The following is a 143,277-nucleotide window of genomic DNA, read 5'->3' on the forward strand; positions in this document are numbered from 1 at the left end:
ACAACAATTCACATTAAGTACACACTCAAGCACATTAAGTACAAACCTCACGCACCTTAAGCACAAGACTCACGCACCTTAAGGACAAAACTCACGCACATTAAGCACAAAACTCATGCACTTTAAAGTTTCAAGTTTCAACAACAACTCACATTAAGTACACACTCACGCACATTAAGCACAAAACTCACGCACCTTAGGCATAAGACTCAAGCACTTAAGCACAAAACTCACGCACATTAAGCATTACACACTCACGCACATTAAGCACAAATCTCACGCATCTTAAGCACAAGACTCACGAACATTAAGTACAAATTAAAACTCATGCACATTAATCACCCGCACAACCGCACAAGAGATACTTACCCGCATTGGAACATGATCTTCTTGTAAAAAAGTGAGGATTGATCATAACTATCGGAAAGATTTTATCAAAGGTTAAGGGTTTTAGTAATAAAAAAATACAGACTTTTTGAACCAAAAAAAAACAGACTTAATTTTATAACTATTGCAAACTTTTTGAGTTTTTAATATTTATAAAATTAATTGACTCACCTCTTTTTCCCTTGTTTTTTAGTAACCCTTAACTGTTGATCTATCCAAATAGATAAATCATATATCAGTTCTCACTTTTTAATTTTTACATGTGAACATTTTTCCGACTGAACCATATATATGTAACGAGAACCACTTTCTCTAAAAAATGATTGATCTTAATCGCCTATTAAGGTTTATCAATAGTTGAAGATTTTAGTAAAAGAAAAAATGTGAGGTAAGTTTTATGATTATTACAAATTTTTAATTTTATAATATTTATAAAAACAAATTCCACCATTTTCCCCATTATTTTACAACAACCCTTAAGCATTCATTTGGGTTGATCAATGATTGATGGTTACGGAAAAATAACAAAAAAGAAATGGTCGGTTGTGATTAGTCCTAACTTTTTACAAGATGAGATTATATATATATATATACACACACACACACACACACAAGTCGTGCTGGTCACCAGTAAAGATCATAATTCCCGTCCTTGCTAGCCACTTGCACAAAGTGGTTAAGGTAATCGAGATTACCCCACCGATGCTTGCAGATGTTTGGTATATCGCTGACCACTTGTTCAAAGTGGTGATGATGCTCTAAACTATCTCGTTCACACTAGCGGTTATTTGATGCCTCACTGGCCACTTGCTTAAAGTGGCATTGGTGGTTTAGACCACTGTGTAGCTATTGGTGGTTTGTAGTAGTCTAGTCCGGTGGTGTTAGTAGTTGTAAAGACCATAACCCCAGCACCCGTTAGCCACTTGCTCAAAGTGGTGATGATGATTCAGAATGTCTCGTTTGCGTCAACAATTATTTGGTGCACTGCTGGCCAGGCCACTGGCTCATAGTTGCATTGATGGTTAAGACCATTACCATTTATATTATGTGGCTTTAACACTTGTAGTTGTGGTTTGCGTGCCTTTGGCTTTACTTTTTCCTTTATTTTTTATTTGGACATGTTTGCCGTTTTTCTCGTATATACTTGTTTTTTGGCATGTGTACCTTCTTTGTTGCGGCCTGTGTGGCACTTTACAACTTGCTCGGCCTCTAGATCGGTACTGCAATTTTGGATTATCCCAAGAACAATCGTTATACTGCTAAATTTTTGACAGACTTAGGTTGTTTTTGGGACTACATACTGCATGTGTATGTTTTTTATCTTTAATTTTTTATTTTCAATTTTTAAATTGACAATATTTTATCCTTATCTATTAATATTATGCCACTTGTATGGTTAAAAATATATTATGGAGTACGTAATTTGAAAAGAATTTTAATGCATGACCAAAATAACATAATTTTAATAGTTTGAAATCAAATCTAATTAACTTTAATTACCTCCGATTATTAAAAATACAAAAATATAATAATTAAGGGATGAAGCGTAACTATGAAAGTGGAATTAACTTATAAATAATTTTAAAAAAATTCCTTGCACATACAGAGTTTGTTAAATTTCATGACGTTATTAAATTAGTTCACAACGATAAATAATCACACTCCGATCCGTATGTATGTTTTTGGAGTTTTATGATGTTGGGAAAAATCCCACTTCCTGTGATAATGAAAATCACAAACCCCGACGCGGTCTACAAATATGAGATAACACAATAGCCCAAAATAAATAATAACGAAAGGGACACAAGATTTACGTGGAAAACCCCAAAACCACGGGGAAAAACCACGGGACCAAAACAGCAAAAGTTTTCACTATCACAAATCTTAGGTACAAAGTTGCTGGCTACCACCCGAGCCAAACACCCTACAAATCATCAAATACAACAACTCTAGGCCAAATAAATTCTATCACGTTCGCAGGCCTAAAAAGGAATAATATCTCGTACGTACTCAAAATATTCAACTACCACGTACAAGATAAAATGAATATAAGTAGTACGAGATTACCCAAAACGATGTCTGGAACAAACAATTGACCTCTACAAATATTTGATGAAGAAAGTACCCCAAAGATCTTCGGCAAACTTCACGGCAAAACCAACAAGCATGCGACAAAGGATGAAACCCGCCGAACACGCTGCTGCGGAACTACCAAAGGAGACAAAGAGACGAGCAAAAGAAATCTTTGTTTTATTTCACTGCCTAGCCTCACGTCTACCTTTCCTCTCTGCCGAATCAACATATGTGTGTGTGTCTAGTGGCCATCTTGCATCCAAAATCCCTAAGCATTTTTATAGGGAATGAAGTACAGGAAAGGTCACAAGATGCCAAAAGTCTCTTTGTTTCCAACCCTTCATAATCCCTTATTATTATTATACACTAGTATTTGTGCCCGTGCGTTGCACGGAATGAATTTGTTATAATATTTTAAAAATATTTAGATTGATATACAATTGTATAAATTATAGCATCGAATATTATATAATATAATTGAAGAATTGAGTTGCACCGATTATGTTTTCTGATGTTATCAATGCTTGAATTCAAGTAAATAATTTCTCAATTAATAGCTAACGTGTAGATATACGCATTCGTTGCTGTAACGGTAGAGATTTTATATATCAGTGTTTATAATTTGTATTAATTGGGCTAATTAATTCGTTGTCTAGCAACTCAGTTATAGAAATTATTTATATGGAAGTTATATTTTCTATGTAGATATATAGCAATTTTGTCATCTTTGTATATTAAAAAACATAATATCAATGGCTTGAATTATACATTATTGAAAATCTCTTTGTAGACGACATTGGTAGTAACGGGATTTTATTCATCCCTGTCTAGAGTTAAAACAATCAGACTATCAGGATGGGTGACTCGGGAAAAAGTCACATACAATTAACCGTGATTAAAGACTGATTTTTTCGGTAATAACTCAACGTGAATCATTGTTCACATCTTTGAATTATTTATTTTTTTCTTTACCTATTATAAACAGAAATTACGATATTTATCAAATTGTATTTTTTTTTAAAAAAAATATAACATTTACACATGTTATGAGAGGTTAAAAAATATTTTTAAAATATTTTTTATTAATATGTATTTTTATTTTAAAATATTTTCCAGCAATCCAAACACTACCTTAGCTTCCCATAAAAAACTGATAAAGAAAAGTCACTTCATTAAGAAAATTAAAACTAATTAAAGTAAATATAATCATGCTATATTTAATTGTAACTGTATATTGATACTTACCAAATAAGTTTTACTACAAAAGTTTTGGGGGGGAAATTTGTTAGGAGGATTTTACTTTTATATATATATATATATATATATATATATATATATATATATATATATATATATATATATATATATATAGAATATATATAGATATATAGATATATAGATATATAGATTAGGCAAAATAATTTATTTATTTAAGGTAGAAAATACTAATTCAAAAGGAAAGAATAATAATTTATTTATTTAAGGTAATAACATTATTATTATTATTATTATTATTATTATTATTATTATTATTATTATTATTATTATTATTATATTACAAAAATACCCCTAAGTTTTGGGGGGAAAACTTGGCTAGGAGGATTTTACTTCTATATATATATAGATATAGATATAGATATAGATTAATAATAATAATAATTAGGGCTCAATAAAACTATATAGTGGGTACAAAAATACTTGGTCCAAACATGAGCTATTTTCCACATAGGAGGGAATCTCAACCCAACAAACTCCCCCTCCCGACTATGTGGAAGATATTGCAATCCCAACGATACAACAACAAACCACTGCTCCCCTTGCATAGGTAATCCAATAGCCTGAAGTAGATTTCTTGATATCAATGTTTCCTTCCATATCTGAATTAGTGTACCCGGTAACAATATGTTTCCTGCACCCAAAACCAAACTCTGACTTGAAGTACCCTGAAGATATCTCAGAACCCACTTCACAGCATCCCAATGTTCTCTCCCTGGATTTGAGAGAAATCTGCGAACAACACCTACTGCATGAGCAATATCTGGTCTCGTACATACCATGTCAAATATGCTCAATCAACAACCTGGGCTCTGATACCACTTTGTTGAGAAAAATCTCACTATCTCACTTCCTGTGACAATGAAAATCGCAGACCCCGACACGGTCTACAAATACGAGATAACACAATAGCCCAAAATAAATAATAACGAAAGGGACACAAGATTTACGTGGAAAACCCCAAAACCACGGGGAAAAACCACGGGACCACAACAACAAAAGTTTCCAGTATCACAAATCTTAGGTACAAAGTTGCTGGCTACCACCCGAGCCAAACACCCTACAAATCATCAAATACAACAACTCTAGGCCAAATAAATTCTATCACGTTCGCAGGCCTAAAAAGGAATAATATCTCGTACGTACTCAAAATATTCAACTACCACGTACAAGATAAAATGAATATAAGTAGTACGAGATTACCCAAAACAATGCCTGGAACAAACAATTGACCTCTACAAATATTTGATGAAGAAAGTACCCCAAAGATCTTCGGCAAACTTCACGGCAAAACCAACAAGCATGCGACAAAGGATGAAACCCGCCGAACACGCTGCTGCGGAACTACCAAAGGAGACAAAGAGACGAGCAAAAGAAATCTTTGTTTTATTTCACTGTCTAGCCTCACGTCTACCTTTCCTCTCTGCCGAATCAACATGTGTCTAGTGGCCATCTTGCATCCAAAATCCCTAAGCATTTTTATAGGGAATGAAGTACAGGAAAGGTCACAAGATGCCAAAAGTCTCTTTGTTTCCAACCCTTCATAATCCCTTATTATTATTATACATTAATAATAATAATAATTAGGGCTCAATAAAACTATATAGTGGGTACAAAAATACTTGGTCCAAACATGAGCTATTTTCCACATAGGAGGGAATCTCAACTCAACATATGATTATTGTTATGATGAGTAGCATAGTGTAATGGGACCTTGAACCGTTAAGGATGTCTAAGATGATGAGGGGTATGCATGGGTTTACTTACTTGTTGGCATGCAAATCTGGCCAAATCATTCCCAAATCCATCACCCTCCATATTTAATTTCTCATTAATTGATTTCTCCGTATGTTTCAACTCCATACTAAACTACTCAACCAAATCACATGACACTATTGAATATGACTTGATTAATGAGGTGATGCATCTCATTTTCTTGGGGTGGAATTGAAGTTAAAAATTAAAGATTTATTTAGAGAATTAATTTTTAAAATTATAATTATAAAAATAATTGTTTAGAAATATCTTCCCAACTTTGTCTCGCGTGTAGCAAGCTAGTTGATCAAAGAGAGATAAATTCATGATTAGATAGATGTCTATCTAATTTTGGAAACAATAATTAGATAGATGCCTATATTTTTTAAAGAAATAAATATCATATGGTGATCACTTGATAAATGTGGAACAAACGAGAGAAGGAGAGTGGGTTATCTTAATTCATCTCTGTATAAGAACATGACACTTTTGTTACTTCTATGTATTTAATTTTGAAAGATGGGGTTTTAGTTTTCTACTTGTGGTTGTGGTTCTATCTTTTACTTTGTAGTGTATCAAAAAATTACTAATAAATTAAAAGAAAAATCTTGATGTGACAATTGCGTTCAACTGGTTTCTAGCTACATCAATGCCCTGCATTACACGAATATGCAAATGTTTGCACTATAGACTACACCTACATATTCAAGTAGCCAAAAATCACGATGTACCCCATATATATCTCGTATTGATTAAATAATCAACTTGACAAGTCTCTTCACATCCTCTCGGATATTCTTGATTTAAAATATGGTTGCCAACATCAACCATGTGATATGATCCTTCTAATTTCTCACTTGTAACAGTACAGTACAGTTGAGAAATCTCCTACACACACTACAAAATATGGCTTCTAGCTAGTTATATATGGATCTGATCTGAATGTGATATAGCCCTGCTGTATGTTTGACTACATGCACAGTGCATTTACTGTGTGTGTAGTATATATAGAATCCTGCAGGTGTGATTCAATGCCATCCAAAAGCACTGCAAGGTGGCCTACTCAGCACCTCAGCTCCTTTTCGTCTCACAGTCCAAAGGACTTTCCATGCAAATTATTATTAGCTAGTCTCAATTTGTGCATGCCAACATATGCTAATCAGTAATCTCACTCATCTAACTTAGCTTAGTAGTCTAGTGGACTTGATCGATATTTGAAATTTTAAATTTTATCATTTCTTGTTAGTTCAACTTTCACATCATGATCGAATACTCATTTAATTAGCTCGACTACTTATCTCTTTTTGTCTTAGATATTGCTTTATCAATAATCTTGATAAGCTACTCATTTAGGTCGGTTTGTCACACTACAATAAATTTTACATGTAGCGACAACACAAGTTGTCACCAAAATTATTGATTTTGGTCACTAATAAAATTAGTGATCAATTTTTAAAGTAGTCACATATTGTCACTATATCTTCCGTCACTATTGTAATAGTGACCACTTTTGAAAAGTTGTCACAATTATTCAAAATTTTTCTGACAATGTTTACTTATATAACAATATGCGTCACAAACTCATAATAAATTTACATTCTGTGACCAAATATGTTATTACAAAAAATGACATAATGACAATTAAAACCGTTGCAATTAATTATTTTATTGTAATAACATTTTAGTCACAATAATTGTACTTATTTGTGAGAATTGTTTTGACTAAAAAACGATTATCAATGACCTAAAAAATATAACATATAATTACTTTGTATGCTATATTATATTAAAATATTCATTTTACAGTATTAATTATAATATTATATTACAATATTCATTTTACAGTATTATAATATTATATTACAATATTCAATTTAGAAACAAAATTTTACAATATTATATTACAATTATATGTGGTAAGAAATACAACACGATCCAAATAAAAAAAATTAAATCTTTTCAAAAAAATTTTTTTAAATGAAATTTCTTGATTATTCTTCACGTGAAACACTTGATGAAGATGCATTGCTTAGCATATTTATAAGCACTTCATCTAAATTTTTTTCACGTGTCTTTGAATCTTATATTTCTGCTTGAAGAATAATCTTCTCGAGTCTTTGAAGTTATCTCAGGCGCATAGCTTGATTTTATTTTTAATAGCAAATCAAAATGTTCAACAAATGATAGAGGTGCAACTGAAATCCATTTTTTTTTTTAATTTATTAAACAATACCCTCCTCACAACGGTATTATTCTTCAACGCCACAAAGACAACGATTTTTTAAAATTGTTGTATATGTGCATTTTTTAAATAAAAAACAATGATTTTATTTAACTGTTGTCATTGGTGTGTTGTCTTTAAGCGCACTTGAATACATAACACTACAAATACAACGATTTTTTAAAATCGTTGTCCCTGTGCACTTTTTTTATTTAAAAAAAAAAAACAAAGGTTTTATTTAACCATTGTTATTGGTATGTTGTCTTTAAGCGCACTTGAATACACAACACTTCAAAGACAACGATTTTTTAAAACTGTTGTCTTTGTGCATATTTTTATTTTAAAAAAAGACAACAATTTTATTTAACCGTTGTCATTGGTGTGTTGTCTTTAAGCGCACTTGAATACACAACACTTCAAAGACAACAGTTTTGTAAAACCGTTGTCTTTATGTATTTTTTTAGACAACGATTTTATTTATCCATTGTCATTAATGTATTGTCTTTAAGCGCACTTTGAATAAACAACACTTATACGACAACGATTTTAAAAGTACGTTGTCTTTTTTATTTTTATTTTTTAATAAAACAACAGTTTTATTTATCCATTGTCGTTAGTGTGTTGTCTTTATATACATGTTGAATACACAACACTTCAAAGGCAATATTTTTTTGAAACGGTTGTTTTTGTGCATTTTTTATAAAAAGAATTTCAACAAGACAATGGTTCTATTTATCTATTTTTATTAGTGTGTTGTCTTTAAGGACAACGGTTATTTTTAAACGACACTTTGATAATTATATTTTACTATATACTTAGATGGTTATATTTTAGATACTTACTTAATTTGAAAAAATGAAAACTTACTTAGAAAAAATAAATTAAAACTGTACTTTGTTTAATTTATTTAATTAGATAAGTTATTCTTTCTTGCCAAAGACTTTGTGGTTGAGCAACATGATTGTGACTTTCCTAAATGGAAGGTTACAAGTTTGAACTCTAGTGGGGACATTGACTCTTTGTGCTTCAATATAGATAGGCACACAAAATCTTCTCAGCAAAAATCATGTCACTTTTTTTTTTTTTTCTAAAAATTAAGTGTAAGTTTTACTAATTAATTGATATTGAATTAAGAAGATTTAATTTATTTTTAATATGAAAATGGTTAGGACATCATTTTTTTTTTTTTTTTGGATAAAAGGAGGGATGAACCCGGAGCAAAACTATCTGATGTCACTGCGAGCGACTCTGGCTCCAACACTGTCTTCCCACATAACGTCTTCCACGATGGTGGGCATATCGACGATGACTCGGCCTCCTAGTTCATGAGATAAGGCGACCGCAGCAAGGCGGTCTGCCACTCTGTTTTGCTCGTGCCTCACGTGCCTAAACTCCAGATTTGGGAACCTGCCACACACCCGATCACACAATCTCAGGACATTACTCGCCACCCTCATCTCGCGCGTTCTCAACTGGTTGATGACCCCCAAGGCATCGCTTTCGACAACTAAATTTGCAGCTCCCCAGGCAGCCGCCAAGCGGAGACCTTGAAGTACCGCCCAACCCTCTGCCTCCTCGGCCGAGCACGATCCTATATTGCACGTGAACCCGCAAACCCATCGCCCTCTGTGATCGCGAATGACTCCTCCGCACCTTGCTTTCATCGTCGCCCCTTTACTACAACCATCTACATTAAGCTTGACCCAGCCCACGTCCGGTTTGAGCCACTTTCTCTCTTCAACGCCCGCCCCGACCCTCGCCGGTCTTTTCTTCCGGAACGCTTCCAGAATCGCATCCCTTTGGCCAATTATCACCGCCACTCGCTGCGCCAGGCTAGGCTTGGTGCTCTCGAAGATTCTGCTGTTCCTCCATCGCCAGCACCACCACAGGCCAACACTAAAAGTAATCCTCCAATCCTCATCAAAGCCCAAGGCCCGGTCTGCCCTTAAATTCATGGAGAACCAATCCAACCAGCTCTTCGTACGCAGCACCTGAATTGCCGACTGGGGCATGAGCGCTTCCCAGAACCCTGTTACCTCCATGCAGTCCTTGAGAATATGGCCGATCGTCTCCGGCGTACCTGCACAGGACGTACACATCATATCAGTCGTGAAATGTCTCTTACATCTCTCAACGTTCGTCATCACCTTCCCTAGTTTCACCAACCACAGAAAGTGATTAATTTTGCTGGGGACACGGAGCTGCCAGATGATATCCCAATCCCCGTCCACCGGAGAAGTGCTTGGCGGTTGTAAGGCCCTATACGCTGAGCTGATAGTGAACCTGCCTGTCGTCTCGAGACCCCATCCCCACTCATCTCTAGCATCAGCATCTTCTAGCACCGAGAACGCATGGATCTTTGCCTTCCAGTTGTCGTCTAGAATATCGTCAAAACGCTCCCACTTCCATCCCCTTCCATATTCCCAGTAATCTGCAACTGTACTATAAAGCTCTGGGAGGCTGATCGGTCTCTTCATGTGCTCGTAAAGTCGGCCTCCATTGATCCAGTTGTCCATCCAGAACTGAGTCTCTTGACCGTTGCGAACAACCCTTTTCAACCCCTGCTCCACGAAGCTCGACGTGGCACGAATCCCTTTCCACGTGTTCGATGATGGCCTCTTGAGATCCCTTAGCTCTCGACTATTCACTGTCGGGTACTTCGCCGTCAAGACTCTAACCCAGAGTCTGTCTTGCTCAGTCCTCATACGCCACTCCAACTTGGCCAAGAAGGCTGTGTTGACGTCCTGCATTCGCCGAATTCCCAGTCCACCCTCCTGCATGCATTCCGTGACAACGTCCCAGCTTACCAAGCTGGGCTTTCTTGCGTCGCCGACTCCACCCCAAATGAAGAATCTGACCATGGCTTCAATCTTGAGGCAAACTTCCTTGGGCAGAAGCGCAGTCTGCATCGTGTATGCGGGGATCGCGCAAAGCACAGCCTTGGCCAGTGTAATTCGCCCAGCAAGAGATAATGTTTTGCTTCTCCATCCGTCAAGCCTACCCCTCACACGGTCTAGCAAACCCGAGAAAGTAGCACTCGTTACTCGGCCATGCAGAGAGGGTACGCCCAAATACCGTCCAAGGTCCGTGGTGCTCGGTATCCTTAATTCCAGAGAAATGGCCTCTTTAAGCTCAGACGGGGTGTTTTTGGAAAAGAACACCTGTGACTTTCCCAAGCTGAGTCGTTGCCCGGATGCCTCGCAAAAGTGATCAAAACAGCGCCTGATGACCGCCACCTGCTCCATAGATGCTTCAGTGAAAAGCACCATGTCGTCCGCAAAGCAAAGGTGCGAGAGAGTCGGGCCCGAGGCAGACAGCTGGATGCCCTTCCACGTACCCCGGCTAACTTCCTGCGAGATGCTCTGACTAAGCCGCTCCATGCACAGAACGAACAACGCCGGTGACATGGCATCTCCTTGCCTGATTCCCCGTCCTGGCTTAAAACTTTCCATCCTCGTCCCATTCCATAAGATTTGCATGTTGGCAGATCGGACGCACTCCATGATAATCCGTGTCCAGTCATTATTGAACCCTGCATCACAAAGAGTATCGTTAATAAAATCCCAAGATAATCTATCATAAGCTTTCTCTAGGTCGATCTTAATGGCCATGATCCCAGATTTTCCTTTCTTGATACGCATAGAGTGCATGACTTCTTGATACACCAGGATGTTATTCGTGATTTGCCGTCCCGGGACAAAAGAGCTCTGGAACGGCCCAATAATCTTCGGAAGGATAAATTTTAGCCTATTGGTTATCGTCTTAGTGATCACTTTATAAGACACATTGCACAAGCTGATAGGCATGAACTGTTTCACGGTTTCCGGTGTCGCGACCTTCGGAATCAGGACTAGCAGAGTATCATTTACCCCCTCCGGAATTCTCCCTGTCGTGAACGCATCCCTGACTAGTTCAAATGTAGAGTCCCCCACAACGTCCCACGCATGCTGATAGAATGCTGCCTGTAGGCCATCGGGGCCCGGCGCCTTCCAGGGGCTCATGTCGAAGACAGCTTTACGAACTTCTTCCTTGGTCACACTTCTATTGAAAATCCGCCAGTCCCTCTGCTCTAGCCTAGGAAACCGGCCACGGATCGCCGCCATCATGTCCCCCTCGCCCTCCGCTCGAAAGAGATGTGCGTAAAAATCTTGGACGTGTCGCCCCAAAAGTATATCCTCAGTGATCCAGTTGCCGTTGTTGTAACACCCCGTGTTACGGCCCCTAAAACCATTTAATCAATTAATCAGTAACCCAAGAGAAAGAATAAATTATAATTAATTAGGGAAAAAGGCCCACCATAGTCCATGGGCCCTCATGTATAAACCCAACCCCTAAGCTCAATCCTTAGTTCCAAAAGGAATAGAATTAGCGAGCCTATAATATTAGTTCCTTATTGGGACTCCTAAATGTATAAATAGAGGACTTAAGAGGCACCTAGAATCCCCCCACAAGATTAACGCCCCACCACCCCAGAAAGAGCTCCAAGAATCCCCTTAGGAGAAATTAAGAAAGCAAGGAAGCTTAAAGAAAGATCCTTCATAGCCAAGGAATTAATTAAGGCTAAGAGGTAACCCATGTCTCAACAAAACCTATTTTCATAGCTATGATTTCCCCTTAGGGTTTTCCCCCCGTATGATTGTGAATGGCAAATTACTATGATTATTGTTGATGTTGATTTAATGATTCCATGGGGAATCTTGATAATCTTGATATTGGGAGTTTCTTGATAATTACGATGTTCTTGATGATTAATTGGGATTCTTGATGATTATGTGTTGTTCTTGATAATTATGATGTTCTTGATGATTAATTGGTATCCTTGATGATTATGTGTTGTTCCTACCGAATCTTGCAATTAGAAGACGAATCGTATTCTTGTTGATATAAAAGTGATTAGAACCCTAGGTTGTACCGTATGCTTTGATTCTTGGATTATCGGGTGGGAAATCGCATGTTTGGGTGTTGATTATGTTTAGAAAAGCATGATAGGCCATGTGCCGTTCGTTTCCCGTATTTGATCCGTTAATGGTCTACTCGTTGTTGTTAATTGCGTTGTAAAGTGTCTAAGCATGGTTTCGGGTTCCACAACGGTTCCCGGGGCGAAAAGTGATGAAAAGAGTCAGTGGGGGGTAGGTGGGGGTAGGGGACCCGCCACCTACCCGCGGCATTCTCGGGCAGCTCCGGCAGCGGGCAGCCGGCGGGCGGGCAGCTGCCCGGAACAGTGGCAGCCGGCGGGTGGACCCCCCACCCACCGGCTACCCGCTGGAAAGTACACTACCTCGGGCTCCCGGCTTCCCCGTTTGATGTTTCCCCGATCCCCGTGGTGTCCCAACGGACCCCGTTTGTCATGCCTATGTCTAGTTTGATGTTTCGGGTACCGTTCGTAGGTTTATGAGTCTGTTATGTCGCATGCTAGTTGAATTGGTATCCCGGTGACCTAGGTGAAGGAAGTATGAACCCCTTAGGGCTATTCTTAGTATGTGATGGATCACGCATAGGTTTGTTATACGCTTTATCCCCCTTCCCGATGTGTAACGTGGGTTGTATGTGCTTGCTATGTGTTATGTGTGTGTGCTACCCCAATTCGGTTGCGATCGGATTGGTTATCCTGAGCTGCGGTTCAGAAGCTGGCTGCGGTCAGATTGGTATTCCTGGCTGCGGTCAGATGACATTCTCTTGGGCTGCGGTCCACCGTTTGGTTGCGATCAAACGTTTCTATACGAGCTGCGGTTCGTCCTTTATCCTGGCTGCGGTCAGATGACACTCTCTTGGGCTGCGGTCCACTGTTTGGTTGCGATCAAACATTATGATGAGCTGCGGTTCATCGGTCGGTTGCGATCGACCTCCCCGTGTTGCGATACGGGGCATGGTGCTGCGGGGCTGTGTCAGAGCTATATGCGCTGACCCTCATGTATGGGCATGCGATCGGTCCCGTGGCGCCAACAATGTGCGTTATGTGTGTGATATGGACGAGTTGTGACTATAAGTGCCTTGGGATGTGACTATGGGTTTCATATCGGGGTTTGTTTATGATGGGATTATGATTACCGTTTATGCCTTGTCGTAACTGCTTTATCTATTGTGAAATGCTTATGCTTGCTATGTCTACTGCTGGTGTCTAGCCTTAACTGTTGAGTCATTCCCGGTTTTAAAAGCTAGAGTTCGTAGGATATATCTTCATGTTCATAATGGTTTTCGTATATCTATATATATCTCTATATGTATTGTATTTCAACGCGTTGGAGTGGGTTACCAGCATCTCTCGCTGAACAGATATATTTGGCTTTCAGGCACAGAAGAATAAGTCACTGGAGCGCGCTAGAACTCGGAACGTAGAAGTAGATAGTTCCCTTTTTCGGCCTGCGTGCCATATTATGCATTTACATTATTGAGGATATTAGTTAGTTAGCCTGTGCACCTGGGTTCTCTAGCTTAGGTGTGGCATAGCACCCCGTACACTTGTATTACGTTTTGGGATTTAATGAGATAATACCTTTATTTTATAAGTTTTAAATGTCTTGAAAATCTGGGGTGTTACAGTTGTCGTCCTTTAAACTAAGTACTTTGTTTCTCGCCTTTCGGACCATTGTTGCTGTGTGGTAGTATCTTGTGTTCCTGTCTCCCGACACAATCCACTCCTCTCTAGACCGTTGGAACCACATAAGCTCCTCTTGGTAGAGCACCTCGTCTAGTTCCTGTCTTAGCTTCTTTTCCAACTGCCGGAGCCCGTTGTGATAGGAGAAATCTTGTTGTCTCTGAATGCCCCCTATCCTAGCCAAAAGAATCTTTTTCCGGCCCTCAACACTGCCAAAAGCCTCCCTGCTCCACGACGTTAACCCATCTTGGGCCCTTTGGATGTTGGATTGCCAATCGGTGCCGGAGTTCCACGAATGCCGAATGGCCTCATCAACCGACTCATTGGTTAGCCACGCTGCATGGAAGCGAAATTACCCCCCCCCCCCCCCCTCCGCGCCTCCTACTATCCTCCCCTCTGTCTGAATTAAAATTGGTGCGTGATCCGACGAGACTCGTGGCAAGTGACGGACTGAAGCTTCCGGGAAGCGCTGCCTCCAGTCCACACAACATAAGGCCCTGTCGAGCCTCGCCCCTTTAGCTAGCCCATTCTCCGACCCCCGAATCCATGTCAGCCGGGCTCCGCTGTAGCCCATGTCAATAAGACCTTCACTATGAATCCACTCCACGAAATCGGAACTTCGCTGAGAGGAGTACACAGAGTAGTTGCAAGTTTCTCCCTCGCTTGTGACAGCATTGAAGTCCCTTGCCGCAAGCCAAGGTCCACTGATGCCCCGCTTGTGAGCCCGTAACTCACTCTAGAGCCGTCGCCGTAGGTGGTGAGTCGGGCTGCCATATACAACTGCTAAAGACCACGGTGCCTCTCCGGTCTCCGTAACCTGCAACAAAATAAATTGGGGGTGAGTGAATTCAACCTTAACCTCGAGCGGTTTATTCCAGAACACCCAAATTCCCCCACTAAAGCCCACAGCTTCAACCCGAACCCAATCTTCATATCCAAGCTTAGAGCAAAAGGAATTCGCTTGATCCCCAGAGACTCTCGGTTCAACCAGTCCTAGCAGACTAGGCCGGTGAGACTTGAGCAGAAGTTTGAGGACGCGGTGGAAATCCCTCCCGCCGGCGCCCTGGCAATTCCAAATGAGACTGATCATTAAAACATAGTAGAAGAGCAAAAACCAAGAAAAACCAGGAAATAACAAAAACTAAAAACAAAAACTGGGAGCACAGTCGGACTCAAGATGCTGCCCCCTTGGCCTTAGGTCCTCCCGGATCGCCTTCATCCGCCATCATTTCATCCCCGTCGTCATCTAGGTGGTAAGGCTTGTCATTATGGTGCTCCCCCACATCTTCCAGCGCTTGCATGGGGCTTGCGCTAATCATCTGCTCGGAATAGATACGTTCGGTCTGGATAATCGCGCCACCCTGCTCCCCTCTCACCACTACATGCTCATCCTCCTCGGCTGCTCGCCTCGCCCCAACTCGTAACGCACCACGTGATTCCTGCCTTGATTCCACTGCCGCCGTCGTTGGCTGCTTTGCCCCTGGCTGGTTCGTGACCTGCTTCTCATTAGCAACAACATTCGGTCTTCTCTGGTTTCGCACTTTAGCTCCAGACTGCCCTTCCCCATTCTTGCGAAACTCCGCCGGCATGCGTTTCTCCTTAGCCTGCTGTGGGGCGGCACTTACTCGGAGGTCCTCCGCTTGAAGCGCGCTATCCCCGGTCATATCTGTCTGTTTTTTAGCGTCCCCCTGGATCTCCGCTTCCGGGGCGGCAAGGGGAAGGAAGCGCGATCGCGATTGGGCTATGTGGTCCGCCACCTGAGAGTTGCCGCCGGTAGGCCCTGATCTTCAACCTGGGCGTCTGTCCGTCTTCTTCACTATCATCCACGACCCAAACGGCGCCTTTTCCTCCGCCACTGATGTTCTTTGATTAGCTGTCTCCGCTGTCGTCCCAGGTGGCTTCTCCCCAGGAGCCTTATCGATTTGTTCTGGATCACCACCGACAACGGCCACCTTATTTCCGTCCGGGCATGTTTCAAGACTATGGCCGTACATTCCGCAGTTGAAGCAAACTAGATGAATTCCTTCGTAGGAAATGTAGCGTGTTCTTCTCCTCAGCCTGAACTTGCAAATCAATGGCTTGGAGAGGTCGATCTCGACACACATGCGTGCGAATCTTCCCCTAGACACCTGGCTCGTGGCCTGATCAACGCGGATTGGTCGTCCGATCTTCCTCCCAATTTTCTGCAAAAAATAAGTCCTGTAGTATTCAATTGGGAGACAAGGGAATCGTATCCATACCAGGACCTTCTCCGTTTTGTCTGTAACCGGATCAAAGTTCGGAGTCCACTCCTTCACGATCAAATAGTGATCAAGGATCATCCAGGGGCCTCCGAATTTCGCATATTCCAGATCATCGTTTGAACCAAACCTCACCAGAAAATAGTCGTTATCAATTGCCACGAGGTCCATGCTGCCCTTAGGCCTCCACAGTGTGTTCAACCGCCGGTACAGATATGAATATCCAACCCGTTTGCCCCAAACTTTGAGAATCAACGCATTCCGCCACGGACGCCGGAGCTCCTCTTTCTCTCTGTTGGTAAGCCGGATAACCGGGCACAGAGGATCCTCGTCCTCTTCCGCATCTTCTCCATCAGAGAACAGGTCATCATCATCCTCATCGGAGGTCGGATGCGACGCCCCTGCCACAAGATCTCTAAACGAGATCGGCGGTGGCTGTCTCCTTGGAGCCTCGACCAGCGCTGTGTACCCTTCGATCATCTCCATCGGTGTCTCCAGTACCATGTCCGGCGTTGCACCGGCCAGGCCTGATCCCGCATCGCGCTTGGTCTTCTTGGTGCTTCGAACCAGGAGGTCGTGATCCTCCTCTGATCGCTGCGCTGAGAGCATCGTCGCCATCGTTGCCATCGTACTCGGACATCATTTTTAAAAACACTCATTTAGATTATATCAAAAATAATAATTTTTATTTTATATTAATTATTTAATAGTTAAACATTTTACTAAATATTTACCTATTTTAAATTTTATGTTGGATATTAATTTAATCTTGCAATGTGCATTATCATTAGTGTGTGTATTGTAACACCCGGTGTTACGACCTTTAAATTCGGATTAATTATGGAATTAATTCCGTAGATAAATAATTAAAAGGGTCTTAAATCAGTTAGGACCCCCTTAACTAATTAATGTGGTTCACGATGGACCGTGGACCCTTGTCCATATTAAAGACTACGAGCCCAATAGGGATAAAAAGATAGGCCTTCTGCTACTCAGACTCGGATTAGGACTCATGACTTTATAAATAGGGGATTAGAAAGAAATTAGAACCCTCTCACCTCTCATAACACCGAATACACGAAACGCCCCGGGAGACCTAACCAAAAAGGAATTCCCCACCACCGAGCCTATGGAAATCAATCGGGAGGAAATCTAGGGAATTCCCCGCCACCGAGCCTATGAATACTAATTACAGTTTATGCTTGTTCAGTTAGTTTAGCCTGTGCGTCTAGGTTCTCAAACCTAGACATGGCATAGCACCCTGATACTTATGTTGTTAGTTCCGTCTTGTTTTGATGGATAATGATAGATTTGCCTTTATTTCATAGGCTTTAAATGTTTTAAAAATTAGGGGTGTTACAGTTGGTATCAGAGCCTAAGTTCGACCTTAAGAACAATGCCTTTAAGATGAGACTTTAGGACGTTAAGCTCGAACTCTAGATATCTAAGTACTTAGGATTTGAGAATCTTAGGACGCGCGGTGAGATTGTGAGTTTATTTATCATTTTCTACTCAGTTTATCTTTGACTTGTTCCATGTTTAGTTTGGAACTACTTATGATAAGGCACCAGGTAAGTGTGCAGACCATTGACTTACATCGACGATGAATGTTAACCCTGTAGAATCGGAAATGTCACCATCAAGGAACCAGGCGAGGACCCCTGACTCCCCTGCGCACGAGCAGATAACCCAGAACTTGCAACAGTTAACTCAAATCGCCCAAACCCTAAGCAGCGCCGTCCTTAACAACCAAAATCGACCACCCGCAAACGGGAGCCCCGATGTGACCCGCCAGATATCGAACCATCGCCCACCTATCTTCGCAGGGGAAGAATATCCTGCAACGCTCGAAGAATAGATCCGAACGTTCGACAAGATCTTCGAGGTAGTGGGGTGTCTAGAGGAACGCCGCGTCGAGTTAGCCTCATTCTACTTTGGGTACGAGGCCGACCTATGGTGGGTCCACGAAGGTCCTACCCATAGACAGGAGGCGAACTTCAGCTGGGAAGCTTTAAAGGCTAAGATGTGGGAACGCTTCTACCCCGCTCATCTAAGGGCGGCCATGTACGAAGAATTCCTCCATCTAAAATAGGGGGGTTACTACAGTGATGGATTACCACAAGAGATTCCTTGAACTGGCTCACTTCGCATGCGAGCTGGTACCCACGGAAGCAACTAAAGTTGAGAGATTCGTGGTCGGGCTCAATTTTGAGGCAAGAAAGGCCCTGACAGTAAACAGGCCAATGACTCTCAACGAGGCCTATGCCAGCGCCGCCGATCTTTATCGGATACAATTGTTACAACGTGGGGCTCAGGAACGAGTAAGGGGAAGGAATGATGGAGGTAGGAGCCCCAGCTTCAAGAAAGAGAAAAGTAATTCCCACGTGAGGATGACGAGTCAACAGACCCAAGGGCCGCCAAAAAAGAACGTCGAAGCAAGCGGAGGACAATTCCTTTGTCGGAAATGCGGCAAGGATCATCGAGGTAAGGATTGCCAAGGATATGCCTTGCGGTGCTTCAATTGTGGAGAAAGCAGCCACAAAGCTTTCCAATGCCAACGACCCGCAAGCATGAGGCCACCATTCGAAGGGCAACCAAGCAATCTGAATAACCAAGGGAACTACGAAGCGCCCGGAAAAGTGTTTGTCATGAGTTGCACCCAAGCTCACACCGAAGCCGAAGCTGGAACTGGGATGGGAAACGAAAACGTATCCTTGGGGGACGAAGACCCCACGAACCAATCAGGGGAAAACTCTGAAGAAGAATTCTGCTTAGGGTAGGACAAACGGGGCTCTTATACGCCACCTCTCCTTTTATTTTTACTTAGTTCGACTACTTGGAACCCTCGCGTTTTAAATAAATTTAGATAGTTAATTCGATCAATTTAATTCTTTTATTCCACCCCCGACTAACAAGAGGCGGAAACCCCGGATCCGAATACGTTAACCCACGAGTGCGTTTGGAAGGCCAAAAACCGGGATTCCTCCCACCTTGAAACAACAAATGGTGAGAAACCAAGAAGGGCACCAAAAGCTCTAATGTAGCTTGTAAGAATCAAACCTTAGACCTCTTGTTCCCAAACCAAAGCCTTAACCATTGAACCACAAGTGTTTCTCCAATTTAAATCCCTAAAATCCCCAAATAAAAAACCCTTCTTCTTCCCTTCTCTTCTTTCTCTCTCCCTTCCCCTCTCTCTCCCAGCCGAAACCACACCCCCCTCTCAACCCGTCGATCGCCCGGCCACCCCCCACGCTTTACCCGTCCGCCGACCGCCGCTGCCACCACCCAGCCTTTCGCCGACCGCAACGCACCAGCCACGATGCTCCAGCCGCCCTTCTCGTCGCAGCACCAGACTGGCGTCGCGCCACCGCTGTAGCTACGCCGGAATCGAAGGCCCCCTCCGACACCGCCCGTCGCTGCCGCCAGAAAGGCCTTGTCGAAAAAGCCACCAGAATCTTCGTTGGAAAAAGCGGGACCCAATCACAAACCCCAACAATGCTGAGGAGACCTGCAAATGCCCGAGTCCCGGAATGGAATGATGCCGATTACACGGTATTGGGAGGTAAAACACTCGAACCCGACTAATTCTCTCAGGAATTGGTTGACATGCTTAAATTTCAAGGTTTGTTGGGGACGTTCTTGGAAATAAAGAACGATACCTACCCCGAGTTGGTAAAGGAATTCTACCACCATTTGGTGGCTACCAAGCATGGGGACAAATTGGAGATCAACTCCAAAGTCCGGGGCAAGGAGATAGTGCTGACTGAGACCCGCCTGTCCAAACTTCTCAAACTAACCGCCACGGGCGTATCGGAGTATGACAGGAAGACTTGGATTGGTACCCGAAACAGAGGGTACAAAGATTATCTGAGTTACTTGTTGGGAAGGGAAGACGGTTTCACAACGGCCACGAGGCCGATCAAGAATTTGTTGACCGTCGAACAGAGACTCCTGGTTATGATTGTGACAGACAGTCTGTTGCCCTACAACAATAAAAGCAAGGATGTGGGAAGCCTTGAGTGCACCTTTGCTTATTTCCTTAAGCACAAGGTCAAGTTCAACTTACCCGCCCTTATGCTAAAACACATGGAGTTTTGCAAGTCCAGCAATCGGCTCAGCCTACCCTACGGAATGATCCTAAGTTGGATCATGGAAAGGAAAGGGGTGGACATAAGCCGGACCGAGGCCAAGCCAATAGGCGGGATGGTCTTCAACGCCCCAAACCTCCGCCGCAACGACATTTACCATGTCGGAGATGGACAATACATCACCCTCGAGGAGGTATACTCGAAGGCCCCGGCAGAGCAAAGATTGCTAGTGGAGCAACTGAGCATCTCTAACAAGAAGATGAAGCAAGTCGCCCAGGAAGACGAGGGGCAAGAGGAACAGGAAGAGGAAGAAAATGAGCCGAGCCACCTGGAAACCGCAAGGGGTGAGACGATCGAAGGGGACCAAGATGAGAGATCCACCAACAAACGCACCCTCGCGCAACTCATGAGACAAAATCGGATCATGGAAGAAGGATTCTCGTCGTTGATTCTCACGACGAGCTCGCTGGACCGAAGGGTGTTGGCAATTGAGGCCATGTTAGGCACGCGCGGAGCTTCAAGCTCAGGAGCGGGGAACCAAGGTAAACCTAAATCCCAAACTTTATTTACCTATCGGCTAGATCAAACCTTAACTTATGCTTTCTAAGAAACAACCGTGCATAATGACTCCCTAAGTTTCTTGTGAAACTCACGCTGTGATCGGGAACTAGGGAAGTAATCCATACCCAAGCTTCGGGGATGAAGCTTCTCGTAAGGGGGGGAGGGTGTAACACCCGGTGTTACGGCCTTCAAACCCGGATTAATTATGGAATTAATCCAGTAGATAAATAATTAAAAGGGACTTAAATCAGTTAGGACCCCCTTAATTAATTAATGTGGTTAACGATGGACCATGGACCCTTGTCCATATTAAAGACTACAAGCCCAATAGGGATAAAAAGATAGGCCTTCTGCTACTCAGACTCGGATTAGAACTCATGACGTTATAAATAGGGGATTAGAAAGAAATTAGAACCCCCTCACCTCTCATAACACCGAATACACGAATCGCCCCGGGAGACCTAACCAAAAAGGAATTCCCCGCCACCGAGCCTAGGGAAATCAACCGGGAAGAAATCTTGGGAAAGAACCTTAATAGCCAAAGAAGGATTAATTAAGGCTAAGGGTAACCCATGTCTTACAAAACCTATTTTCCTTGTTATATCTTATTTATTGGCTCTTTTAATAATTGTATGTGTGATTCTGTGATTGAGTCTTGATAGAGCTTTGCCTAAGGATTATGTTGTGCTTATTTGGTAATCTTGATGATCTTGATGTTGGTAATTGATTATATGTGTGATCTTGCGTTTGGGCATGTCTAGAGCTTGTCATTAGGGTTTATTTGATGGGATCTTGGTGTTCTTGTGATTACTGTGTTCTTGCATGATTAGGAGTTGATTCTTGAATCTTGATATGTTAGGAGCATGTATTTAGGATTTAATTGTGTTGATTTCTTGGCTTAATTCTTGTGATTCAAGTCTATATTGTTGTTGTTGTGTATTGGGATGTATTCGGACTTGGTTTTGGGTTTAACGGATGAATTCCCAGGTGGAAAAAGTGTCAAGATACCATCGTACCAGCGGGGGGTCAGTGGGGGGGACGAACCCCCACCTGACCACCCACCAGGTACAAACCACGGTACCAGCGGGTGGCCGACGGGTGGATGACCACCCGCCGTGCACCCGCTGGTACATGGGACCGCCCACCGGCAGGTGGTTGACCACCCGCTGGTACGGGCGAGGTGGTGCGTTGTTTTGTCTCGTTTCGTGTTTCCCTGTGCCCCGTTTGATGTTTATGTGTCTCGTTTGATATTTCGGGCACCGTTTTAGGAATTGTGAGTCGTGGTTATTGCATGTGGGTTAAGTTAGTATCCCGTTGGCCTAGGATGAGATTTGTATGATCCCGTGTGTGTCTTGTGGTTGTCTCATTATCTTGGGAAGTGGAGTTTAGGCTGTGTCTTGTGGGTTGCGTGTTTAGGTTGATGTCATTTGTTGGTTGTTGTGCTCTTCCCTTTGATTACCCCTGCTATGTGTTGATGTGTATTGATTGTTGTTATTGTGCGGTGGCCACTACCTTGTTGTGCGTGTGATTGATTGATTGATTGTACCCGATGAGAAAGGGGTGTGATTGGTGGAAAAAGATTGTTGGAGTTTTGCACAACGAGTGCCCGGTTATTGTGCTAAAGGCACAGACCATTCGGTTATCGTGCTGAAGGCACAGACCACCTTGACTTGCTTGCTAAAGGCATGGGTCAAGTTATAAGCGCTGCGGTGCCATGTCAGAGCTATATGCGCTAACCCCTTGGTAGTGGTGCTAGAGGCACGGATCATGTGAATGGCACTGCGGTGCTATCAGATCGGTGGCACGTTGGAGATATGTTGGAGGGGAGCCATGAAGTGCTCTGGAGGGATAAGGGGGTGGCGTTATAAGGGTAGCCTGGAGGTACAGGTTGGAACTGATATAAGGATGAGGAGGAGTAAAGGTTGAAACTTGGTATAAGGCTGGATTGTGATGTTGTTGTTGTTGTTGTCTTTGCTTGTCGTGGTGTCTTGTTGTTGTTATTGTTTGTTATTGCTGAGCTTTGTGGTTATCTTATCTTATGAGTTAGGATGCATGCTAGTGTTTTTATGCTGATTCGTAATGCTAAAACTGTTATTATGCCTTCGGTCTTGATCTTGGTTTTAAAGCTAGAGTTTGTTTAGGATTATATATGTATTCCAGTCTCAAAATGGTTTACTTATATCTACCTATATTGTACTTAACGCATGAGAGTGGGTTACCAGCATTATTCGCTGACGGTTGTTACACCGTATGTTTTTCAGGTGCAGATGAGTAGCTCCAGAGTGCGCTAGATGGATACGAGGACCTAGCTTAGATAGTTTAGTATTAGTTAGATGGCCTGTGAGCCTTGGTTTGTATTATGAATACTAATTACAGTTTATGCTTGTTCAGTTAGTTTAGCCTGTGCGTCTAGGTTCTCAAACCTAGATGTGGCATAGCACTCCGATACTTATGTTGTTAGTTCTGCTTTGTTTGGATGGATAATGATAGATTTGTCTTTATTTCATAGGCTTTAAATGTTTTAAAAATTAGGGGTGTTACAATCAAACAAATAAACTCTGAGTAACGAGTTATCGATCCACAGGGAAGTGGGGTATTAAGCACCAATTACTAATTTATTCACGAGAAGCTAATCCTAATGATTATGAGTGAAGGATGCAAATAAATAAATAAACTAAAGCAATGATTCAGGTTTTGAAAACAATAGAGAGAGAGAATGAGATTTCTGGGATTCAAGTGTTTAATCACCTAGTACCTAACCTAATATAATATTAAATATGGGTTTAAACGGGTGTGATGATGCAAAGTGGTATAGATCGAGCTACTCTCGTAGTCACTAACACTAGTGAATATCCACTCTCGTGGTATAAACACCCAATAAAACAAGAACAAGCATCATAATAAATTCCTAACTACTACCATCATTCGATGTGCAATAATCAATAATTAAATTCCCTAACAAAATTACCCTTTCTCAAGATACAACAGCTAGGTGCAATTGTGTGTGCCCTAAGTTATGCCCAACTCTCGTTGTGACACAAACAAAGCTATGAAGCAAGTAATTCGGGCCTTAAACTACTAGCAGGGCCTTAAACTACTAGCAACAAGAATGATAAACACAATTGCAACACAAGTATTAACCCCAAATAATAATATATTAAAGAATCTGAGAGCTCAGGCACATAGGTTCATAAACACTTTTACCCAAGAATCTCTAAAGAATTTAGCAAAGCATGGCTAAATTATACATAGCAAATAATAATAAAGGTAATACAAATTATCAAAAGAGTACAAGAATGAACCAGACGATTCTCCCAAAACTCCCTAGTCTTATTCTTGCTTCCCAAGATAACTTGTGCCTCTTGATTTCTCTCTTTCTTGTCTCCAAAGATCTTTGAATGAATATTAGGGTTGAGGAAGGGGGGATTTTTATAGTTGGAACCAAACCTGGAGAGAATAGGAATCCCCCTAGGGTTGAGGGAAGATGAGTTTTTTTTTTATAGTGGGAGCCCAATAGGGATAAAATAGAAAGTTTCCGCAACTTAAATTCTCGCCTAGGACATAGGTCCAATTTGCAGGCTTGTTTTGACCGTTTTACCATCTGATTTGGACTTCGATGTCTTGATAATATTTGTATCCCTTCGAGTCTTATTTCCAATGGCGCAGTAATCACCTCATTTGGACATTCCTAGGATGAGATATGGTTCAAAAACCTAACTGTCGCCAATCTGTGCGAGAACTTTTACTGATGAAACTTCACTGGAAATTTTCGACGCTTTGAGTTTAACGCTGCATACCAGATTGTATCCCTTCGAGTCTTATTTCCAATGGCACAAGAATCACCTTAATCGGACATTCCTAGCATGAGATATGATCAAAATACTAAGCTATCGCCGAATTCAGCAGGAATAACAACTCTTTGCTCTTTTGCTCCACTTTTCCCTTGTTTGGTTTTTGTGATCAAATCCATTGAAAGCACCACTCTTTGGCTCTCTTTCAAGCATTTTAGCCACCTCCTTAGCTTCACCTTGACTTTGTTTTGGCTACAAACTCGTCCTAGAATTTCCTTTGCTTTTGCATTTGACCTATAATGGTTCCAAAACACTAACAAACAACGTAAAACATTCAAATCAAGTGTAAAACCATATCTTAATGATAAAACAAGGGATTATGCAATTAAATTACCAAATTCATGAACTTAAGCCTAACAAATACACTCAAACTAATACTAGAAATATGCACAATTAGACTCACATCATTGACGCACCTTAAGTTTCAACAACTACTATACTCACCTTAAGCACACAAACCACGTACCTTAAGCACAAAACCATGCACCTTAAGTTTCAACAACTACTCACCTTAAGCACACAACTCACGCACCTTAAGCACAAAAATCACACACCTTAAGTACAAAACCACGCACCTTAAACACAAAAACCACGCACCTTAAATTTGACCTAGATGCAAAAATTACGAAATTGCTACCCCATATTTTTTTTAAAAAAAATTTGGTAATCTTGGATGTTGATTTAAGCAAGATCAATGGCTCAGATTTAACCGCACAACCGCATGGGAACTGAATTCTATATATAGTGGATGGCGCTATTGGCTGGCTAGCCCGTTCGGGCCACCAACCTGATTGGTTTTGTGTTTATTAGGCTAAAATATTTTGAGCCTAATCCTAAAAATTTTCAGTTTTATTAATCGGGTTCGAGCTAAGATTGACATTCCTACAAACATAGGCATCTAATCTAATATTATAATAGTAGTATGGTATATAATAATGGTTTTCTTATATTATTTTAAGATAGATTATGAATAATTGAATATACTCTTATGATGAATACAAAATAGACTTTAAAGTTAGAGTAAAGTAGTTTGTTTACATATATACTTATTTAACAATGAGATGGAGAAAGTTGTATTGCATTTTGTCGGCAAATTATGCTGTGCATCCGTATGCACCATGCATGGTGCATACGGATGCAAAAACGACGTCGTTTTAATAAAACGTGCGTCTCCCCTTAAAAAAAAAAAAAAAATCAGGTTCGATTCCCAGCAACGACATATGAACTAAAATTCCATAATCGATGAACTATAGTTCCATAATCGATGAACTATAATTCCATAATCTAATCTATGAACTAAAAATTTCAGAATGAATGAACTAAAATTCCATAATCTATAAACTAAAATTTCAGAATCGATGAACTACAATTCCATAATCGATGAACTATAATTCCATAATCAATGAACTATAATTCCATAATCTATGAACTAAAATTCCAGAATGAATGAACAATATAATGTTGTTGCTGGGAATCGAACCTGAATTTTTTTTAAAGGGAAGACACGCGTTTTTTAATAAAACGACGTCGTTTTGGCATCCGTATGCACCATGCATGGTGCATCCGGATGCACAGCATAACGATTGCATTTTGTCTAGGCCGGACATGCTAAAATTCAAGTTTGGACACATTATAGTACAGAAGGCATAGTTGCAGAACATGACATGTTATTAGAGAGTGAGGTTTGGTTGAAATTTCATGTGACACTGCATTTGTTGTCCCAGGCCACGACACTTGCAGATTTGACGATGGAAAATTAAATGAATCCAACAACCCACGCCATGTCGCAACATCAAACCTTTTGTATGTATATTCCGATATGATCTATCCGGCCTGGATGGTCAAAATTAAACTCTCAAGTATATATGAATGGACCACCTCTCCTTCTTCCCTAGTATCTAGACAAGGATTCATTCCACTTTGCATTTGTTTTATAAGGAATTTCTGTGTTTTTCTCCCTTCGTTTCAGCTTAGGAGATATATGTTGACCATGCCAGCCATGTGGTTTGTCTCAGGTTTTAAAATTGTCAACTTGGGAGTTTCACAATTGTAACATCGGGATATAGAGTAAATACCCAAAATGGTCCCTCGACTATAGCTAAATTCACAAATTGGTCCTCAACTTTCAATTTTAACCAATTAAGTCCTTAACTTTGTAATTTTAACACAATTTGGTCCTCTGTCTATTTGACCGTTTGTTGACTGTGATTTTTGAGGATATATATGTAATTTCATGGTCCATCGTCGGGTTTTTAAGGTTCCGGTTGCATTTTCAGACCGCACTGTTACATTTTAATCCACTGCCGAAAGTAATCTACCAAATCCGGTCGCCTTTCTTCATCCTCCCTTTGGATTCAGTGTAGTTGAGTTCGTACCAGAGCGAAGAAGACGACGTGTTTCAGAACCGGCGCAACGTCATCCTGGAGGCCTCCACGTGCTCCGACGAGAGTTGAAGGTTCTTCTGGAGATCGTCGATCACGGTCAACAAATAGTCAAATAGATGGAGGACCAAATCGTGTCAAAATTGCAAAATTAAGGACTTAATTGGTTGAAATTGAAAGTCGAGGACCAATTTGTGAATTTAGCTATAGTCGAGGGACCATTTTAGGTATTTACTCTCGGGATATATTTAAAATTGTGTTTATTTCACTTTTGATTCATCACTCGATTATAATGTCATTTTCATTTTTGTTTCTTGATTTTAATTTGTTCCATATTTATCTTTTAATTTTGGAATAAAGTACAAATAAGCCACTGAACTATTTGGAAAACAGCAATTAAGCCATCGAACTCAAATAATCCTCAAATAAGCCATTGAACCCAGGAAAAAAGAGAAAATAAGCCATTGAACCCTGAAAAAAAGAGCAATTAATATTTTTTACAGGTTAACTCCAGGTTTTTGCTGATTGGATTGCCAAATGTTTATTTTATTTACGTTTATTATTATTTTTATTAATATTATCCGCTTGGATAGTATTATATTTTAAAGTAATTATAATCAAAATAGTTTTGTCTTGTCGAGATTTGATTTATTTATTATTATTATTTTTTTCACTGGATCTTTTGTTTAAAAAATAATAATAAATAAATAAATTAGATCTAGACAAAACAAAACTACTTTGATTATAATTACTTTAAAATATATTACTATGTAGGTGGATTATAATAATAAAAAAATGTAAATAAAATAAACATTTGGCAATCGAGTCAACAAAAACCTGGAGTTAACCTGTTAAAAATGATAATTGCTCTTTTTTTCAGGTTCAATGACTTATTTGGGGGTTATTTGAGTTCGATGACTTAATTGCTTTTTCCCAAATAGTACAGTGACTCATTTGTACTTTATCCCTTTAATTTTTTTAAAAAAGTTCTACATTAAGTTAGTTTAAAGTGTTCTAAGAGAGTGTTAATTGAATTGGTAGCCAAGAAAATTTGAATTTTCTTAAGAATTTAAAAGGTGAAAAAATTATTCTCACGTTCGGTAAACTCTTTGATTTGAAAATTTTATGTCAATTAAGATTTTTTTTTTTTTTGCCAAGCACCTTGTGCTCAGATGGCATGTAGTGATCTCTCCCATGTGGGAGGTCATGAGATCAAGCATCAGTGGGGAAAGTATGTTTGAATAGATATAACAATGTAATAGAGTCACTATTGTGAACAAAGAAAATTGAATAATATATATTAAATATTCAAAATTCTGGTTACAATCAAATATTAAGGGGGTGTGGGTACAAGTATCTGGATGATCCTCTAATTCTTCAATTGGATGCCTTGAACACTCTACCATTGAAGGGCCTCCGGATTTCAAGTGGCTTAATCTTCAAAGAAGGTTCTTCAATTGGATGCCTTGAACACTCTACCATTGAAGAGCCTCCGGGTTTCAAGTGGCTTAATCTTCAAAGAAGGGCTTTTATATATAGCGTGTTCTTCTTGAAGGGCCTCCGGGTTCAAATGGCTTGATCTTCAATGTAGGTTTGGATGAACATGCATCAACATATGGAGGAGGAGGGACTTTTACTTTCAGGATCACATTTTTATTGTGATCTCTGAATAAACTTGATATTTTTATGAAGTTTTCCTAGGATGTGTGATTACATAGAAATGAAATGCCCTATTTATAGGGGTAGGATAGAAGAGTTTTGATAGGTTCAAACTCTTTTGATATTATCTAATTAACAAATTAGATAATATCAATATTATCCAAAATATTTTAAATCCTCTATTATAAAAAAGCCATAAGAAACAGTAAATGCATTTTGGCAAAAATTCCCGCCCACAACAAAACAGCGCCGTATACATATGATAGTTGAAACGTTTTTTTTTTTTTTTTTTTGTTTTTCCGTCCAAGCATTGGTTCTGTCAATGGTAATAAATCACCGTCCAAACCTTATTTTAAAAAGGGTAGTATTCAGATTGTTTACGCCTTTGTATATGTGAAAGGAAAGAGTATTAATTGCCTTGGACTATGAAACGTTTTGCTCAGTCTTCATATTTTCAAGACATAAATCCATCTTCATTGTTCAATACACAGCACTACATCTTCAGCCTCTCTATAAAGCTTTGTTGATATGAAGAAGCTTTGTTGATATGAAGATGCACACCCATATTCTCCTGTGATGCACTTCTGATACACCTTGGAAAGCATCCACGAGGAGGAACACATGAAGAACACAGTTTCTTGAAAATTAAGGTGAGAACACCTGCACAATCTGCTAAAGCTTTACATATCCTCTTCAACTTTCTTATGAAAAAAATAGAATTCTAGAAAATATGCATATATGGTTGTTACCACTTATTTAATCCTTCTCTATCTCTTTATCATGTGGTTACAGTTAAAATTTAGAGAAAGAATATATATTTACCCGTATATCAACCAATCATGAAAATGCCAACTGTAATTATAGTACTCTTTTTATTCCTTTTAATTGTATTTAGTTAAAAATTATACATATAGACATTAATACGGCTTGCTGCACTAATACATGTTAGATTGAATGTTCTAACATGTTTGAGGACAGAACCTCTGTAAATTCTTAAAAGAGAGGAAAAAGAAGTTGTCTGGAACTTTAAGTCCAGATTTTTAAAAATAAAAATTCGAAAATTATTAAAATGTAGACCCATAATAATATATCCTGATATCTTGAATATACTTCAAATACGGCATTAGATTTGTTCATTATGCTGTTTGAAATCTGACCATATCGTGGTTAAATTCCCAGATCTGTTGATATATCAGACATGCATGTCCCGATCACAAAGATCTGTGGAAATTCATAACCATATCGACCCTGAAGGACCTATAAAAACAGGTGATCTGTAAACAATGTGGATCTGCACCATATTTATGTCTGAAAATAAGAGTCACCATGCCAGTGTGGTGTTGTGGTCTGGTCGTGTGGTGTTGTGAGATGGATGAGCGTGCAAATAAAACCCTTGAAAATCCATAGAAAAATACTTACAGATCGATATTTATATGGCAGAGAATGAGACTTCCTTGACCCCAGTTTTGCCAATGCGAGCTCATGTGCTTAATTCTTCAGCGATGAAAGGCCAGCGAAATCAGAATACCACCCCTCCATAGTCAAAACTTCAGCGATGAAAGGCCGTAGTCAAAACCTCCGGTGGAGCAATGGACGAGTGAGAGAGGGGTAGAGGTTATTTACCGTGGGACTGGCGGTAGGCGGCGGAACCTGCCGAGGTCGAGATTTTTAGTTGTTGACTTTACGGTGATGGAGTTCATCCGCGGTAATTTGAGGTTTCCGGCCACTTGGCCGTATTCAAAACCTCAGCTGGAGCAATGAACGAGAGAGATAGTGAGGCAGAGTTTCTGAAGAAGCTTCTCGACATGTTTAGCTGTTGACCTCTCATTTATTATTATTATATTATTATATTATTATATTATATTATTAGTACAAAATGAAGACGACACGTCTTGATTGGAGAAGTGTGTATATATTCATTTAATATAATTTGTGTATATATTCATTTAAACCTCAATTATAATTAGTTTGACTTCTACATATATAAAAATGATAAATTAGACATGCCTGCATGGGTAGCTCAACTGGTCATAGAAGTGAAACTTTGGAATAATGACCAGGGATCAAGTTTCACTAGCGGCAGTGTGGGAGCATTTAGCCTCTGTGGTTCATGTTCAGTAGAGTCATCATGATTGGGGGCCCTTAGGGTTTGGGTATTCAGCTTTTTGGAATAATGATAAATTAAACGTAGTTTTTACATTTTTCAATTGAATAAGTTTTTGGTGGAAATTTTCGACAAGTAATAATACAAGTAACAATAAACTTTAAAATCAACATAATAATAACATAATTGAACTTTTAAAAATATTAAAAATTACATTGTATAGTTATACTTACATTTTTAATAGAACTAATTCTGAGTTGAAGAACTTAAGTACGTTTTTCTGTTTTCAGAATCATTACATTCTTTGCTAATTTAGAAGATGTCAAAATTTAATTGGTAAATTTGTTAAATTAATAATAGTCCGTGCATCGCACGGGACAATTACTAGTATATTCAAATATACTAATATTGATAAATAATCAATATTTATCAAAATTTAAGTGTCTACAAATGCTCCATCGAGACTTGCTTGTACACCACTTGAGAGCATATAACACTCGAAAGTATGTAGTGCAAGGAAGTCTTGACACTACAACTTAAAGATATAAGGCCGTTTCAACTCGTGCCAAGGAGCCTTGAAAGATATGAGACCGTTTTTACTCGTGCCAAGGAGCCTGAATATGAAGCCGTTTAAACTCGTGCCAAGGAGTATCATTTTGCTTCCTCCGTTTCAAATTTCATACAGGGTTTGCCCCCATATCGGTTGAAAGTGCCTATGAAGAGATGAGAGGCAGAGCTGTCCCACGGGCGTGCCAATGTGTGAACAAAGAAAATTGAATAATAGATATTAAATATTCAAAATTCTGGTTACAGTCAAATATCAAGGGGGTGTGGGTACAAGTCTCTGGATGATCCTCTAATTCTTCAATTGGATGCCTTGAACACTCTACCATTGAAGGGCCTCCGGGTTTCAAGTGGCTTAATCTTCAAAGAAGGGCTTTTATATATAGCGTGTTCTTCTTGAAGGACCTCCGGGTTCAAATGGATTGATCTTCAATGAAGGTTTGGATCAACATGCATCAACATATGGAGGAGGAGGAGGGGCTTTTACTTTCAGGATCATATTTTTATTGTGATCTCTGAATAAACTTGATATTTTTATGAAGTTTTCCTAGGATGTGTGATTACATAGAAATGAAAGGTCCTATTTATAACTGTAGGATAGAAGAGTTTTGATAGGTTCAAACTCTTTTGATATTATCTAATTAACAAATTAGATAATATCAATATTATCCAAAATATTTTAAATATATTCAAATATACTAATATTGATAAATAATCAATATTTATCAAAATTTAAGTGTCTACAACTATCATGCAAAAAAAAATCTTAAAAAAAAAAACAAGGAAAACAGATTCGTTGCGGGTAAGATTCATTTTTCATGGTGATTAGAAAATTAAAGTATACAATTTCTCCAATTAAATATATACACTTTTTGTGTTAGGTTAAATTTTTTCTTCTTTAAAAAAAAAAAAAAAAAAAAAACTTTCTTATAAATATATCATATTTATCTTACTTAGGCTGACCACGAAGGAGAAAGAGGCGATCTGTGATCCATGGAGGAAGGCCTTGATCCTGAAAGTGTGGGGCAAGCAAGTGGGATTCTCTTATCTACAACGGCGACTTCAGGCGTTGTGGAGGCCGAAGGGAAGCATGGACTTGGTAGCCATAGATAATGATTATTTCTTAGTCAGGTTCGGATCCGCAGACGATCTGGAGTACGCCAAATTCAGGGAACCTTGGATGATCCTCGATCACTATCTGATCGTGAAAGAATGGACACCGGACTTCGACCCCATGACGGACAAGACGGAAAAAGTGTTAGTTTTGGTTCGTTTCCCGTGCCTCCCCATTGAATATTACAATATGATTTTTCTGCGGAAGATCGAACGGCCGATCAGGGTGGATCATGCAACTAGCCAGGTTTCACGGGGGAGGTTCGCCTGGATGTGCGTGGAGGTTGACATCACGAAGCCGCTGATCTCTAAGTTCAAGCGGCGAGGGCGGACAAGGTTCATCGCTTATGAAGGACTCCACTTGGTGTGTTTTAGCTGTGGGATGTATGGCCATAACCATGAGACATGTCCAAAGAAAGCCACCGCTCTAAAAGATGGTGCTAGCCAATAGCAAGGGGAGAAGGGGGAGAGTTCATCCAAAGCAGGCTACTCAACGGATAGGCAGGTTGGGCTGACGGCTCCGGCGGCAGTGGACGAGGACAAAGCTCCGTTTGAGACATAGATGATCGTCACGAGAGATGATAAGCGACAGGGTAAAAGACCGATGAATAATAGAACGCGCAAGGAGAGTGGACAAAAGAACCAAGGGCGATCGCGATTCTAGCCTTTGGCGAATTTAGATGCCACACCAGGCCACGATCCGGAGGTAGACCCAGTGGAAGAAATCCAGGGGCCAGTGCTAGTACGCAAGCGGACAAGCCAATTGGCAGAGGGCCCTTCAGGTGGTCAAATTTTGGGCAAAGCCAACACTCAGCGACGAGCAAATGTCGTGGTTAGCGAAAAACAAATCAAAAATCAACCAGGAAAACCGGTGGCGCCGGTGGAGGACAAGACTGATGGCCCTATTGTGCGACAATGCCAGAAAGGAAGCTCACGCAAAGCGGCGGCTAAGGATGAACATGTGGTGGTAAGGGGATCTAAGGGTGGCGAGCAAATTCATGTCGAAACCGTAAGTTCTGTTTAGGCTGAGCACGAGAGCCCGGTGCTCAACCTGGAACGTATGGGGGAGCACCACTCTGACGAGCTAAGCGGCATGGATGAAGACAGGGATCTTTCATGGAGATGGAGGATGTTCCCGAAGAACCTGTACATAGCGGGGACGAGATCAGCGATTAATCACGGCTCTTTGTGTTTTTTTGTCGTGCTTGTTTTCGTTTTCCTTTTGTTTGTTGTTTTTATGATCAGTTTATTTTGGAACTGCCAGGGCGCTGGAGGGAGGGAGTTTCAGCGCGTCCTAAAGCTTCTCTTAAAGTCTCATAAGCCAAACCTAGTAGGTTTGGTCGAACCAAAGGTTTCCGGCGAGCAAGCCAATAAGATCTGCGCAAGGCTCGGGTTTGAGGACTGGGTCCGCGTAGAGACTGTGGGTTTCAGCGGGGGAATCTGGGTAATGTGGAACAAGCCGATCGTGGTTGTGGTGGACTATACTCACCCTCAGTTCGTTCTTTTGCAGGTGAAGGAGAATGGATGTGCCTCGTGGAACCTCGCGACTGTGTACGCGAGCCCCGACCAGCTTCTACGGCGACGTTTATGGTATGAGCTACAAGCCAGAACATTGTTTACCCGTGGCTGGTGATGGGGGACTTTAACGCTGTAACTTGTCGGGAGGAGACTCTCAATTACACGGCGTACACCCCGCAACGCAGTGCGGACTTTGTTGATTGCATAAATGAGGAGGGGCTTACTGACATGGGCTTCTCCGGTCCAAGGCTGACCTGGGTACGAGGTGCTGAAGGTTCTTGTACCAAGGGGGCGAGGCTCGATCGTGCCATGTGCGACATAAGATGGCGACAAAGATTCTCGGGGGCGGTGGTTCAACATCTACCTAGGGTGACGTCTGACCATGCGCCCATTTTAATGCGTACAGGAGCAAGAGGTGCCAGAACTACGCCACACCTGTTTAAATTTCAAGCGACATGGCTTACTGATGATTCGTTTCTGGAGGTGGTAAAACGATCTTGGAGCGAGTCGCGAGACTTGGCCGGGAACTTACAAAAGGTCCAAGGTGATCTGTGCACTTGAAACAAAGAGGTGTTTGGAAACATCGAAACCAAAAAGCGAAATCTCTTAGCCCGCGTGGGAGGAATTCAACGAATAACGACCGAGAGGTACCACAGAGGGCTCTATGCTCTTGAGAAGAAACTAAGAAAGGAACTGGAAGAGGTGTTATATCAGGAGGAAATCATGTGGTTTCAGAGATCAAGGGAAAACTGGATCGTGTCGGGGGACAGGAATACCAAGTTTTACCACGCAGCGACGGTGGTAAAAAAAGCCCGAAATAGAATTGTGAGCCTGAATGACAACAATGGGGACTGGATTAATGATATTGACATTTTGAAACAGCATGTGCAAGATTTCTATGTGAATTTATTTACTGAAGACGAGACTACTGTGGCTACGCGGGCTATAAGAGGATGCTTCCCAGCAGTGGATGCGGGTGCTTGGCAGGATTTTAATAAAGCAGTGACGATAGACGAGGTACGAAAGGCAATCAATGACATGAGTCCTCTGAAGGTGCCTAGACCGGACGGGTTATATGCGGCTTTTTACCAACAGGCGTGGGAAGTGGTAGGGGACATCGTTTATACGATTGTGAAAAATGCTATAACTTCAGGTACCCTACCGCCAGGTATTAATGATACTCTCCTGGCCCTCATCCCGAAGGTCGCCATGCCGGAGAACATCAAGCAATTTAGGCCAATAAGCCTTTGCAACGTGGCGTACAAAGTGATCACCAAGACGATCACAAATAGACTCAAGTTTGTTTTACCAAAAATTATTGGACCGTTTCAAACTCGTTTGTGCCAGACAGACAAATTACGGATAATGTGATCATTTATCAAGAAGTGATGCACTCCATGCGAATTAAAAAAGGGAGAACGGGACTTATGGCTATCAAAATTGATTTAGGTAAAGCTTATGATCTATTAGCGTGAAGTTTTATTAACGATACACTTTTGGATGCAGGGTTTAATGAAAGCTGGACGCGCACCATTATGGAATGTGTCCAAACGTAGCGCATGCCGATCGTGTGGAATGGCATTCGTCTGCCACAGTTTTGACCAGGAAGAGGCATTCGCCAAGGCGATGCCATGTCCCCAGCGTTGTTCATTCTTTGCATGGAAAGACTAAGCCAAAGTATCTCGTCAGAAGCAGCTCTGGGCAGATGGAAAGGCATCCAACCAACACCGTCAATGTTGACTCATTTATGTTTCGCGGATGATATGGTGCTCTTTGCTGAAGCAACCATGGAACAGGTGGAAGTCATTAAGCAGTGCATTGGCCGATTCTGTGAAGCCTCCGGCCAAAAGATAAGCCTGAGCAAGTCTCAAGTATATTTTTCGAAAAACACAAGCCCTGGTATCACTGAGGATATTTCGGCAGCTTTGGATATCCCGAAGACAACCGACTTGGGCAGATACTTGGGGGTGCAGTCCATTCATGGACGCGTGTTTCTGGGTTTCTTGAAAGAGTCGCATCCAGGTTAGAAGGCTGGAGGAGCAAGACGCTCACGTTTGCGGGGCGAGTAACAATGGCGAAATCGATTCTGGGAGCGATTCCGACTTACACCATGCAACCTGTGTACCTACCAAAACGGGTCTGCCACAAACTGGAATCTATCAGCAGGCAGTTCATCTGGGGAGGAAGCGAGGGGACGAGGAAAACTAGTCTTGTTAATTGGGAGACGGTGACGAAGGCGAAACAGGAAGGAGGTTTAGGCCTGCGGCGTTTGGAGGATGTCAATACAGCGTTCATGGCTAAACTCGAATGACGCCTGCGCACGGAGCAGAACAGCCTATGGGTCCAAGTGCTCAGAAGTAAATATAAGAGGGGTGGTGGGAGGTGGCAGGTCCACACAACCCGAAGTACTTCGAATGTGTGGAAAGGTGTCTGCAGTGCAGCTAACCTGGTGGAACGCGGGATCGAGAAGATTGTTCGCAGCGGGAGGGAAACACAATTCTGGATGGACACTTGGTTAAAGGGGCAACGACTTTTTGATCATTTATTGAAGCCGCTAAGCCTGCCAGAGCTCTATGGCAGAGTGGCTGATTATTGGGAGAGAGGGCGAGGCTGGAAGTGGGAAATGCTTCTGGATGCTTTGAGTGACGAATGGAAATCTAAACTCGATGCCAAGGTGTTGTTAGACGACGAGGATGTCGACGACGAGTGGGGTCGGGGAATGGAGTCGGATGGTAGATTCTCAATACGTTCCGCGTATAATGCCTTGCGCAGAGATGGGGAGGCAGTTGTGGATAATGAGTGGCAGGTCATCTGGAAGATAAAGCTACCTAACAAGATCAGCCATTTTCTATGGCTAGTGAAACAACAAAAATTGATGACCAATTGTGAGCGCGTGAAACATGGATTTTCTGTCGACTCACAGTGTGCAACTTGTGCAGGTACACCGGAGACAATTGATCACATGTTCCGATCCTGCGTAGAGGTCAAAGGTTTTTTGGAGCAGTTTTTGCCCACAGACGATTGGTGCAACAGCTCCAAACATTGGATTGGAAGGACTGGCTGACCACCAATCTTAGAGCGGATGCCAGACTGGGATTCGGAGAAGACTAGCGCGAGACGTTCGGGGTGTGCATGTGGTGGTGTTGGCGATGGCGTAATATGAAGGTTTTCAATGGGATGCAATTGATGTTGAACCAGAAGAAGACCTGGATTGGAAACCAACTCATCGAGATTAGAGAGGCTTTCCGGAAGAAGTAGAAGCTCTCGAACACAGTTCATGTAACACCCCCCCCCCCCCCCCCCCAAAACAAGGCCCAAATAAAGCCCTAACACATGCAGATTAAACAACAAAACTAGCACAGCGGAAGACAAAGCAGAAACTGGATAAAAGAAAATCCAATTCATGGGGTGTTATGCCACGTCTACCGAACCCAGTAAACGCTAAGGCGAACAATCTGCAAGTGTATACAACTATCCCAAAACATCAGTCTAACTAGATTGACGCACAGGCCACAAAAACAAGGATAAAGGTGCTAAGCTACTAGGCTCTAGACATCGCGCTCGTCTAAACATCACCTGAAAGATACAAAGATAAACATGGGACGATGCCCGGTCAGCGATAATGCTGGTAACCCACCAATACCGTTAAGTATCATATATAGGTAGATATAAGATGTAAAACCATTTTCGAAACGGAATACATAAGTATATAAGTCAAAAGTCAAGATCAAAAGACAACACGAGACTCATCACTCTCAAAGATAACACCGGGAACACATCCCAAACCGCAAAGGTTAACCACAACACAAAGGAATAAGACTCACCTATGGCAACACATGCCCTTGTGACTACACACGTCACAAGAAAGAGAACTCACCACAACGGCTACACAAGCCCTCGTGACATCACCCATCACGAGTTGATATGCCTTCCTTATGCCCTGTTCCAACCTTATGGCTACCCCCAACCTTATTTCTTCTTCCAACCATTACCTCCAGGACCCCTGTACAGCCAAGTCCAACCTTATTCCGCCGGGAACGTCGTCCCCCACCAACAACCCGCCTATAAGACCACCAATTTCATAGTACACGAGGTACCGTACACACACATGGCACACATGCCCGGATAACACGTGTTATCCCCCAATCACGTGAACCTTTCTCGAAGGAACACAGCTCCATAATCACGTCACAGCCACCACGAGGACTGCTGCAATACCTTGGTGACTAGTGTCCCATACCACTAATCGTGCAATCCAGGTAAAGCCACACACGCACCACAACTCACACGAGTCAAGCAACGGATTACAACGAAGGTATGAAACATACTCAATCAAGGAATGGGTCACCACCCAACGACAACAAGATGTATAACACAAGTTAACATCAACCACACGGAAGGTACGAACAACGCACACGCTAGCATTAAGACAACAAACTAGCATGCTTAACAACGGGGAAACTCAATATAGTTCCGAGGAACACACAAGACACCACTTGGTTCAACGAAGCACAATGTTGAACACTTAGCACGATTCAAGACACCAAAGTCCTACATGGATACCTACCATATAGTTCTAGACCTACGAAACATCAAGAAGACGCTCAAATAGTTCCACAAAAGAACAACGGGAAGTCAAAAGATCAAATACCGAGACAACCGAATCACCGGGAACAAATCCCAACATCACTACAACCATGTACCCGCGGGTGGACCCACGGGTAGTGCCCCACCCGTGGTTCCGCCCACGGGAACACTTCCCACGAGGCTGTGTACCCGCGGGTAGGCCGGCGGGTGGTGCCCCGCCCGCCGTTCCGCCCGCGGGAACACTCCTGTTCCACAACTAATCCCTTCGGGGATTTTCTTCTCCAAACACAAATTCAAGTCCAAAACACGCCAAATCTCACCAAATACAACAAAATGACTTGAACCATGGAAAATGCCAAGCAATGGCACAAAGGAACCCTAAACACAAGCTCTAGATATGCAATATCACAAGATAAATGCATAAACCCTCACATTTCATAGCAAAGAACAAGTAGAATCCAAGAAATCACATATAGGTAAGCAAAATAGGTTTTGTAGAGCATGGGTTACCTCTTGTAGACCAAAAGACTTCACTTTACACCACAACAAGCTCCCCACAAAGCTTACTTCTCAAACCCACTTCAAGATCAAACCAAAAGATCATAAAGATCCTACCTTTAAGAAAAAGACAACCAAGATGGAACCAAAAAGACTAGATAAACTTAGATCTTACCCTCCTAGATGCCCAAATAGGTGAAAGGTTGAATCTTGGAAGCAAAACTTGAAATCTTGACAAGGGTCTCAACTTGGCTTGGAGAATAAGCTACACTTCTTTTCTAGAGAGAAGGTAGAGATATTTTCTAAGAATTGTAAGGGATGAAATGAAGAAGTCTTCTAGGTTTAGGTTTCAATAATAACTCTTGGTGAAAAGACAAGAATACCCTTACTAAGCTTTAGAAAGTGTAAGGAACAAGGGAACTCCTCTCAAAGCACAAGGTACAACACAACTTAAAGATTGACTAGTCAAATACTAGTCCTTGAGTATTAAAAATCAGGATTTTAGGAATCAATTCCTCAAAAGAAATAGAATTAATTACTTAATTAATTCATGGATTGAAATGTGCATATATATATATGGAGTATATATTTTATACTAGAGTTAATTATATTTTTGGTTCTAGATTTGGCAATTTATTTTTAGTAATTTTTTTTAAAAAAAATCTCCTTTGGTCTTAGTATTAATTATGACATGACTATTTTTTGTTCTCTGTCAACAAAACCGTTTAAATGACGTTAAATACAATTGCATTTTGGTCTATTTAGTTTTATGTATTAAGTCATTTTCCTTTTTTGGTCCTAGATTTGATGTGACATTCCACTTTTAATTTTTTATTTTTTTTTTCAAAACATCCCTGTTGGTTCTAACATTATTGTGGTATAACCATTTTTTGTCCATCGCCAACAAATATGTTTAAATAACATTAAAAATGACGTTATAACCACTCAAAATCCTCCTTAGTTTTTGTCTTCTTAGTAATAAAATTGTTATTAATACATAAGTCTATTGCAAAATCCAAAACAGTGTAATTAAAAAAAGAGTTAATTTATTTTTTGGTCATAGACTTATGGTGGCAAAGACAATTTTAGTCCTCCATACAAAATTTGGACAATTTATGGACACACTAATTGTGATGAGGACAATTTTGATCCTCCGTCTGCATTCTTGTTAGATGGTCGTTTGAGAGGAGGGCATTTACGTCATTTCATGATATCTCCTTCTCTTTATTTCATCTCTTATGTTTTGTTCTTCGTTATAGAGAGGAGGGTATTGCTACACACCCACCCGACGACAACGATGGTGCAGTTTTCAACAATTACCCCATCACTTCTGCGGCAAACTTTTGCAAGCCTACTCTTCACCCCAATGCTTGTTTGGACTCCATGAAACTTTCCATTTCCATAAACATAGCACAACATCTTGAACTTTCTCCTCTAGTCCCTGAAGACGGCGTGAACCCAAGCCGGGAAGTTGTCGGACCTGTTCGTCGTCACTGGCTTCGACGAGAAAATCGTCGAGAAACATAGGGGAACTGTTCAGGACTCCACCATAGCCATCGTCAAGAAGATCCACATCGTCCAATCCCATAAATAAGCAATCTCAAATCATATATCCCACCTAATATCGTATAAATTATTTAAGTTTACTCATAACAATCGAAATAAATCAAAGAACACGTCTATTTCTTATCCTTTTTCCCCTCCGAGAAAGTGATAATTAAATGAAAAGCATAGAAGCGGGCGGTGCAGAGAAAGTGGGTGTGCATTAGCTAAGATATAAGAAGAAGACGCAAAGTGGGTGTGTAGCAATACCCTCCTCTCTGCAATGAAGAACAAAACAGAAGAGATGGAATAAAGATCGAGAAGCAGATATCATGAAATGACGCAAATGCACTCCTCTCAAACGGCCATCTAACGGGAATGCAGACTGAGGACCAAAATTGTCTTCGTCACAATAAGTGTGTCCATAAATTCTCCAAATTTTTTATGGAGGACTAAAATTGTCTATGACACCATAAGTCTAAGACCAAAAAACTAATTAACTCTTAAAAAACCCACAAATCTCTACTTCATAGCAAACCTTAAGTCTGGTGCATAAATCTACTTCATAAAAATCCACAAAACTTGTGATTTTATTGCCAAAAAGAAAAATGAAGATTTTGAGTGGTTAATAACTTCATTTTTAATATCATTATTTAAACATAGAGGTTTGAAAAAAAAAAAAAAAGGACTAAAAGTAAAATGACACATATAAATACAACATTAAAAAAAGAAAAAAAAAAACTTAACACTTAAAACTGAATAGATCAAAATATAATTTATTTAATACTATTTAAACAATTTTATTGACGGATGACCGAAAATGATCATATCTCAATAATACTAAAACCAAAGTTTAAAAAAAAAAAAAAAAAAAAAAAAAAAAAAAAAAAAAAACTAAAAGTGTACTAACACCTAAACCCTAATCCTTAATCCCTAATTCCCCAAAATTCCCAAATCTAATTTTCCCTATTCTATTCGGCTATTCCACCTCTACGCAGCCGTCGGACGCAGGGACGAGTGGACGACCGGCCAACAGCGACGACTTCATATTATCTCCGGCGAACGGCGACAACAGGTTAGTGGTATACACGGATACATTTACTTTTAGTCTGATACTGTGTCATGACTGGAGGAGTGGAGGCTGCGGCGTGCTTTGGCCTGCTGTGGCTGCTGCGGCCTTGCAGCGGTGGACCGTGGACGGAGCCTGCGGCCTTGCGAGTTGCGGCGGTGGACGAAGGCTGCGGCCTCAGCCTGCAGCTCTATTTTATTTTATTTTATTTTATTTGTTTTGAAGATCAACCTGCAGCTTTGTTCTTTAAATGTTAATTTGTTAAATATTAATATCTAATTGTAGTCGGTAGATGTTACTCTGATTATGTTTTGCTATTGATTGTTAATGTTGATACTTGATAGTTAAATATTTATGAGATTAATTTGTTTATGTTTTGCTATTGATTGTTAAATGTTGATAGTTAATTATTTATGAGATTACTTTGTTTATGTTTTGCTATTGGTTGTTAGATATTTATGAGATTACATAGGATGACAACCAAGAGGAGATTATGCTGTAGCCATGACTTGTTTCATTTTATGCTTTATGCTGTTATGTTTGCATTGTGGTTATTAATGAGTTTTCAAGACGTTGTATTAAACTTGTGTTGGATTTTTGTATTATGGACTTTTAGTTTTGTATTGTGTTTTAAACTTTTGTTAGATTTTTGTATTATGAACTTGTGGTTTTGTGGTTATTAAACTTGTGTTGTTGGATGTTGTATTATGAACTTTATTTTGTAGTTATTGATTTCTTGTCATGTGATTGATAATCATGGATTTGTGGTGATATACTTATGTATTAGCTTTGTATAATTGTATTAGTGTATATTTGTGTTAGGTATATTTTTAAATTTTTTTACATGTAGGCCTTAAATAGGCTCAAAGCCTAAAGCCTTTTTAATGGCCTACATATTAAATAGGCTTTTAAAACGAATTTAAGCCAGACCAGGCCAATTGTAGGCTTAGGCTTGAACCTAAAAAAGCCTACATACAGGCCCAGGACTAGGCTTAAGATTTCTATAGCATGCCCATACCTATTTTTCTAAAGCTCGGCACAGCCTATTTCCATCCCTATTTTGCCTATAAGCATTCACTTAAATGACTAAATTTGCTAATAAGTTGCTGTTAATTTGCAATTTTGCTTTTATTTTTGTTGAGTGTTGACACCCCCTAGTTAAACCCTAATATTTATTCGAATCCTTCTATGCAGTACTAGTGTACTACTCCCTCATTTCTTCTGCCGCAATTACACTGCCAACTAAGTTCAGGAATGGGGTTGGAACATGTGCTGGATACAGCTGAGAGAAGTTCTCATGAAACAATGCCGGAAACCATTGAAGCCTTGCTTGAGGTACCCAATTAACATTTATCGAGTATTCTCTGTTGTATCATTGATAACCCTGATATACGCACTATGAGTAGTTGGTGAATAACTTTTCGGTGATGTTTGAGGATTTACCCGAAAAGTGTTAAGAAAATTTATCTATTGAAATTGTGGTTTCTACTAGTTTAATGCATTGTGGCAGGTTGGTTTTGTGGTTAATTTTGAATATTGGATTCTATCAGCATAATTAACACCTAAAATTAGTGTTAAAATTTTACTGTTAGACCATATTTACATTGTGCACCATGAGACATGACATGAGTATATGACATTGTCCTCTTGTTCATCACACCTGAATAGTAAGGTATTGGTTTTTTTAAATGACATGGCTTAATTATTTATATTGAATTGACTTGCATGTCATTTGAATTGAACTCTACTTTGATGCACCAATCTTTGGAAGCATGGGTGCATGCTATAGTGATTGCTAAAAGTTTACATGGATAATTATATTACATCTTTGAATAATGGAATTCTTGCCACCCCTTTCGAATTGAAAAGGGAGGTTACATGGCTTCTAACATGACTACATGAGCTGTCACTTATCTGATACACACCATAATGAATTGGTGATGCCACATTCTATGATGGTTATGTGCATTTGCTAGCTAAATTTAATTGCTTGAACTTTTATGTTGTATGGATGTTCCAACAACTTACAATGGATGAGTCAATAGACCCCAGTTGTGTTATCAATGTGGCTATATTCTAGAGAATCTTATTTCACTTGGCAAAATTCTCATCTCTCCTTTCTTTTGAGTAATATTAAGATACCCAAGGTTGGAAGTTATAGGGTTAGACATAATTTTCTCTTCTTAGGCTCAGTACATGTAGTTTAATTGTCATTTTTTTTTTCCTATTTTGCTTTTACTTCCTACGAGTCCAACTTTTTTCTTGCGTGGGAAAAGAAAATTTTGAACTGGTATGACCAATGTTTTAGGTCTTACATCAAGTCCTTGGTAAGCTAATGTAGTTAGTTGGTTGATACTACAGGAGCAGAGCTTGGACATAATAAACATGCTGTAAAGCTGTAAGCTTTCGAGCAGCTTGTTTATCTTCTATTAGCCACCAAGAGCTTTGCATAGTATGGTCAGGAAGTCTTGTACTAAGGATTTGAAGGAAAAGCTTTGTGTTAGAATCGTGTGTGAATGTATAGACATAGCCGTTTAATCAAGCTTGGACTTGACACTAATGCAGTATGCGCCACAAAGCTCATCAACAAGTATCTGTCCTTAGGGCTTGCCAACTCTCTTAGTCATGCCCACCAACTGTTTGATCAAGTACCCTCGAAAGACCTACCTTTATGGACATCCCTAATCTCCGCTTATGCTCGCCACAACCAACTTGACAATGCCCTCCATCTCTTCTCCCTTATGCTCCAGCAAACCCAACCAGATTTAGATGTCCGACCAAATCACTTTGTCATCACTGCTGTTGCCCGGGCCATTGCATTTGCTCCAGAACACATCTTATTGGGCCAACTTCTTCATGCCCATGTTGTCAAATCTGGATTTTTACCTGGAAAAGTCATTGTTGAGACTGCCTTTCTTGATATGTATTCCAAGTGTGGGGTCATAGAGTCTGCAAGGAAGTTGTTTGAGGAAATGCCATACAGAAACTTAGTGACTTGGAATGCTATGTTGTCTGGGTACATGCAAAATGGAATGGAAACTCATGGGTCAAAGTTGTTTTACCGGATGAAGTGTGGAGAGGTTTATGCACCTGATGAGTATAGTATTTCAACCGTGTTGTCTGGTTCTGTACAAACTCAAGATCTTGTTTTGGGTATGCAAGTTCATGCATATGCAATTGTTGGTGGTTTTGAAGTAAATTGTGCGAATTCAATTGCTAATATGTATTTTTCTTGTGGTAGAATTGCCTGTGCCACGAAAATTATGGATGCAGTTTACCAGGATACTGTTTCAAAGCTTTTAAGCATAAGAGGTTATATTTTAAATCAAAGTTATGCTGCTGGATTTAGGTATGTTTGCTCTCTGGGTAATGTAGTAGAAATTTTAAACACAGATTATACAATTTTTGTGCCTCTACTAACTATCTGCACAAAGTTATCTCTGGTCAGAGTCGGGAAGCAAGTCCATGGCCTCTTTATTGCTATGACGAATTCATATAAGATTATTAATCTATTAGGGGAGGATGGGGTAATTATTGGTAGTGCATTAATTGATATGTATTGCAAATGTGGTGATGTTGGTGAAGGCAAGAAAGTTTTTGAAACATGGCCGTGTGTACATGTTTCACTCTGGAATGCATTAATATCTGGTTATATATTCAATGGCCTTATTGAGACTGCTAATGTGCTGTTTCAGGCTATGCCCAAGAAAGATATTGTTTCTTGGACTAGCATGATCACAGGATTTGTGCAGAATAACATGCCCCAAGAAGGATTAGATTTATTGGCTAAAATGTATTGCACTGAAGGGGGATATGAGATTGATGGAAACTGCTTAACTTTTGTAGTGTGCCTGGAAGCATGTACCCATCTAACAGATTTGGAAAAAGGAAAGCAGATACATGCAAAAATCATTAGGAGATTACCCGGTGTAGATACTAGTAATGTGGTTGTTGGAACAGCTTTAGTAGAAATGTATTCTAGATCAGGCAATTTGCATTACTCACGCACAGTTTTTGATTCAATGAAGCAGAAAAACATCGTTGCATGGACATCTATTCTCACGGGTTTTGCAGCTCATGGGTGTGGTTTACAAGTCCTTGAAATGTTCCAAAAAATGCTAGATAATGGCATTCAGCCAAATGAAGTGACATTTGTCCCAATATTAACTGCGTGCAGTCATTGTGGTTTGGTGAATGAGGGACTGCAATATTTTAAGGAGATGAAGAAGTATGGGTTGACGCCAAAGGAAGATCATTATACTTCTTTAATTGATATGTTGGGACGAAATGGAATGCTTGAAGAGGCATGGCATTTGGTGAGGGAAGTTGAAGAGCTGGGTAATAAGTCTTATGCGGGTTCCATTTGGGCTGCATTGCTTGGGGCTTGCCAATTGTATGAAAACATTGAAATTGGAAGAAAGGTAGCACAGAAGATGTTGGAAAATGAAAAGCAGATTTCAACGACCTGTATTGCATTATATAATGTCTATGCAACAGCAGGGATGTGGAATGAAGCATACGAAACAAGAGAGTTTTTGACCAGAGAAGGAATTGCCAATGGAGAGGCTGGTCTTAGTCGCCTCTGCACGCCTCCTCTTTGATCTGACCATTTCAAGCAACTTTAGTCATTTAGTAACAGCAAAGGTTTTAGCCGCAGTCTAAAAAGTGATTAGGTAAAACCTGCTCTAAAGTAGTCAAATTGCTGTAATAATGAAAATATATACCAATTTTAGAACATAGGAATAAAAAGAGAATTTCAGTTTTTATGTACATTTTAAAGTTGTCGAATGAGGACTATAATACCATTGGTTAGAAAAGAGTTCATTAACAAAAAAAATAGCTCTCAGAGATCCTTTTTAACTGTAACTTTACGGTAGAAATCTGCGGTCAGTAATCTATACAAGGGGCACTATGCAATAGCTAATCATTTTTGCAGCTCATGATTCTATCATCCTTTTTTATTAGATGTCTACTATAGCGGTTGGAACACAAGTTTTCTTTTGCAATAGGCCAATAGATACATTACTGTGTTTCCAAATTTCTGTTCATTTTATATGCAAAATGAAGATTTATTGTGTGTGAGGGAGAGGTTTACATAGAGATGAAATCTTTAATTAGATGTCCACTATATCTGTCTAAAGGAGCATATTTTCCGTGTCCAAATTTCGTACAAATCTTTAATATGCTACGATGTCATGTTCATCAGGTATATGATTCCCTTTAATCTATTGACTAATATGTTTTATGTTGAATAGGCTGCAAGGTATAATGATATTGAAGATATAATGAGCTTAGTATCCTCCGGCGTGTCTCTCAATTCAAAGGATTCACAGGGCCGAACTGGTATTGATTTGATCATTCTTTGACTTCTTAGAGAGAGTTTATAAATTAGTGAATAACACCTCAGTTGTTACTTACTGTTAGTCTGTTACTTGATTCTTCTTAAATTTAATTATGCTACATCCAACTCCCGTGCTTGTTTGCAAGTCCCATACTCATGCTTTATCCTTATGCATGACTTATTAACCTAATCTAGGAGCTCTAATATGGAAACATGTTATAGTAGTCTGTAATGTGATGCTTTGCTCTCATAGAAGTAACTAAATACTTTTTGTATTGTATGTTATTTGTGTAAGCCCTATACCTAAATAGAAACTTCCCCTCCAATTGTGTGATTGACCTCCAACACTTTTTGCTATTTGTTTGGGATTAAGTTGTTTAGTTGAACTAGTATGTTTTATACTAATCATTCTATTCTACTCTATAGTTGATTGTGTATTTTCTGAGACGGATTGTTTGGGATAAAGGGCCTTTTATGTATTCTTGTACTCATATTTTATTCTCATGTATGTAATGTTGTTTAATTGTAAATGATTTGCAGCACTGCATATGGCTTCTGCTAATGGGCATTCTGACATTGTAGACTACCTTATTCGCAATGAAGTAGTGAGTGCCATCATGGTTGCAATTACAATTCAGATACTTACTCTACACAGATTAGTTTACATCTTTAGCATCTGATTTGACCAGATTTGTGTTGTTTCGGTTTCCTTCCTCTTTTTAACAATGCGTATTTCTTAGTTAAGAAATTATTGGTGTATGAAATTTTTATTTTAAATTTTGTGGTGAATTGAAGTACTCCCATCCGCAAAGATGTTAATACTTATTGTCTTCTTGTGGAAAAGGATGTCAATGCTTCTAACGAGGAGAAAAATACACCTCTTCATTGGGCTTGTCTTAACGGGCATGTCGAGGTATATTGCTGTGTTCTAATGTGCATTAACTTCATTTAATGCAAAACGGTCTGGGCTTATTACTGTCTTGTCTCTATCAGGTTGTCAAGAGCTTGATTCTTGCTGGAGCCAATGTCTCGGCGCTAAATAGGTGAATTGTTTATGAATTATAGTAGTAGATGGTACTCTTTAATCTTTATCGTTGAGGTTTGGGCTGACTAAATTGTTGCATTGCTTGATGATTAATAGCCATGAGAGAACCCCCATGGATGAAGCAGTAAGCGGAGGGAAAGTGGATGTGATTGATGCAATCAACCAGGCAGTGGCACAGCTTGAACTTTCGGGTGCAACGGTTTCTTAAAACCACACTGGTATTGGTTTGTCAGTGTTTAGAAGATGGATTCCTATGGTTACTGAGAATAGTGCGAGAGCGAAGAAGTTGGGGAAGAAACTTCTTTTATTCAGTTTATTCAATACCAACTTACCAAGACAAACTAATATATAATATTCTCCCTATATATTGGAGTTACAGGATACAACTAAAGATATAAGGAAATAATATTCTAAAATCTGCTGAACTAAATATAAAGGCAATCCTTAATAAAGGAAACAACATAACTAAAGTAGTTAAGGAAACAATATAACTAAATTGATTCTTAAGCATTGTGAACAAGTTGGGCAGCAGGATTTGTATTGTATCATTACACCCTTTTCAAAGATCAAGCTTGAAGTAGGGTACAATGTTCAAAGTTGAATTCATGTGATTCCCTCGAATGCGTTCAACTCTGTGGATGCAAGCCAAGTAGACGGTTCTTCACCATGTCCACAACATAAGCATTTATGGCTAGAAAAAAATTACTCATCGCAATTATAACACAATTTTTTGACATCCCATTTTGACCTTTTTCTGTTGAGGATAAGAATTTATACGGACCCGGCACCTACGTTTAACATTCTGTTTGCGATCATCTTTTTCAGCTCCATAATCCTGTTGCCTTTTATTTCCTCTTGGACTACCACCAGCATCTTCACCAAATACCATTTCAAACCTTGAGTTATCATCTCCACCGTGCTGCCTGTTATCTTCTTTAAGTATGTATTTTGGATGATGATGTTGGGTAAAGTGCGAATGTGATCACACTTAAAGCAACCTCCTCCTTTACCCATTTCATCCTTGCGGTTTCTATACTGGAACCAATATTTTGCAACACTTTGACTGAAATCAACATGAATCCTTCGATCATCAATTAGAGCATTATCCATCTTAAAATATGCTTCTTCACAGGCTTCTTTCTCCTCAAACTCAATAAAAGCATAGCACAAACTATCTCCAGCCTTGTAATCTCTTATTATTTCAGCAGAAGTCACTCTTCCGAAACGTGAAAAGATAGTATACAGGTCTTCATCTTCCGTTACTGGGTTTAATTTACAAACAAAGAGGACATTATCAGGAGGTTTTATCTCAGCATCAGGAATATCCCCTATACTTTGGAGCACAATTGCACGAGAATGAGCTTCCTTTGCACGCAGAACCTCCTCAAGTTCTTGAGTTCCTATCTAGTGTATCAATTCCTTCTGCCACCTCTCCAAAAACAGTGTGCTTCCCATCAAGATAGTCCAGATCATCTTGCAGCGTGATATAGAACTGAGAAGCATTAAGATTCTCTCCAGCACTAGCCATGGCAACACTTCCCTTCTTAGAATGCTTCAAATCCAAACCAAAGAATCGAGCCTGATCACCGTACAAAAATTTGTAAATTGAATCACCACCAGAACCAGTTCCAGTAGGATCACCTGTCTGAGCGGTGAAATCCTTTTGAATTGTGTGGAATAGACAGCCATTATAATACTTGATCTTGCACAGCTTTAGAAAGTTTTTGCACGTCAAAGGACAACGATCGGTGAACAAATCCACAACCAAGTCTCCCAAGCTCGTCACTATCATCACCGACATTGTGCGTGCGTTTAAAGAGATGCAATGGAGAAATGGAGATTGAGGCGGGGCTTTGGAAATTGGAATTTCGTGGTGTTTCTTCCTCGCAGAGATGATTTTTTTTTTTTTTTTAATTAGTGATCTCGGTAACGAAACCAGATGATATGTGAAAATATTCTTTTATTATTTGTGACTAGTGATGAGATAATCAATATATTTATAGACATCTAATTCCTATACAATTCCCATCCTTCCTATTCCTTATAGGAGACAAACTTATATTCATAATCCCCTGTATGAGACAAATCAAATCTGTATTGTATTAGGTATCAATCAAGGTAGTATATTTTTGTTGTACTAGAGGTTGTGAGTATCTGACGGTTTCTTAAAACCACACTGGTATCAATCAAGGTAGTATATTTTTGCTGCTAGAGGTTGTTAGTATCTGTCAAAAGCGTTACCGTCTTTTAAATAAATTTTTATACCAAGACAAGATGTTAACGTCTTTGTATTCTTAACTACTTGAGATGAGAAGGTAGGTCATAGGTGAAAACATGTTAATTTTTTGGTCAGGGTGAAAACATGTTAATGTCTGTGTTCAGTGTTCTTAAATGCTTGAGACGGTAAGCCAAAGCACATGTTAGAAGAAGTTTTATGTTCAAACTTATCGCTTTATTTTTCGTCTATCACTTTTTTGTTGGTCGCTTTGTCCCAATGTACTTTAAGTTATAATTCAATCTTCAATTGTAGTTTCATAAAACCCAACAGGCTAGTTCAAATGGCAAATGAGCTCTCTTTATAGGGGAGAATTTTGGGATAACCCGGGTTCAATTTTCACAAGTGACGATTCAGAGAAAGACTTGGACCACAGTGTGGTTTACACCTAAAAAAAAATTTGTAGTTTCATAAATAAATAAATAATGCATTAATAAAGTTTTGAAAAAAAAGCTCAACAATATAAATATGTGCAAGTAATAAGTAGATCATCAAACTAAAAATATGTGCAAGTAATAAGTAGATCATCAAACAAGCAAAAAACTGTGCAATTTATATATTTTTGACTAGTTATCAAAAAGTTTTATATTTTTGTGTTGAGATGACATGTAGTGATCTCTCTTGTGGGAGGTCATAAGATCGAGTCTCACAGTAGCATTCAAAAAAATTAATTATGAAAAAGTTTTTAGATAATGATTGCTTAGTTGTCTACTTAAGTGAAATTATTAATTATTTTTCAAGTTGATATGATAGAAAAATAAAAATAAAAATAAAAAATAAAATATTTTTGAAAAAGGAAAAAAATAAATAAAAAGGAGATCCCCTCCCTATGTGCTACAGAGGAGGCAACCATGGTTGTCTTTCCTCTTCCTTTTATTTTTGTCTGCTTAAAAAGTAATAAATATTTTTATGTAAGTAAATAACTAAGCAATTATTATTTGGAATTCAGGAAATCAGTTGGTAACTTGGTAACTTTTAAAAAAGTGCAATTCTCACTTTTTTACTTTTTCGATAATTTAATTACACATGCTTTTAATTTGATGTTTTTTTTTTTTTTTAATTTGATGACTTAATTGCATAAAAAGAGAAAATTTTTAAAATGGTCATTTGAGATTCTTTTTCAAATTGGTCCTATGATTTTTAATTGAATCCAAACTGGTCTTCCAACTATTAGATTTTAAACCAAATTGATCCTCCGTTAGCTAGGCGTGAACTTGGTCGTCAAATTAGAGGGCAAAACAAGAAATTTATATTGTATAATATTTAGATTACCAGCGCCTTTGATTTTTCTCCCAAATTAGTGAACGAATTGTTGAAGTCTGAAGAACCCTAATCTAATTGAGACTAAGCAAAGGTAGCAAAATTCTTCCAGAGCATATCAGGAAACCATAGATTTTACGCAATAGCTTAAATACATTCAGCAATGGAGTCAAAATTTTTATATAATGGAATATATGAGCTTAATTTCTTGTTTTGCCATTTAATTTGACACCAAGTTCACGCTCAACTAACGGAGGATCGATTGACTTAAAATCTAATAGTTAGAGGATCAGTTTAGGTTCAATTAAAAGTCATATGACCAATTTGATAAAGGGCCCTAATCGGAGGACCATTTTAAGAATTTCCTTCCACAAAAATATCAAGTTTAGTGGCTTATTTATCATTTTTTTCTTAAAGTTTTTAATTTTAGTCTTATCCACAAAGTATATATGAAAAAAAAAAAAAAAAAAAAAAAAAAAAAAAAAAAAAAAACTTCCTTTTACTTTATTTTTACCCCTCTTATTTATTTATTTATTTTAAAACATTCTATTTTTCAATTAAAAGATAAATTCAATGCTTGCTCAACCTATGGGCTAACACTAAAAATAAATTAAATAATGAAGCCTTAATTATGAAAAAAGGCTACAATTACTCATATACGCAAATTATGCTGTGGTCTCGTGTCCACAATGCATTGTGGACACGAGTCTAAAACGACGTCGTTTTAAGGGAAAACGCGGCCTTTTAGTAAAAAAAAAAATTGATTTTGTCTCGTCGTTAACGGCGTTATTCGTTTGTTGCATTATGAATGTACAGTTATAGAATTATGAATGTACAGTTATGCAATTATGAATGTACAGTTATGGAATTATGAACACAGAGCTCTGACATTATGAACTTACAATTATGAACATATAGTGATAAAATTATGAACATAGAGCTCTAAAATTGTGAACATAGAGTTTCGAAAATTATGAATTTATAGTTATTGAATTATGAATGTACAGTTACGGAATTATGAATGTACATTTATGCAATTATGAATGTACAGTTATGCAATTATGAACACAGAGCTCTGACATTATGAACTTACAATTATGAACATATAGTGATAAAACTATGAACATATAACAAAGTGGTCTGGAATTTTTTTATTTTTTTATTTTTTTAAAATGTGGAAGAGAGCGGTGCCACTAACGGGCTAACGGCACCGTTACCGTGTCCAGCATGCATGCTGGACACGTGTCCATAGCATAACGATTGACTCATATAACAACAAATTATATTATGGACCATGGTTTACATTGTTAGTTCCGATTTTGAATCAATGTGATTACAATTCGGTTCCCATTTTGAATCGGCGATTCACGATTTTGAAAAATGGCAAACTAGTAGTTCTGATTCGGATTGGAAGTTTTTTTTTAATTCTATTTTTTATTTTTAAAAGAGTTCAAATTTAATAATTATTTTTTAATAAATTTTTTTCATTCTTATTTTTTTATAAAATAATTATATCAATATTTAAATTTTAAAGTTAACTAAAAAAGTTAAAAATAATTTTGGGCTTGCGTTTAATTGTAGAGCATCATATATAAGGTAAATTAATTGACTATTCTTCGTGTATTGATTTTTTCAAAGGAAAATGACACTTTTTCCCCTGAGCTATATACATATAGCATTTTTTCTCCTTGAATTATTCAAGTAAGTACATTAGCCCCCTCAATTATTCTAAAAGTGACGGTTTTTTCCTTGATAAATTAAATTAACATTTTTACCTTAAACGTTAACATTTTATTTATTTTTCTTCTCCAACAAATTATTGCGTATACGTAGAGATGCCTACGGTTTGGTTCGAACTGAATCAAACACTATAGCAATCGAATTAAAAGTTTTCGGTTATGATTCAGATCCAAAACCCAATATTTTGATTTCAATTTATTAAAATTATGAATCGAAAAAATTGGATCCTGAACCATGAACCGGCGGTTTCGGATTTGGTTCGCGATTTTGAACCGTCTTTATTTTAAAATTTTATTTTTTATTTTAAAATAGTCTAAATTCAACAATAAATTTATTTTTTTTCAATTCGGAACATGAACCGGCTGTTCCGGTTCGCGTCTTTAATAAACTCTAAATATCGAGTTTCAATTCTAAATTGTAATTGGAATATTTCGGGTTGGTTGCTATAGTGTCTGTTTGGTTTGAATCAAATTGTGGTCATAATTTGTTGGAGAAGAAAAATAAATGAAATATTTATATTAAATATTTATTTTAAAGATAAATATGTTTATTTAACATTTCAGAGGGAAAAACACCTCTTAAATAATTCGGGGGGGGGGGGGGGGGGGGGGAGGGGATGCTATAAGTATATAATTCAGGGGGAAAAAGTGTTATTTTCTCTTTTCTTTTCTTTTTTTTTTTTTTTTCAATTTCAATTAAATAATTGAAGTGTAATTATATTTATCTTATGTATTTTAGTTGTGGATTGTGTGACTGGCCACGAGCCATTGCATATTTCCATTATTAGGTTTCTGACAAGTGACTTATGAATCTGGAACTCGTAAAATAAACAATTAATGAGACATAACTTTATGTATTTGTGGTGATAGTTGATTGTTGCTTAATGAGTTCAATTAATGTTGATGAAATATCATGATCACACTTAGTTGAATACAATCTAACTATATGGAGTATATTAAGATATTTTGAAGCAGTCATTACCATAATTGCAAAAATCAATACTTAGAAGGCTAGTTAATGATCTAATATGTGATCTCCAAATCCTTAACGAGGCGTTTGATTGGAAGGAAGGAATTGTATTCTATGGGAGTGAATTATTCGGAATAAAGTGAGAATTTAAATTCCAGTGTTTGGTTTAAAGGAATAGAATTATTAGAAATTTCAATTTCAATGTTTGGTATTGGTAGGATATATCCAGACCGACAAGAGATGGGTTCATCTTGTAGTTTGTGCAAGATCTTTAGGTCGGGCGTCGTTAAGACAAGGCGGTCGGACCCGACCGGTGGACTTCCTGACCGGCGTTATTTCCCGGTCATCGTGCCTTTACTTTACGAAGAGACAGAGATGTTGGAGAGAGGCACGTGGCAATGTTATGCGTTGACAGAGAAGGCTCGCCGGGTGAAGACGCGTGGATGTTACGTGGATTACATGCCGGTAAGCCGGAGTTTTGTCTCCGGCCAAACGCTATAAATACCCACAGCGGCTACAGTGAGGGGGACTTTTGGACGACAATAGGCTATTTACAGAGCAGCCTGACCGCAGTCAGTCGGCCCTCGAGATAGCCATTTAGATTGTATTAGGTCACCCTCTGAATAATAAAATCACCTTTGCTATTATTACTTGTTCTCATTCAGTACTTAGACCGCATACACATGGGTATTAGTACTATCAGGTATACATGAGAATTGAAAAGCAATAAGTAGTATAAAGTCTAAAATGTTCATACTTATTATTATTATTATCAACTTTAAGTTAAAAAATATATGGGTAATTTTGTCTCAAAGTTATACTTTTTTCTTCTTAAAATCCATGAAATTGAAATACCAAGAGGGAGCATAGGATTCTAATTCTATGGAAATGAGGGAATTCTAATTCCGCCAAATTGACTCCCTCCAACCAAACAAAAAAATTTACTTACCATCAAAATCACGTGAAAATAGAATTGTAATTCTCTCCATCTCTGTAATATTTTCTCAATTGGAAGTTTTTCTTTGCTTGAATTTCTTTTATTTGTGTTTTTCTTATCAACAAAAATGGTTATTCAAGATAACAGTGGCTTGTACCTACAATGATTGTGATTGGCGTCGGAATTGCAAGGCCGCCGCCGGCGCAGTTGAAGTTGCAGATTTGTTGTGCGTTGAGCAAGCAAGGCGACCGTTTTCTCCGGTCCCTGGTTGTTACCTCCCCCAACCACGACCTCCATCGCTTGCTTCGGAAGTTCGTCTCCTCCTCTTCCAAAAACGTTGCTATTACCACTCTTTCCCATCTCCTCTCCCCCACCACCACCGCTACCCACCCTCGCCTCTCATCCTTCGCCCTCCCTGTACGTATCTCTCTCTCTCTCTCTGTACACCTGCATTCATCTGTTATTTATTCGTGTAAATGTGTGTGATTGCAGTTGTACTTGGTGATAACTGAGGCCTCGTGGTTCGATTGGAATCCTAAGCTAGTAGCAGACCTCATCGCTCTGTTGCACAAGCAGCAACGATTTGATGAAGCTGGAACCCTAGTTGCGGAAACAGTCTCCAAATTAAGCCCCCGGAAGCGCGATTTATGTAGCTTCTACTGTCACCTAATCGATTCCCAATCCAAACACAAGTTACGGGAAGGAGTTTTCGAGAGTTACGCCCAATTGAAGCAGTTGCTTCTTTCAGGCTCCTCCTCGGCTTACTTGAAGCGACGTGGATATGAATCCATGATCAAAGCCATGTGTGAGGTTGGATTACCTTTTGAAGCTGAGGAGATGATGGAGGAAATGAGAGGTGTAGGCCTCAAGCCATCCAAGTTCGAGTTTCGTTGTCTGGTTTATGGATACGGAAAAATTGGCCTCTTTGGAGAGATGAAGAGGATTGTGGATCAAGTGGAGGGAGAAGGATTCCCGCCAGACACCATTATTTCAAATATGGTTCTCTCCTCCTTTGGAGCTCACAAAGAGTTGGCAGAAATGTGCTGTTGGCTTCAAAAGATGAAAGCTTCAGGCATTGCGATTTCAATTAGGACTTACAATTCAGTCCTGAATTCATGCCCTAAATTAAACCTAATGCTGCGCGACATGAAGAATATGCCTCTTTCACTTGAAGAGTTAGCGGAGGATCTGAGTGGGGACGAACGTTCACTAGTTCTCCACCTGGTTGATGCATCATCAATATCAGTTATGGAGTGGAAGGCGTCGGAATTGAAGTTAGATCTGCATGGAATGCATTTATGCTCTGCATATTTGATTATGTTACAGTGGTTCGACGAGCTTGGATCAAAATGTGATTACGAGCTTCCAAACGAGATTAGGGTAGTATGTGGGTCAGGAAAGCACAGCGCTGTTAGAGGGAAATCTCCCGTGAAAGATTTGGTGAAGAAAATGATAGTGCAGATGAAGTGTCCGCTTAGGAATGATGACAAAAATATTGGATGCTTTGTTGCCAAAGGGAACGTTCTCAAAGAGTGGATGATGCAATATCATATGAAGCCAGCCAACCTCTCCTCTTGAATTGGATTTTCATCATTTTTCTCACAATAACACCATTGGCAGTTGAAACATGATAACAAAATTGATGCTACATTTCTTTGTATTGGGGTATTTTCTGGATCTATGGCTGACATGGTTAAACAAAATTGAAGACTGCAACAAATCCAACCACTTCTCCACATCCACGTCTGCACTTGATCCAACCACCAATTCTTGCTGCCAATTTACATCAAATCAGAGTACTTTAGTTGAAAAATCATCACTGAATTTTTTTTATTAAGGCTGAAAGAGAAGCTGACAAATCAACCATACCAGCTTGTCCAATTTCTCCAGATTGCCGGTTACCAACAAGTGAGCTGCGAGGGCAATTGCTAACTAGACAAGTTGATCAGAACTCGAGGTCAATGGTGGGTGGGCTCTATTCTGTTGAATCTCCCACACACTGCACAGGAGGGGAAGCAACAATGCTGTTAAGCACCATGTAAAAACACCCCTGCACAGGAGAGGAAGCAAGAGGATGGAAATTACCATGTTAAACTCCTCTAAGCATATATGATGATTAAAGAATAACTGCAGGTTATAATACCAGTTGTTTGCCTCTGTGCATACTTTGTTATCATGGACCAAAACTTGTTACTGACAACCAAAAACTCACAGATGGATGTGAGTTAATGAGAAATCTGAATACTAGTCCAGTAACCTCAAAACCAAGGCATCCACCATATGTACATTTTTCCAAGATTTTTGTGCGACACTGCTTCAGCAATCAAGCGCCGAGCTTGTCCTTCTACTGCTAGAGGCAAAGAAGGTGCAGCTCCAACACCAACTACTACTCCTTGTAAGCGTGCTTCAATGTTGCTGATTGCCCTCTGCATTTTGAGGAAAGACGATTGTCAAAAGTATTTCCATTAACACTTACATATTCAATCATCATTAACTATGTATTCAATTTTATGTGAAGCCAAAGTTGCATATAACTAGTCCTCGCATATATAAGTACCTAAGCCTTCATAGCTAGGCAATAACGAAAGATCAATACTTGACTGAAATTTCATATGAAGAGTATAACTTTTACACTTGACAACCGCATATCTATATATACAAAATACAAAGTGAAATGACAAAAACTCCAACCTGTGCATGAGGGTTTTGAACCTCCACCCCACTGGATTTGTGAGATTTAGTCCATTCCACAAGAGGATCATGGACGAAAGTCTCTAGTACACTCGTTAGTGTCTCCCGGTGATTCCTCAATACTGAAAGTGTGATCTCGCTAACTTTCAGGAAGATACCCTCATATCCTGTTATTCCCAAACCATCAACCATGTTCTGCATATCACACTTCAATAAGTCAATATTCTCTTTTTTTCTTAACATAGAGCACCCCTTCCCCCCAATTCCCACAGGCAGGAGTTAAAAAAATATCCAATCAATTGAGTTCAGATTGAATCAATGGCACTGACTTGGCAAATGCTAATGACCTCTCAAAAAAAAGAGGGGAAAACACAAAAATGAGGGGATGGGGGGGGGGGGGGTGGATGGGGGAGGAAATCCTATTGTAGTTTGAGTATTTGGCCCTCACCTGTGTAAGCCTGAATGGAACAAGCTCAGGTTTCTCCAATAGCAAGCCTTTATCAAATAAGCAACTGAAATCCACATGAACACAGTCCCCTGTGGTAGAATCGAAAAGTATGTTTTCGCCATGACGATCTCCAAGGCCCACAATGTGTCCAACCATTGACCAAACAGCAGTAGTATGTGCATAGGCAACTCGAGCCCTAAACCAAGCAGCTGGTTCAGAAAATGTGTTTAGAAACCATTTATGGAAAACTGGAGGGAACATTGGAAGGATTCTGTTCTGCAGCATTTCCTCTTCAGGCATTTTTCCTTGACTTTGGTCATAAATGCGCTTAATTTGAGGATTAGTTTTCTGTCTATCAAACTTGCCACAGCTTATATAAATGTCTTGGAGAATTTGTCGAAGACCACGAGTATGTGGCACCCATTCAACCATACCACAGTCCTCTGTTAATGGAATCACTGCAAATGTGCGAATGTAAAGCTTCCTCCTCCGACTCTCAGGGCATTTAGACAATAATCGATTGACCATTGCATTGAATTCCATCATGCGTGCATCTTTTCTCAAGTCATCCTTCGGTTTGCAAAGGAATGGACGTTCACTTCCATCACTGCCCAAAAGAATGACCTGCAAAACCAAAGAGCAACCATCTAGGATGATCCCAATCAAGATATGTGCTCTGCAGAACCACCAATTCAGGCAACGATAGATCTAATAGCTTTTATATCAGATACTTCTGTTCTGACAGGAATTTATGATGCATGATATTGGGCTCCATTCAATATATAATTCACAGTATCCTTAACACTGATGAATAGAGATGGAATGGGACTATGGGAGGGAAAGAAAGGACAAAGAAAATTAGACAAGGCAACTGGCATGCATAAAATGAAAATCAATCATTTCAGCAAGAAAGTCAGTATAAACTTGCAGTATAGTATACTTGAAGTATACACGTAAAACATCTAGAAGACCCTACACCAAACCAATAAGTAAAATCAGTAGTAAACAGAAAGACTTACTTTCTTTGGACGCTGAAGTGAAGAAAGAATATCAGCCTCATCACTAATTCCAGATATAGTAGGAAGATCAGTAAAAGAGAATGTATCAGCTGCAACAGAATCAGTTTGATTTATATAATATGAGGGCAGGTTAACAGTAAGTGATTGTTGGGTTGGCATAATGATATCCACTGGCATCATCCTCTTCAAAGCACTGAATTCAGTTGAGATATTTATTGTTCTTGCCCTTGGTTGACCAGCATGAAAACACAACTTGATTAGATGGTCAATCAGAGTAGCAAATTGTGTAAACAAAGAGTTCACACCTTTGTCAGTAGATCTTTTTCTGGCAGCTTGAATAATCTCTGCAGCAGCTTCCCTCCTTGAAGAAACTGTCGATTTTGTAACAGCTGCCATAATCCAAAGAGCTTGTTGTGGATATTGCTGTAGAACAGAAGTAATTATGTGTTTCACCAGCCTAACAGTTTCGTCATTCTGATGGCAAATTCTAGAAACGAGTTGTGGCAAAACAGTTAACCATTGATAGGTTGGCAAATCCTTTAAGCAGCCCCGCATAATGTTCATGACCTGCACATGTTATAGATGCTATATAAGCACAAAAGAAAAGACCAAAAGTTGCCATTCAGTAGGTAATTAAAAAAAGAAAAACACTTTATTGTAAACAACCACCTTCCCATGGATGCTCTTCATGTCTCTGGTAGAAGCTACATTACTTTGATGGTAAACGCTCCCAAAGTCAAACCAAAGAGTTAATAATCTTGGAAGCGCTTGAAAAAGATTCTTGTGGCCCCTATGAAGGCCTTTAGCATAAAATAATAGTACATCGGGAAGATTATACCACCATGGTTTCTCAGCATTCAAGCTGGTAGAAGAAACTGGATTGAGATTTGATGGCACCACCCTGGAAAGCAGTTCCGTTTTATCTTCCTGCCTCTTCCTTGCATCAACAAGCAGTTCATCGCAATATTTAGCCATATAAAAGTATCCATTTTCCCACTTGGGCTGCAGTTCCTTCACTCTAGAGTATAGATTTATCATATCTTCTTTCTTCTTTTGACCAGTATAATGTATCCACCTTGAATATAATAGGAGGGTTTTGGCAACATCTCTAGTCTCATTTAAAGACTGGGTATTAGAAAGTAGAGGTGGAGGGTTCAGTGGAACCAATGAAAGGCTTGTGATAGATGATATTGCTGCAGAACCAACAACCTCCACAGGCATACTCAGAAGTGCTTGTTGGAGCTCTGCAATGGCGCCATCAGCTCGCCTAGTGCTCCAGAGAAGCTTAGCCTTTTCCACATTGACATTAGGTGCCATTGTGGCTTCTAAGACAACCCTGGCTTCTAAGATTGCCCTATTTGCAGTCTCATAATGACCAGCAGAGCGACAAAGCTTTGCATATTGTATCCAACAATTCCCAACTGAAGCCCTGACACCACTAGCACAAAAAACAAGCCTCCGGAAAGCCAAAAGTGGCTCCCTTGCCCAGAGAGATGGTTGAGTGAGTTTGAGTCGGTTTTCCCAGTTTTCCGTTAGTTTTGGGAACTGTAGTTCATCAAGATGTAATGATTTTTCCAAAAAAGATTCACCTCCAAGAAGAAAGTTGAATTCCTCCAACTCCCGTAGCATGTGAAGCTTTACAACAAATGGGTAAGCCCGTGCATAAGAATCCATGCCAGCAGCAGCCAAAGGGCCAATCAAAGCTTGCTTGGACAATGCAATTTTCTCATCAACAGAGAATTGATCTTTCTTCATCATCGCTTGAAGAATCTTTGCAACATCCATGTCAAATGAAGCATTACTCTCAGCGCTGCTGCAAATTAAACCTTCTTTATCAGCCCCGTTGAGGTACTCATCCATCAAGTCCCATCTGCCAAGTCTCCATGCAGCCTGAATACCTTGCATGCACCACATTTTCCTATATTCAGGAATCCTCGACATTAATCCAGTTACGTAAGTAACCATGCCCTGCAAATGGTACATGTTTAGCAAGCAGTTAAGAACATCCGAATGCCTCTGGACAGATGTGGGTTCCATTTGCAGAGCTTGCTCACATGAAGTTAGAACTTCTGCCCAGTTTCCAGCTTTTTTATTTATCAAAAAATGATCTTGCAAGCTCTTTGCCTTGCGTAGAGAAGCAAAACCAGACAAGCCATCTGGTTCATCCAAGCCACTATATATCTCCATTAGGAATGAAATGTCTTCATCCTCAAAGATGCCACTCTTTTCAGAGGATGGGTTGAAAGATCCTGACTTCTCCCGTACATAAGATTCAAAGTATAACAAAGACCTGGCATAAGCGTGACACCTAAAAGATGCCCTAGCAAGAGTAACTTTAGGAATTGCTGCCAAAAGCTCAGAAACATGTTTACATTGCATAAGCATCTGTTCTGAATCATTCTGCTCCTTCAATTTTAAAGCTTGTTGCCTAGAATTGGATGTTTGAACAGACAGTGAAAGAGCAAGATCTTGTTCTACGTCATACACCCATTGGCCCAGATTATCAAGAAGAGTAAAAACAGCTTGAATACAGACTTCATTATGCCCAGAACTAATCCCGTGGACAACAGCATTGTTACTCTCTGATGCAGCTGCACGAAGAACAAATAGAATCTCTTCCGCTATGCCATGGCGTGCCTCTTCAGTTCCATGACACACAACATGCAAGACTAAATATGGCAGAAGATACATTGCTATTTGCATGTCATGACGGACTATACCACGACAGGCATTGAAAATAGTAGCCCGAGAACCTATTGCATGCACAGTCAATTTTTTTATCCAAAAAAATATCCATCTTCTGAATGACATTGAAGGGCGGTAAATGGGACCAGAAGATGCTGAATCTGACAAATTTGGAAGTTGAAATCTTGAGGTCAAGCAAGGAGCTATGATTTCTTTAACATAATCAGAGAATCGGTTCCACAATCTCTGACCCCTTTCATACAAATCATTGCAATTTCCAGAGCTTTTCGGTGTAGATGCAAGTGACTTCAAAGGTTGTTTACTTATTCTCTTTGATGTAGAACCTGAAACATTTTCATCAAGAGATGCCTCACAACCTGCAATCTTTAGAAGTTCCTGTATAGCCAAAGCAGCTGAATCTTGAATAATAGTGTCAGGTGCTGCTCTGAAAGCCCTGGCTAGATGTTTGTGGATCAATTCAAAAGTAAGATCATCATCTGAACAAGCAATTTTGAAGCGTGTGTTTGAAAATCCCTTGATTTTGGCAGGATCCACAGCTCCAAGTGATCCAAGACAATCGGCACAAATCAACTTCAGCCGCTGCCCAACCATAGTTCTTGATTCTTCTGCACACCCTCTAAGTAAGGATGTAATCAAACTGCTCATAACATCCATACTTGGATCCCCTTCCTTAGTAATTAAAGGCATGACATCCTCCCTTCTAAGGTTCAGCAACTTGCTCAATTCAGATGCTACCATATACCTAACATTCAAATTTTCATGGTTGAGCCCATCAACAATGTCTAGCAATTGATCCTTCAAGCTCATTGGCCCACGTGCTTCTTGTATTATACTATTCACTTTAGAAAGAACAGGAATATTAGGTAATGGGGGGAACTCACGGATATGTTCCTTTAGGATTGCTCTATTTTGGGTCACAAGTTCTTCCAAAATCTCCACAATTTTAGGCGAGTGTGAAGAGGATTTTTCTTTCTCCCTCTCTAAGAAGGGAACAAGAGCAGCAAACACTTGGGAAATCACATGTTTGGTACTAGATGGTGATACCAGAGCTAGTTGCTTGATAAAATAATGGAAAACAGAAAGACCATCACCCTGGAGTGGTTCCTTATCTATAGCATGCATGAGAAGAACCATAAGTTTTGGAACATAAGTGCTAAGATGGGAACCCATCAGATCAATAAGCATCTCAATCCGTTTAACAGCTTGTCTTTGAAGTGATATGTCCTTTGTATGAAGCATTTTCCGATCAATGCTATTAAGGAGACCAACAAAATGATTCCTCAAAAATCCAGGAAGATCTTCATTTCCAGTCAGAATTCTTGCAACTTCTTTTATCATCTGAGGCACCCTCATCAACCTGTGAGTCAATGAAATCATAAAATTGTCATTCATGCATATAGTTGATATTAATCTCTAAGGAAAAATTCCTAGGAGAAACTCATGTTTTGGAAGCCAATATAAAGAAACTCAAATAAGAACCAGCACAGAGAAGTTGCTCCTTCCACTAAGCTTCTTTTATATTGATGCAGGGAAAGAGAGTTTTTGGATGGAGAAGGAAGGGAATAACTGTACCTTTTGTTTATCTCTTTGACATCTTCATCTGTAAAACACACAAGTTCATCCAAGAGAGCAGGCAATGCAGCAGAAAAAATCTCTTGGTTGTCAGAACCTGTCTTCTCATGGTAGAACTGCAGAACAGATAGTAAATCCTGCCTTTCAGCTCGATGAAGAGCATAAGCAAGTACTTTAGGCAGCCAATTAACAATCAATTGCACCATATCCGTGTTTAAACACTTGGCCAACTCATGCAAGGTTGTAATTACTTCATCACCACCCTTTTGTGTGACAATGAGCTTTGGAAGAACAACAGGGACCATCTTTTTCACAAGTTTTTCAGTTTCAATGTCAAGCACTGCCAGTGCAAACTCTTCCACAATTTTTGGAGAGCTAGCAAGCCTTGAAGACAGATAATCATACAATTCATTTCTGATACAAAGAACTTTGGGAAGGAGTTCATATCCATCTTCAGTATGAAAGTAGCAAGAGCCTCTTATCAACCTTGATGCTATTATCCTCACTTGCAAGTGAGGGTTATCAAGCTGGTCAATTAATAGAATAAGAGAGAAGAAAAAGATCTGGCTGTGTACATCAACTGTGTTCATAACATTCACTGCAGCTTCTAGAAGAGTTTCATGCACCAAGGGATCATCAGTTGCTGAAAGAGCATCTTTTAATTTATCCATGAACTTTTGTTCTTTGGTTTTGTTTGGTTCCCCATCCAAGAATAAAGAATTCAGAATAGGTTCCTCAAGGAAGAAACCAACCTTTGCACAGAATGCTTCTCTCACAGCCTTTATCCTATGAAGGAGTAGGTAATCAATACATTTCAACCATTCACATCTTGTTGTGAGAAGAATACTTTCTGTTACATGGAGAAGAATTCGCTGAATTACATCTACACAAGAAACTTGAATATCTTCTGATGATTCGTCATAAAGCAATTTGAAGAAGAGGGATTGCAAATGATTATAACCATAGTCTTTGGCAAATCCTGTATCTTGAACATTAGGCAGGTGTAAACTTTTTGAATTCAATTCATTACCAGGTACATCTGTGTCACATTTTGAACACCAAACTCTCAAAAGACCATCCACTGTCAAATCTTGTTTTCCGCCATCCTTCTGAAAGTATAATTTGCATTTACCTTCACAAAGAGCAGCACCAGTACTGTGAGATCCATAAAGGCATGCTAAATAACCAAGTGCATGGGGGATGATCTTCTTAGTTCGCCCATCCATCTCTTTCTCTAGAATCCTGCTCTAATGCAATGACAAATTATTAATCATTTTATGGGCTAACTAGCTCACTTGACAAAAGATCTTCAGAAAAAGATTGAGCCTGAGGGAGTTTTATTAACTTTAAGTACAAGGAAAAAAAAAATCCCATTGATATCTACTATAAACTGATTGAAAAAGTAGCTTTCATAATTGAAATTAAACACCATTCTAACTAGTTCAAAAACATACCATCTAAACATTCTTCTTAAGGAAATTAGGGTATAATTCCAATCTTTGCATCAAACTCAGGACTAACTTATGTTTGATAAACCAATGAAAAATTAATGTTATTTTTACTTACTCCAGTCTCTTGAACATATGCGTTAGCAAACCATAACCACACCACATGACTATAATTGGCATGGAAAAAACAGCTTCTCTTCTAACCTCCTCCATTTCATCAAGAAGACCCAGATCTAAAATATCAAGATCATTTCCATTTTGCAACCAGGGTCCAATCTTTGAAAGAACCTGCAGTGAGAGGCATTTTGCCTTCCATGGTGGCTGGGAATTAATTGATATAGAATTTGACCACGGCAGCCTTAGCAATGGTTGCATCATATTTGGAACACCACTTATACTATTGAGAAACTCCTCCACAGAAATGGAGCCTAAGTTACACAACAAATAAATAAACAAATTAGTATACGTGTTCTATGATATAATGCAGTTTTTATTATACCTGTCAGATCAAATTCATTATTTACGGTGGTATTTAATTTGTAATTCTCTTAAATTATTGAGATATCATGTCTTGAATCAAATACATTATCTGTCATGTCACAATAATGAGATCTCCCATCATACAAATACACTGATCAGTAACTGGTTCTTCACCACCACCATCTTCTAAGTATCATGCAAGATTTTGGGGAAGCAAAGGAAGAGAATATCATGGAACATTACAAAACAAAAAGAGTAGAGTTATCAAACTATGCTCCTTACACACCAAACATTAACAAGTGAAATCCAATTAAATCATGATACCTTTTAAGAGCAAAAGGTTGTTAACAGCATCTAGAAAGATTGATAAATCAAAGGGTAGTGGAAGTCCTTGCTTAACCTGCAGATAGCAATTGATAGTTAATTAAGTATAGGAAAAAGGTTTACACACACACACAACTCAGTTACTTAAGTAAACAACAGCGTCAGACCTGTTCATCAATCCAAGGAACCCATTCACACATATGCTGAAATATCTGAAGCAAGAGATTGTAACATGGGTATTTACAGAAAACAATGCAGAGTGTACTAAGAGCTGTCAGTGCAACTTCTGGTCCCAATGAGTTGTCTCTGTCGCTAAGAGGTTTCAAAAGTTGAACAAACATCTTCAAGGAACTATGCATGTAGTTAGAATATTCTTTTTCTCGCATAAAAGTAGATTCATATATAAGCTTGTTTAAATCCTCACATTTCATGCCAGAACCCACAAATCCACCTTCAAACTTTTGAAGTTTTGCCTTAGAGGTCTCCATGCTGTCCTGAGGCCTTTTCTCTCCAACTCTTGGGTTCTCAGACACACTAGAGTTTGAGGTTGATAAACACACACCACCATCATTCACCATTTCCCCTCCAGAAATATTAGATTGGAGACTAGATAAAGCAACCTCAAAACACTCTATTAATGGGACAATTGGACTGGATGAGTAGAGCAATTTAATAAGAAATTCAGGTCTCCAGATATGAGGGGGGCAATATTTAACAACACGAGAGTAAGCACAGCAAAGAGCACCCTGGATGGGAAAAAAAGATATATAAGGGTCATCAGAAATTAAACAATGAATTAATTAGGTTATAAGGAAAAATAAGTCACATTCAAGAAAGCCAAATGGGTAAATAGAAGTAGTAACCAAGAAAATGAAATCAACCTTGAGCTCTTGACTTCTTGTTCTAAGCAATGACTGGGGAAAGACATTCACTAAATCTGTAGCAGTTGACCTGACAACATCAACTGGGCAACGGGAGTGTAATAAGTGAAGGCATCCACCCAGGGATGAATCATACATAGTGTTTCTGCAACAAATTGGAAGTTTAAGTTTGTAAGAGAAAATGATCAAACAGATGAGAACAGAGGAATATGCACATTTGTTCAATGTGATTCATAAAACCATCAGTATCACCAACTCTTTGAACTAATAAAGATTCCTGCTGAACTGAGTCAACTGCAGGCAACATTATTGAAATGTTGACTAAAATCTTGTTTTCTGTCAAGCTTCAACATAGGCCTCATTGTCTACAAATGCAATGAAAATGAAAATAGTGAAAGAAATCTACTATTTTTATTACCTGAAGACTGGAAGTTCCCCCTTGCCTTCATGTAATATAATTGTTATCAGTTGTATTAATCTTTCAGCAGGAACAATTTCATAACTCATGGCTCCAACAAGGTGCACAAAGTCAAAGCATACCTTGCACAAGATTTCAATAGTCAGGTAACCAGCACCCATGCTGTGTTTGGATAGGTGGAGATTGAGGGGAAAGAAAATGGGAGGGAAAAGAAAACCAGTATTTGAATGAGAGGAAAGGGAGAGAAGAGAGTGAGAAGTGGAGGTAGTGAATGTATTTAGAAGGAGAAAGGAGATAAGTCAAGTGTACTGTGTGTATTGAGAAAGTAATAACCAATTTTCTCCTAATTTTGGGAAGGAAAGCATTTGATAGGATGGGAGTTTATTTTCACCACTTTTTTCCTCTTGTTTACCTTCCCCTCCACTTTCCTCTTTATCCAAACAAGAGAAAATACAATTTTCCACCCAATCCAAACACTGTATAAGAGAAAGGTGTATGTTACAAGGAAGCAATGTTTTATGTGTAATATGCAGTTAAACTACCAACCATGTGCAGATCAGCATCTCCATAGCACAAAAGCTTGCAGATGGCCAGGACACAAGAGGTATTCAAGAGTCCTTCAACATATAGAGTTCCTTCAGTTAAACATTTACAAAGCACCTTGATAGCAAAAGAAGCAAAAAGTATACATCTTTCATTCTCAGTCAGATTAATCAAAATGCCATAGCCATCATCTGCTTTACAGCACTGGGGAAGATCACAAAGAGCGGATGGTTCATCCCAAGCTCCAGAAAAGGATTCACTGAAACACTTCAAAGATACTTTTCTTGATCCTTTATAGCATTGATTTTCACAGACCAAAGCCACATCCACAAGATCTATAAGAAGACAGAAGAGGTTAAAAAGTGGCACTTTATTAGTGTTCATTTTCCACATGCGCTGGAAATGAATTCTACAAGGAACCATAATATTCCAAAAGTGCTGATCATGATTCCAATTTTAGCAATGTAGAAATGTACCTTCAACCAACAACATTGCATCCATAAAGAATAGCCTGTAAGCATCTCGATCCCCCGTACGAAGCACTGATAACAGGGATACAACCGTTTCAAAAATCACCCCATGTTGAGCCCTAGATAAGTGATAATAGCTTTAAGTTGTTGCAGAAATAACATAAAAGTAGTTAATTTTTTTATTACTATATAAAAAAAATAAAAATAAAAAAGTAGAGGAGATGCTGAAGCTACTGCGTGAACCAAGAAGCATAGAAGAAACTGATATACATCCGTTTAAACTAAAATACATAAAATTGGGGGGAAGGAATGGATACATACATTTAGTGGCCTAAATTTGAGGGGGAAAGGAGAAGAAAAAGGTAAGTAGCATTGAGATACTCACTTAAATGCGGGTTCAGCAAAGAAGGGCAATATGCGACCAATCACCGGCAACACGGCGGCGGGCTTGCCGTGATAAAACACTCCCGGAAAGTTGTTGGCGACATGTGCGGAGAGTTTAAGTATGGCAACGACCTCTCTGTGTTTGTCTATAGCAAGTGGTAGAATGAAAGGAAAGATAAGTAACAAAAGAAATTGATGAAAGAAAAGGAGAGCGGTGGTGGTGGTGGTGGTGGTGGAAAAGAGAAGAGACCTGCGGAGGGGACGACATAGGTTCGGAGGAGATTGGGGAGAACGTCGCGGAAAAGGGCCTCCAAATCGTCGTCGTTTTGGTGGTCGGGTGGCCTTGCTATGCGCTCTCGAAGCTTGTGTAGAAGGCTCGACAGGTTCGCCATAGCCCATACACCAAACTCCTTCACTCTCTTTCCCTCCTTAGTCCTAATTCGAATTCTGGTCTCCGCTTCCACCGGAGGGAAATTCCCAATAAATAACTATGTCAACCCACTTCATCTCTGCACGACTCAACTGCAGCTTCTCTTTTTCTTTTTTAACTAATTTTACTTTCTTATTGTTTTTTTTTTTAATATTAGGTACTCAATTTCCAATTTCATCAAATATAACTCTCAATCTTTCAAAATTAACATTTTTAATCCTTTAATTTTTTTTTGTATGGAGAAAGAGGGGCTAGGCCTCAAGTTATCTAATCCTCTTTCGAGAGGCTGTTCTTCTGTATCATCCTTTCATTAAAATTTCTTTTAATGTAGAATACAAAAAAAAATGTCACAAGGCATACTAATACTAAATGACTATTTTTTTTTTTTTGTTTTTGAAAGGAAGAACTTAATTCATTGAATCAGAAACAAGAACATCAGCAAGATATTGAGGAAGGCTATCATACCACTCTCTGCAACTTGACATTGAAACGGCAGCCTAATACTAATACTAAATGACTATTTTATTACATTCTTTTTCAAATATATAAAATAAAATATATCATCCTTAAAAGTGAACCTTTCTCATATTAGCATATTATTTCTATAATTTTAGCTCAATTTTAAAATATAATATAATAATAATAATAATTAAATTTATTATTCAAAAGTAAAAAATAAAAATTAAAAATTAAAAAGTACAAAATAGTCTCAAGAGTCTTAAAAATGGTCAAATTAATAATATTTGAAAGTTCTCAACAAGTTAAAGCTTTCAAATACTATTTGATTTCAAGAAATTGCCATTGCTTTCATATACTATTTGCAAGAAATTGTTATCCATTGGCTATGTAAATGGACAAAATTGCAAAAAACTTGGTCTTAATAGTATTATCAAGTCACCAACTCACGATCATAATTTTCTAAATTTAAAAGTTTGTTTAATAATTAAAGAAGTAGGCAGTTTTTTTTTTCAACTTTTGATCAAATTCATATTCTTATTTTGAGAAAACATTATGCATATGGTGTTAATAAATGTTGGGGATGACATGTAAACATTTTCATCACACGAATTTGTTTTTGGACATTTACTTAAAAAGATAATAAAATATTAACCTATTTCATGCAGCATAATAAACATTCATTCATGGAGAACCCAACAAATGTAGAGAGGAAGTTGATGAAAATAATGGAAGGAAAAAAAAAAAAAAGAACCCCAAAAAATACAATGGTGGTACACATTCATTCATTCATTCTACATGAGACTGGAACATGTATATATAGAGAAAGAGAAAGAGATGATAAAACAACAACAGGTAAGAGCATATAGTGTAGCCACAACTTTATCATAAACTTACTCAACATCAACATTAAAACCTCTATAGGCAGCATAATCTACAAAGCTGTGTAGTGGGATGACCTTATCACCATACAGCTTCTCAAGAGCATCCAACTCTTTCTTAGCTTGTTCCCTCAGCTCCTCTGCAACTTCCATAGCCTTCTCTACACCATATACACTCACATAGCTTTTACCTTTCTTTTTATTTTTCTCACTTTTCTCCCCGCTCTCCATCTTAGCTTCCCGTATGTCATCCACAACTTGATACAACACACCTACTGCACGCCCATACCTTCTCAGCATTTCGATCTCCTCATCTGAAGCACCCGCCAGGAGACCTCCACAAACCGCAGAGCACTCCCCCATTTCGCCAAATTTCTTTTCTTGAACAAACCCAACAGCATTGGGTCCACCCTCAAGGTCAACAAATTGTCCAGCAGCCATGCCAGTAGACCCCACAGCTCGGGCAATCTCAGTGATCACTTGGAGAAGTTGATTCTCAGGAACAAGATCAGTTGGTGTGTGGGACACAATATGCCGGAAACCAAGTGGAAATAAGGCATCCCCAGCCAAAATTGCCATGTCCACACCAAATTTTGTGTGGTTCGTGGGTTTTCCTCGACGGAATGGGTCATCATCCATGCATGGCAAATCATCATGAATCAATGAAGCAGCATGAACCTAGTCATGGAAGACATCAGCTTAGAAGAAGAATATATTATATGAACTACAAAATACAGAAGCTTTATTTTCTTGAAAAGCTCAGCATTTTCAGTTGTGTCAATCTTCCTACACTGCAAGGTAGTATACAGTACAAACTTGAACCATGATTTCAATTTCATACAACTTTTGCATATACTTCAGTAACCAATAAAGACAGCATTGCAATTCCTGTAGGAGCACACAAGACATTGTCTGGGATGGTATATATATGCTTAGAATATTCATTTTTAACAACATTCCAATTTACAGCAGGGAGCCAAGGACTGAGGGGTGTGTGATTGACAAGGTTTTTAGTGAACATAAGTTCAGAAAGTTATAATCCATAAGTTATCAAAAAGGACGTATAAGTATGAGGATAACAAGTCACAGTGCACATTGCAAGCATCCAACAGTTTGCAAAACATGCAAGATTATTGTTATGGAATATATATTTGATATATAGAATCTCTATAGATTAGGCAGATAAGGCATATGGAAACTTATAGTCATCTAGCACCTATTTATAGGGCTTTGTATTCTCTTTTCTATACGACAGCTTGAGACAATATACGACAACACATTAGAAACTCTCTCTCTTTCCTTTCGTAACATGGTATCTGAGCCTTTACGATAAAGGGTTTTTTTTTTCTCTCCGCTTGTTGTCACCGCCCATCCAGGTTGGCTTGCCGGCGTCCTACAACCTCAGTTGCGAAATCCGGTGTTGTTCTGCCCAGCGAGTGGGCCTCACGCGCCACCGCCAGCGTCGCCCCCTCCGTCACACACTAACGCGTGAGCTATCTTTGGTGACCGGAAAATTTCCCGGTCGACATCACCAGGGTCGCCTAAGTCTTGTGGTCTTGGTTCTGGACTTAGTTTGGACCATTTGGCTTCCGTGATTTTTGTTCTACGGCCAGGTTGTTTCATACCCCTTCAGGCTCCTTTTTTTGTGTGTTTTCTGATCTGTTTATGCTTAGTTTTTGGTGGGTATGGCTGAGAATAAGTTGGTTGTTGTAACTGATATTGTTCCGGTGACTTCTAAAATCACGGACTGTAAGCTTAATGATTTAATTACTTGGAGTGGACTCAAATCATTAAGCTTTATCTCACTAGTTTGGGTAAAGGGGAACACCTAACTAAATCTTTGGCTGACCAAGATGAGTCTTGGGTGCGGGATGATGCACGTTTGTTTCTGCAAATCCGAAACTCTATTGATGATAGTATTATTGGGTTCATTAGTCATTGTGCTTCCATTAAGGAGTTGATGGAGTATTTGGAGTACTTGTACTCTGGGAAGGGGAATATTACTCGTATTTATGATGTGTGTAAGGCTTTTTACAGGGCCGAAAAACAGAATTTGTCTCTTACAGCTTATTTTATGGACTTTAAGAGAATATATGAGTCCCTTAATAAGCTTATCCTTTTCAGTGATGATATCAAGGCACAACAAAAGCAACGTGAACAAATGGTTGTTATGAGTTTTTTGGTAGGTCTCCCTCATGAGTTTGACACGGTGAGGTCAACAATTCTTAGTGGCTATGAGGTCCCTACTTTGACTGATATCCCTTCGATCGCCGCAATCACAACCAAGTATGCATGAGGTGATGGTCCCACTGAACAGTGCTCTCGTTGGTCAACATCCGCACAATGGAACCAGTCACAACTCTAGGCACACTTTAAGCGGTGTTGTGTGTAATTATTGCCATAAGTTTGGGCACATGAAGAAGGATTGTAGGAAGCTCTTGAATAAGAACCGGGGGAACAATTCTACACACATTGCATCTGCACTTGATACGTCTGTCAAGACGGTTGGTCCTGATGGTCTCAATCTCTACTGATGAGTTTGCTAAGTTTTCTCAATACCAAGAGTTTCTAAAACATTCGTCCGCTCGGTCACTACGATTGCTGCTGTTGCCTCAGGATCGTGTGATGAAGAGTGTTATTAGTGAAGGGCTTGCGTCTAGGGTCTTTATGTTCTTGACCTCTAGAAGGATGGAGTCCGTTTCGTGTTTTGGTATTGTTTCGTTTCGTTTCGTATTTTAGTGCTATCTCGTTTTGTGTTTTGGTGCTGTCTCGTTTTGTGTTTTGATGTGTTGAATATTAGGAAACCTTCATTGAATATTAGGAAACTCCTAGTAGGGTGGGCTTAGTTTCCTAATCCTATTAGGTTAATTTAGTATCTAGTTTAGTATATATAGAGGTCCATAAACATAGAGATATAATCTATTGTAATCTTTCACTATAATATATTCTCTTTATTCTCTTGTTCTTTGGTTCACACATATTTTGCTTCCGCCTAACTGGCGGGTGGTGGTTATTCTCCACCCGCCAGACCTATCAATTCCTCAATTTCAACATGGTATCAGAGCCTACTTTCCTAGGCTATTTTTCTTCAAATATTAAAACCCTAATATAAACCTTAGCCTTCCGCCGCTGCTGTCACCACTGGAGTTCGCCACCATCGGAGGATCACCGCTGCCGTGGCTGTTTTCTTTGTTCCGTCGCTTGCCTATTGGTTTTTCTCCCTAACCAACTCCACAGGCCAACTAGGAACCTCGTTGCGAGCTTCAGAGTGAAATCCGGTCGCCGTTTGCCGCCGCACGCGCCTCCGCGCCCCACCGCCGCCGCCGAGATCTGCTATCGTTTTCCGGCCAGATTTCTCTGCTCCGATCTCCGTTCGAGACGTCATTGCCACCATTGGATTTGTCTCGAGGAGACGCATCTACCTGAGTTTCCCGATCTTCCGTCGGTCGCCGGTCAACGTCGGTCAATGGTCAACGTCAGTCAAACCTCCCTTGAGGCAGAATCTCTTGCCATTTTTGGACTTTTTTGTGAAATTTGAAGGTTCTTTTTTGGATTTGTTGCCGAACTTCTCCCCATGGTGTTTGTGTTTTGGTATAACCGTGTTTGTTTCTTTATCTCTGGTATGCCTTATCCCATGGGCCTTCAGTTTCAGCACTATTATAAAGGCCTTTGATTATTTCCCATGTTTCAAGTAAGGGGGAGTGCGACTATCTACAATCGATGTGTTATCCTTTGCTATTTTGTCTTCATTACTATGGGCTCTATTGCATCCTTTGCTATTCTTTGCTCCCTTTTTGTCTCTACCGCTCTATTGTGTTATCGGGAGGTTGTTCATGTTCAACTCTATCCTTGGTGTGTTCATCTTCATTCCCGAGGTTCGTGTTCAATTCCGCCCTCGGTGAGTTCATTCCCAAGATCGTGTTTAGCTTCGTCCTTGGTGTCTTCGTCTTTATTCCCAAGGATTGTGTTCAGCTCCGTTCTTGGTGCCTTTATGTTCATTCCCAATGAAGGGTCAGACATAGTGCAATCTTCTTTGAAGTCCTCCGTCCTAGAGTGCTTATGTTGTTGTGATGGTGTTCGTGTTAGTCTTTACCTTTGTGCCTCCATTCCCAAGGATGTTCATGACAAGCTTCGCCCCTGGTGCCTTCATTCCAAGGGTTGCATTGTCCCTCCGAAGCCATTCAGCACTGTTAACCTCTAGTTGCATTTAATTTTCATTTGTAATTTTGAGTGAGGTAGAGTGCTTGTTTTAATCCAAGCTTAGAACTTTAATGTTCCAGCTTGAGGGGGAGTGTTGAATATTAGGAAACCTTCATTGAATATTAGGAAACTCCTAGTAGGGTGGGCTTAGTTTCCTAATCCTATTAGGTTAATTTAGTATCTAGTTTAGTATATATAAAGGTCCATAAACATATAGATATAATCTATTGTAATCTTTCACTATAATATATTCTCTTTATTCTCTTGTTCTTTGGTTCACACATATTTTGCTTCCGCCTAACTGGCGGGTGATGGTTATTCTCCACCCGCCAGACCTATCAATTCCTCAATTTCAACATGATGTTGTCTTGTTTTGTGTTTTGGTGCTGTCTTGTTTTGTGTTTAGTGTTGTCTCGTTTTGTGTTTTGGTGTTGTCTTGTTTTGGTCCTATCTCGTTTTGGTGCTCTCCCTCCTTCGTTTTGGTATTGTCTCTTTTTTTATACTCGTTGTTTGGAGCGTGCTCCTCTTTTGTTAGTCAAGATGCTTCCCTTTTGCTAGTAAAGAAATTGTGTCCTCCAGTTTGGAGTTTGTCTTCTTTACCTTGTGTGTTTAAGCTTGTTCGGTCACTTTGGGTTCACCCGTTGTTCGCGGGATTCGTGGCGTTCCAGGCTTTCGTTGCAAGGGAGTATGCGTATCCAATCTCAAGCTTGTTCGGTCACTTTGTGTTCACCCGTTGTTCGTGGGATTAGTGGTGTTCAAAGCTTTAGTTGCAAAGGAGTATCCTAAATGGACTTGAGTTATTTCAGTTTTTAGTTATTTTGGATTATCACTCATTTGTGTAACAAGTTGGGCATTATTATTATTAAAATATATGCTCCAACTTGAGGGGAGTGTTATGGAATATATATTTGATATATAGAATCTCTATAGATTAGGCAGTCTTAGGAAAGTAAGGCATATAGAAACTTGTTTCTTATTCGTAGTCTTCTAGCACCTATTTATAGGGCTTTGTATTTTCTTTTCTATATGACAACACATTAAAAAACTCTCTCTCTTTCCTTTCGTAACAATTATAAAACTAGGTATATATCACTATTGTCCTCTTGGGCGAGTATATTCTTTTGACCAAAGTGGAGAAATCCCTTGTGTGCACCATTATTTGGCCCTGTCTACTGAACCACTGAATTACCGTGATTTACGTCCTCTAAGGAGGTCTGTCGAGTCAGGGTGTGAGGCCCTTACGGTTGGAAATTCAATCTTTTGGGAGAAGAAATATATACTTTTGATATGTGACTTGTTGTAATGAGATGCATCACCTATGCAAGACTCCTTCCTCCTCATCACAGTAAGTGAAACCCTTTCAAGATATATGAAAGGTAATGTGAATTTTTATTTTGTTTTTTGTTTTATTTTCAGTGCAGGAGAGCAGCACAGTGAGAGTGAGCTAAATTATTTAATAAGATTGAGCTATGAATTACCATAAATTTCTATTCCTTCTAAACAAGGTGGTTTCTTAGCAATAACATAACATAGATTCTATTAGGTATTCATATACGGAGTAGTAATTAATTCAAAGAAAGAAAAAAAAATCCGGCGAATTCAATCTGTTAATAGACAAAAATTGCGTGAAGACATGATTTATTTATGAATTTAAAAGGAGGAAGTGAGGAAGCATACCATTTCGAGAGCGCAGGCAGTGGGGAAGGCAGCGAGGCGGTTGCCGCCGAAGAGCTCACAGGCGGAGACGCACATGATGGGTGGGGCCCTCTTAGCACCTTTGGCGAGAACAGAGTAGCGCATGGCCTCGTAAATCTGGTGCGGATACTGAACCGGAATTGCCTCATCCAGCTTCTGGTTGATCTCCTTAATCAGAGTGGCCCAGTACGTCTTAAGATCAAAATTGGTGGACGCCGCCGATACCGATACCGATGCCGAAGAAGAGCACCTAATTCTTCCTTGCTTTAAAACCGGCCGGCTTCCCGGAATATACAGCTGACAAGAGTTTAATGCCATAGAAAACACCATCACTGTTATACTTCTATACTTCTATTCTCTCTCTCTCTCTCCCTCCCTATATATATTATGTCTTTCTATATATAGACTATAGATTTACTTTGATGTATAAATACTTAAATTAAATACTCTCCTCTGTCTGTGTATAATGAAGTGATGTCGATATTAGTGGGCTCCGCACTATCATTCTATCGGAGCCCTCGATATACAGGACAAACTAATCACGACCGTTCAGAGAACGCAAAGTGCAAATTCACACTCGTAGTTAAAATTTACTCGGTATTTATTTTGACCCATTTTAAATTAAATTAATATAATCTTTCAAGATCTTGTGATCTAATAGCACCAAAGTTACACTCCCAAGAAGGTGTAGGTTCAAACTTCACTTCAGATAGCATTGACTCATTGAAAATGAATTATGAACAGATACTACATTCTAATAGAGTTAGTAGCATCCAAAAATAATAAAAATTAATATAACCTTAGTAATTAACTTTTGAATAAATTTCACTAAAGGGTCCTCTAACTTTGATGTGATATCATTCTTGGTCCTCAACTTATTCTCTTCTTATAAGAACTCCTCTTAACTTCTATACAATTACTATTAGAAGTCTTCCATTGAATTTTCTATGAAACATATGTGAAATTGAAGAGCAAAACAGTTACGGTCAATATATGGAATATAAATTCAATTAATTGGGTTTGGAATTGTAAGAAATTATGAATATAAAGACTAATATGTCATTAATATTATATATACATGTGTAATTAATAAACTTTGATGCGAGTAAAATGGTCCAATTGTGTTATACTTTCTTCCCAAATTTTTTAAAAAACAAAATACCAATCTTTTGCTCAAAATTTGTTTTCCATCACTTTCAGAAAGTCAAATTCTAATGGAAAATATTTTCCATCCAACCAAACAACATTTTCCTCCACTTTTAGGAAAACATTTTCCGTCCAACCAAACACCCCCTTATATCTCTTTCAAACAAGAAAAGCTCCGGTTTTCCTTTGGTGTGAACACCACCATTCTGTACTCTGTAGTATTGGCACTGTTGCTAGTTAGTAATATCTTGGCAGGTTGAAATCTTATCCACAAAAATTATAATACAAGCTTGCTGTGTTTAGATTTGCAGGAACTGGGAATAAGATAACACTGCTAATCATAGCATCTGATTGCATATTGGTCAAAAATAATACTGCAATTAAGAAATATGCAGCTAAGCTAAAGAAATATACAACATAATCCCTAACAGCTTCCTTCAAAACTCTCAATCGCGTTCAGGCGCATCCTTGGATACTATTTGGGCACTAAGATTACTAGCATATGACCACAATTTTTCCTTGTCAGCAGGCATCACATTTTCAATCTTGGAGTTAGTGAAGCCATCCTTCTTTGAAGGGGAAGCTGTTTTTTTGGGACTGCTCATCGAGGGAGGAGACAAACAATATGTTGGAGTAGCAAATGGAGAGGTGTAAGGACTGTGATGAATAGAAAAGGGACTTGGTGACATCCGCTTTTGGATAGGAAGACCGCCCAAACCTCCCCTGTTAAAGATGGATGAAGATTCAGTTGCAGCACTGTTCTTGGTCTCATCATCTGCATATAGAACGTCGTCAATCCTTGCCATAATGTTAAATGCCAAGCTCTCCATCACCCTTGAGTAACTTTCAAGAATAGACTGACCAACATCCTGTGATAGAGAATGAAGATCCTGAAGTTAACACAGACTAATTCAGATAAAACAAGCAAGTTTGCAACAATCCAACCCTAAATACCTTGTTGTACTGGATTTTATACATATCTAGAGCGGTTTGTGGTAGACCGGGGAAGCGAAGTCTCAAGCAATGCAAAAGCGTTTCTGCTCGTTCAGCCAGAAAATGATTTCTGCCAATATCAGCTACAAGACCCTTGACCTTACCTCCCCAAGTTTTGTGCTTTGATTTTTTTGGATTTGAATGATTTTTCCGGTCTTTCAGTCTCCAATAGTATACAGCAGCCTCAATTCTATTCGCCACTTCAAGTGTGTGATGTTCAGAGGACAAGTCCAGGCAATCAAGAAGACATTCAGGTGAAAAATTGCCAGCAATTATGTAGCGATAAATCACATCACCCAAACATGCTTTTCCACTCTGAAATTGAGGGTAAAAGAGTTAGTGACCAAGAAAAAGGAAAGAAGGTGAAGTAAAGAATAACAGGTTAGCTTTTATGAATAACCGGAAAACCTAGGGAATGTTGTCAAATTTCCATGTTTCATGCTGATAAAGCAGAGCTGTATGTATTAGCCAGTTGAAAAATGATTACAGTAGCAGGATACTCAGAAATGTATACATCAATGTATTCAAGAGTAATCAGTCTTCAATTTGTTCCTACTACAATCTCTTTTTCCACACATGTTTCCTGTTCTCCTCCCTATTGGCTGCATTCTTTTTGTATATGGAGTGTGTTGATATTTATAGTGACCTGAAATCTGTGTGCACAATCTTATAAATATATTGATATTTCAAGCAGGCCCTTTAATATTCCTAGTGGACACCCTATCTTTCATTGGATATAGGAGTCGATAGAAAAGATAAAAAAGGAAATGACATGAATTAACAACTGCAAACAAATGACCAAAAAAATGTAGTGTGATCAATTGTTGTCAAGCCTCACAAAATTCAGATTCAAGAGAAGATTTAAAAGCTCATCCACACAAGTTTTGCACTAATGATGAGATTCACAAGAATAGATGTAATAACAAAAACCATAATGAACAACATGCAGTCAAATAATGGGAAAACATATGAAACAAGCAAACTGCACAGATTTCAGAAGATAAGGAAACTATGCAAAGACTTCCCACCTTGGGCAAGGTTTCCAAATAGGCTCTCGGAGTCTCCATTTCAGCAAGCACACTACTATTAATAGCTAAAGCTGCCTTTAGTATCTGGTTGGTGCAATCCCTGCACTGTTGCAACCTCTTCCTTGCACCTTCTGACAAACCCTTTGGAGGAAGTTTAGGGCAAGGGAGCCACCACTTGTCTTCCTGCCTAATTGAAGGCCTCCCACAATGCATTCCCGAAGAATAGGAATGGCATGCATCTGCTTCAGTTAAAACTATGGCACGATCAACATACCAAAATTCCATGTCACGAAAACCATCAAGAATGCCAATTAACATAGCATCAAGCTTCTTGAGCGCAGGGAGGTTCAAGTGTAAATCAGAGCGCGGCTGTGTAGCCATTACTTCATATGTGCCACCTCCAGGGAATGGCTGCGTTGAAGGCACAAACTCCACAATGGAATCACTCAGACATAAAAGCCACTCCATCTCTCTATACCACATATCCTTCTTCTGTGAAGGCAATGGCTCCAACCTCCAGAGTTCCCCAAATATAGTAGCTGCAATGTCAAATAAAACTCTTGTTTTAAGAACAACTCACATATCATTATGCTAGTATCCAACAATTATCCAGAGGGGAACTAACCAGAAAGATTTGTTATGGCATTTGAGATTGCCAGTGCAGTACACACCCCTTTACCCCCTCCAGACATGTCCTCCCCGAGAAGAAGCTTAGCGAATCTCTCCTTCATCAATTCAATTTCTAAATACAAATAAAATGCATATGTATAAATTAATTAGTCTGTCTTGTACATTTTAAGATTCTATGTAAAAAATGGAACTCGGAAGAAAACAAGCTTAAAAAGAAAGACAAAGCTGAACAGACCTATGCGAAAACCTAGTTAAAAAGTAAAGGTGGAGAGCAGTAAAAGTGTAGAAGTTAGAGCAGCTACTCAATGAATCAAGGAACAGTAATGTGAAAGGTCATCGATTCAGAAATTTGACGAACCGGATAAATCTGATTGACGATTCTGAGAGTTGTCATCCCAGAGCGACAGATCTTTCCCTCCAATCACGAAGGAAGGAGTCAACGGCGGCAAGGGATTGGAAAAGATTCCGAACGGCGAAGAGGCTATAGAAGTGGATGCGTCAAAGCGCCGACAAGTGAAGCTACTAGAACAACTATCCGACTCGCTCACATCCGCACTGGGACTGTAGCTCCCGCATCTCTCGCTCTGCCGATCGGACCCCGCTTCCGATGATACACTCCCCATACAGTACCAAAAGCTTGAATGTCAACAATGGGATTCCTTCCACTCTGAAATGCTAAATGCAGCACTGTAGCATAATAAAAAGGACGGGTGAGTAAGTTACTGGGAAATTTTCAGAAATGGAGGTGGTGGAGAAGGTGGAGAGTGATAAAGCTAAAGCAGCATAGCACAGGATAAGCTGATAAAGCAAAGCGCATGTTCCTCCTTTCTTAGAGAGACTCTTCTCTCTCTCTCTCTGTATGTGTGTGTGTATTTGTTTGTATGTATGTATATACTGCTGCGTCTTGGGGTATATGGATGGACTGGAGAGGCAAACGACGTTAGTTAAGTAGGGAAACCGGGAACGGCGGCTTTAATGCAAGGTCTGCGACTGACTTACAGTAACGACTCCGTGCCCGCTGAAAGACGGCGTTAGCATTTGGCAGGGACTTGACGAATGGCGCGACAGAGGTTGCCCCACCACTACAGCAGACCAAACCCGCGAACGGCAACCTCCTTTTTTTGTCCATTTGCTGTGCTGTCACATATTGCCACTTCTCATTCTATACATCTCCTATTATAGGTTTTTTTTTTTGAGAACTCTCCTATTATAGGTTATTGAAAAATGACAATCGTTTGTGGTTGTTGTTATTCTAAAAGGTTGAATCTCCAGTTTTAAGAGTCAGGATGTGAATCATGTTAACTTAGCTAAATACATATGCCAGCACAAGCCTCTTACTTTGAGAGGTGAGAGGTTGCTCTCACACTGTCGTTGGTGAGACTCGATCTCGGGTCATTGTTTTCAAATTTTACCTCTGTAACTAACTGAGTTGTCCATGCGGACAAAATGACAATTGTTTGGAACATAGTGGAGCTGGATAAAACGAAATAATTATGTAAATGTACCATTATGATGGTCTATAGATATGATGCTTATAATTTTGTATGTTTTATCATCACAATTAAAAAAAAAAAAAAAAAAAAAAAAAAAAAAAAAAAAAAGCACATATGCTTTTGTGACCATAGTGTCACGGGCCTAGAGTCCAATGCAGCACATAATGCATGTGTGGCATCCTAGGGCCCCTCATACCTCGCAGACAAGTCTTACCCTCATACGTGTCAAATTGGTTCCACGCTTCCATGGGCTCATCCGGGGACCGACAATAGCTCCCGACCAGTTGTGCCCTTTGAATCGCATCGATCCCCCTCATAGTCAAGTCCAATACTAACGACAAGCTCCGCAAACTTAACTGGGTCGGCATGCCTGACTTGACCATACCTTAGCGTCTGAGACAGAACACCCTTAACGTTATTGACGCTCCTTTTACCCAATTGGCAAGCTAACCAGTTGGCTCATTCATTCCTTAAGTTTTAACACGGTCACGGAAAACCGTTTGTGACATTCTCATACACCCAATATCTAGCACACCCTCGTGCTATGAGAGAAGACCTCTGCACAAGGATCGTCGTACTAAATATTATATACGCGTCGCATCGCCATGACCGCTCCCGCGAAGCTGTCCGACATCACTGGCGGCAACTCGAGTCCCCTTTTCCTCGTTAGGACCCATCTGCCCCCTACGGACCACCGAGGTGGAGCAGTCATCAGCACGTGCGCCCCTTACGCGCTACCCGTTCTTGCATAGTCCTCTCCATCAAGACCCCACAATAGCGCACAACAATATAAATACATTCCGCTCTAATACCACTTTATCACGGACATAAAGTCCAACGCAGCATACAACACTCGTGCGCGCGTTCCAGGGCCCCTTCATACCTCGCTGGCCGCGGACCAACCTTACCCTCATACGTGCCAAAATGGTTTCGACATGCCATGGACACATCAGGAGAACGTCAATAGCTCTCGACCAGTTGTGTCCTTCGAATCGCATCGGTCCCCTTCATAGTCAAGTCCAAGATTAGCGACAACCTCCACCAACTTAACCGGGTCGGCATGCCTGATATGGCCAGACCTTAGCGTCTAAGGCAGAATACCCTTAACGCTATTGATGCCTCGCTATAGGTAAAGTGCTGGCCAGATTGATTTTTTAATACGAGATGTCTGTTGACACACACAAGATAAAATGAAAGCATGGTCCTCTTATAAAAGGTGAAGACTAATCTCAGTCGCCCACTAGGGTTCATCAATCGTTGAGGGTTTTAAAAATTAAAAAACAATGAATCAATTTTATGATTATTGAAATTTTTTCTGAGCGGAACTCATTTTATAATTATCGTAAACTTGAAAGTTTAATAATTATAATATCATAGTATTTTATTTCTCAAGATGAATGGTGTGGATGTATTAACACTTTTTAGTTTTTAATGTGGGAGGTATTCTCGGGAATGTGGGAGCTTGTTAAGTTTTTAATAAGGTAATTTAAAACAACATTAAAATAGACTTTGATTTCAAATAGGGAAATTCTATTTGCATCACCCATTTTACTATTTGCACCCCCTATTTAATAGGTGTAATAGCTTTATAGGTGGTGCAAATAAAAAAGTGTTATTTGCACCACCTCATTAAATGTAGTCAAACATTAATCTTTATTTCTTTTTTTATTTAATAATCAATCTCTTATTATTATTATTATTATTATTATTATTATTATTATTATTATTATTATTATTATTATGTTTTAATGCCTAATTATTTTGTGCAATATTTTTTTAAGTTTTTATTTTCAATACATATATTTTTTTTAAGTTTATATTTTCAATACATCTTTTTTTGTTCAATACATGTTTTTTTAAGTTTATATTTTCAATACTTATTTTTGTTTATGTTTTAATTTTAAATAAAGAGAAATAATAATTAATTTTGTTATTCTAATATTTTTTTTATAACTCAAATTTGTTGTATGCATTATTTTAAATTGATTTAACTATAAATTGAAATATAAAATGATTACTAGTGATATTTGAAACGAATAAATATACATTGATTTTCTACCTATCTTTTTATATTGTAAATACTGTAACAATTTTATAAAGATATATGTGGGTTAGAGTTCTAATAATTTTAATGTAGTTAAAATTCTATAAAGATATGTGGGTTAGAGTTCTATTGAGACTTTGAAATATAAATTGATTTTCTACTTATCTTTTTATACGGTAAATACTGTAACAATTTTATAAAGATATGTGGGTTAGAGTTCTAACATTTTTGATGTAGTTAAAATTCTAATCATAAAATAAGTGGAGGTCAAGGCTTCTAATCATAAAATAAGTCTGCATGCGTTCCTACACTCTTTCTATTTTGAATTTTGTATTTATGATTGTCCTTCAAGTCTCTGTAGAATAGTTTCCTACAATTGTGTATTCTTTGTAGTATATATTGCTCTATGTACTCAATATTACTCAATAAATTGATTTTCTACTTATCTTTTTATACTGTAAATACAATAAATTGATTAATTTACAACTATATTCACAACAAATTAAATTAATTCAGTATATAGATAGACTCACCGGTCACCCAATAAATAAAATCTCAAATTCAGTACTCTTTATACTATAATTTTCTCTTTTGAAATGGAACAAAGAGTTTGTTATTTAATCAATTGAGAAATTATATCTAATTTAAATGAGTCCAGCTATCTTTTTTGAAAGCTACTGGTTCTATTACATTGTAGTATCTGTTCATATACTTTCTCAACCTACTGAAACACAAAAAACCAATTGAGAAATTATATCTGATTTAAATGAGTCCAGCTATCTTTTTTGAAAGCTACTGGTTCTATTACATTGTAGTATCTGTTCATATACTTTCTCAACCTACTGAAACACAAAAAACCAATAACACCTCCAACTAAGGCTCGAACTCATAATCTTCCAAATGGAAGTTCAACCCGAGTACCATTAAACCACATAGTCCTGGTAATTCTACCTATCTTATTATACTGTAAATACAATAAATTGCTTAATCTACAACTATATTCACAACAAATTAAATTAATTTACAACTGTATTCACTAAATTGATTAATACTATAATTTTCTCTCTTGACATGGAACAAAGAGATTGTTATTTAGTCAATTGAGAAATTATATCTAATTTAAATGAGTCCTAATTACCTAGCAAGCAAGAACAAACTGGCTTAAAATACAAATAGCAACACCCATAGAAATAAATAACAATTCATTAACAATTCAAATAACAACTTAAAATACCTCATAATGTCCTTGACTTTGATTTTGATCATTGTAACTAAGTAACTGGCTCTGATTCTGATTATTGTAACTAAAAAAATCTTCTATCCAATCATCCATGGCTTATAGATTGTGTGATACATATACATAACACACACCCCACATATATATAGAGTCATATGAGTCCAATTTGTATTCTCTGCCGCCCAAATCATCAGTAATTCACAAACATCAATATTGACTAATTGTTTAAAAAAAATATGTATTAAAATTATAAACTTAAAAAAAAGTATTGAAATTAGTAACTTAAAAAAATGTATTGAACAAAAATTATATATATTGAACAAAAAAAAAAAATCTATTGAAAATAGAAACTTAAAAAAAATATCTATTGAAAATAAAAACTTTTAAAAAATATTACATAAATAATTAGGCATTAAAAAAAAAAAAAAAAAAAAAAGCAAAACAGTGACGGATTCATCTTTTTTTGTTTGTTTAATTTAATGTTTTAATTAATTAGGTTTTGAATTAAAATATTATTAATTACACCTCATTAAATGAGGTTTGATCAAGGTGGTGCAAATAGCAAAATGAACCATCATTTGACTATTTACACCACCTATGTAATTATTAAAAATTTTTACCTTTTTACAATTACAAAATACTTTATACCCACTTTAGTCAAAGGGTGGTGCAAATAGCAACACCCCTAAATTATTTATAATTTAATTTTTAATTTTATTATCTAAATATATAATAAACAAATTTATCCACGGTAATTTACTCGTTTAATAAATAAATTACGTAATACAAATTAAAATTGGTTGAAAAACCCAATATATAAAAGGGCTGGAATCATTTATTAATTAGTTTTTGCCACACCGTGGCGTGTAAAGGCATGTTGGGACTTGGTCAATTTTATTACTTGCACTCATTGGGAACCCAAAAGCTTTAGTTAATTCATTTTTTTTTTAAGAAACATTCTATTACGTATATAGTCTACTAAAAATAATATGAATTGAATATTTTCTCCCAAGCTGTGAAAAGTTTTATGATACAAATATCAAATGCATATTAATATTGTGCTTTCTTTTTTTACATTGAACAAAATTTTATAACTTGAAAAAAAATTACAATAATGTTTCTTTCATGAATATAATTACAAATTAAAGTTTAAAATTTTGTTTTTTTTTTTTCCTTTCAATAATAGGGCACAATATTCCAAAATAGTATTTACAAACAAAATTCTTAAAACTTTTAAGATACTAAATACTATCACTCCATCCGAGAAAGCTGGGTTGGTAATTGGTTCATTATTTGTAAGCAGAAAGTTGATATTTCAAAATATGGATGTGCGGAAAGAGGTGATTTTTTGTTTACACAATTAAAGAAAGGAGCAAATGAGAATGGGAAAGCAATTGAAGTCAAGAAAAACTCAATGGTCGCATGCAGTACTCACCCACTTTCAGCTAATACATATCAGTGATGGAACATAAGGAAAGAAGATAAATATGACTTTTTTTTCTTTTTTTTTTCTTTTTTTTTGGAGGAAAGATAAATATGACTTTATATTCACACTAGTGTGATACTAACAACAACCATAACAACAATATGATATAAATTTATCAATTTTATTGATTGAGATATTGAAAATACTCAAATATGTAGACTTGGATCCAGGAGTTCATAATCAGAGACCAGAAGATTCCACGACGAGAACCAAGACCCAGATGTTAAGAGAGAGCTGAGGGATGTCCTGACTCTCAAGCATGACACAAAGGCCCTCGAACCAGCCTATGAAGCCGGCTCTGGGTCACTAGCTATACACTCTTCGAAGCTTGTCTCCGGGGTCCAATTGCACGCTTTTAGGAAGTTTGTTGGGTCCTTTCATTGTATAAATTTACATTGTTTTAACATTACAAATCATGTTCAATCTCCTGATACAACAATATTTGAAATATGTTCTACATCAATCCACACAATATTCCTACATTTATTTCGTCTTACTCAAGGTTGAAAAAACACGTTAGGCGCCCTAGGCGCCGAGGGGGTGCCTAGTGCCTAGGTGCTGATTTTTTATTTATTTTTAAATGTAAAAAAAATTAAAAATTAAAAATGATCAAAATTCACTAATAAAACATAAGGTTCTCATCGTTTTTTCTTACAAACTATTTATTTAAGTGGCTATAAAATTGTTTAAAATATTGTTGAAACCATCTAAATACATAAAAAACTAAAATTAAGAGCAAAAGAATCATTTTTTTTGAGAAATTGGTGGGGCAAACCGCGTTTGCGGTGGATAGATCTCGAAAAAATACGCAATTTGAAAAAAAAAATTGTCCAAAATGAACAACCGAGTCAAAAGTTATGCCTTCGCAAAGTTTTTAACCTAAACCCTAAAAAAAAAGAAAAATAATAAAATAAAAAATCACCGGTTCGGCCGGCCGCGGATGAGGCCGGTTCTGGCCTTCCTCGCCGCGGCCGGGCGGCGCATAGACACGATTTTTGCAACATTGGTCTTATTATTCTAACATCATAATTTATGCAAGTTTATTGATTCATAAATAGCCGGGTCAATTTGTTTCATCATTTATTATATTCAAAACTTAATAATGGCAACTAATAAAATTATCAACTTTTATAAATGGTATATCACCTCTTTACTAAGTTGGTAATATGTTGTCAAGTGACTGGGCAATTTGTGAAATTCTTGGCAGGTGTGGCATTTTCAAATGTAGTTCATAGAGCAACCTCAACCTCATTAGTGTGCATTTTTTATTTTTTTTTTTGTTGGTTTTTTTCATATCCGTGTAGGAGAGAGGAGGGAAGAGAGAAGAGGATAAAAGGAGGGAAAAAAAAAACAAATTCTAACATATATATTGTACGCTAAAAAATAGATAATGTGTGAATGAGAAATTGAGTGTCAAAGTAGATCGATTTAGGGTCTGTTCGGAAACTCGAAAAATGAAGGAAAATGATTTCTGGAAATCATTTTCCGGGTTTTTGGTGCTTGGGAAGGCTGAAAATGAAATGGTCAAAGGAAAATGATAGCTAGTCAATGGAAAATGAGAGCTAAAATCCGGAAAATGACTTCCCCTTTTTTTGGGGGGAAGTCATTTTCCATCTTCCAATCTAAACATCATGCTCAAGCCTTCACTGCTTCTTCTCCCACTTCACCTCCTCCTTCAACATTCAACAGAGAACTGCCAACACTTCTCCTCCAACAATGGTTTCCGCCCATAAAACAATGTCTCCGGCGGAAACCAGTGGTCTCCGCCGGAAACCAGACCTGTTGTTTCCGGCGAAAACCAGTCTTTCCGCCGGAAACCTTAAAAAAAAAAAAAAACGAGAGAAAGAGATCTACGATGGTTTCCGGCTATGGAAACCAGTGGTCTAGTTTCCGCTTGAAACCAGACCACTGGTTTCTGCCGAAAACCTTTAAAAAAAAAACGAGGAAGAGATCTACTCTGGTTTCCGCAGCCGGAAACCTCTCTGGTTTCGGCAATGGATTTCCACCGTTTTTTTTAATACTTTTTAATAATTAATATTATTTGATTTCAAAAATAAATAAATATTATTATAAATATTTTTATTTTAAATAAAATAATTAATTATATAAAATGTTTAATTATACAATTCTACCTCATTTTTCAGAAAATGAACCAAACACACAAAGACACTTTTCCGCTGTGCACCCAAACACTAGAAAGGAAAATGTTTTTCGAAAAATGATTCATTTTTCAGAAAACATTTTTCAGAAGTCATTTTCCTGCTTTCCAAACAGACCATTAAGATGAAAATGAATGTAAAAAGACTTGGAAAAATCCTTAGAATTGAGTTTGCATTAGTATATATATAATACTTCGTATCTTTTTATAGGAAGTTTAACCAATAACCATAACCCTTTAATGCTTTGTTACGGAATTATTTTCGTGATTGGTTCATACAATATGTAAGTACCGGATCATTGTCAATTCGTCATCTCTCACAATAATACATAGAAAAAAAAAGTTTAATCAAAGACAAATTAAAACCAAATAGAGTGTACTTTATCATTTAAAAAAAGAGTTGGTTTATTACCGGGTGTGGAAGTTATCTTCTTTTTATTTTGGAAAAGGTGTGGAAGTTATCTTAAAACTGAAGGAGGTGCAGCTTAAAAAATAAAAAGGGCGGTTAGGTAATTTGGTTGGTAAATTGGTAGTTGAAGATGTGAGAGGCGAGAGCGGCCCGTGATGTGGGTGAAGCCATAGGCCGGCTGGTCATTTACTGTAGTGTGTTGCAGGGTGACATGTTTGGCGTGCGTATTGGGATTTGAGTATTTAAATTAATAATTAAGCTCATGATAAGTGATTAGTGATTAGTGATTAGTGATTAGTGATTAGTGAAGTTTGTGATTGATTTAGATGGAGACATATTTAATTCCACTCATCATTACTCTCTCACTCCCTTCATTCACACGCATCTTTAAAGCTTCTTTTCCTAAACATAGTTTTATAAATAATAATAAATATGCATAGTATTCTTTTAGTCATTAACGATGTAAACATATAATTTAGTATACAATTTGCTGATAAATTATACTCTGATTCCAGCAATTAACGATAGTATAATCATTAAGTTTAAAGTACATATAATGTGATAAAAGTAGGCATTTAAATGTGAGTTTGAATCGGTCGCCTTCATTATCTTCCAAACAAACAATAATGCAACCATAAAACATTAAAGTGTTATTGGCTATTGCATTATGCTAATCAAATTAAAAATAGAAGGGTACATTTGGTTCCCTAGAAAATATTTTTTAATAAATTACAATTTTTAAAGGTGAATGAAAATTGAATTATGCTTTGTTTGGTTGATGATTTTTTTTTTTCCAAAACAATTTGAATTTTTTAAACATAAAAAAAATATTTTCTTTCATTAATATAAGATTTTTTTTTTCATGCCATTTGAGAACAGAGTGTAACCTAATATGACTAAACAACCCTCATATGATTTAATTGTGTTGATAATAGTTTGGGGATGAAAGTTATCAAATAATTCGTAATTAAGTAATGTTATAATATTTATTAGAATGAATTTCCTTTTTGATCCTATATTCATTGTGGCTTGGACAATTTTAGTTCTTCATACAAAATTTTGTCACATTTTGGACACCCTTATTGCGACATGGACAATTTCTGTCTTCTGTCTATAATCTTGCCAGTTGACTATTTGAGATGTGGTATTTATGTCAATTCATGCTATCTCCTTCTCTACATTATATCTTTGTGTTCTCAACTATTGATTTCTAATTTAGACGAAAGCCCGACACCATCAAGAATATATGACATCCCAAATCTCAATTTCAGCATTCCAAAAATATCTATTTTTTCTTTTCAATCCTACAAGTCTTTGGCGGTGCTCTCAGGCCACATTTGCTCTGTTTCATGCCTGGCTTTGTGCGGGGAGTTCATCCTCAGCACCTCACAGGGCAGAGACATCATCGTATGGTAGCATCTGGATTTGCGACAACTCACAAAATTCGGCCATGGGATGGCTTTGTGAATGCCATTTTAAGAATGAGAACACAAAAGTCTTCACAACCCATCAAGATAGTAGAATCAGAGCGGGAAGGTTTCTAGAAGGTTCGAGAATGTTTTCCGGATCGTCCACACACTCCCAACCACCAAAGACTAGTTGGGGAAGTTGGTGTGACAGATCAATTATGTCCAGACGATGAGGAACGTAACCACAAGAAGCTGTGGATCCAACATGCGGACAGTATCTCCTGCTTGGCATTTCACAATGGGCACATATATTCAATTTTGCTTATGCAAATGTGGAGCAAACTAAATCTACTAGATAGACTGACATTACCCCGCTCATATTTCACTATATTTTATTTAATTTTTTCTTGATAATTGTAATTAACTAGTTTTACGGTTGTCAATTAGAATCTTGTAATTATTTTCATGCTTTATTATTTTAATTTTTTTTGAATGGATTTATAATTTTGGGTTTACTCCCACAATTTTCTTACTTAATATTTAAAATTTTGAATTTTTTAAAATAATGTTCTACATTCGAATTTTGCAACCGACCCCGATTGAAATCGACCTGAAGTACCCAAAAATTTTTTGACTTGAAAAGTGAACACTCGAAAATTGTTGAGTGACCTATATTGGCACGGGTCAAAGCCGAACACGATCCATATCCATCCCTAGTTGAGGGCAAAATTGGGTGGGAAATCTTCTGGCGAAGAAAGCTTCGGATGACAACAGAGGCTTAAGAATTCTTGACCAACCTGCTAGTGAACTTCTTGAAATCTTGAGTAGCGATGCTATGGGCATCCCGATAGGCTGCATGGTTACGAGGAGATAACAACCGAGGTTTCCTCCTTCTCTGATATATATTTTTTTTTCAGTAATTTATTTTTGGGAAAATGACACTTTTTCCCCCTATGTTATATACTTATAGCACTTTTTCTCCCTCAATTATTTAAGTGGCTCTTTTTCCCCCTGAAATATTAAATGGACATATTTACCCTTAAAATAAATATTTCATTTATTTTTATTCTCCAATAAATTATTACTATAATTTGGTTCAAACCAGATACTATAGTAACCAAACCAAAATATTCCAATTACAATTTATAATCAAAACGCGATATTTAGAGTTTATTAAAATCACGAACTGGAATGGGCGGTTCATGTTCCAAACTGAAAAAATAAAATACATTTATTGTTGAATTTAAACTATTTTAGAATAAAAAATAAAATTTTAAAATAAAGACGGTTCAAAATCGCGAACGGGATCCGGAACCGTCGGTTCATGATCCAGTTTTTTTTTTTATTTTTTTTATTTTTATTATTTTTTTTTATTCTTAAATTTAATAAATTGAAATCCAAATATTGGGTTCTAGATCTGAATCATAACTGAAAACTTTTAATTCGATTGCTATAGTGTCTGGTTCAGTTCGAACCGAACCGTGGTAATCGCTACATATACGCAATAATTTGTTGGAGAAGTAAAATAAATAAAATGTTTACTTTAAGGGTAGAAATGTCAATTTAATATATTAGGGGAGAAAACCACCACTTTTAAAATAATTGAGGGGGCTAATGTGCTTACATAAATAATTGAGGGGAAAAAAGTGCTATAAGTATATAACATAGGGGGAAAAAGTGCCATTTTCCCTTTATTTTATGAAATTTAAATTACATTCTATCTCATTTATTTTTTACGAACCAAATGTTCCGTAAAAGTCTGTTCTGTGGGCTATGAATAGAATTGATTTTGTTGGGCCTGAGCCCAATCTGTATTTTGTTCGGAATACTGGTTTCTAAATTCTAATATTGTATTCCTTGAAAGTTGAAACGTCACAAGTAATCGACTCGTAGGTTTGCCGGAAGTTGTGGAGAGATTGATCGGAGGGGATCCAGAAACTGGTAAAGATGCCTAAAAAAATGGGGGTCAACAGTAAAGCCGAGGCAGCTAGGGCTCGGAAGGGCGCAGTCGAAGCTGAACGGAAGGACCGGGAGGCACGCCAGAAGGAAGATCAGTACTGGAGCCAGGCCGAGGGAGCCAAGTCTCGAGCCGCAAAGAAACGCGAGGAAGAGGCTGAGAAGCGAGCCGAGGCTGCTGCTAAGAAAGCCGAGGCCCGCCGTCTCGCTGAACAGGAGGAGAAGGAGCTCTCCAAGTCTCTCCAGAAGCCGGACAAGAAGGCTAATCGGGTCTCCATTCCGGTGCCGAAGATGACCGAGGCTCAACTGCGGAGACGGAGGGAAGAGGAGCAGGCGGCGATGCAGAAGAAGGGCGAGGAGGAGAAGCGGAAGCAGAGCCGCGTTGCGGAGGAGGAGGAGTACGAAAGGATGGTGCTCGTCACAAATACCAATCGTGATGATTCCATTATTGAGGCGCGGACAGTGGATGAAGCGCTTGCTAAGATGACAGTTGTAGATAATTTGCCTGTGGATAAGCATCCCGAGAAGAGACTTAAGGCTTCTTTCAAGGTATGCTTTAGCAGATAACCTGGTCTAATTGCAGTGGTGTTTTAAGAAAATTAAATATTCAAATTATATTCCTTTGAAGACATAACTGAATTCCCTAGAAATTGCATATCTTAAGCCATGAATTCATGTTTAACCAAGTGTCAAAGACGAATGGAGATTGGGGGATGCATTAAAACTGAAATTTACTTTTGATGTATGCCTTAACATAGTTTAATTGTTGAACTCATCAATGCGTGTAGGCCTTTGAGGAAGCTGAGCTTCCGAAGCTGAAAGAAGAGAAACCAGGGCTCACACACACTCAGTACAAAGACTTAATTTGGAAGCTATGGAAGAAATCTCCAGACAATCCTCTTAACCAGGTAAATTTTGTTTTCTTAAGATGGACTCCATTAGTTTCATGTATTATTTTCTTATTGAATCTCTCCCAACACCCCCCAATTCTTATTTTGCTTACTTGATGTGTTCATCATGTCCCAGGTTATTTTATCCGAAGCTCTATTTTATTGGTTGAGAAAAAGTAGTCTATGAGTTTTAGGAGCTCGCTAGTGTGCATCCCAGAGCTTTTCTTCTTTGAAAACTGAATAAGTAAACTATTTTACAAATTAAATTTTCATGAATACTTCTAATTAAAAACCGTAAGCCATTATCACAAAATGTCTTCAAATAGTTTGGAATGGCATTAACAAGAGTTTGACCAAATTCACAACGCTCCCCCCATATCATTCAGGGTCTAGGAAGGAAAATTCTGGGTGATCACTTCATCAATATACCAAACCAACCTTCATTAATATACAAGTGGTGCTTTAAATGATTTCTGGATATGTTTTTTTGACTCTCATCTGTGTATGTGTGTTCTTTTAGCTCTGTTCTGGTGATTTATGTAATAACCACTGATACCTGAATTCATCTTAATTTCTTGTTTCAGATTGCTGATAAATAATAAGTTCATTCTTTACTTTGAAGGCTGGCCATTTTCCTCGGGGCTTACTATGTAAGGTCATAGCTTCACAAGTATGTGAGATCATATGTTCTGTGAACTGGTTTGGATGTCCATAGTGTTTCTGCCATTGTCTGTCTGAAGAGTCCTTTTTTAAGTGATGCAATCTGTTTAGCCCTAAATGGTTGCTGAGTGAATTACATCATTATTCCTGTACTTATTGTACTTAGCTTCAACTGTTTGGCTCCATGAGCAGTGCTACTATTCTGTTATTAACTGTAAGTAATTTATGCATAAAGTTTTCTCCCTCTCCTGTAGCCAATAGGAGAAAACAGTGATGTTTTTGTTTTTCAACAGTTTAACGCATGAATCATTTAATATTTGATATGCAACTTGGATGGATGATATTAAAACAGTTGCCAAAGCGTCTTTGTTGAGTTTGGATCATGCTCATAAGTCATAAACCGAGAAGAAGATGATTGTCAGATGGTGGGTAGGATGGGATGTAAATGTCCAGAGAGGTTTTGCCTCTCTTCCCACCTTTTTTTTGTTTTGTTTTTGTTTTTGTTTGAACTCATTTTATCTCTCTATATAACTTGTTGGTTAAGTGAGTGATTGATGGGGGTAGTTCTTGATTCTCAGCATTTGAAATTTCACAATGTCGCTTTAGAGCAATATTAGATCATGAGCTTTATCCCGTTCAATTTTGAGGTGCTAGTAGTTAGTTACGAGGAGCTGAGAGTTTTATAGAGGTGATTGTTTATGTGTAAGTGGCAGTTTACATGTTAATTGTTTGGGGTTATAATATGTGAGTAGGTATTTATTGTTGTCCTGTGTGTGAATGAAGTAGGATGAGTATGGAGGTTACCTTTATGAATGGGGGCTTAAATTGCATTGCATTGGTGAAAGGCAAGTGATTGAAACTTAAGAATGGTGGTGCAATTGTTATACCATGAACCAGGGTGTTTATATTCCATTGTGAAACTTTGATACAAAAATTCTGTACCTTCAGTTAATAGTTTCTGAACATGTAAACAAATGCCTTGCTGACACATAATATGATAGCTACAGGTACAAAATGTGTCAACTATAAATACAAAATTCGATTGATAATTGGTACAGAAACTATCAACTGTAGGTAGAGAATGTGTCAACTATAAATACAAAATTTGAAGATTATTTTTAGATCAGGGTTTACAATGCAAGGTAAATCCTGATCCATGGTATAATTTGGCATGGTGGTGGGTTGAATTTGCAACTTACTAGTAATTGTTGTTTGATTGATATATTGAGGAAAGTACCAAATGATGATATATAAATTGATATGAGAGTGTGTTTGGTTGCAAGATGATAATGTGAGATTGGTGCAGATAGTAGTAAGACATGTTTTATTGAATAATCAAGGCAAATTAAAGCATGGACAACATACACACAAGTTTATATTAGAATAGTATAGTAGTGAGTAGTGAGTCAGTCCGTCCTAACCATAACTTGGGGTGCGGTCTGGTGCAGCAAGGTAGCAAAGTTAATTGGGATGCCATATTCCTTTGGGCCGGCAAATAGATTAAGTGCTTCTTTCTCAGCTGCAGCCTCTGATGCGTGATACAAATCCCAGAACACATGATCCTTGTGATCCAAACATACATTTGCCGTCGAGTTACATAGCCCTTCTGCATTTAATACTCCATGTCCGCAGCATGCTGCCTCCACGTTATTGAAGTCTGAAAGATAGATCAAATTTAAGGTGCTATATTTGTGAGCAGATTAAAATAGTGGTTACTTACTGTAGAAAGCGGGATATTTCATAGAGTCAATTGTCATTTGGTAAACGTCCCCAAATGCGTACTGGATGTCTTCAAGCTCGGAGCTAAGGTCGAGCATGAGACTAAGCAGTTGTGAATTGAAAGTTTTGGCGAAGTGGTTCATGGGCTGGAAACAACCCAGTGTGTCGTTTAGAAGCCTTTTCACCGGACAGCAACCCACTGGTGAGACGCCTACAATCCCAAATTTTCGTGCGCCAAGACTGTACAAAGTCTGGAAGCCAGCCATTTGGGGCAACGTAGAGTGAGTGAGTGAGCGAGTCTTTCTTCAAGTAAGTTTTAGTTGCAAAATAGATAATAATATATATATATATATATGTGAGGTGATCTGACCTCAATGGCGGTTCTAAATTCTTGGAGCATTAGACCAACGAACTCATGTTCTGGCGTTGTATAGTTATTTGCGAAATACCAAAAGATGTCGTTGCTTCCGGTGCTGAAGCAGAAGAATGATTTGGAAAGTAAATTTTGAAGCCAGGCCTCACCATTCACAGCTGAAACATTGTAGTAAAGTGCCACAAATTGCTTCATCTGCTCCGACAGGGGCAGAACTCCCTGTACATACATACGTTGGTTGTATTGTATATATATAGTAGTTGTACGTAATAATTAAACATACATATGCAATTAAATTAAGCTAGCTAGGATGGATTGATAACCAGCGAACTATACTAGCTATATTAGCCTATCAATTGATTTTGACTTATTTATCTATATATACTAGTTATATTATGATCCTTTTTGGTAAAATAGTTAGCCTATCAACTTATTTGACCACTATTAATTAATTGTTTATTTTAAAATGTTAAAATTCAAAAAGTTCAATTAACTTATTTATACGTAATCAGTTAACAACTAATAACAATTAATTTACCAAACACTTTTCTACCATCAGCTAATGCTATTAACTAGTTAAATTCAGTAACAGTGGATTTGGAATGAAATTGAAGGAAGCTAATAAGGGCTTACGAATGTAGAACCAGTAACGTCAAGGAGGCCGGAACCTGAGGAGGCGAAGTTGACGCCTTTACGGGCTCCCTTTCGCAGACCATGTTTGCGGCTTTCAAGAAATAAAAACGGCGCCGGGCTGAGCTTATGACCCATATTCCTTGCTGCGCCCATATATAAATATCAATAAATAAATTGAAAGCAGGAATAGAATAGAATAGAAGTAATTAATACCTATAAAATCAGCAAGGTTGAAACCATTGCTGAACCTGCCGGTGGGTGTGGAGTTGGGGAAGTCAATACCATTGTTGGGAAAGTCAGCTCTGACGGTGCAGTTGGGCAACAGTGTATTGGTTCCAACATCCACCGTCGAATCCCCAAGAACGAAAAGTGCAGGAACATCACCATATGCCGCATGGAACAAAACATTAATCAACAATAATAATAATACCTTAATATTATTCATACTGGGGGTGTGGGGTAACAGACGAAATATCGATGAAGAAGAAGAAGAAGAAACGCCGCCGCCGCCGCCGCCGCCTGTAGTGTTTGCCATATTCAATAAGATCTTCAATTCAATTCTGATCAATTAATTAAACCCGCAGTGCAGTGCAGTGCAGCACAGCAGAGCAGCATTAATTTATATGACATAGGCAACAGTGTATTGGCTTAGGAAATGTACAAATGTAAAATGTTAATTGATGCCTGGCCATTTACTATATCGCATTACAATGACCTTCAATTCCGCCACAGTAATTTAATTTTTACTTCATTGCCGTCCATGATCCATCCGCCGGCCGCCAACCCATCCATCACTCTCTACTTACTATATTTACCACTCCAGATCACAACATCCAATCCGACAAAATTGTTTTTTTCTGCCATGCCCCGTCGGACATGACATTGAATATAACTAAGGAATTTCCCATCTTTTAACGACGGAACAAGAAAATTATGGCCTCACTTTGTTAGAGCATCTACATCATAGGTTTATTTGAAGATCATGCACAATTTTTAAGAAATACAAAGCTAATATGAAGGAAGGAGAAACGAGAGAGAAAAAGTTATGAATTATCTTGGGATTTATGGTAGAGATGTGGGACCCACATAAAAAATAAATCAAACGTTACGGCCTTATGTGGGTGTCACGAGTAGGCCCAGTGCGCGCTAAAAAGTATTTTATTTGTTTTTTTTTTTTTGTTAAAATCAATTTATGTTTTTTTTTTCTTTTTCACTCATATTTTTTTTTCTAATCACACATAAAAAAATCACAAAAAAACCCCACTAATATAGATGCTCTTATGTTCATTTATATATTCTACAAAAACAATTTACCTATTTTCACACACAAAATTAGACACTTGTATTGAGACCCATATATAAAAAAAAAAAAAAAAAAAAAAAACTTATGCTAAATTAGAGAGTAAAATTTGGGATCTATTAATTACAATAAACTGACCCATCAATCAACATCACACCTTTCACAATCAATATCTATTCCCCCAAAGATAGATGTAACATTCAACCAACTTCCATTCCAATTGGATCTTTCATCTGGCACTACACGTACTCGCGCTTTGTATGTTTAATATTATTACTCAACTTTGAGTTAGTTAAGTTAACAATACAATCCCCAAACTAAAAACTATACTTAGCTTGAAAACAATCAAGTATATATATATAGCAGCAGATGAAATTAAAAGGCTCAAACTTGGAAGGAAGTAAATCTCGTCATTTACAATTATAATACTATACTGGATCATCATCATCATCTTCTCAGAAGTAAATGTCTGTCTGCTTGGATTGTGCTTTAATGTCCTTCAACTTCTTCAATATGTTTGTAAAATAATCCTGTAGGTATTTCTCTAGTGTAATTACATCTTTTGCTTCCACACCCAGAGTACTATACGTCTCCGCCATTGGAACAGAAAAAACAATATCGCTTGTCAAAACCTGAAAATGTCCCCAACACACAACATTAGCTAGCTAGTGCCTAGTGGGCAGGCTTGATGGGTAATACAAACTTCATTCACTATATAGTAATATGTTATGACTACGTACCTCTGAAAATGCCAATCTGTCAGCCACGTCATTTGTCCACTCAAACAAACGAGTCAGCTGGCGTGTCAAACGCAAAATTGAAACAGGAACTGTAGTCACATTCGCATCTTGCCCAGCAAGCCTCTCACACAATGTTATCACCTGTATATTCACAACAAGCTGTTTGCATCAACTCGCCTGGAACACAATACAATTAACCAAAATCTTGATCTATATTTCAGTGGCTGATCTATATCATAACGGAGAACTTATTCAGAGGCAGGCAGTTCTATAAAAGCAACAGATGGAAACGGCTTTTAGAAATCTAATATAGGGTGCTCAAGAAAACCCTCTTTACCTCTTGGGTTGTCCATGCTCGGGGCCCGGCAAAGGTTAAAAGCTTTCCGTTGATATTCTCGTTGCGCAAAGCTATGAATGTCAATCGAGCAATATCCTAGAAAACAAAGAGAATGCAGTTTAGGAAATTAATGCATATAAGTCGATGCTATGTGGAAGAAACAAATACTTGGGTGTCCATGTATGCTATTCGAGTAGGAGCATCGGTTCCCCACACAGATTTCTCTTCTAATATAGGTACTGCATATTGTCCAATCAAGCCCTGAAAAAGGTTGCATGAGAAGTGAGAACTTAGAATGCCTACAGTTAATATGACTGCATAATAAATAGAATAAACACGAGGCAGAAAAGAGATATGTGGCAGCCAGGAGAAGGATATCTTAACTTTTATCGGTGACATGTGAATAACATATTCGAACAATTAAATCACTCAAAATTGCTACAAAAGAAAAAGTTATGAGCTTGACATGTCACCTGCATGAAACCGCATAATCTGATTATAATGTGGTTCAGACCAGAATCTCGAAGAAACTTCTCTGTACAGTACTTGATCTCCATGAGAGGAACTTCTGGATGCTTGTCACAATTGTGAATGGAGTAAAAAATAAACTTCTGAATGCCCATTGCTTTTGCACATTGTATTAGAGCAACTTTTCCTTCCCAATCTACCTAAAATGAACAGGCAAATTAAATATCGCCAATACCAACCAACATAACAACAGCGAAAGCATTAAAATTGCATCAAGTCTAGTCAATCCCATACCTGGATGTATATTAAGCAACACGTTGATAACACCCATTACCATTTTTTAAAGAAAATAAGTGCAGCAGTATGGATGCTTACAGTTTTGATGGGCTCCTCAGGACGCCCGGTAGCACAGTCGATAACTGTATGGATCCCAACCAATGTAGCTGGTATTGTCTCAGGTTTGCTCAAGTCTGCCTGCTCATAATCACCTCTTAATTAATAATGGAACTTTATGGTTGATTCTTTAGGAAACACAAAACCAAGAACACTAGAAACAGGGTTAAGTTGAAAATCAGCAACTGCCTACAAATCGGTCAGACCCAAAGCAGATGGCACTTACAGAGACGAACACGCAGGGATACTAAGGGGGCGTTTGGTAAATAGTTGTTAGCTGATTGGGTTAGTGAATCTGACTAGTTGATAACATTAGCTGATTATAGAAAGATGTTTGGTAAATTAGCTGTTAGCTGATAGCTGATTATATACAAAATGACATTCTCAAAAAACTTATCGAAAAACCTGCTTTGAGCAGTTTTTTGAATTTTAGTGTTTTGGAGCAATAAGTTGTTACAAAAAGCTAACTAATTGAACACTCATATTGATTGTTTAACCAAGTCAAACATCTAATATTGGTCAAATAAGTCAAAATTGGCTAATACGCTAACTATTTTACCAAACAAGGCTTAAATGTAAATGTAGATGTGTAACATGAGGAGAAAAGGGGAATGTTTGATTGATATGTGTTTGGCGGAAGTGGTAAAGGGCCAAGTCAATCAATTGGGCGGAGGCTAGTGAAGGGTCAAGTCCAGCCCTTCTCTCGAAAATATAGTGACAGTATATAAGGAAATAAAGTTTATTTTCACCATGAGCAATAACTTTTGGCATAGTGATAAGCCCTTCATCTTAACAAATGGTATCCGAGTCGAGTCATGAATTCGAGTACCAACAAGAACTATGCAATTATTGTAGGGTGGAAGCCTGCCTCTCGAAAATGTGGTAGCCATATATAAGGAAATTGATCCTAACAATGCATATATTATGAATGAATAGAGAAGTAAAGAAGTAGTAACTGACATTTACAACAGTGGCACCCCAATCACGGAGAAAGTCAGCAGGAGCAGGCCTAGGTCTAACGAGGCACCTTACGTCATAGCCCTCGTCCAGAGCTCTCCTGACGACCTGTCTTCCCAGGGTGCCGGTGGCGCCGACCACCAGTATGCTGGTTGGGCGGACGGGGGTGCCCGGAGCCAAATTCACAGCCTGAGCATTGCATACAATTCTTGGTACCCTATAATTTCTGCCTAAAGAAACAATGAATCATCGTGTTTCAAAATTCTGTATCTCACAATTAGTTAACTCTTGTATGCAAAAGGAGGAATCTTGGCATTGATGAGAAAAAGGAAAGAAGAAAGAAGAGTAGTGTAGTGTAGTGTACCTCTAACGCTGGTAGTAGTAGAATGGGTAGGGAAAAGTGGGGCATCGTCAGTGGTGGCTAACGCACGCCGCCAAGACAAGAAAGATACAGAGGAGGCGGAATGTTTGTGATAGTGAGTGTTACTGAGTTTGAGCGCATGGGTGGCGTGGAGAGTGGAAGCCATTGCCGCCTGGATCTTGAGAGAGGGAAGGTAGCAGTGTGGTGTGAAAGTATGGGGGTGGTTGATTGGTGGTGGAGGTGGAAGAAGAGAAAGAGAAAACAGAAAAAACAACAGATGTGAAAGATGCCACGTCCTCCTCCGTTTGGATTACGATAGAATGCTATGCACCCAACCCACCCCTCATTTTCTAAATCAACTTTTTACTCACTTCTATTTACATCATGATTTTTCTTTTCAATTTTGTGTCTGGTAGGATATATCCCGACCGACATGGCTCGATTTCTCTTGTTCTTTGTGCAGATTTGACAGGTCGGATATTTTTATAGAAGACGATCGGACCCGACTGTTGGACTTTCCGACCGACCGCCTTTGCCACCCGATTAGTTACCCTTGTTAAGGATATATTGTATATACGAACGATCGACTATATGGTATACGATCCTAGGTCGATTTCGAGTTTGGATCCTGTACTTAGTCTGCTTGTTGATTTAAGTCTTTGGGTTCGGTCTACGTGACAGTGGGTCAAAGGTCCCTGAGCTCAAGATCAGGTAGTAGGAAATACCAAAAGTCCCCCTTCTAGTAATAAATGCGGTATTTATAGTAGTAGGTAGGGGACAAAACCTGGTCTTGCGGCATGAAGGACACGTGGAGCCCATGCACAGGCTCAGTCCGAGGTCCCAAGGGGCTCACACATGTGCTGTAATGTTTATGTGGGTAAATGTTGCCCAGTCAGGTCCAAGTCAGTAGTTAGCCCCCAACATGATTAGGTCGAGTGCGTGACGAGGCCAGCTGAGCCCTAGGCGCAGTAATTGTTACCATTCGATAATCCATCCAGTCGGGGTGAAGTAAAAGTATGGTTGGTAGAGGTCGGGTCATGCCAGTCTCAGATAAACGACCCAATGCCAACCATCATACTGCACTACTCGCGAGAGAGATTCCTTATCAATAGCCATGACACCCTTCGACTTTTTTTTTTTTTTTAATAAATAATTTTTTTAAAAAATAATCTTTAAATAAAGAAAAAAAAAAGATACTTATATATATGTTGCAATTTGCATCATCAGAACTCCATACGACCCTGGAGCTTGCTACAACTACCCATCTATGTTTATGTACAATTAGCACCAATTCAAGCAATCATGTTGGAAAAAATCACTTAATTAGCTAAGTCACCTTAATTTTTTTTTTTTTTTCTTTTTTCCTTTTAATTCACAATCCCTAGCTAGTAGCTACTCAATCCGAGAACACATCATCTTCCAGTTCTAGCGGATCAGGTTTAAAGGGATGAACAGAATCTGTTTCCACTGCTTTAGGCAATTCTCTCTGCCCAACAATTCTAGCCACACTCTCCAAATAATCACCATCAGATAAACCCTGCTCATCTTCCTCATTTCTCAATTTCCCTGATGATTCTCTGGTGTTAGTAGTATTCTTGTCATCACTAACATAACTTACATCTTCTTCTTGAGCCTTGGAATCAGATGTTTGGCATATGCAGGATGATGGGTTTTCATGGAACTCACCCCTACCCGCCTTAACCTCCATTGGCTCTCCCATGAAACCGATTTGATTAGTTCGAACTTGCGAGGCAAATGCTTCCCATGTCATGTTATTTCGATTCTGGAACACCCTGTAAAGCTTTTTAGAATTTGGACGGATTGTTGGTCTGTGACCCAAGTATCTCCTGTATGATATATGAAAACTCAAAATAATGTTTCATATATTGAAATTGTTGTTCAAGCCATAAAGAAGGGTGGGTGGCTTAGTTACCTTCTTCCTGCAAGCATTCTTGCCATGTTGCCATTGTTATTGGTGACGAAAACGTCACTCTCATCACAAACAATAAAATCTAGTGCAGCCATTCGAGCTGAAAATGGCAAAAATGGCTCCAGCTCCTCCTTGCTTGCAATTGTCTCTTTGGAGTAAAAATTCGGGAATAGAGCCTTGAGGGGGGCCAACGTCTCCTCGCCTCCATATATCTCACCTGAAGCTACATAAATATGAACATCATTACCAAAACCTAGAGCTCTCAGCATAAGACCAACTTCCTCGGGAGTGAGTGGGCATTTTCCATGCCTCCTTTCTTTGTCTGGATTACTTGCCTACATTTATGCATATGCCAGTTATTAGCAATAAGTGATGCATGCTTGAATGGGGCTCATAAAATCACTGGAAACTAACTAACTCACATGTAAACTCTTCCACCTCTTCCGTATAGCCCCTAGGTCATTTCTTTCCTTGTCTCCTCCACCATAGTAGCATCCCGAGAATGCTAGCATATCAGGTTCAAATCTATCCCATGGAACAGCACATCATGTTGTTACTCCCATTATATCTATATTCTTTTTAAACACATGATCTGTTATAGGTGTTTACTTACCTCAAATGCAGGGCAACAAAGTGCTTGCTTTTATTTCTCATCCTCTCAACCAATTTTCTGCCCATTTCAAGAATAGGATCAGTGAATTTCAGTGCATGATAGTTAACTCTGCATCTTAGTTTCTGCAAATCTGTCTCCAGTTGATTTGAAAGCCTATAATCAAACTTTCTCAACCGAACAGCCTGTACCAGAAGACAGAAAAGTGCCTTTCAATAAGAGAAGCAAAAAGTTGTTTGGAAACCCGTGAGAAAAGCATCATTATGTAGCATAGACAAAATTGGATGTGTTGACAAAGTAGTTGTGCACAGTGCACTAGAAACTTTGGTACCATTTCAGTATCTTTCCAAGGATGATAATCAGATGGATTTTTCCAAGTTGAGAGTTTTATTTTGCAAATATCCTCAGAGGAACGAGGGTGATAACTTGTTTCATAAAACATGAAGACAGAAGACTCCACCATTATATTATCAGCACCAAAAACACAGGATCACCGTGTAATCTAGCAGGAGTTGTCTATATATAATGTGATTTTGTACAGTTGAAGTTCAACATATAAGCAAGCAAACACGTTAGAAAGGGCAGTGTTTGAGTAAATATAGGAAGAAAAAAAAACTGTACTCACATGTTTTTTGACGAGAAGAGGCAAGATACGAGTTTGATAACACATTTCGTTGCACTTCCTTGGAACACTAGTTGAATATGGGGTGATGGTTTTTCCTCCATTCATTGGGAGCTCCTTAACGACTTTAACATCATTTGAGAGAGAAGATATAAACCAATCAACATCAAAGATTTCAGAGAAGTTGCTGCAGATGGAAAATGATGACCCAAGTAAAAGAGTCAAATGAAACATAGTATTAGTACCCCTAATTAATTACATTACATAGCTTATATATAGCAAAAAAAAAAAAAAAAAAAAGTGAAACAGACCTGGAATCTTTCCAGAAAGACTTGTGGTCCAGTTTTGGGACAACAAAGGCTGCATTTAAAATATGGGCAGCTACAACACCATCTATAATCTGCAGCAATATAATATAATGAAGAACAAACACATAATTGGTGAAGTGGAAATTAGAGGAGAAAAATATATATATAAGTAGTAGGTACTAGTACCCACCCCTGTTCTCTGTTGATTCAAGCCTCCACTGGTGGCAATCAACAAATAACGATTTGGAAGTGTATTAAACCCAGCGGCTGCAGCAGCAAATGAAACCCAAATCAGACCAATTCATTCAAACACCAATCTCACTCCTATGGACTAATCATTCCCGGATCAGCTAGCTAGCATTTCCTTTTTTTCTTTATTTAAATTTTAAATCTTTACGTATCATCATCATGAGTAACTAAAGGAGAAGAAGGAATGGGGAATTACATACTTGGAAAGTTAATGCTGGAATTACTGCAGCCGTAATAGAATTTGGAGTGCTTACACCTCCAAAGGTGTGGACTTAAGCTCCCCCCGTTGGTCTGCACATTTCACATTTCACATTTCACATTTCACATACAAGAAATGAATTAAGTTGATGAAAAATAAAGGAAATAACGTGACACAAAATCTGCCAACTCATCTATCTGCTACATACATTACACCTGACTTTTGTCTGTAACGTAACGCTCACCGGAATTGGAAAGTCGGTCTCTTTTTCCACATTCATCTCAAACTCCTCCGTTCCGTTATTGAACTTCACAAACAAAAGAGAAGCAGTGAATTTCCATTCCAAAACACGGCAATCAGGAGATAATAATAATAATAATGAGTACCAATCCCGAGGCGAGGTTGGCATGGTGCTGGGTGAGGCGGCGGCGGTTGGTGGCGGTGGGAGGAGAAACAAAAGAGATAAGAGCAAAAAGGAAGAGAATGGAAGCGGATAAGGCGGAGAAAAGCGGAAGGGAGTGGTGAAGGCGGCGACGCCGGCGTAAAAGCAAGCATTGGAGCCCGATAAACAGCTCATCGCGTTGTTGCTTTCTCCTCTTCATCATCATCATTAGTTAGCTGCGCTAAATAGGTAATGAGAGAGAGAGAGAGAGGGCAATAAATGTATATATATATATATATATATATGTAAGAGAGAGAAATTAAAGAAGAAGAAGAAGAAGAGAGAAAAGGATTTTAGGCAGGCCCAGGCCGGAAGGTGTCAAAACACAAAACAGCAGCGAAGCAGCAGATAAAAAACAAGATGAACGATTTTTATGGCTTCGTGACCAAGACAAGGTTTTCCCTTTTACAGGATGACTGCCTTAGTACTAGGACAACAACAACAACCACCCTTACTGTGTGTGTCTGTTTTTTTTTCAAATTTTTTGTCACTATAAATATATAATCCTAACAGTCAACACCAGGTGTAAGTGTTGGTGTCACGTTTATCGTATTCTCTCCTACATACATTTAAATAAAATAAATTTTTATGTTTTAGATTTTTTTCTTTTTTTTTGAGTACTAATGTTTGAAATTTTTAAACAAATAAGATATGATGGGGACAAGAAATAATAATTGTACGTCACGTATGGTATTAAAAGATAATTATGATTTTAAATCCAATTATAGTATTTTTTTTGAGATTATAATAATTTTTGTTCGTTTAAGATATTTTAATATTACACGTATCAGTTTATGATAAATCATTTGGTTTGTATATAGGACAAATGAGTTAAAAGAGAATATTTACATTGGAAAATTCGTCAAAGAGTATTATAAATTTATTTGATATATTAAGTTTCACAATTTACACTACACTAATTTTAAATTTCAAGACTTATGAGATTGAAATCTTTTTAAAATTTTTAACAAATGTATCCGAAAAAAGGAATGATGGGGAGGGGGGGATAACCCTTCCATCAGCGGGAGCTCCAAGGTGTGCTCTATAAACATAATGTACTTATATTTTAACAATTTTAAATAGATTTCAATCCTATATCTTTTATTTTTATGGATTAAAATTAATATTTACCCAAATTAAAATCGATATGTATTTATGGCATAAATTATTCCTTAAAAAACCAACTATATAAAGTCAATTATCATTAATTATTCACATCGAGTACGTAATGATATAATAGTCAACTTCGTATAATTTAAAAACTTAACTAATGAATAATAATAATATTGATCACTAACTGCCAAGTAATGAAGCCATTATATTGTTGTTGGATGGGATATGATAGAACTTGGGGGTTAAGGGTAAGTCGGGCCGGCCTCACCAAATTTTTGTATTTATATATGTATACATGCTTATAAAAAAAACTATATATTTTAGCTTGAAAAAAATACAAGTAATAAATTAATTAGTTTGTGAAAATATAACATATTGTTTGAATTACGTTTATTGTAGAGGAATGACTCGTGAGGCAGTAGCTAGCAGGGGTGAATGCCGGCCTGCCTGTGCTGTTGAATGATTCAAAAAAATTGATGCTTTCTACAATTTGTCAAATTCATGTTCTTACGCTGTTATAAAAATCACTCTTATATCAATTCATGTAAAATTAAACGAAAGTTTAAAATAAAAATGAAAATTTAATCATACAAAAAAGTGTCATATTATATAGTGATACTGATAATTGTTGGAGTATCATTACTTCTTATACAAATATTACAAAAGGAGACTACAATTTTACTAAATAAAAAATATAATAAATATTCAATGTCTGTGATAATACAATAATTTGTAACAAATTAATATTATGTCATTATTCATCCAATAATAATAATAATAATAATAATAATAATAATAATAAGAATAATAATAATAATAATAATAATAATAATAATAATAATAATAATAATAATTATTATTATTATTATTATTATTATTTAGATTCACGAAATCTAAACAAAATTGTGTTGAGCGTTACGGTTACAATCTTACAGAAAAGAAGAAAAAAATCTCTGTAACTGTGACATGCATTAGTGATTAGACATATATAAAAATATTGAATTTCCTACATTCAGAGTTACGTTGGCAGCACATACAACGTGAAATAGCATACATCAAAGCTGCAAAGGTCAAAAGAGGTATTAATTACATGATCAAGGATGATGACTTAATTTAATAAGAGTAAATACCCAAAATGACCCATCGACTATAGCTAAATTCACAAATTGGTCCTTAACCTTCAATTTCAACCAATTAAGTCCTTAACTTTGCAATTTTGACACGATTTGGTCCTCCATCTATTTGACCGTTTGTTGACCGTGATCGATGATCTCCAGAAGAACCTTCAGCTCTCGTCGGAGCACGTGGAGGCCTCCAGGATGACGTTGCACCGGTTCGGAAACACGTCGTCTTCTTCGCTCTGGTACGAACTCAACTACATTGAATCCAAAGGGAGGATGAAGAAAGGCGACCGGATTTGGTAGATTACTTTCGGCAGTGGATTCGAATGTAACAGTGCGGTTTCGAAATGCAACCGGAATCTTAAAAAACCGATGATGGACCATGAAATTACATATATATCCTCAAAAATCACAGTCAACAAACGATCAAATAAACAGAGGACCAAATTGTGTTAAAATTACAAAGTTAAGGACTTAATTGGTTGAAATTGGAAGTCGATGACCAATTTGTGAATTTAGTTATAGTCGAGGGACCATTTTGGGTATTTACTCATTTAATAATTACTATACATATGATACTATGTTGGGTTCCTTATAGAGTTTAAAGAATAGTTTGATCTATAATAAAGTATACTTATTTTTAATTTGTTTGGAAAAAATGCAATTTTGATCTATCAATCTCTTATCAATAGTTCATTACTAGTTGTTTTAGTCTTCGACTTTTTATCATTACAGTATATATCCCTAACTCTTTAAAAATATTATAATTTTAACCGTTGCAGCAACAAAATTACTAAATACTATTAAAATTTTACTTAGTACATGTGTATTTTAGTACTTTTTAATATTTATTTTTTAAATAATTAATCTTGTTTAATCTCGATATTTTAATTTAACAAGGCTGTGTATGGAAATAGGGACGATGTGTCACAATTGAAAAAGAAACATTTAGAAAAGAAGGTTGTCAATTCTCTATTTTGCATATGAAAAATCAAAATTAACAATGTTATTATTATAAAGAACAAAGATAATAAAAATTTTAAAATATCCATATACTAAGTACATTTTTAATAGAGTTTAGTAGTTTTGTTACTCCATGAGTTAGAAATGCAATTTTTTAAAAGAGAATTATAGATTTATATTGCAATGGTAAAAAGTTAGGGACTAAACCGCTAGCAAGGAACAATTGATAAACTAATTGCATTTTCCCATTTTATTATTATTATGTAATATCTTTGTCTCATTTTACTATTTATTGGTCAAACACATTATTTCTTCTTTGTATTTTTTAGTATATTTTAATTATTTTTAAATTTAATTTTTGTGTGTGTGTTTTATAGTACTTTTGAGTTTCAATGTACTTTTTAAATATATACATTTTATTATATATTAATATTAAATTTAATACTTTGAAAAAATTAAATTCAAAATAACTTTAATCAAGACTCGTTAATTAAATCATACACATAAAATAGAACAGAAGGGAGGGTGTAATAAATTAATTTGAGTTTAAAAATTTCAAATAGTATTTATTATTTTTTATATAATATATATAAGTAAATTAAGCAGGGCAGGGGGTGTTGTGAGGTTGTTGGTGTTGGATAAGCTGTCAATTTGATATTGATTATAGTAATGACATATCTGTGGCATTAGGTATGAGGGTGGTAAGCCATCCTATATATATGCGAACCTCAACTGACAGCAACGTAACTAATCCTCATCTACAATACTATTTTATTATTATGATTCCCAAATATTTTAAAATTTGTCAAAAAAACCTTTGTAAATTACTTGTGATAATGTGGAAACCGAATGTCATCATCTAAGTTAGTTGTTTGAATTTAGTTTTCAAACGCAAATCAACAAAATATTATTGTACTGTGCACGTAACAAATACATTATTTTATTATTATTTGGTTAGATCAAAGTGCTAGTCATATTGATTTTTTATATGAGAGCGAGGGAGTTTTGAATCACTGACTTCTCTGAAGTGATGAGAGTGTATGATCACCCACACCAATCAAGTTTGTTATTTACATTTGAGAAATTTCACTTTGATCCTATGACTATTAGTGTTGTTAATTGTAGTCCACGAATTTCAAAACTATTAATTTAATATTATAACTATGGAATTGTCTCTATATTTTTTGTTTTTGCTTTTTGTTTTTGTTTTTGTTTTTGTTTTTGTTTTGTTTTTGTTTTTGTTTTTTGTTTGTTTTTTTTTTCACTTTTGATTGTATCATGCATGTGTAATTGCTTATTTTAAAATCTTTCTATATATTATATAAATTGTTTACACATAAGGCATTATAACAAAAGTTCACAATGTCATTATTTTTTGAGGTTGAATGAGTTGAGATTTTATATATTGGTTGAAAATAGTGATAAAATTTTGCGTACTTAATGAATAGTAATATGGTTGGTGGTACATAATAATAAGCATTGGATAAGTGTGGAATGTGGGATAGATAGGGGTAAGATAGGCAATAGGATTGCTTGTGCGGGAGGCATTACAACATTTGGTTTTCATCATATATATATATTATTAAGCTAAGAAGGTAGGTAGACACTTCACTTAGTTTCATTAATTATTAACATTTCATTTCACCAATCATTATCCATTGTTCCCACTTCCCCGCCCTCAACACCAACCCAATTTCATTCCAGTAACTACCTTATTTATTTATTTATTTTATTGATCACATATTTTATCAATCAACTAGAGACCATATATATATATATATATATATATATATATATATATATATATATATATATATATATATATATATATATAGGCTCTGGATCCCATGAGGTCACTTAGATGGATGAGATCATGAGGCTTCATCTCATCCATTAAATCATTACATATAAAGGGGTGAGATTGAAAGAGATTTATTATGCATTTAAGGTAGTAGTCTATGCATAAGGGTTAATAAGTAATTGTAATATTGGAGCTATTTATGGTTAAAAATAAATTGGAATATATTCCATGCAAAGGATCAATTGATTATGGGATAGAATTATATATTAATGGCAACAAATTAGTATTAATATTTTGAGAGTTGAATTAAAGCATTCGTAATCAGGAACAAAGTGCACGGTGGTTTCTCAAGGACACAGTGATGGAGCAAATGGTTAGAGGTATGTGCAACTGTATTAGAACTGCTTTTTGGCTTTTCGTATGTCTGTGCATATAATATGTTAAGTCTGTGCGTTGCAAATCCGAAGTGTGTGCAGTTAATTTCACGTGTGTCTAATGAGCACATGAGGAAGGAGTTTAATACAAATCACATCACGTTTAGTATGTACCGCACGAGTTTTAAAAAGTTGAATAGGCAATCAGACATTGTGTTTTGATATGATATGTGCTTAGGTAACGAGACATTGGTGGAAAAAACATGGTGGAGTTTTGTATTAGAATATGCAAGTTAGGTTGATGCTTGTGCAAGTTTTAGGGTTAGCCTTTGCAAGTGAATTGCTTAGCCTAAGCAAGTAAGACACAAAAGGCTATTACCGTTATATTCTCAGCCTGTGCATGCTAGGTTTTAACCATGTGCAAGTTAGAACATTAGTTTGTGCAACTGAGTGGTAAAAAGTTGAAAAGGCAATCAGACATTGTGTTTTGATATGATATCTTATTGATATGTGCTTAGGTAACGAGACATTGGTGGAATTTTGTATTAGAATATGCAAGTTAGGTTGATGCTTGTGCAAGTTTGAGGGTTAGCCTTTGCGAGTGAATTGCTTAGCCTAAGCAAGTAAGACACAAAAGGCTATGAGCGTTATATTCTCAGCCTGTGCATGCTAGTTTTTAGCCATGTGCAAGTTAGAACTTTAGGCTTTGCAACCGAGTTTGTTAGCGTGTGCAAGTTACGACTAAGCAATTATTAACGACTGAGTTTGTAATTAAAAATAATACATGGCAACCAGCTAACAAGGAAACCATTTGAGAACTTGTAAAACTGGGAAATGGAAAAAATTGCATAGTATTGACCAGTTATGGATTTAATTGTAGGTTTTTTGAGTTGAGTGGCTCAATTGTAGGTTTGTGTGCACTTCGGTGGCCTATTTGACCCTTATTCCTAACTTATCCCAATGCACCCACCACAAAACACATGCACACACCTAAGTCATTCAGACTTCTACCTCCAATTAAATCCAGACACTCCTCCCTAATTAATTTTCACAATATTCTTCCATACTCCGTACAAGCTCTGTAACCAAGAATACGTACAAGTCTAGAACACCACCAACAAAAGTTTAAAATAAATGCACATGTCATACCACACCTATGCAACCACCAAGTTCACAAAAAGCAATACAATTCTAAAGTAAAATAAAAAGCAATCAAATACTCCGTAATATTTAACAAATTACAACTAAAAACTTTTGTAATAGTACAAGAATTTACTAATATAATAATTACAAGCACATTAATAATTAATAAGACAATAATAACAAAATGAGGTATAGTGGAGCATTGATCTATTGAAATGCTTTAGTGCTTGACGCCACACAACTTTTGATGGGCTATCTACCGCAACATTTGGATTCCCATCACCATTGTTTCCTGAAAATACCAAGCTTAATGCACAAACAACAAAAATGGTCCAAAACACAAACATATAAAGTGCACAGATCATAATTAATGTTAACTTAGTGTGCATCATAATCCACTACGCACACACGCCTTGACTATCCTGCACACAGCAAATGCGATAGTGCACACCGCACACACCTCACAGCTGATTCGCACGTACCACATATTTGATGCACACACCGAATTCACCAATGCAACCATTGCACAACACACATGCATACACCTAAATCATTCAGACTTCTACATAAAATTAAATCGCTCCCCTCCTAACTTCCACAATATTATTCCATACTCCATACAAGCTCTGTATACCATAGTTTGCAGGAAAAAAAATTAAAATTAAAGCAGGAAACAGAAAGTTTGCAAGGAAAAAAAAATTAAAGCATATGCAAATAGCTAGAATTAATAGACCTACTAACATAAAAAATTATAATGATGACATTTGCATCAAATCTAAATTTATAATGATGACCGAAAGTTGGACTCATAGACCTCCTAACATAAAAATTTAGAGAAGAATTAATATTACCGTGATTGAATGACCAATTTAATAATGATGATATTTGCATCTGAATAATAAAAAATGGATAAATCTGGCCATTAGGCAAAGGAGAGGATAAAATCTTCCCTTATTCTATTTTCAGATGCACAGAATAATAATAAGCAGGATCTTGCAAGAAAAGCTTACATCAACTTGAATGTGAACATCAAAGCATAACAATACACACTGGTAGGCCATCTGATTTTTTATTCTTGAATCCCTTTTGCTTGTATAAATAATAAACATCACATTTGATCAAAACAGATATAATCAGCTGAATCAATCCGCGTTCAGGCGAAACAAGAAAGATCGCGCTAGGTGACTCGACTGTTCGGAACTCAAATTTCATTAGTGGAAAATGCAGCAGCATATAAAGAACTCACACCTCCTTTCTGATGGACTGAGGATTCAAGCAGTCATTGTCTCATTCTTGATCTTCCTGGTATCTGTAACCCATCCATGTTTTTTTTTTTTGTTCTAATAAATCTGGTTAATTATGTAAGGCAAACCTATAATATGATATGTTTCCCATCATGCTTCTTCATTTAAGGGTTCAGAAGGGAGGAAATAAAGGTTGAAGTCGATAATGAAGGCCATATAAACATAAGTGGAGAGAGGAAGATGAATGAGAGCAAGTATACATTCTTTCAGCAATCTTTCAAACTACCTGAGAATTCAAGACCTGAAACTGCCAGAGTATGGCTTGAAGAAGGTATTCTCTACGTAAGCATCTCGAAACAAGCAACAGAGAACGAAGGCAAAAAAATTGCATCTGGGACTACTAGAACACACACCACTGACTAACATTGCACCGACCACAAACCGCATCCGGACTACCACCACCCACGACTAAAATAAAGCAGAATCAAAAAAAAAAAAAAAATCAGAACCGATACTATAACCACACCCATCACCGCCACCCCCGAAAGAACACCCCACCGCTAATCACCACTAGCTACACCACGCCTCATCACTGACCAGCCATGCAAAAGCTCCACCACCCCAACCCTCGGAAAACACCTGTCCCCAAAAAAAAAAAAAAAAAAACAAAACAAAACAGAATCCCCGCCGGAACCCACCGATCCCCCGCCAAACACCACTAGCAAAACCCCCTCCCACCGGAAAACCACCAAAAACAGCCATTCAAATTAAAATTCCCCAGCCCCGGAAACCACCGTTCCCACAAAAAAAAAAAAAAAAAAAGGGAGAGCCACGCGAAAAAGGCGAAACAAAAAACCCTAATAAAGTGCGTAACTCCCAACTCCCAAGCCGGAAACTAAGAACCCCTACTCCCCTTGCCGTAAAACGCAAAACTCAACAAAAAAAAAAAAAAAAAAACGACGCAAGTCAACCAAACCAAGGTGACGACGGAATACCTGAGATGGAACCTGAAGACTCAACCTTCCGACGCTTGGATTGCCTATTGCTTGAACCCGCCATTAAAAGTGCTTGGACGGCACGGGCAGAGCAGCGCGGGGCCGGGGCTTCACTAGAGTAACCGGACGAAGAGCAGACGAACAGATGAGAGAGGAACTACCGGAGAAGAAAACAAGCCACACACTGAAAGAGGAAGCGAAGAGACGAAATATAGACTACAAAAAAATACTCATATATGATTTGCGACCATAAATAAACTTACACAAGTCCATAAAATCTGGTAAATAATAAATATATCCTAATAAAGACATCAACAAAAAGACTGTAATGCCCTTACCTCTACAATAATCAGCGCACTTGGCCTTCTAAAGCCTTAAATCTGGGGCGTTAAAAAAAACACATATACGGACCAGATTGAGCCTCACCACCTTGCCTGACAAAGGTAACCTCACCGGATCCAAAATCTATATATATATATATATATATATATATATATATATATATATATATATATATATATATATATATATAGTGAAAGGTTCTCGTGCGGTTGAATGCTTCCCGTGCGGTTGTGCGGTTATTAATGTGTGTGAGATTTGTACTCAATGTGCGTGAATGTGTAAAATGTAGCAGAAAATATGGATATCAGCTTCTTCCCCATCCTCAGTACCTGCACTCTGTGAGTTGCTTCAGAATAACTTCGATTATTGGGTTGCTCATAATGTGATATGGAATATGCTGGCCTGTGCTTATTCGACATCTGAGATGGTTGCTGATGCTCTTTTTGTTCTATCAAAGATGAAAGATTTGAATCTTCAAGTTTCAATAACGACATATAATAGTGTGTTCCTCTGCTTTACTGATGTTTACAATGAAATAAAAGCTTCCCAAAGTGAATACACAAATTTTATCCTTATCAAAGGTCTATGCAGACCGATCTTGGTGCGAGAATCTGGAACTTCTGTTGTTTGCTGCAATTCCAGATTGTTGAAAATTCTCTTATTACTCACGCACATTAAGCACAAATCCCACGCATATTAAGCACAATACTCTGGCACATTAAGTACAAAACTCACGTATATTAACATGACGCACATTAAGTACAAATCTCAAGCATATTGGGCATAACACTCAAGCACATTAAGTATAAACCTCACGCACATTAATCCACCGCACAACCGCACGGGAAACAACAAATGCACCTGAATATATATATATATATAGGGTTGCATTCACATGCAAACACCCTTAAAATACAAACTTGTGGACAAAATGGGATCATAGGATTAAAGGGGTTGGGCGGCTGAGAATAAGAGGATCATCATGTAGCATTTATGATTAAGATTTTAAAAAAGGGGTAAAAAAGATAAAGCATGCTAAATTTAAATATGGATAATATTAGAAGACAATATAACGAAGGATTCTCTGCGAATTTTAATAGTGGAAGGATTTGAATTCTCCTCTGTAATACGTAAGACAGCGGACAAAGACTGCAGAACGAGCGTTCTAGGAACAACATGAATCGAAGATGGCTACGGCATAAACGGGTAAGCACTCTGGTTCGATTTAAGCAGTGTTGAAATTGGTACATGAGTTCGCATTCTTTACTGTAAATCAAATGTGGAAAGGTTTTTAAGATTTAGGAAAACAAGAACATGAAGATAGAATGAGAAATTGATCATGGGGGGACTAAATAAACAATGTGTGTTGTATTGGGTGGATGGGTTGCATGACCATGGGGTAAGGTAGGGACACATGTAGAAAAGGGAATAGTCAAAACTGGGTGTAACCATGGATAATCAACTGAATAAACAAAAACAGATAGAAATTCTTGATTAATCTAAATTCTGGGTGTGATAATGGATACCGTGCACAGATCTTAATTCTGGAGTGCACACACGTCGTACCCCATGCCAAACCATGTTTACACAAAAATGGAATTCCGTTCATGGTAGGTTGGTAGTCGTCGAACGAGAGAAGTGACATTAAAGTGCGTATTGTGTGCATTTATGGTCGGATATGTGTGTTTAGGAGTCATGTAAGAGACGTTTTATCAAAATCATAAATACAATAAGAATATATGACTCTGATATGGTTGGTTGGTGTGGCTCACAGGTGCCGAACAGAATGTTGTGGGATAGATGAATGTGTAATGGACATTATTACAATAACTATTTTTTAATTCGTGTTTCGCATTCATGAGTTATTGCGCGTGCACCTTGGCTGATTAGTGTGTGCACACGCTGATCTAAGAGCGAAATAATAGTCAAACTTGGATTTCCACGTTCTGTGCTGTGTGCATCTGAATATTCCTGTGTGTGCACGTACTCCACATTCTGTGCTATGTGCATCTGAATATTCCTGTGTGTGCACGTACTAAATAGCCATACAGTACAGTGTGCATTTTATTACTCAAATGTGTGTACTAACAGAATTGACGTGGTCTTCATATAAATACAAATTAGTCTTTGTCCCATTCATGGGGGTGGATAACAACAAGAAGTCAATAACATTTGGAGCGGGCCTAATTGCTAAAGAAGAAGTTGACTCTTATGAGTGGCTTTTGGGTAGATTCAAGAGCAGATTTGGGAAGAATGCATATTTTGGGGATGTAATAACTTTTACTGGAACATACGGGATGATCAAGAGCGTTATTAATTGTTTACATTTAATTTTTTTTTAAAAAAGAGGTTTACAGTTAAGTTATTATACTAATAGTATTCAAACCTTGATTAACGAATAAGAGACACTGGGTGTGTACGACGGCTTATTCGTGTGTGCATAAGAAGTTCGTAGATCCAAATTACACAAGCAGAAACGCAAATATCCATTTAGTACTGTGTGCATTGCAATTTTCCTCTGTGTGCACTAACATAAGTGCCTTGGTTATACTGTTGTTGTGTGTGCATACAGGCAGTTAGGTGTGTGCATACAGGCAGTTAGGTGTGTGCACAAGCAGTCAGAAGATAGGAGTAACATAGACAGTACTGGAAATACTAGTTTAGTACTGTGTGCGTTCTAATGTTCATGTGTATGCACGAACAAGGTTACAATAGTATTGTGGCCCTACAAAGCTACATTGGGCACAAAACTGTACACCACATACATCGCCAAGAGAAGATTAATGCACCGACCAAATTAACAGGGTAATAACATAGGTCAAAAAACAAGTCACTCTAACACCAAATGATAAACAGTAGGTAAAAGGGTAGTGCAAATGTCAAAAACTATACAACCTACGCCAACAACCAACCAAACCCAACATCAGTATAGTTCTCTTAAAAAAATTAAGTAATCATAACGAAGTCATAAACAAGAATAGGGTACTCTAAATAGCATCCAGTGGAGTAAAAATAAACTAAAATACCCGAGACAGGTTCCTACTTTTGTGTAGATTGAACTCGGAGATTGCAATTTCCTTCATGTAATGCAACCTGAGCTGGTGCAGCTTAGTACTATCACCTTTGGTAAGGCTACACTCCCATTTGACCACCTCCGTAGTGAGTTCATAATCTGGTGCATTCCACACAGGGTCTTGTTGCAGCCTCGCAAGGAACGCCAAAGGTGGCGCCTCAAAATCATCGTCAACATCAGAAACCCCCGAGCCACCAGCTTCTGAATGCGATACCTTGGTTTTCTTACCTATAGCAACCAGCCAACACGCAAGGAAAGACCAACCACGCACGAATTCAAATGAACACAACAGATTGGTAAAGAATAATTCATTGTTTTCATAACATATCGTATTAATCCAATATGAAATGATAACTCCTCGTATTTATCTAGTCCTAAAGGATTAACCATTTCATATCATCCAAATAGCAACTAATTAACAAACAGTAATCCAAATTCCACGAACCCACCTTACCTAGGCCTTAAACTCAATTATTAGTTAGAATAATTTTTTATAAAAACCATAATACAAGTACCATACAAACCACAGAAGTATGAAACGAAACCCCCCAACTAATGTTCATCCTTACTCCATTATTCCTCCAAAGTAAGTTATCCTTTTTGCTTTCTTTTTCATCTCTAATCTCATCAATTTCTTGAAGTTAATAAGAGAAGCCTATAGTGCAGAGAATGATGAATAAAAAAAATCCTAAATCAATTAAATTCCCCCCAATCCCGCCATTGAGCAAATTCACCACCGTCCCCCGCCACCCCTCCCTCCCCAGACACACAAACACACAAAAATAACCCCCCCCCCCTCAACAGACGACACCAAACGAACAAAAACAAAAAAGAAGAAGATACAAACAACAAAGACAACAAAAAACGACAAAAGGGTACAAAAAAGTACCTCGATCTACACTTTGATTTCGTGGTCCTCGTCGCTTGGCTCCACTTCGGCCCCCATCGACGACCATCGTCTACCATTGATGAAGAATCTGAATCTAACGGCGTGGGATGCAGGTCTTCGACAACCGTACAACGAAGAGAGAGAGAGAGAGAGAGAGAGAGAGAGAGAGAGAGAGAGAGAGAGAGAGAGAGAGAGAGAGATCGTGTAAAACAAACTTCCTAATGCTGATTGAATCCCAATAATTTAATGCAATTAAAACAATAGTCAAAACTCAAAACTACCCTCCCTAACCTAAAAACAGGTGCTCAGTCATTTAAAATATGCAAAACTAATTAAATAAATCCTATCCATCCAATTCCAAGATCTAACGATCCTAATCAATCCACACGTTTGTATTTTAAGACCTGTTTGTATTTGAATATAATATATATATATATATATATATATATATATATATATATATATATATATATATATATCAATTATCAAAATTATTCATTTTTATTGTCCACAACGAAAACTATTCATTTTCATGCAAATTAAAGTGTAATTCATTACCAAACATCTTGTACTCAAATGACAGTTCTATGGCTCATTTTGAAGGAAGGTCATAGGATCGAACCTTGATGATGGAAAATTGACTTTCAGTAAATAGTGTTAAAAAAAGTGTAATTCATTCTAGTAATTACCTTAAACCAAAAGAAAATTTCTTAAAATTGATTGACTTTAACATATTCTAATAGTAAAGTTTAACTCATTCTAGTAATTACCTTAAACCAAAAGAAAATTTCTTAAAATTGATTGATTTTAACATATTCTAATAGTTATATGCTTGCATTTTATTTGCGAGTTATTTCCTCTCGCGTCTTTAACGAGTTTTCCTCTCGTTTATTTAGCGAGTTTTTTTTTTTTTTTTTTTTTAAGGTGAAACAAATGGAGTATTTTTGTTTCATCCCGAGCATCGAAGAAGATCTGAACATTGATATGCAGTTCAGATTAATGGAGATATGGTCTATGGACAGAAGAGCTGGAGTCAGACTTGGGTAGCAAGATCATTAACAATATCAAAGAAGCTTCAGGTTCTCCAAACGAATTTAGCTTCCATCTTGAAAAACAGTCAGTGATTCAAGTTTCGTGTAGCATTAGAAATTTGTTTCAATGTCTGATTTTAAGAATGTTTTGTCATTCCACTGGTCTTTTTGTAAACTTTTCATCGTATGATTAATGAATTAGCTTTTATATATATATATATATATATATATATATATATATATATATATATATATATATATATATATATATATATATATATATATATATGCTTGCATTTTCATGAGTACCGCCCTTGAGTGAGAACTTGCGAACTACTGTATGAGTGCACAAAATTTATTACATGAATGCACCACAATTACTCCTAAGCATGTCCGGATGACAATTACTCCTAAATTATGTGCATTCATGCCGTTCTCATGTTCTCATCTAATACATGGTTTTCATTTGAACGCAATTCTTTCTCTCTCTCTCTCTCTCTCTATATATATATATATATATATATATATATATATATATATATATATATATATATATATATATATATATATATGACAAGAGAAAACTCCACCTTGTAATTCTAGTTGGCAAATGAACACAGAAGTAAACTGTTGGTTTTAGGGTTTTTGGGCCCAGGGAGGTCCAACACAACCTTGGTCGGTGGATTCACCTTTGACAAAAAGCTCTAAGAAAACGAAAGGATAGTTGAAAGAGTAATCGGAAACGTGTGTCTTTTCTTACTGGGCATGGACTCGCCTCGATTACAAGGGTGGAGGGGTCTTTATATAGTAAGCTCCGCTCCAGCCGAATTGAAGTATATTAAATATCGCTTTCAAAGCTAATTACACTATAAGACCGTTCGGGCGCTGTTACTGATTCGGCCAACGGCTCCCTGGACCCCTAACGGTCCGTTTGGTCGAGTCCTCTTGAATGCCGCATTGAGTGCTCCCCCAACGGCTCTTGGACCGACTTGAATGCTTCTTACTGGCTCCTGGGCCGAGTCTCCTTCCCCACTTGGGCCTGGGCCGACTCCTGGACTCGGCCCAGGCCACCATCGGGCTTCTTCTTTTACTAACCCATATTTTCTATCTTGGACTCCTTCTCTTTTAGGCCCATCTCCTTGGGCCGGGGTCCTCACCCTATCAACTAGTCCCTCACTTTCTCATACCCGGTCCACTAACCCGGGTGTGGGAAAGTAGTAACTGTTCCTCATCTTAATCGCCGGATCTTTACATTGAATGGACCTTGTAACGCCTCGATTCTTTGCCATCTCTCCGGATTCAACGGAGCCGTTTGGATTCTCCCCTCCTCCTGGTGGATCCTATAAGTAGCCTCTTGGCTTCTTCACATTACCTCACTGATCAGTCATGGGTCGTTCGCCTTTCAATGGAAAGCGGATTGACTTCGGGTCGCCTCGACGCCCTCTACCTTCAAAGCGATCCAGGCCCGAGAGGGAGAACAAGAAAAAGGCTCCTCGACCAGTTTCTCAGAGGTTTCTGACCGGCGCCACTTCTTCCGTTTCACAGCCAACGACTCCTGCTCGCACGGAGAACGTTCTGACTTCAGCCAACCCACCGCCCCCGGCTACGGCCAGGGTTACCGCGCAGGACGGGTCTTTCGTGGAAGTGGCCGTTCTGGAACAGTTGGCCTTTCACATGACTTTTACCATTCCTCTCGATGACCTAGGTGGGCCAGCTACGGACCTGATGTCTGACGCTGACTTCGCCCGGTACTTGGAACTGTACCCGGATGACGAGGAGCCGGTGGTGCCACCAATCATGCCGGCCTTTTGGGACTCCTTCTGCCCATCTTCCACTGGACCATCGAGGGAGATGTTCTTTGGGAGCGACTCTTCTTCTCCTGGCGAGTGACTGCCTTGGCCCGGATCTGTTTCCGCATTTCCGAGAGGGCTACACGGGAGCATTTTTTATTTATTTCTGGATGTGATGTAATAATCTCCTTACTTTATGTACTTCCCCTCTTCGATTAATAAATTATATTTTTATCCTGGAAAGTTCTTTTTCTTAACTTTGCGCTCGACATGCCCTCCCGGCCGACTGATCTGCGAGTCGGCCATCTTGACAGGCCTTTTCAGTCTGACATCTGCAATATTCTCCGTATCTTTGGAGAATCTTGCTTTTCCAGTTAACGTGCGAATCTCACTCTTCTCGAGCGGATTTGATAGAACTGTTCTCTGACAAAGATTCCTGCCTCTCGTCCAATCCGGCCTTGTCACGGCAGTTATGATCTTCTCCGTGATTTCTGCCTAGGTATTTGCCCCTCTAAGGCTATATAAGGACCTCTTATTCTTGTGATCCATACTACTCCTGTTTTTAGAAGTCTTCGATCATGAGCTACAGAGTCGGCGATCGTCGCTACTCTATTCGCAACAAGGAACACGCTCGCCTGGAAGAGCTAAGGCAGAAGAGACTGGCCAACGGTGGACATCTGGTGGGCGACTCGACCTCTGATCCCATCGTGGTGTCCCCAGACATGCTGGATTTGGTCTCAGTGGAGCCGGTCGACGGCAAGGTGGAACCGGTGGCGGAAGACTCTGGCCCAGAGGAGGAGGAGGTGTGGGAGGTTCCTCCTCTTTTTGGTGTGGCTATGTCTCTGAGTGCTTTGGAGAGGCCTTTGCAGATGATTGATGATGTGAAACCAGCCATTTACCTAGACGAGGTACTGGAGTCAAAGCCGAGTCCTCCACCCTTCCGTCCTCAGCTTTTCTTGGAAGGTCCTCCTCCTGCTCGCCCTGCAGAGGAGGAAGCCAAGCCATGACTTGTCTTTTTCTTTATACTTGTAGTTGGTCGAGACCTAGGCCTTTGCCGTTTTCTAATCAATAAACCGTTTGTTTTTGTCGTTTTCTCTCTTTGCAACGTTTTTTATTATTTCCGCGCATTCGCTAGTCGACTCTTAGTCTTTCTCCGTCGAGGCCTTTCTCTTCGAGGGGTCGACGAAAGTCTGGCTGTCCGATTCTCAGACTTGGACCTTCTTCGCTAAAAGTCGCCTGTGCCGACTGACGGGCTGGGTTTTGTTAAATCCTTCTGGAAACTTCTGACCCATATTCAGAGGGCCCAGAGGCCAGGGCCTACAATGGGCCTCCTGCCAACAGGCCGGGTCACCGCTGCCCGGTTCTAGCCTAGGGTAGACGCGCCGTTTGCAGGCTAACCCTAGGCCTGAACCGTCACCCGGGTTTCCGAGGCATTAAATGCAACGTCCCTTCACCTCTTGTCACCTTTTCCCTTCTCCAATGAGAGAGTGACACGCGGTTGATCCTTGGGATTCTCCCCCATTTAAATACCCCTCTTCTTCCTTCTTCTTCTCACTTCCTCCAAATTTCCAAAAACCCTCGAGACCTTCCCAAACCTCCTTTGCGTTTTCTCTCGGTCGGACTTTCAGGTTGGTACCATGTCCTTTTCTTCTACTCCTTCCTCTCGTCGCTCGGCGGGGTCTCTCGCCTCGACGTCTTCGTCTTCCTCTTCGTCTTCTTCTTCTAGTCCCCGCCGTATGGAGATTCTGTCAGGTTTCCCATAGGCGTCTTCCTCTCAACCGACCCCCTCTTCTTCGGGGGCGGTTACTGCTCTAAGCCCAGCCCCTCTCACGATAGTGGCGGCTCTTCCTGATGGTGCTGGACAGCCGCGGGGCAAGTTCGACTCCATTGTCCGGCCGGCGGGGCTTCCGTCGCAAATCACGACGGCGGACCTGGACATGGCCCGCTTTCTCTTAGGGCCCTCGGCCCTCGTTTATGCTCTGGAGAACCGGCCAATATATGACCCGCCGGAGGGTTGTGTGGGTATCCATCTGCATTCGTGCCTCTTTGTCCATTTCTTTCACTCTTCTACTGCTATTATAATCTTGTTCCGGGTCAGTTAGTACCCAATTCACACCGTTTCCTCACTTGTTTCATTAATCTATGCCACTGGTGGCTTTGTGAACCGGACCTGGATCTCTTCCGATATTTGTTCACCGCGAACAAAGTCGGCTCGCACTCGCCGGGCTTCGTCCAGGTTGCCGCCCGTCCTGGGCGTCAACTTTTTGAGGGTCTTCCAGATTCCATTAAGGACTGGAAGCCCTTTTTCTTCTTTGTCCGTCCTTCCTTCACCCCTTTAACCTTCCCGACTCTGTGGCCGGCTGCCTTGTTAAAGACCTGCCCTCGGTGCGCTGTCTTTACCCAGGACGCGGTCCAGGGTGGCGAGTACTTGAGGAGCTGGGGACCTTACTCGGCCAAGTATTGGTCTCGGGTTCGAGCTATGGCGAAATGGGGCCTATTGCCAGCCGGCGCGGCCACCTTAGGTAGTTTTTCCCATGACTCTTCCCTTTTATGTTCCCGTATGATCCGACTGCTAACACTTGTCTCTTTTTCTTTTCCGCAGGTCGTTACGACTCCGACTCCACCAGTTCAGACGAAGCCGAGGCTCATACTCCAGAAATGGCCGACCGTGCTGAGAAAATGAGGCGTCGGCTATCTCAACGCACCTCGGGCACCGTCGCGGCTTCCTCATGTCTCCCTTCTCCGGCCTCGAGGTCGACTCCGCTACCACCACGAACTGTGGTGGACTTGACGCCGTCTCCAGCTGCTTCGCCTTCCTAGCAGCCGCCTCCGCCCTCATCTGAGAGCCCGAGTTCCAAGCGGCCTGTAGAGCAGTCGGATGCGCCGGCTCCAAAGAGGATCCGGTTTGGTATCGAGCTCGACGAGAACGCCCAGATCTGGCAGGGCAGTTCTTCGGTCCGAAACTGGGCCGAGCACGTCCTTCTGCCCAAGGACGTGGAGATGACCAGCTCGATGCAGGATGAGTACATCCTGGAAGCCTCACTCCGCCAGTCGTACCGCGTAAGTGTTCCGACCCCTTGCTTCTTCTTTTTCCTTTTCTTTATCTAACTTTTCAATTCTTTTTGCAGAACCTCACCTTCCAGCTGGAGCTGAGTAAACGGCTGAGGAGGTATAAGGTTGCGATGCAATCTCTTGCTACTCGCCTGCGTCAAACGGAGGAGGCTCATCTGGAAGAGCAGGCCGTGCATGCCAAGTCGGTGGAGGTGCACATCGCTGAACTACTGAGGGTCACTCGCCAGTGGGAGGAGGAGCGGGACAAGGTCGCGATGATTGCCACCACTTCAGTGGAGGATTACAAGAAATCGGCGGCCTTCGAAGCGGACGTGAAGGCGGCGGTGGCGGCTCGACAGGAGGAGATCGCCAAAGCGTGGCTGGCGACGCCGGAAGGAGACGAGTATCTCCTGGACTTGCGCGAGCGCGACTATCGTCTGGGTTTTCGCGAGGCCCAAACGGAAATTCACGCTGTCTTGCTAGCCCGTGATTCCACTTTCACTCCCGAGAGCTGGGGCCTCAAGCCAGTGCTGGATCCTCTGCCGGCGACTGATGGGCCCGTGTCGAACTTGGATCCGACAGCTCCTTCTGCGGTGGAACCTTATGAGCTTACCGAGCCGCCTCCTCAGGCAGAAGACCCTTCACTTGCTCTTCCAGCTGGACTAACGGCGGAAGACTGAGTCGAGGAAGTCAATGTCGACACCCCCTCCCCCGTAGTTTAGGGTTTTTCCTTTTGGTAGCCATCTTTTTGTAAGGGTTGGCCTCCCTTTCAGGCCTTTCGATTTAATAAAATTTCTTTTATGCTTCCTTCGACTGCTCTTGTTTCTTCTCAGTTTCAATATAGAAAATAACTAAGGCATTGGACTCTTCTATCTCGTTGAGACTTTCGACCGAGTCGAGGCGACTCCTCTAGGCTTTTTCACGGAAACGACTAAGGGTCTGGGCCCTTGTTTCCTATCTCTTCTCGCTGAGTCCCTCAGTCGAGGTGACTCCTTAGGCTTTTTCTTTACTTAGAAACGGTTTAGGGTCAGTGCCCCGTTGTTTCTTTAATTTCTCGCCGAGTCCCTCAGTCGAGGCGACTCCTCATGGCTTTTTCACGGAAACGACTAAGGGTCTGGGCCCTTGTTTCCTATCTCTTCTCGCCGAGTCCCTCAGTCGAGGCGACTCCTTAGGCTTTTTCTTTACTTAGAAACGGTTTAGGGTCAGTGTTCCGTTGTTTCTTTAATTTCTCGCCGAGTCCCTCAGTCGAGGCGACTCCTCTTGGCTTTTCACGGAAACGGCTAAGGGTCTGGGCCCTTGTTTCCTATCTCTTCTCGCCGAGTCCCTTAGTCGAGGTGACTCCTTAGGCTTTTTCTTTACTTAGAAACGGTTTAGGGTCAGTGCCCCGTTGTTTCTTTAATTTCTCGCCGAGTCCCTCAGTCGAGGCGACTCCTCTTGGCTTTTTCACGGAAACGACTAAGGGTCTGGGCCCTTGTTTCCTATCTCTTCTCGCCGAGTCCCTCAGTCGAGGCGACTCCTTAGGCTTTTTCTTTACTTAGAAACGGTTTAGGGTCAGTGCCCCGTTGTTTCTTTAATTTCTCGCCGAGTCCCTCAGTCGAGGCAACTCCTCTTGGCTTTTTCACGGAAACGACTAAGGGTCTGGGCCCTTGTTTCCTATCTCTTCTCGCAAAATGATAATCGACGGTAATCGAAGCTCTTTTATTCAAGATTGGAAACTCGGATATTCATACATGGCTAACCTCTTACTGGTAAAACTTCTTCAAGTGAATGACGTTCCATATCCGATCTACGGGCTTTCCCTCCAGGGTCTCCAGCTTATAGGTTCCAGCCTGGACCACGCCTGCAATGCGATAAGGTCCTTCCCACTTGATCGCGAATTTACCCCCTTCCGTAGGCTGGCTCGCCTGTCGGTCCCGTAGCACGAGATCGCTGACCTGAAAGGTTCGTGGGCGAATCCTCCGATCGCGATATCTCTTCACGGCTTGCTGATATTCCACCATCCGGGCGTATGCAGCCTCCCTTCTCTCTTCCAAGAAATTCTTTTCGATTCTAAGGCTCTCCTCATTTTCCTCATCGGAATAGTCGCGGACTCGGTGGGTGGGTTCGACGACTTCTTTCAGAACCTTGGCTTCGAAGCCGTATGCTAAGGAAAATGGGCTTTCTCCGGTCGCCCGTCTTTGCGTAGTCGGATAAGCCCACAGGACCAGGTCGAGCTCATCTGCCCAATTTCCCCCAATGTCCTCCAACTTCTCCCGGATTCCGTCCACTATGGTTCGGTTTACGTTTTCGACTTGTCCATTGGCCTGAGGGTATGCTACGGATACCTTGGTGTGTCGTATACTGTGTCGGCGACAGAAGTCGGCGAAGGCTTGACAGTCAAACTGTCGGCCGTTATCGCTGACCACGTGCTCAGGCAGGTCGAAGCGGCAAATCACCTTCTTCCACAGGAAGCGTCGACACTGGTACTCGGTGATGGTGGCCAGTGGCTCGGCCTCGACCCATTTGGTGAAGTAATCGATGGCCACGACGCAGAATTTCAGACGTCCAGGGGCGACCGGTAGTGGACCCAACAAGTCGATTCCCCACTTAGCAAACGGGATGGCCGTGGTGACCGTTGTGTAGAAGGTGGCCGGCCGAGTATCCTTCCGGGCGAAGGCTTGGCAAACGCCGCACTTAGCTATCCACTCAATGCAATCCTGCATCATGGTCGACCAATAGTATCCCTGGACGACCAGCTTCCGGGCGAGAGTGTGGGCGCCCTTGTGGGCGGCACAAATTCCTCGATGGGCTTCGTCCATTATTTTCTCCGCCTCGGGCCTAAGTAGGCATTTCAAGAGGGGGCCTCCAAATGATCGCTTGTACATTTGTCCGTCAATGATTTCAAACGAGGGGGCCTTTCGTCGAACCCTTGCGGCGACTCCTGGGTCCTCCGGCAACTTCCCGGTTTCCTTATATCGCCGGACGTCCTCGATCCAGAACATCTCGGGATTTTTCTCTCGATCCCACTCTTCGACGGCTACCTGTTGGATCTCCAACGCCGTCTCCTCTATACTTGGTCGACTTAACTCCTCTTTTTGAGAAATTCTAACGAGGTGATTTGGTACCCCTTCCAGGGTAATTTTTGACAATATGTCAGCCTCAGTGTTGTCCGCTCGCGAAATGTATTCGATTTTATACATCCCGAATCCTCTCAGCATCTCTATCGCCTTCTCCTTATACTGGGCCATCCGAGCGTTCTTAGCTTCACAAGTGCCTGAAACCTGTCCAACCACTAGCCGGGAGTCGGTTTTGATTCGTAGACGTTCCACTCCCAGTGTTTTGGCGAGTCGTAGACCGCCCAACACAGCCTCGTACTCGGCTTCGTTATTGGACGTTGGAAACATATAGCTTAGGGCATAGTAGAGCCAAATCCTTCCGGGGTAATTAGCATGACTCCGCTTCCACTGTGTTGTCGACTCGCCGCTCCGTCCGCGTGCATGTCCCACCATTCGCCTGGATTATCTTCCATGGTGCCCTCTTTATCGCCTTCCCCTACGGTGCACTCGACCAAGAAGTCGGCTAAGGCTTGCCCCTTAATGGACGGGCGTGGCTGATACTCGATCCCATACTGGGTCAATTCCACGGCCCATTTTACCAATCGACCCGACGACGTGGGGTTTCGCAACACACTCCCTAGAGGCTGGTCGGTCAGGACCCGGACGGTGTGGGCTTGGAAGTAAGGTGCCAACTTGCGTACAATAATCACCAACACGTAGACGATCTTTTCCAAGGCCGTGTACCGCGCCTCGGCGGCCTTCAAGGAGCGGCTCACGTAATATACTGGATACTGGGTACGCTTTTCTTCCCAAACGAGTACTGAACTTACCGCCTGGGGGAGGTAGCTAAGTGTAGAAACAAGGGCTCCCCCACCTGAGGGGTGGACAACACCGGTGGCGTGGAAAGATATTGCTTCAGCTCTTCGAACGACTGTTGGCATTCGGTCGTCCACGCAATGCCTTCTTTATTCTTCATGGCTTCGAAGAACGGTATGGTCTTGTCCGCCGCCTTGCTTAAGAAGCGACTGAGGGCAGCCAGTCGACCAGTCAGCCGTTGCAAGTCTTTAACGGTACTGGGAGGCTGCATGTCAATGATAGCTTGAACCTTCTCGGGGTTGGGCTCAATGCCTCTCTTGGTTAACATGTACCCCAAGAACTTCCCTCCTTGCACCACGAAGGCACACTTTTTTGACCACCTGGAAGCAGTCGGCCAAATCCTCCGCGTGCTTGGTCTCCTCCCGGCTCTTGACCAGCATATCGTCTACGTAGGCCGCCATGGACTTCCCCAATAGGTCTTGGAACAGTTTGGCGACCATCCGAGTGTAAGTAGCCCCTGCATTCTTAAGCCCGAAGGGCATAACTCGGTAACAGTACACTCCGTCCGGCGTTAGGAACGCGGTCTTCTCCTCGTCAGCCGGGTGCATGAAGATATGATGATATCCTCTGAAGGCGTCCATAAAGCTCAGCAAAGCCGACCCGGCGGTCTCGTCGACCAACTAATCAATCCGTGGTAAGTGGAACGGATCCTTCGGGCAGGCCTTGTTAAGGTCGGTATAATCCACAAACATTTGCCAAGCTTGAGGCTTCGGTACGAGAACTACGTTCGCCAACCACTCTGGGTATTTGACCTCTCGGATATGGCCCGCAGCCAGCAATGTGCTTACCTCTTTTTTCACGAACTCCCTCCTGTCATTGGCCAAGTAACGCTTCTTCTGTATGACCGGCCGGTGGTCCGGATCTACGGCGAGTCGGTGGGCGATGATGGACCGGTCGACACCCGGCATGTCTTCCGGGCTCCAAGCGAAGACTATTCGGTGCTCTCGAAGTACCCTGATGACTTCCTCTCGTATTTCTTCTAGGAGACCGACCCCGATCCGGACCCGCCTGTCTGGTCGCTCCGGGTCGACCTCGACCTCCTCTAACTCCACGGCCGGCTCCGGGCGGGGTATCATTGCTTTCTTTGGGGGTCTTTCCGTGATTTCATGGACTTGCATCTCACGTTTACCCATTCATCTGCAAGCCTGTAGGTAGCAATCCCGGGCGACTCTTCTGTCGCAGCGAATCGTGCCTATCTCGCTCGGCGTGCGGAATTTCAGGCAGAGGTGCTCAATAGAGATCAGTGCTCCCAGATCTTCCAGGCCTGGTCGGCCGAGTATGGCATTATGTGAGCAGGCCAGGTCTACCACGATGAATTTCATGTCGAGCTTCTGCACGTCCGGGTAGCTACCAATCTCCAACGGCAGGGTAATGGATCCTTCTGCCTCTACCGAGTCGCCTGTGAAGCCGGCGAGTGGCGTCTTGACTGGGTTCAACCGTTCTCGGGTTAGTCCCATTTTGGTGAATGTCTCAAGGTACAGTACGTTGACACTGCTCCGGGTATCAACCAGGATTCGTCGAACGACCACCCCATTCACATCCATTGCTATGACCAGGGCATCCCGATGCGGTGTCTCTCCTGTGGGTAAGTCTTTGCCAGTGAACGTGATGGGCTCCCGACACACTTTCTTCGAGCCTTCTTCGCGCCCGTATATCGTCCCGACATACAACTGCCGAGCCCAGGCCTTCCTAGTGTTCGCCGAGTCACCTCCTTCTGGTCACCCGACTATCATGTTGATGACCGGCTTCTAACGCCACTGGGCCTCGTCTTCCTCAGTTGCTGGTTGCTTGCCGCGACTGCTTTCAGCGGCGACTGCGGGTTCACTGTCTTCCCGGGCCGCCGACCTTCTCCTCCACTGATTAGGAGGCGGGGTCCTTTGTTGGATGATTCCTTCCATGATCTTCTTCAAGTAAAAGCACTCTTCCGTGCTGTGAGTATAAGATTTGTGATAACGGTAGTACTTAGAGATCTTACCTGTCTCCTCGTTCGTCACGCGATCGTCAATCGGCGGGGGTGGAGGTGGAGTGACTGCTTGTACCTCGTGTACCGGATGTTGAGAAGCCGGTCTATAGGGGTGAACGACAAGCCTATCATACGGACGCCTAACTTCGTACCGGCGAGCCACTTCCGGACGCCTTTCCTTAGTTTCCGCGCGGGTCTTCTTTCCACCGGCGGATCCTCCGACTTCACGCTGTTGTTTGTGCTTCATGGCCTGCTCTGTGTTAGCCGTCTTATTAGCCATGTGTACGACTTTCGCGTAAGTGGCCGGGCGGTTATCCCGCAGATCCCGGTATAGCTGCCCGGATCGCAAGGACGACTCGATGAAGAAGGTGAGCGCGGTCTGGTCCTCGACCTCCTCAATAGACTGGATCTCCTTTTTCCAGCGAGCCAAGTAGGTTTTCAATGACTCACCTTCCTCTTGATGGATGTCTCCCAGATGAGTCAGATCCTTTTGTGGTTTGATGTTGGCCGCATAATGACTCATGAAACGATCAGCCAGCTCCTCAAAATTGTGAATCGACCCTGGAGGTAGGGCTACCAACCATCTCTATGCCGAGCCTTTTAGCGTGGGCAGGAAGCCGCGACACATAACCGGGTCCTGGACTCCTAAAACTTGCATCTTGGCCTAGTAGCTTAGCAGGTGCTCTCGTGGATCGCCGGATCCGTCGAAAGTGGCCTGTTCCGGAAACTTGAAGTCACCGGGTATCTTGTATGTCATGATCTCGGTCGAAAAAGGCAGGGCGGTTAGCAGCGTTCGCCCTGGAGATTTGGTTTTTCCCTCCACCTGTTCCTTTAGGCTTCGCAGTTCTTGGGCCAGGTGAGCCACATCGCCTCTATTGCGAGTATGGTTTCCTGTGGATTCGGTACTTTCGCTGACTTCTGATTCAACTGGTCGGTCGTCATTACGCGCAAGTCGCTCGGTTCGGCGTGCCCGAGTCCTGGTTCTTCTGGTGCGGGTTCTCTCGCGACCGGCTTCTCGATCTCTGGGGCCCGCTGGTGCGCGGCTGGGCTCCCTCCCCCCCAGTCGTTCTCTTGTTGACTGTCGTCCGGTGTTCGGGCCCAACCTCGAATGGACTGATCGTACTGGTTGACTCTCCGCCCGCCGGTTCTCTCGTCTGTCTTCCGGCCTCTGGGAAGGTTGCTGATTGTGCGGCAGCGATCGAGAGACAGACTGCTCCCTCACCCCTCGACTTGCGTCAGCGAAGGCTCGCCCGATCGCATGGAGTTGCTCCGGGGTGAGGGGTATCATAGGCGGCTGCCGGTTCACCGGTGCCGTTTCGTTCTCCTGGCTTTGGGCGTTTCGTTGGTTTAATTGCTCTCTCAAATCCGCTTCCGACCCATTATCACAGTTATTCGTTTGGCCTCGTCCTTCCGACATGCTGTGATGCTTTCTCGGTCGTCTTGCGGACTCGCCTTACTCAGAAAGTCACGTAGCTCTTTGTTTCGATTCCCACGGACGGCGCCAGTGTTGGTTTTAGGATTTTTGGGCCCAGGGAGGTCCAACACAACCTTGGTCGGTGGATTCACCTTTCACAAAAAGCTCTAAGATAACGAAAGGATAGTTGAAAGAGTAATCGGAAATGTGTGTATTTTCTTACTGGGTATGGACTCGCCTCGATTACAAGGGTGGAGGGGCCTTTATATAGTAGGCTCCTCTCCAGCCGAATTGAAGTATATTAAATATCGCTTTCAAAGCTAATTACACTATAAGACCGTTCGGGCGCTGTTACTGATTCGGCCAACGGCTCCCTGGACCCCTAACGGTCCGTTTGGTCGAGTCCTCTTGAATGCCGCATTGAGTGCTCCCCCAATGGCTCTTGGACCGACTTGAATGCTTTTTACTGGCTCCTGGGCCAAGTCTCCTTCCCCACTTGGGCCTAGGCCGACTCCTGGACTCGGCCCAGACCACCATCGGGCTTCTTCTTTTACTAACCCATATTTTATATCTTGGACTCCTTCTCTTTTGGGCCCATCTCCTTGGGCCGGGGTCCTCACCCCATCATAAACCATCCTAAGTTTCCCAAAGGCAATCGTTGTACATTGGACCCTGGTCCACCAAACTCTGTGGACCATGATGATACACCACAAATATATATATTGTTAAATGAACTTGTAGCATAATTAAAATGACATTTTTAATGTTGCTATAATGAACCTATTGTACGTATAATATGAAACTGAATAGCAGAGCTCATACATATATGTTTATTGTCAAATAAACGTATAGTATAATTAAAATGATACTTTAATTTTATTATAATAAACTGATTGTATGTATATATAAAATGGAACTGAATAGCAAAATTCGTACAGATATGTATATTGTCAAATGATCGTGTTTTGTAATTAAAATGATATTTCAATTTGATATGATGAGAACTGTATCAATTGTATTGAATGAGATAGATTATAATATGTACAGATAATGGGAATATATACCAGAGATAATCACAGGAAGACTGGATATGAAGTCATAATCTAACTCAAATACATAGAGTCCTAATACTCTCCTTTAAGCACAGGGTATGCTAGTAACCTGTAACTTGTCTCTAAGAAAAGAAAATCTAGGACCAGGTAGAGATTTAGTAAATATGTCCGCAAGTTGATATTTTGTTGAGATGAAGTTGACTTGAATATCTCTAGAAGCCACTCTATATCTTACAAAGTGGTAATCAATTTCTACGTGCTTGGTGCATGCAGGAAAAATTGGATTGACACACATATATGTAGCACCTAGAATATTATCACACCATAACTTTGGAACAGAGATTTCTGGCACCTTTATCTCGCGCACCAAAGAGATAATCTATATTACCTAAGCACAAACATATGCTAAAGTTTTGTATTCTGCCTCAGTAGAAGATCTAGCAACAGTCATTTGTTTCTTGCAGACCCAAGATACGAGATTAGTCCCCAGAAAGAACACTATGATGCTATCCAGTGCTAGAACTGATAAAATTGAACTTTTCTTGAATTGAGTTTCCACCTGGATGAAACAAACTAACATCAAAACATCAAGCTAACTCTTTCTTTTTCTGGATTTGAGTTTGTCACATGATAAACATTATTTTTAGTGTTATTTTTAATGATATTTTTATAGTTAATTTACAATAATTGATTAATTTATATATAGTTTTATTTATTATTTTGATTAAATAACTTTGTTAATATTATTCATTTTAGGTTGTTTTTATTGAATTTATTTTATTATTTGAATTCTATTAGTCCAATAATTCGTTGATCCTGATTTAATAATAATTATAATTTTAGTAGTACATGTTCAGTAGGAGTTTAATAAATGTAGATTAGTTATATATGGTCTCTAATAACTTTATTATTATTATTATTATTATTATTATTATTATTATTATTATTATTATTATTATTATTATTATTATTTAATAGATTTCAGAAAGTCAAAATTACATACGAGAAGAAAGGCGCAGAGCTTAGCGAATCAGTATTCCGCAGATGAAGTCCTCTGGTGATCCGATTAAATAGTGGGAAGATTTTCGACGGCAATCCTTGCGTCAAGAATTTTCTGCGGCTATTCTCTATCTGAATCATGGAGTTACGGTTGGAGCTAGAGCAGTATAAAAGGCGGCAACAATGGAGAAACAAAATCATCAATATCACCCCGGAGCAATTCCGGTGGGTTTGCAATTTCTGGTTTTGTTCGGTGATGTACGTTCGGCTGACAGCTTCTTCTCAACCGACTTCCCTGTTCTTCAATTAATTATAGTGGCAGGTCTCTAATTTTCGACGGTAGCAGCAGCTTCTTTCTTGTCTCATTCTTTAATTCACATTCTACTTGGTTTAATGGTTAGTAGCAATTCCATCTTGTGGCATCATTATTTACAATCCTGTGCAGCAGCAATATTCTTTCCATTCTCCTTGCTCTCTTTTTATTAGTAATTTACTTTGTAATTAATGATTGGAATATTATACTTTATGATTTAATACTTTATACTTTGCTAGCAAATCTTCACTTTCAATCTTGTGAGTTTTGCCTATTTTGAATTGTTTTGCAATTAAATATGAGTTGCTCATGATTACTCTCTTCAGTGTTAATTATTAACGAAATTACTTAAGGAGATAATTGTTTTTAAACTCTTGATAATGATTTACTAATTGATTCATGTTCTTAGTCTTCTATTTTATTCCGTACTTATTCAGTTGTTTTTCCTGCCTTGCAATTTCATTTAGTTAATTCATTTTGATTGTCAATTCTGTTTCCTTGACTTTTGATTAGTATATTTTCTTTAAGTTGTTCTAATTTGATTTAATTTCACTGCAATTCAAACTTTATTATCGTACGTACCACTCTTTTAAGTAATTAAATTGCATCGTATCAATTCCCTGTGAGTTCGACCCTTGCCTTTGCGCTAAACTACAATTGTCTCGTGCACTTGCGAGGACATAAATACATAAAAATTGTCCATCATCACACCACATATGGAGCACTTACTTTGCACCCAAGGAGATGAGAGGATCACATTTACACTTTGTCCTATTCCAAACTATCACATCACATCTACAACAAGTAAATTGAGGTTGGATAGCTTAGATTGTTATAGTTCCAATAGAGAGGAATGGCTATGCACAGAAGAAGAGGTTGAACAAGCAAATTGAGGTTGGATAGCTTAGATTGTTAGTTTCACATTGAGGTTCCAATAAATTATCATTTTTAATGCTCAAAGTCTCAAACAATTCAATTTATATAAAGATATAATCTTGAGTGTGCAATTGTGGTTCACATCATACAACGCCTCAATTTACATAAAGATAGAATCTTATTCGATTCTCTGGTAATTCTTCGGACTTCTTCACCATTCAGATATAGTGGAAATCAAGCACATCTTACTGCCTCCTTCTCGAAGGGAATTCAAGGACATGTATGTAGTTTTTGAACCCATGGAGCCTTATCTTCATCAGGTGATTAAAGCAAATGATGATTTGACTCCAAAAGACTATCAATTCTTTCTTTATCAGCTTCTCCGAGGATTAAAATACATACACAGATAGATGAACAAAGACATAATTAAATGCCAAATCAACAATTAAACATCTACAGAATCGGAATCACAAATTATTTTAATTATTATTTTGAGTGTATGCGAATAGTAAAGAAAAAATTAAAAAGAATTGCAGAGAAAGAAGAAGTGACAGGAATGAGTTCCCCCACTTAGAAATCAATAAGGCCGGCTAGTACAATGGTTCTACTTGATGATCAAATTTTAGATAACTGTAAGAGCTCTTCTAATGAATTTGCCAAAGCAGTATCTTAAGCAAGACAAAACTAAAGATCTTTTGAGACGGATTATTATATATAAATTGTTTTATTGTTAGATTAAGTATTATCAGTTTAGTTTATATAGTATTTTAGATTAGTATATCGTATAACATATTTTTTTTTTTAATTGTGTTTAGGGTTCTTTATTCTCATGTATGTTTATTCTTAATAATGAACACAGTATGCATATTCCTAAACTGAAAACAATAAGATGAAAGATAATAAATTGTGTGTTAGAAATTAAAACTCATAATGTACTTTTTCTTTTCGCATATAATAGGATTCACAAATTATTAGAATTATTATTTCGAATGTATGTGAGTATTAATATTAAAAGAAAAAATTAAAAACAATTGCAAAGCAAAAAGAAGAAGAAAACGCACCTGGAAACAAAAAATCAGAACTATGATGTTCATTGTAAACGCGAAAAACTTGAATTGTATATATTCGAAATTCAAAGTATCGGTTACAAGTAGTATCAAGTATATATCAAACGGGAAGGGGTACAATCTCTGTATATGAGAAGTCCTCTGATTCTCTACTACAAGTATGCCTATTGGAAGTGTCCAAATTTGGAATATGCCAAATTGGAAGTGTGCCGAGTTCAGAGTATGCTGAACTTGAAGTAGTTCTTTGTTGGAAGTATGCCGAATCCGGAATATGCCGAATTGGAAGTGTGCCGAGTTCAAAGTATGTTGAACTGGAAGTATGCCAAGTTCGGGAGTATGCCGAACTGGAAGTATGCTGAATTCGGGAGTGTGCCGAATTGGAGTAATTCCTTGCTGAAGGGCCTCCGGAGTTAGTAGCTTGTTCCTCAGTGAAGGGCTAATATGCAGCTTGATCTTCAAAGAAGGGCTTCCGGTGTTCAAGTGGCGTGTTCCTCAGCGCAGTATACGCAGCGTGTTCCAGACGATATCCTGGAGAGATTTCGGCAGAGCTTCGATATGTAGATTTCCAGAGCTCCTATTCTTGAAAATGAAACCACTATTTATAGTGGTGAGTGTGAGGGAAAATCTCCAACCAACTCTTAATTCCTTATTTAATTTAATTTCTTTAATTAAATTAAGGAATGTATCGGGACACCATTGCGTCCAAGTTCACGATTTCATTAAATTTCCAAATAATATCAAATATTCAAATTTCCCAAAATTATATAATCCACATATAATTTTGATGGGCCAAGACCAAGTCAAACCCACTAACTAGGCAACCCAATTCATCCAAGCAGCCTGGTCCAACTTGATTAAATCGTTCACCATTTCGGGCCGAACAATCCAACATCCAATTACACTTAATTAAGTAATTAAACCAATTAATTATTCAATGAGTCATTTAATTAACCCAATTAAATAAATATTAGTCCAACTAGCTTAATTAAAGTAATTAATTTAATAATCAAATATTCACCACGGTCCAACACCATTATTTAAATTTTCAATGCTTACAAATTGCCCCTTCGAGACTTACTTGACGTGCCTTAAATGCAGCGGGAAGGTAGTCTCGAAATTAATCGCAGTAGTCCAAGAATCAACATTTGTAAATAGTAACCCAAGAAATTACATTGCGCAGGCTCAACGAGAACATATTTATAAGCCCAATCGTATCCACCATCCGATTAAATGCCCATTCCAATTTTTAGCCAACTTTGATCCCAATTTTGACTAACATTAATTTCCTTGCACAATTTTTGACAACCAAATCACAGCTTTAGCTAGAATTGAGTAGGAGTTCACATACATCATTCTTATCTCATCCCCCACCCCGTTTAAAACTAAATCACATAATCCCTCCGCAGAATTAGAGTGTGATGAGGATTGGGGAAACAACATAGGGATAAAACAACAAAGCCATAACCATACTTCAATTACTGCGGATCTCAACAGTATAAATAGTGCTCAGGAATTACAATTCTCCAAGCCAAGAACTAGAACTGCCAGCAATTGAACTTCGACTGAGCTGCAATCCCATTCATCAAGGTAAAAAAAAAAAATTTGCAGTGTATATTATCTTCTTAATTTTTCTTTTGACAGGAGAGAACAAACAATATCCGTGAGTCATTGGGTAAAGACACCTGGGGATTGTCCTTCTGAGGTGACCTTCACCATCGCTTGATCTCGCCGTCGTCAAGACGTTGCTCCGGCACGTCCCCTGCGTCTCTATTCCTATCGCGCTAGGTGATGAAGAAGAACGCCTTCCACAACTGCTTGGGTTCATGCCGCCGGCCGCCATCACCGGGGGCAAAAAGCTGCTGGTACGCCGCCGGACACATGCTCACGAACTGCCACGCACTTGCTGCGGGGAGTACCAATTTGATGCTTTTGCACTCCAATGTGTCGTAGTTGCAGTCACTCCATTCCTCTAAACTTTTGACTCCGAGCCTGCCCCAATGACCGTGGCCACGGTTGCGAATAGGATTTTCTCCTGACTTACCGACGAAGTCGTGTGCCCTGACTCTTGTCTTCGCTTTCACGTGTTCTAGGAGTTCGTCTGTGCACTGCGGGATCGTCGCCGGAGGACCGAGCGCTTGGATCGACCGCCGGCAAGCTCGACAGGGAGGAAAGCTTGTTGAGGACTCACTTCGTTCGTGGACAGAGGTACCAAAATGACGAATCTTTACTCTAATCTATACTCTGCTTTGCATTTAAATAGAGAATGCATAGAGCCCTGCGCCATTACTCTTTCCCATGTATGCTATGCGTGTGTCAGTATATATGCAGCTTGTGTAGTAGGTAGAAACCACTGATTTGTTTTCTTATTTCCCCTTGCCACGTGGGTGTATATACATGAGCATATATATGACACATCATTCTGGTCCATGTGAAAATAGATATGGGGTACATATATATATAATATGTGTTTTAATGCCTTTGCTTTTGCATGGATATACATATATATATAAATAACATTCCACTGCTAGCGTGAATGTACATATATTAATATATAATATGTTTAATTCACCAACTTGCTTGATTAAATGAATCACATATATAATGTATATACGTGGCGTGTGTTGGCTTCGTTCATTGCCCTTTGCCTTTTTTTTTCTTCACTGTTTGCATGGGAGTATACATAGTACTCCACTTGGCGTGAGTACATCTCACACACACACTACTATACTACATACACATGCGTGGTCAATATTTGCTTTAACTTGCATATGATGCACACATAATATATAAAGGACTATTTAAGTAGTGTGCATGAACATGTACACATATGTAGCATGCGATTTGCTCCAATATTTCACGGCCATGTATTATGCACACACATAATATATACAATCTATATTCGCCTCATATATGTTCTGTGCGTATACTTGCTTCCCATAACACCGTGGTATGTATATACATATAATACATATTATATGGGTTGCCTTGTGCACATATCATCACGTGAAAAATTTCCTTGAATAGTTTCATGGCGACTTCAGACCTATAACTTTGTCCTTGCTTTATAAATTTTGGACAACTTTCGAACTTGACATCTTGGTCCTTAATGCAGATTCATACACCGCAAGCTATTTTTGAACGATGGTAGTGTTTTGGGAAACCGTGGGAGCCGATCAGAAGAGGAGGCTCAAAGTATCAAGTGACGAGACTGGAAAAGATAGCATGTCGTTCATCGTTTACCCACCAATGACGTCGAGAACTCGTCTTACCCAGATACCGCCATATAAAGTGGAAAATTGGACCCATGACACCGACACCCAGCCATCGAAAACATGGGTTCTGAAGACCGGCTTAAGTCATGTGGACTACACAGACACACTCCCGACTTTAGGGAGATGGATACTTGAAGGTGAGGCTTCATGGAATCAGCACCCCAGCTTTAAAGGTGAGTTTAGCTTCACAAAGGGGTATTGGGAATGGACTGAGGCTATACTCAGTCGGCATCGCAAACTTCTAGAGGATGTGACGATCTACGACGGCGTATATGCCTCCTTATTCACATATGACCGCTCGACGCCTATCGTCCAAGCATTCTGCGAAGCGTGGTGCCCCATGACAAATACCTTGCTTACATCCCTCGGTGAGCTTTCAATCTCGCTTTGGGATATGCATGTACTTTGCGGTCTACCGATATCTGGCGACATCTACGATGAGTATGTTCCAACTGCCTCGCAATTAACAGGGGAAGACATCGACTCCGCCCCTCAATGTTGTAAATATTTGTTCCAAGCATACTATCACCTTGGTAACGAATTAGGCAACGAGGTGGTCGCCGTGGGCAACAGGAGAAAAGTCGTTCAGTTCACGTTGTTGAGTGGATAGAATTCTGGAGCAGAAGACCACAAGTTTATGACAGGCCACCGCCTAGGAAGGAGGATAAGAAGAAGACTCGCCCGAGGAACACCCATAATCCAAGTGGCAAGATCCCCGCATTCGGGGGTTGGACCAGAACGACCAAAGCGCCTTTTGCTGAGCTTGGAATTCCCTCCGAATACGAGGAGGAGACCCATTTGGCGGCATACCTAAGTTGTTGGCTGTGCGTATTCGTGCTCCCCATCAAAGCAACGCGACTCATTCGAGCCCAAACATTCAAAATGGCTAGTCTAATGGCGACGGGCAAAACACTGAACCTCGGGATCCCGTTCTTGCGAGCATCTACAATGGATTGAATGTAATATCGCACTCTAGTACGCCGGGGTCAGTTGATAGTCACTTTCCCATTCACTATGTGTATGGATGGCTGTCGTTCTACTTCGACACTCATTTCGCAAATGATCAAACGTCCGCCTCCCCGCTGATGATTGCCTACTCTAGAGAGGGTGGCGCGAGGTATTATGGACCAGTAGAGGCTCGTCGTAAGATGTTCAAAGCCGACAGCGCCAATTGGCTCTGCACGACACGCCGCCTAACTAAGGATATCCACTTCCTCGATAATAGGGACGCACACTCTACCGACCACGAGTACCTCATGTGTCTTCGTTCTAACCACCTCATATTGCGATGGGCGGATGCATGTATCGCAGAGCCTTACACTCCACATCGATTCAGCCGACAGTTCGGCTACTACCAAGACGGCAGCTCTGGCATACTGGGCAATGATGAACGTGAGGTCACGCTTTCGGAGGGTTTCCAACGTTGGCGCCACTCTACACTTAGGAGTTCAGGGTCGCGAGTGACATTTCCCGCGACTCGAGTTACTGTCACCATGAAGAAGTATTTCTCGCCGGGCTATAAAGATTGGTGGGCCCAAGTCCATGGGGACTACCTCGAGCGCAATATCAAGGGTTTAGCTCCTGAGGATCCAGCCAACGTGCAGCAGGAGGCTGGCACCGCCAAGAAGAGCAAACATCCAGTCCAGGGAGATGAACCACCACCCAAGAAGAGAAAGGAGCATGTCATCTCGAAAAACAGGGCTGACGTGGTACGGTCGGACTCGGGTGATGAGGAAAGCCATGACCGTCACTGGAAACGGCGACGAGACAGACGTTCGCCTTCCCCAGTGGAGGTAAATCATTGTTCTCGCTTGCCCCAATGATTGCCGGTAGCACTTAATTTACCCTCTTTTACTTCTTGACAGGAAAATGTGGCGATACCTGCTAGTGGAGGGGCTGAGTCATCAAATAAAAGGGTGGCAGTCAGCAACACTGGAGAAAGTGGACATTCAAACAATGCCTCAGCATCAAGCACGCACCAATCGGGGAATTCCCTCGACGAGCCACGCGTAGGTCAGCAAGATAGACCTGAGGTCTCTGTCTTTGATGGGAAAGACCTCGTACTAGAAGAATTTAAGGTGGTTGTCATAAATGTCTGGAACAAGCTTCGCAAAAAGTTGGACGACACCTCGGTAGAACAGATTTCATCTTTGCAAGAGAGCTTTTTGAATGCTTTTGCAAATCTGCGGAAGTTAGACATTGATATCTCTCCCTTGGAAACACGGGTTGCAGACATTTTCACGAAAGCTCAAGCCTTTGATAACTTAAGGTCCACAATTTCTGACAAAACGTCGAGCGAGTCTCAGTCTTTATCCCTGGCGAAGGATGCGCTTAAGAATGCACAAGACGAGTTTAGGAAACTCAAGAAAGATCTATTGGGCCAACATAAGATGCTTAAGGCCACAAAAGATCGGGAAGAGGAATTGGAGAAAGAACTGAAGCTAGTTCGTGCCAAGGCAGAGGAATGCGACACTGCGATTGCCAAAATTACAGATGACCTGGGCAATGCTAAGACTGCCGTTTCGGAGGCTGGGGCAGAGGTCACCCGCATTAAGGACCTGACTGTACTGACGCCAGAAGATGAAACGAGCTTAAAGGAGGCAAAGAGAGGCTTAGAAGCGTGCAAAGACGATATGCTTAGCTTTAGGCTTTTTTATTGACTGATACTCTTTGTCATTTAGTTTCTCTTTTGATTGCAAGAACTTTTGTTGTTTCGTTTCTAACTTTTGATAATTGAATGCTTCTCATTTATGTGCCGGTCCTTTAGCGATAATTCATACAACTTTTCTTTTACCCGTTGAAGGATTGTCTCCACTCTTGCAACATGAATTGGATTTGATTTTGTTATGACTGAACTTAGATAATTTGATTCTAAGCTGCCTACGTACTCCTATCAAGGAGATCAAGTCAAACGTAGTTCAAATGATTTTTTTCACAAAGTAGAGCCGTTCACAGTTTAGACTCATGCGGGCCAGGAGCGTCTATGATTTGGGCCCACCCATAGACAAAGCGAGATGCATTAGCAGTTTAACCACGTGCTGCATTTTTGGTGGATCAATCATTCATCACATCTTCATGACTTGTGTTGACACCCAAGTTTAAGGGTGGTAAAGCTTTAGGAACCTTCCATTAATTGGACCGATCTTCAAACCATCTTCACTAATTAGCTTATAAGCCCCGCCTGTGTAAACTTCCAAAATCACGTAGGGACCATCCCACCTTGAAGTGAATTTGTGGCCAGTTTTTCTCGTGACAATGATGGGCCTGCGAACAGCTAGGACTTTGTCCCCAATTTGAAAGGAACGGGTCCTAACCCTTTTGTTAAAAGCTTTAGACATGCGGGCTTGATAGCACTCCAAGCTTTGTTGCGCTTGCAGCCGTTTCTCATCCAAGGCTTCTAGCTCGGCCAAGCGTAGTTTAGCATTTTCTTCATCGGTAAGACCCTCCTGTATGGCCAACCTCAAGGAAGGTATTTGGCGCTCTAGAGGCAAGACCGCTTCTACACCATACACCAAAGAGTATGGAGTGCTTTGAGTAGGTGTGCGGTATGTGGTTCTATACGCCCACAAAGCTTCTTCCATTCTGTCATGCCAGTCTCTTTTCGAT

The 143,277-nt window shown here is 39.4% G+C and overlaps 10 protein-coding genes and 1 long non-coding RNA gene across 30 annotated transcripts; 4 read left to right on the top strand and 7 right to left on the bottom strand.

The window, feature by feature from the left end:
* Nucleotides 1-29,647: 29,647 nt before the first annotated feature.
* LOC109147534 lies at nt 29,648-30,610 on the top strand. Its single transcript, XR_002048672.1, has 3 exons — nt 29,648-29,736; nt 30,266-30,355; nt 30,527-30,610. It is a non-coding gene; the product is annotated as an uncharacterized LOC109147534 (long non-coding RNA).
* Nucleotides 30,611-41,935: 11,325 nt separating this feature from the next.
* On the top strand, nt 41,936-65,885 carry LOC109147569 (ankyrin repeat-containing protein P16F5.05c). 16 transcript variants are annotated; one of them, XM_019295168.1, is made up of 8 exons: nt 41,936-42,087; nt 43,276-43,416; nt 47,337-47,424; nt 47,963-48,027; nt 48,267-48,335; nt 48,416-48,465; nt 48,564-48,701; nt 65,874-65,885. In XM_019295168.1, exons 2-7 carry the CDS (start codon nt 43,336-43,338, stop codon nt 48,673-48,675), a joined length of 465 nt encoding a protein of 154 aa, XP_019150713.1. In that variant the 5' UTR covers nt 41,936-42,087; nt 43,276-43,335; the 3' UTR covers nt 48,676-48,701; nt 65,874-65,885. The 16 variants fall into 16 exon arrangements, 10 of the variants coding, with proteins under 10 accessions (XP_019150713.1, XP_019150714.1, XP_019150712.1 ...); XM_019295169.1 differs by lacking the exon at nt 65,874-65,885 and adding an exon at nt 50,683-50,808 and having other exon boundaries at nt 48,564-48,684; XM_019295167.1 differs by lacking the exon at nt 65,874-65,885 and having other exon boundaries at nt 48,564-48,808.
* Nucleotides 49,183-50,373, bottom strand: LOC109147544 (peptidyl-prolyl cis-trans isomerase-like 4). The gene is given in 3 exon segments (XM_019295143.1): nt 49,183-49,436; nt 49,439-49,868; nt 49,870-50,373. Coding segments are annotated over 3 exon segments (1,083 nt in total). The 5' UTR covers nt 50,269-50,373.
* LOC109147571 (pentatricopeptide repeat-containing protein At2g17033) lies at nt 55,705-58,182 on the top strand. 3 transcript variants are annotated; one of them, XM_019295173.1, is made up of 3 exons: nt 55,705-56,065; nt 56,141-57,212; nt 57,249-58,182. In XM_019295173.1, exons 1-3 carry the CDS (start codon nt 55,811-55,813, stop codon nt 57,254-57,256), a joined length of 1,335 nt encoding a protein of 444 aa, XP_019150718.1. In that variant the 5' UTR covers nt 55,705-55,810; the 3' UTR covers nt 57,257-58,182. The 3 variants fall into 3 exon arrangements, with proteins under 3 accessions (XP_019150718.1, XP_019150719.1, XP_019150717.1); XM_019295174.1 differs by having other exon boundaries at nt 55,706-56,065; nt 56,141-57,210; nt 57,273-57,770; XM_019295172.1 differs by having other exon boundaries at nt 55,706-56,065; nt 56,141-58,182.
* On the bottom strand, nt 57,171-69,555 carry LOC109147567 (serine/threonine-protein kinase ATR). 3 transcript variants are annotated; one of them, XM_019295161.1, is made up of 17 exons: nt 69,283-69,555; nt 69,034-69,178; nt 68,655-68,767; nt 68,182-68,513; nt 67,636-67,757; nt 67,218-67,362; nt 66,504-67,082; nt 66,337-66,412; nt 65,651-65,960; nt 64,085-65,326; nt 60,476-63,869; nt 59,807-60,373; nt 58,788-59,411; nt 58,340-58,534; nt 57,792-58,074; nt 57,518-57,698; nt 57,171-57,421 (listed from the first exon to the last, which is right to left on the bottom strand). In XM_019295161.1, exons 1-15 carry the CDS (start codon nt 69,422-69,424, stop codon nt 57,907-57,909), a joined length of 8,154 nt encoding a protein of 2,717 aa, XP_019150706.1. In that variant the 5' UTR covers nt 69,425-69,555; the 3' UTR covers nt 57,171-57,421; nt 57,518-57,698; nt 57,792-57,906. The 3 variants fall into 3 exon arrangements, with proteins under 3 accessions (XP_019150706.1, XP_019150705.1, XP_019150704.1); XM_019295160.1 differs by having other exon boundaries at nt 57,171-57,698; nt 57,815-58,074; XM_019295159.1 differs by having other exon boundaries at nt 57,171-57,698.
* Nucleotides 69,556-70,644: 1,089 nt separating this feature from the next.
* Nucleotides 70,645-77,136, bottom strand: LOC109147572 (heterodimeric geranylgeranyl pyrophosphate synthase small subunit, chloroplastic-like). Its single transcript, XM_019295175.1, has 2 exons — nt 76,677-77,136; nt 70,645-71,477 (listed from the first exon to the last, which is right to left on the bottom strand). Exons 1-2 carry the CDS (start codon nt 77,022-77,024, stop codon nt 70,812-70,814), a joined length of 1,014 nt encoding a protein of 337 aa, XP_019150720.1. The 5' UTR covers nt 77,025-77,136; the 3' UTR covers nt 70,645-70,811.
* Nucleotides 77,137-78,084: 948 nt separating this feature from the next.
* Nucleotides 78,085-81,431, bottom strand: LOC109147607 (rop guanine nucleotide exchange factor 1). Its single transcript, XM_019295223.1, has 5 exons — nt 80,850-81,431; nt 80,487-80,603; nt 79,862-80,400; nt 78,795-79,148; nt 78,085-78,709 (listed from the first exon to the last, which is right to left on the bottom strand). The coding sequence occupies exons 1-5, from the start codon at nt 81,112-81,114 to the stop codon at nt 78,287-78,289; spliced, it is 1,698 nt and encodes a 565-aa protein (XP_019150768.1). The 5' UTR covers nt 81,115-81,431; the 3' UTR covers nt 78,085-78,286.
* Nucleotides 81,432-92,576: 11,145 nt separating this feature from the next.
* LOC109147595 (coiled-coil domain-containing protein 124-like) lies at nt 92,577-94,556 on the top strand. Its single transcript, XM_019295212.1, has 3 exons — nt 92,577-93,232; nt 93,472-93,591; nt 94,158-94,556. The coding sequence occupies exons 1-3, from the start codon at nt 92,675-92,677 to the stop codon at nt 94,170-94,172; spliced, it is 693 nt and encodes a 230-aa protein (XP_019150757.1). The 5' UTR covers nt 92,577-92,674; the 3' UTR covers nt 94,173-94,556.
* Nucleotides 94,557-95,530: 974 nt separating this feature from the next.
* Nucleotides 95,531-97,598, bottom strand: LOC109147594 (GDSL esterase/lipase At5g55050-like). Its single transcript, XM_019295211.1, has 5 exons — nt 97,172-97,598; nt 96,959-97,101; nt 96,323-96,544; nt 95,954-96,203; nt 95,531-95,890 (listed from the first exon to the last, which is right to left on the bottom strand). The coding sequence occupies exons 1-5, from the start codon at nt 97,491-97,493 to the stop codon at nt 95,640-95,642; spliced, it is 1,188 nt and encodes a 395-aa protein (XP_019150756.1). The 5' UTR covers nt 97,494-97,598; the 3' UTR covers nt 95,531-95,639.
* An 848-nt stretch (nt 97,599-98,446) lies between these two features.
* Nucleotides 98,447-101,833, bottom strand: LOC109147593 (uncharacterized protein ycf39). The gene is made up of 8 exons (XM_019295210.1): nt 101,518-101,833; nt 101,157-101,383; nt 100,179-100,277; nt 99,809-100,003; nt 99,504-99,596; nt 99,336-99,431; nt 98,999-99,139; nt 98,447-98,890 (listed from the first exon to the last, which is right to left on the bottom strand). The coding sequence occupies exons 1-8, from the start codon at nt 101,678-101,680 to the stop codon at nt 98,714-98,716; spliced, it is 1,191 nt and encodes a 396-aa protein (XP_019150755.1). The 5' UTR covers nt 101,681-101,833; the 3' UTR covers nt 98,447-98,713.
* Nucleotides 101,834-102,689: 856 nt separating this feature from the next.
* On the bottom strand, nt 102,690-106,039 carry LOC109147592 (uncharacterized protein At1g04910-like). The gene is made up of 10 exons (XM_019295209.1): nt 105,819-106,039; nt 105,677-105,739; nt 105,434-105,524; nt 105,175-105,251; nt 104,988-105,076; nt 104,680-104,863; nt 104,058-104,239; nt 103,867-103,969; nt 103,448-103,779; nt 102,690-103,361 (listed from the first exon to the last, which is right to left on the bottom strand). The coding sequence occupies exons 1-10, from the start codon at nt 106,035-106,037 to the stop codon at nt 102,911-102,913; spliced, it is 1,791 nt and encodes a 596-aa protein (XP_019150754.1). The 5' UTR covers nt 106,038-106,039; the 3' UTR covers nt 102,690-102,910.
* Between the last annotated feature and the right edge of the window lie 37,238 nt (nt 106,040-143,277).

Source organism: Ipomoea nil, unplaced genomic scaffold, assembly GCF_001879475.1.
Source record: "Ipomoea nil cultivar Tokyo-kokei standard unplaced genomic scaffold, Asagao_1.1 scaffold2014, whole genome shotgun sequence".
NCBI classification, from domain to species: Eukaryota; Viridiplantae; Streptophyta; class Magnoliopsida; order Solanales; family Convolvulaceae; genus Ipomoea; species Ipomoea nil.

Excerpts from the sequence above, each read along its gene's own strand:
- LOC109147594 (XM_019295211.1), bottom strand. The coding sequence starts at position 97,493 with ATGGCAAACACTACAGGCGGCGGCGGCGGCGGCGGCGTTTCTTCTTCT. Across the intron at positions 96,545-96,958 it reads ACGTTACTGGTTCTACATTC|GGAGTTCTGCCCCTGTCGGA; the intron begins GTAAGCCCTTAT and ends ATGTATGTACAG. Across the intron at positions 96,204-96,322 it reads AATTTAGAACCGCCATTGAG|ACTTTGTACAGTCTTGGCGC; the intron begins GTCAGATCACCT and ends GCTGGCTTCCAG.
- LOC109147592 (XM_019295209.1), bottom strand. The coding sequence starts at position 106,037 with ATGATGAAGAGGAGAAAGCAACAACGCGATGAGCTGTTTATCGGGCTC. Across the intron at positions 105,740-105,818 it reads CCAACCTCGCCTCGGGATTG|TTCAATAACGGAACGGAGGA; the intron begins GTACTCATTATT and ends TTGTTTGTGAAG. Across the intron at positions 105,525-105,676 it reads AGACCGACTTTCCAATTCCG|ACCAACGGGGGGAGCTTAAG; the intron begins GTGAGCGTTACG and ends TGAAATGTGCAG.
- LOC109147569 (XM_019295162.1), top strand. The coding sequence starts at position 44,598 with ATGTATAGACATAGCCGTTTAATCAAGCTTGGACTTGACACTAATGCA. Across the intron at positions 45,431-45,927 it reads AGTTATGCTGCTGGATTTAG|TGTGCCTGGAAGCATGTACC; the intron begins GTATGTTTGCTC and ends TAACTTTTGTAG.
- LOC109147593 (XM_019295210.1), bottom strand. The coding sequence starts at position 101,680 with ATGGCTTCCACTCTCCACGCCACCCATGCGCTCAAACTCAGTAACACT. Across the intron at positions 100,004-100,178 it reads CTGAGGAGCCCATCAAAACT|GTAGATTGGGAAGGAAAAGT; the intron begins GTAAGCATCCAT and ends TGTTCATTTTAG. Across the intron at positions 98,891-98,998 it reads ACAGATTGGCATTTTCAGAG|GTTTTGACAAGCGATATTGT; the intron begins GTACGTAGTCAT and ends GGACATTTTCAG.
- LOC109147607 (XM_019295223.1), bottom strand. The coding sequence starts at position 81,114 with ATGGGGAGTGTATCATCGGAAGCGGGGTCCGATCGGCAGAGCGAGAGA. Across the intron at positions 80,401-80,486 it reads TGCCATAACAAATCTTTCTG|CTACTATATTTGGGGAACTC; the intron begins GTTAGTTCCCCT and ends TTGACATTGCAG. Across the intron at positions 78,710-78,794 it reads ATAAAATCCAGTACAACAAG|GATGTTGGTCAGTCTATTCT; the intron begins GTATTTAGGGTT and ends TCTCTATCACAG.
- LOC109147567 (XM_019295160.1), bottom strand. The coding sequence starts at position 69,424 with ATGGCGAACCTGTCGAGCCTTCTACACAAGCTTCGAGAGCGCATAGCA. Across the intron at positions 68,514-68,654 it reads TGCAATGTTGTTGGTTGAAG|ATCTTGTGGATGTGGCTTTG; the intron begins GTACATTTCTAC and ends GTCTTCTTATAG. Across the intron at positions 59,412-59,806 it reads CACTTCAGCGTCCAAAGAAA|GTCATTCTTTTGGGCAGTGA; the intron begins GTAAGTCTTTCT and ends TTGGTTTTGCAG.
- LOC109147595 (XM_019295212.1), top strand. The coding sequence starts at position 92,675 with ATGCCTAAAAAAATGGGGGTCAACAGTAAAGCCGAGGCAGCTAGGGCT. Across the intron at positions 93,233-93,471 it reads GACTTAAGGCTTCTTTCAAG|GCCTTTGAGGAAGCTGAGCT; the intron begins GTATGCTTTAGC and ends CAATGCGTGTAG.
- LOC109147571 (XM_019295172.1), top strand. The coding sequence starts at position 55,811 with ATGATTGTGATTGGCGTCGGAATTGCAAGGCCGCCGCCGGCGCAGTTG. Across the intron at positions 56,066-56,140 it reads TCTCATCCTTCGCCCTCCCT|TTGTACTTGGTGATAACTGA; the intron begins GTACGTATCTCT and ends GTGTGATTGCAG.
- LOC109147572 (XM_019295175.1), bottom strand. The coding sequence starts at position 77,024 with ATGGTGTTTTCTATGGCATTAAACTCTTGTCAGCTGTATATTCCGGGA. Across the intron at positions 71,478-76,676 it reads CTGCCTGCGCTCTCGAAATG|GTTCATGCTGCTTCATTGAT; the intron begins GTATGCTTCCTC and ends TTCCATGACTAG.